The sequence below is a fragment of the Arvicanthis niloticus genome, chromosome 12 (assembly GCF_011762505.2).
Source record: "Arvicanthis niloticus isolate mArvNil1 chromosome 12, mArvNil1.pat.X, whole genome shotgun sequence".
Taxonomy (NCBI): Eukaryota; Metazoa; Chordata; class Mammalia; order Rodentia; family Muridae; genus Arvicanthis; species Arvicanthis niloticus.
Genome location: NC_047669.1, coordinates 17,274,559 through 17,418,737, shown reverse-complemented (window position 1 = coordinate 17,418,737; position 144,179 = coordinate 17,274,559). Strand labels below are relative to the sequence as shown.

At 46.0% G+C, this 144,179-nt stretch overlaps 1 protein-coding gene and 3 long non-coding RNA genes across 7 annotated transcripts; 1 reads left to right on the top strand and 3 right to left on the bottom strand.

Moving 5' to 3' along the window:
- Positions 1-29,611: 29,611 nt before the first annotated feature.
- On the bottom strand, positions 29,612-38,335 carry LOC143444038 (uncharacterized). Its single transcript, XR_013113550.1, has 2 exons — positions 37,462-38,335; positions 29,612-32,116 (listed from the first exon to the last, which is right to left on the bottom strand). It is a non-coding gene; the product is annotated as an uncharacterized LOC143444038 (long non-coding RNA).
- A 2,827-nt stretch (positions 38,336-41,162) lies between these two features.
- LOC143444037 (uncharacterized) lies at positions 41,163-61,028 on the bottom strand. 4 transcript variants are annotated; one of them, XR_013113549.1, is made up of 4 exons: positions 60,936-61,028; positions 47,267-47,615; positions 45,294-46,875; positions 41,163-42,873 (listed from the first exon to the last, which is right to left on the bottom strand). It is a non-coding gene; the product is annotated as an uncharacterized LOC143444037 (long non-coding RNA). The 4 variants fall into 4 exon arrangements; XR_013113546.1 differs by having other exon boundaries at positions 41,163-46,875; XR_013113547.1 differs by having other exon boundaries at positions 41,163-46,875; positions 47,465-47,615.
- A 16,910-nt stretch (positions 61,029-77,938) lies between these two features.
- On the top strand, positions 77,939-111,489 carry LOC143444036 (uncharacterized). Its single transcript, XR_013113545.1, has 3 exons — positions 77,939-78,317; positions 106,913-107,127; positions 108,092-111,489. It is a non-coding gene; the product is annotated as an uncharacterized LOC143444036 (long non-coding RNA).
- A 28,740-nt stretch (positions 111,490-140,229) lies between these two features.
- On the bottom strand, positions 140,230-143,413 carry Fam43a (family with sequence similarity 43 member A). Its single transcript, XM_034515724.2, has one exon. It carries the CDS (start codon positions 142,400-142,402, stop codon positions 141,128-141,130), a length of 1,275 nt encoding a protein of 424 aa, XP_034371615.1. The 5' UTR covers positions 142,403-143,413; the 3' UTR covers positions 140,230-141,127.
- Positions 143,414-144,179: the final 766 nt, after the last annotated feature.

The window sequence follows — 144,179 nt, the reverse complement described above, 5'->3', positions numbered from 1 at the left end:
CCTCAGCAGGTTGAGCTAGGTTTTTTTATACTTTAGAAGGCTGATGTTCCTGAGTCCTGGCCAACTGTTGGCTGACTCCCCCCTCCTTTAGCTCCTGGGCCACACATAGCTTCTACCCCTTCCTCCCCAAGTCACATTTTACTATCAGACAGTCGGCCAGTCAGCTCCAGTTTTCGTGTTCTCTATTGTAATCCTGTCTTGGTTGATCTGAGTCAACTCACTGCTGCCTGAGCCCTTTTCCTAGCAGCTTTGAGACATGATTGTCTCTGCTGCTCTGGCATCTGTGTGCTCCTGCATGTGACAGTGTCCTGGCCAGTCATCTGGACTGATGATGGCTGTGATCTGGCTATGTCTGAGGGAGGCAGGCCTGTAGCCACAGCCTAGGAGAGAAGTCCAGCCTCTAGAGTGGGCTCTGTGGCTTCACAAGCAGGGGGAGGAAAAAGGGAAGCTAGGTGGGAGATTCATAAAACATGGCTGTCCCTAGGCTATAGTTAGAACCCCAGCAACTGCGGGACTTTTCTTCCACAGGTCTTCCTGTGGAGCTAGAATGCTTTCTGCCCGTGTGACTACTGTCCTTCCATTCTTTGCTTTTTATTGGGGACAATAGCTGTCATTTTGGCCATATTTTCTTTTTCCTTTTGCCACTTGAAGTCTGTGTTGGGCCATGGAACTCTTTCTTGGCCCACCCTCTGTGGTTTAACACCAGTTCCCTGATCCCTGACACTCAGAATGCTTTTGTCCCTGAGATCATCTTTCCGTTTTCCTGAACCTGCCCACTTTGGAAATTTATTTCTTGACCTGGCCAATTGTGTCTCCTACTGCTCAGGCTCCTGAATTTACTGTGTCGTGATCTTCCCACCTAAGATGTCTGGTAAACAGGAAATGCTGGTTTGAGACCTCCATCTATCCCATTGTTTTAGCTTGAGATTGGGTCATACTATATAGTCCAAGTTGGTCTCAAATCTGAGATCTTCTTCCCTGTATCCCTTAATGCTTTGGTTATAGGCACATGTTACCCATGCCTGGCTCCACCTCCTTAGTGCTTTGGTTATAGACATGTGTTACCATGTGTTACCATGCCTGGCTCCATCTCATTCTCTATTGGGTCACTGTCCATGCTGTTCATGATGTGTGTTCTTGACCATGAGCAATTGCTTAGTTTTGTTTACTTCTTCAGTTCAGTAAGATGAACCTCAGGGCAACAATGTCAATGAACCGAATGAATGGGAAAACCTCAGGCTCATTAACCATGCCACTGTGGCGGCCGAGTTTGACTCAAGGGTGAGCCTTGCTCAGTTAGTACTCGGTGAATGGAATCCTAAAATGTTGTGTCATGTCCATTTTCTCTTGATGCAGACAAATGAGCAGTTGCCTAAACCTAAAATCCAAGAGTCACTTTTGATCCTTCCTTCCTCTGACCTCCACACCTAGCTCCAACTCTTGTCTAATCCATCTGGAATCCTCTTTCTAGTCTCCTTGAGCCCCTCACCCCCCCAAACCACTCTTCCTCTGTCCTCCACTCTGAGTCTTTCTTTCATTCCTTTCTCTCTTGCTTTTTCCAATCCCACCAGACAAACTGTTTAAAAACCAAAGTCTGTCATGGATTTACCCTCATTAATAGCTGCTGGCAATTTCCCATTACCCTCCAAATACAACTCAAGCCCTCACCTAGTTCCTGGTTTGTAAGCCGTTTGAACTGACCCCATTCCTTGTCTCCTTTCCAAGGCCAAGTTCATTCCTGCCCAATACCATTATAGAAGCTGTCTCCTCTGCCCAGCATGCCCTTCCCCAAGCTCTTCATTTGACTGAATGCTCTTCAACCTTTAGGTCTCAACTTGAATGTCCCATTTCCCAAGGGGCTGCCCATCAAAAGCAGGTGTTTCCTGTTGCCTTCCCCATGTGTTTGCTGTCTTGCCCTTCATCTCTCTTCCCCTGCAGACTCAAAGTTCCACGAGAACAAGAGAAAAGTGTTTTGCAAGGTGCCTTGTAGCCAGCTCTAAGCTTAGGACCCAGCACACACGGGCATTAGACTTTAAGGTCCACTGAATGGTATGTTTAAAAGGATTAATGAATGATGTGTTGGGGTTCTCTCTATGTGAGTTCTCCCAAGCAAGATTATATGCCATTTAAATATTGTGTGCAGCCCCATTCTGTCATTGTGTATTCCGGGTACCTTCAAGCATCTGTAAGACTCTTCTACCATGGTAACATCTTGGTCATTTGAAGGGCCTTGTCTCACATCCTCTTCTATCCAGAGCTGAGGAGCTAGGAAGAAGTGAAGAGCGCTCTGTAGTAATCCCCAGGCTTCGAGACTCCAGCTTGTGTCCCCACCATGTAAGCTAATTTGTGATACTTTCCATTTGCCCAATAACACAGGATGAGCTTTCTCTCCACACACCTGGCTTTGTCAGAAGCCCACAGCCAGTTCATGGCACTGATTTTGTTGCTGAGAAAGCATTCTGCCAACCTCCATCCGAGGACTGCTATCTTTCCTACAGAAGGTCTCCAGAAAGGAGGTGACGATAGAGAATTCTTTTGAATGCGTCCCCCAGTCCCAGTCCCAGAGCGTTTATCTATAGCCACACTCAGACACGGCATGGAATGGTGGGTGCACTTCCCCTGGTGCTCTGCTAGAATTCTGATGGATACCTAAAGAGGCCCTTCAGAGGGCTCAGGAACGGAAGGGGCCTCGTGATGCCTTTCTACCTGTTTGCTTGTCCAGAGCCTAGCTCTCCAAACGCCTCTGAGATGAGATCCCAATGTGTGTGTGTGTGTGTGTGTGTGTGTGTGTGTGTGTGTGTGTGCGTGTGTGTGTGTAGCATGGAGCTTTCTCTCCAGCATACCTGGCCTCGTCAGAAGGCAGACACCTGTGCCTACCATGCTGAGGACCATTCTACAACCTCTACAAGGTCAAAGTCGGGAAGCACTTTCTCCTACTGATCATTCATTCATTCATTCATTCATTCACATTTAGCATCCATGTGTGTCAGGCAGGCAACCAACATCAGCAGGCTGACCTTGCCCCGAGTACAGCCTTATGAGTGGGCACTGTGCCGGGGGGGTTCTTGTTTTCTGAGGTCCCTTCTGGGAGCCTACCCTGGTTCCGACATCTTGTTATCATTTGTTTATAATTTGTTCACCTACACCCAAGACATGTCTGCCCTGATTCATAGGTAGATGGTTCAAAGCTTGCTCGTTTCTTCTAGCTTAACTGGAACTGCTTTCCTCTAAGTTGGGTACACTTAGCCTCAACTTTGTCCTGCAGACTACTAAGGATGTGTTCCTTAGAGGCAGTTCACTGTTAGTAACTGCTTTCTAGGGCTCGTCTTTGGGGTGTGGGGAGAGAGAGATGGGGAGAATATTCCTAACATTGTGTGTGTGTGTTTCCCCACTACATTGAAATCTCAGCATTTTGTGCACATTTGATTGTACACATCTATAACACCAACACTTAGAAGGAAGGATCATGAGTTTGAGGACATAGTCTAGGTGAACCTAGACTATGTAGCTTCACCTCTATTCTTCTTCTTCAGTGTGCTTATTCTCTCCCACTGATGCTGTAACCACTCATCTGCCATGCTTGCTCCTGCCTCCAGACTGTTGAACACGATGCACTTCCTTCTAGCTCTTCCTGCCTTCCCTTCCTTAGTTCCTAGTCAGTCTTGAAGACTGCCAGACACCACCTGGATAGAAGACATGTTTCTAGAATACTTAGTGCCTTCCATTAGAACCTTCGCCCTTTGCAGCAGCCAGATTGGGAAGGCCTAAGGTGTTCCTGGGCTTGCTGGTATGCCTGCTGGGTCCTTGCCATGTCCTATGTTCATCGCCTGCATAGCTACCTGTTCTTACTGGAATATGAGACCTCAAGGTCTTCTCTACTTGTTCCCAGCGTTCAATCAGAAGGCAAGAACCTGTTAAATGCTTGTCATGCTAACTCCCTCACAAAGACAGTGGTTGCAGTGAGAGCAATCCTAGGCTTAGTATCAGAATCAGCCTTGACCGTAACAAAAGTCTTCCAAAGGAAGTCATGTGGTCCGAATGCCCTGCACAGTAGGTTGTGCTGCTTCCATCTGTATAGCGCTGTATTTTCTCCATGTGTTGCTGTCTGCGTTGCCAGTCTCCCCTGTCCTCTCATGCTTTTCCAGTAAGAATTGTATTTACTCCTCTGGGTTGGTGTAGGGGTGTCAAAGGTCCACCATGCCCAAAAAGACCCTCTTAAAAACTCATAAATAGCATGGGGACATAATTAGAATCAGGAGCTGTTTTGAAGACTTGCTCCTCACAGTCTAATTGTCAACACCTCCTACTAACTTCTCCCTGGGCCTGTAGAGCCAGGTCTTTATTTCCTCCTAATTGGCAACCAAGGATTCCTGTAGAGCAATTCAACTGGAGAAGTGAGGTGTGGTGGTGGTGGTGGGGGAGGGCATGTGTTCTATACAGCTGATGGCTTTGCAGGTTCCAAAGACTAAGGGTGGAAATACAGTTCTGATCAGGCCCTAAAAACTATTGTAAAAAGGTGAAACTCCATGAAAGGCCATAAAGTGAAAGATATTATTCCCACTAAAGCCCACGTCCAGAGGCCACAAAATCCAGACCTAGCACACAAGGCGAAGAGGTCTCAAAATTATTGCCAGGACTTATGCAATAATACCACAAGTATACTTATGAACCAAGTGTAGCCTTGAGACTAAAGAGGACTAAGTCTTGCAATACTACCTAGCTTTTTTTCCCCCCAAATGTACAGAGCAGCTGTCATTGTGACTAACAACACAAGGTTTGTCTAAATGGCTTGAAGTTTGTCACAGGCGTGATGACACACTTTACTGCTAATGGAGACAACCGCGGAACGGAGTGTCAAGAGGCACAGTGATTCAATGTGGCGCAAGGAGGCCGGTCCCAGGAAAGATGAGCTGAGTCTGGCTGTGTTCCTCACACCTTGTTCAAGGACAGCCATGTGCTAAGGACAAAGATACATCAGCAGTCAGGTGAATCTTTTCTTTAAAAACACAGATGTTTGAAATGTTAGTAACCACTGGATAAGCAAAATAACAAAACGATAGCTTCATATTTTAGAACCTTTGGCAATTAAAAAAATTGCATGCACACATATTACTTCATGAGGCTCTCAAAAAGAAGGGAGAAAGGGAAGGAAAGAAGAAAGGATGGAAAGAAAGAAAAGAGTTTGCAAAGGAAGTGAAATTTGGGGGCACAGTTGCTCCCCAAGACAGCGCAGCCATCAGCAAGTCACAGACCTGGGTTTTCAGCAGCACGATGCAGACTAATGTTTGCCAAGAAGCGCTGCTCTCCTGTCGTCGTCCCCCCCCCCCAAGCTGAATGACACCTAGGTGTGGCTCTAAAATGTGTCTAGACCAGTGGTTCTCAACCTGTGGGTCGTGACCCCCTTTGCCAACCCTCTGTCTCCCAAAATACTTACATTACAATTCATAACAGTAGCAAAACTACAGTTGTGAAGTAGCAAGGAAATAGTTGTATGGTTAGGGGTCAGCACAGTATGAGGGACTGTATTGAAGCATCTCAGAGTTAGAAAGGTCGAGAACGTGTGCTCTAGAGTATCTCCGGGTCTGTTCAGTAGTGGTGAAGATTGCAGCGCTGGTACAGAGCTTTCCTGTTTTAAAAGACGAAGGATGCAGGGGAAGTCACCTGACAACAGCAGGCGAGGTCCAGCTTTTGTGTCTTTATTGTCCCCTACATCCTCTTTGTATTCTCTCCCGTTAAAAGAAATAAAAATGATAAGGGGCAAAGAAAGGTCAGCTTGTGGTAAGTAATTCAGAGTGAGTCTGTCTTTGTCCACAAGGCAAGAGCATGGTAAATAATGTCTGTGATATCAAGCACAATGCAAATGATAATCAGAACGCAGAGGACAGAAGGTTCATCCTGACAGTGGAGCTGGGCACAGTAACTAAATGGATACAAATTTGTGCTTATTGCTATATAATTGGCTGAGGCAAGTCAGAGCAGGGCTTATATTATCTGGTGTGGTTTTTTTGCTCACACAGACAGTTGTCTGGAATAAATGATGTTCACCAAATGCTAAGTGGCTCTGTGTGGTAGGATGACACACACGGACGAGATGCTGCAGACTGTCCACTCTCAAAGCCCACTTGCCCAGCTGGTTCAGAGGGCACATGTTCACAAATCCATGGTCGCTGCAGACTGCTTTCCCACATACTGAGTTCTGGGTCTCATCATTTGCTCCTTTGTTCCTCAGAAGGAAGTCATGAAGAGAGTCAGAGGCCTCAGAAGGAAGTCATGAAGAGAGTCAGAGGCCATGCACGCCCCTACCCTGCCAGCTAGGCCCTGCATCACTTGTGGCTATAACCCCTGGTTGTCTGTCTCATCCACTTGTAAAGACTGACTTTTGTCAGAGACTCAAAGCATTTGGGTCCCTGCGGCCTAAGGGCTCTGTCATTGTGACCTGGCGGGCAGCCTCCTTGCTTTCTGAGCATTGGTTTCATTACCTGCACAATCGGAATAACGGTATTGTCTCATAGGATCACCAAGTCAGATGAAGTTTCTAGAATGCCTGGAGGGGTTAAAATGATCTTACGGCAGAAAACTGGCTTTGGAAGGTATCTAAGTAGGGTTTTTATTGTTGTGATGAAATGCTATGGCCAAAAGCAACATGGGAAGGAAAGGGTTACTCAGCTTACACTTCCAGGTAACAGTCTGTCCTTGAGAGTGGAGCCGAGCTCAAACAGGGCAACAACCTGGAGGCCTGAGCTGGTACTTGACTATCCCCAGACCAGTGAGAGACCTCTCAAAACAAACAAAGGTGAATAGGCCAGTAGCTAAGAAACAAGATCCAAGATTATCCTCTGACCTCTATCCTTGTTTACGCATGTGCATGAGTACCTGCACCTACCCCCCACCACCACACACACAATAACTGAAAAATAAACACATATTTTGGAATATGTGTTTATTCTTTGGAAGAGCCACCTTGTCACAAATAGACTATGCAACATTGGCAAGGAGAAATATTCTCTCACAGCCTCAGTTTCCCCCTTTGTAAAATGGGCTGCCAGCTGGAAGCACCCCAGGCCTCTCTAAGCAGCGCTGTGGTTTGTACAAGGTCCAGAGACCCAAGGCTCACCTAAGCTTCATTAGAAGCAGTTTTCCAGATGTGCCGGGGTGGGGTGACCTATAGTTAGAACTCAGCAGCCCCCATTTGTTTGTGTATTTACTGAAGCTCTAAACCAGCTGTCTGAATCACTTGCAAACACACCAAAGCTATTTTCATGCGTCACACGCGGCCCCACAGGAGCCAGCCACGCCTCAGGATAATGCACTAAAAATATCCTCATAGTGCTATTTTTAAGGCTCCGAAGCTACAAGCCCCAGCCCAAGAAAGCAGCGTTCCTCATTGTGTGCACACGCAGGACACCAAACCAGAGCCCAGTTCCATCTAGAATCTCTGTATGCAAAGGGCCATGCTGCGAGTGAAGCCTTGTCCTTCACCAGGGACCCTGCTAGACGCAGCGGGCTGCAACACAGCCCACCACGATAGGACCATTATGTCTGCTGTATGCTTGTTTCCATTCTGAATCACCAGCACTGAGACTTCTGCCCATCAGGGATGCTGGACACTCCCCCAGCATGTCCGAACAGCCATTTATAATTTTGAAAGCATATTCGTATGCATCAGCTTCACTGATCACAGTAGTACCTCTACTCAAGGGTTATTATTATCACTGGTAGGTAAGAGACTGGGAAACTAGAGGAGCTTTTGTGCTCTGTTACCACCTTGGTGATGTGCTAGAACACAGGTGGTCCCTGATGTGTCCAGTGGTGATGACTTCAAGTGACTTCACACTGGTTCAGGATCTCCTTTCTGCTTTTCTTTCCTGCCATAGTAACCATGCAGTCACAATTCATTTGCTTGTTCATCCATTCATTCACTCATTCATTCATTCATTTATTCACTCATTCCCTTGACAAATATTTTCCTCAACTCATAACCTAAAGCCATCTCTGCACAAGGCTGAGACATAAATGACACTGTCCCTGCTCTAGGAGGTGACAGACAGTAACAGGACAGAAATCCAAGAAAAGCTTCTTCAGAAAAATAATCATATTGGGGCCCTGAGGGCCAAGTAGGATATATAAACAAGCACCCTGGGCCAGGAAACTTTCCTACCTGAAAAGGCAGGAGCGTGTGAAAACTGAAAGCATGAGTGAGTGAGTAAGGGCCAGAGCCAGGGAATTGTGGGGGCTGGCTTCTAGAGTTGGGGAAGGTGAGAGGGGTGGCGGGGGTGGGGCGGGGTGTAGGCTGCCTGCTGATCCGGGGAGTCCAGTGGTTTATGGCAGAGGTCAGTGCAGTCACAGCTGGGTTTTAAGAATCCCAGAGATGCCCTGTGGAGGGTGGGGTAGTCAGGCTTCAGAGAAGAGAGCCAGCTTGCAGACCATTGCAACAGCTCAGGTGACCCAGGATGGGACTGAGGGAGGAGGCCAGGAGGTTGACAAAGGAAGATTAGACTCTGAAAGTATTTGGAAGTAGCTAAGAGGTGTGAAGGAAAGAGGCAGGTTGAGTAAGGCAGGAGAAAGGAAGGATTTACTGTTACAGGGAGCGGTGTGATAAGCAGGAAGTTAGATACAGGGCTGTGGAGTTCCAGGAAGAGATAAGCTTGGACACAATTTGAGGAGAATCTATAAAACTGTGGGTCTCAACCCTCTCATCAAACTAAAAGTACCAGCATCTCTCCGCCATCAGCCGCCAAATGCCCAAAATCAGGGGATCAAGGTGTGTTTGATGCACTTGGTTCTAAGTCCCTTACTATTTCATGTATAAATCCGCGAATACATATTTGCATATGCAAATGTATGTTCTTAGGCGTGGAAGTCTAGGCGTGCGTTTATCACAGGTAGCCACGAACACCCACTCTGGGCTTTGGGTGCTTACCTCCCTTACGACCTCCCTGGAGGGCTCTGTCGAGTTGTCCTCTGAGACCTGCTGTCATCCCCTGGAGAGAAAATTCCGTGACCACAGAGTGTATGCCACCTGCACTTTCCCTGTACATCCAGTCTAAGTTAGGGAAGGTCACCACACAGGAGGAAAATTCCAGAACATGAGCTCATGGCATGTGGTTAAAAGTGAGGAAATTTGACTGGAATTTTGGAATCTGCTCCAGGAATTCAGTTCTGTTTTAACAGCAAACAGCTTCTATGGTACTGTCAGGGACGGATGTCTTTACAGTGTTCCCCACTCCCACTGTGGCGGGTCTTTCTTCACACAGTGGGAGTGTGGGGTGGGTAGGGGGTGACCCAAATTTGTATTTCCTAATCACAAGATTTAAAAAAAAGAAAGAAAGAAAGAAAGAAAGAAAGAAAGAAAGAAAGAAAGAAAGACCAACAAAGCAGGCACTCTGATATTTGCTGGCTGACAATACTAATTCTACTTCTAGAGAATATTTGAAAAAAAAAATCAATACATTTTCATTTGTAAGGAATTTTTTTTTCCTAACACATGAATTGTTCCCTTCAAACCCAAACTACCTAACTCCAGGAACGATGTTAAGCGTGTGGAGGATGGCAATGTGCAGTTCGACAAACTGTGATTTCCCTCTCTCTGCAAGCTGCTGTTGAGCATGGTCCCTCCAATCTGTGAGACCAAGGGGAAGAACCATGTCTCTGCCTTCCATATCAAAGCGCCTACATGCCTGCACAACGGAGTGTAACGGCATACACCACACACGTTTGAGCCGGGTCAGCTTGAGGCTAACTCTTCTTAGCCACTTATGGGCCCTGGTTTAGGAATGCATCCACCAGGAGTGTGCCACTTCCCGCCCATTTTACCTTCTGTTCTCAGCCACAGATGTGACCTCTGACCCTTAGGGGTTCCGAATCTGCAGTAGCTCTGAGCCCCCAGGCTTCCACTTTCCTGTACCCCTGACCTTTCAGATGCTTACTGGCTGGACATGTAGAAGGTTTCTCTGCCTGGTGATGAAGGGCAGAAACTCCAAACGGTGGCCATTTAAAGGGCTCCTGCAAATTGATCTTTCTAGATAGACTATGCACTCTTCCTGCTTCTGGCCCTCAGGGGCTCTTTACTTCTGAGAGTTTCCTGGGGTTCTGAGTGATTAAGGTTTTTATCTTAATGGGCCTGTGTTTTTGTGGAGAGAGCAGAATAAACGTGAAGTAGGAGCTGGGAGGGCATGGGGAACAGAATCCCAGGGATAAAGCAGGCAAGGACAATTATCAAGATGACAATTATCAAGATGAACCAGAGCACATCCTCAAAGGAGGGAAACAGGAAGTCTCACTAAGGTGAGGAAGGGGGAGAAGAGAAGAGAAAATGATGGGCATTTCCTGTTCCTGTTTTACTCCAATTTTAGATGGTGTCTGTCAGAACACAGGCTTTGTGACACCAAATCCCACAACTGCACCAATTGGCCAGGAGCACCGATAGGGGTGGAGTCTTTCATAATGATGTCATCACTCTCCGGGGTTAAAGCTTATTGATTGTAGCAATTTTATCAGATCCTCAGCACACACCAGATGGGAAACAGTTTCTATTTGCCTCATGCCTGGAGACTGATGACTCCAGGAGCCGTGAGGAGACTGGGACCTTGGAGCAAGCAAGGCTGGGGGAGACAGGGGACCTGTCTGCAAGCAGCAGAAGGGCTGTCTTGCAAGTGGAAGAGAGACAGGTTTGCTGAGCCCAGAGAGAGAGAGGTTTTAACAAATTCACCAAAACCAACAAGCTGGGTTGCTGTAGTGGTTGGCTTGCAACACCGTCACAAAGCATCAGACACAGGCTACTTATGAAGAAAATGCATTTACTTAGTTCACAGTTGGGAAGGCTCAAGAGCATGGTACCTGCATTGGATGACAAGGGTGGGAGGTGGCCATGGCAGAGAGAGAAAGCAATGGTGGAGATGTGTTGGGACAAGTGCACACATTTTAACTCAAGAATCAGAGACAGAAACAGTGGTTCAATTTTCCTCCTTTAATAGAGACTGTTTCATGAGAACTACAGTGGGATTATGTGAGAACTGCTCCATGTTCTCAATGACCTCCCCCAAGCCACCCAATAGGCCTCACCCCACAAAGATCATACCACCTTCAATAGCCCCACTCCAGAGAGCAGTTCTCTGATCATATGGACCCTTGAAGGGCACTCAGACCATGACAGCGGCCTTGGAAGGTGGTGAGCTCCTGTCAACGAGTTCTAAGCAGAAGTGTGGAGCCATTAGAGGAGATAACCCAAGGATTCTGAGTTAATTAAGACTCTGACCATTTCTATAGCATGTGAGTTCAAACTTAGTCCAGCTGCTAGCTGGCTGATAAGATTCACCATAACTCTCTGGGACTCGTTGACTTCAAACAAGGTAAGCTGCCCCCACCTACAGGTAAGTAAAACCTGTCCTTATCTGACCAATGATCTTAGTTCACAAAAAAATAACCAGGACCCTCATCTGTGCTAAGTTCTGAACTCAGGTTTCAGTTTTGACATTAGCAAGCGAAACAGAACAAAAACAAAACAAAAGTTACACAAACGAGCTGCTGGGTAAATCAGGTGCGATGAATCATGCTTGTGCTTAAGTCAGGGGAGGGTGTTGGAAATAGCCATTCCACCTGATTTGACCTGTGTGTAAACTGAAATTCAAATGCATTCCTTCAAACACTGTGCAATGACGAATGGTTTCATCCTAAGCCCTTTCTTCCATCTTCTCTTGTATTGTAGGGCATGTAACTCCGGGATTACCAAATGTGTGGGAGTTGTAATTCCTGATAATGCCCAGTTTGATTGTGCAAACCATCTGCCTACTCTGTCCTAAAAATATTCTTTGGAGGAGGAGGTGTGTGCGTATGTGCATAAATTAGACCAGACATGTTGGCATGAGGTCTGGGGGACAGCAAATGCCTTTGATCATAGGTCTTGGGTCAGAAGTCTTGAATGAATCCAGATCAAAGACAAGAGCTGTTAGGAGAGACTGTGTGGCTGGCTTTTAGCAGAGACCTGAGGGAAACAGGGGTTCCCTGCCATTCCCACCTTACACTTTCATCTCACTGATTAAGAAGTCAGGATTATTTTCTGAAGGAAAAAAAAAAAAAAGAATGGAACAGGCCAGTCTGACCAGGTCAGTAGATGTGCTAGCCCCATATCACCTCTTCCTCTGCTCCTTCAAATCCTATCCTTAGGTCTCACTCTCAGCTCTGCAGCAGAACACTTGTAGTAGCCCCTGCTTTACTGGATCCCACAGATCTTCTCCTAACCTCCCTCCCCCAACTCGTGGCTTAATCTCAGCCCCCAATTCTGACATCCCTGGGGACCCATGGGGCTACTCTGGCCAGGGAAGGAAGTCATTGCAGATCTTCACCTTTCCCTCTGCTCCTCCTCAGCTCTGCAGCAGACCTGCTGTGGCCTCTCTTTACTCTCTGCCACCATTCCCGGGGGACTAACTAAGCAGATCCTGGTGGGCCACCCTGCTCTTCTCACTCCTGTGAGCTGCCTCACACCCCTGACCCCGGTTCCATCCCCATTCCTAAGTGTCAGCTCCCAATACTTACTCAAAACCACTTTTTACCTGGAAGCCTAATGGTCACATCTATCAGGTTTCCTCTCAGGTGTCCCTCTCCTAAGAACCAGAGAGGAAGCAGAAACCAAGGAGCCAAACACCCACCCAACAAAGACAAGACCACATACTAGCACCTAGAATTGCAATTTTTCCAAACCCAGATGCCTTGACACTTAACTTAAAACTCAATCAATAACAGCCAGGACAATATGTCTCCACTAGAGCCCAGTAACCCTACCACAGCAGGTCCTGCATGTTCCAATGTAGCTGAAGCACGAACACGCACACGCACACTCACACACACACACACACACATGAATACACACACACCTTAAAATAGCCTTCATGAATGTTATAGAGGTCCTTTAAGAGGATATGAATAAATCCCTTAAAGAAATCTCTGAAAACACAATGGAGCTGGGCAATGGTGGCACACGCCTTTAATCACAGCACTTGGGAGGCAGAGGCAGGCAGATTTCTGAGTTCGAGGCCAGCCTGGTCTACAAAGGGAGTTCCAGGACAGCCAGGGCTATACAGAGAAACCCTGTCTTGAAAAACAAACTAACTAACTAAAAACTAAAAGAAAAATACAAAACAACAACAACAAACAAACAAACCCTGAAAACAAAATGGAAAAATGAATAAAACCAGTCAAGACATGAAAATGAAAACAGAATCAATAAAGAAAACCCAAACTGAAGGAAATCTGAAAGTGAAAAATTCAGTAACATTATAGAAACCACCCAGGCAAGCTTCACCAACAAATTCAAGAGATTCAAGAAGAGAGACATTAAAGACACAATAGAAGAAATAAATACATCAGTCAAAGGAAATGTTAAATCTAAAAAACTCCTGGCACAAAATACCCAGGAAATCTAGCATGCCATGAAAAGACCAAAGCTAAGATTAATAGAAATTGAGGGCAGAGAGAAAACTCAGTTCAAAGGCACAGAAAACAAATCCAGCAAAACAACAGAAGATATGGTCCTATAAAGGCACAAGAAGCATGCACACCACCAAATAGATTGAACCAGAAATGAAAGTTCCCTCAGCATATAATAATCAAAACACTAAACATACAGAACAAAGAAAGGGTATTAAAAGCTGCAAGTGAAAAAGAGCAAGTAACATACAAAAGCATATCTATTAGTATTACTCCTAACTTCTTTATGGAGACTCTAAAAGCCAAATGGACCTAAGAAGCAAGCTGGTGTAGCCACTTTATTATCTGACAAAATGGACTTCTAAGCAAAACCAATCAGAAGAGATATGAAAGGACACTACATACTCGTCAAAGGAAAAACACGCCAAGGGGACATTTCAATTCTTAACATCTATGCCCCAAACACAATCGAACTCACGTCTATAAAAGAAACACTGCTACAGCTTAAATCACATATTGAACTTCACACACTGATAGTGGGAGACTTCAATACCTCACTCTCACCAATAGTCAGGCCATCCAGACAAAAGCTTAACAGAGAAACTACATGAATCTAACAGATAGCTATACAACATTTCACCCAAATACAAAAGAATATACCTTCTTCTCAGCGTCTCACAAAACGTTCCCCAAAATTGACTACATACTTGGTCACAACGCAAGTCTAAACAAATACAAGAAAATTTAAATAGCACCCTGCATCCTATCTGACCACCATGAATTAAAGCTGGACTTCAACAACAGCAGAAAGCTAACAAACGCATGGAAATTGAACAACTCTCTACTGAATGAAAAATGGGTCAAGACAGAAATTAGCTGGGCTCACACCTTTAATCCCAGCGCTCAGGAGGCAAAGGCAGGTAGATCTCTAAGTTTGAAGCCAACCTAGTCTACAGAGTTTCAAGACAGCCAGGACTACACAGACAAACCCTGTCTCAAAGAAGGAGGAGGAAGAGGAAACTAAAGACTTTCTAGAATTGAATGAAAATGAATATACAAATACCAAAATTTGTAACACACAACAAAAGTGGCTCTAAGAGACAACTTCATGAAACTAAGCACCTACATAAAAAGGAGAGGTCTCAAACTAACAACTTCACAGTATACCTGAAAGTTCTAAAAGAAAGAAAGAAAGAAATCTCACCCAAAAGAAGAAGGCATAGTTAGCAAAAAAAAAAAATAATAATAATCAAACTCATGTCTGGAGTCAATAAAATGGAAATAACAATAGCAACTCAAGTACAAAGAATCAATGAGACGAAGAGTTGGTTCCTAGAGAAAAATCAATAAGATTGTCAAACAGTATCTAAATGAATTAAAAGATGGAGACAGAATATCCAAATTAAGGAATCAGAAATGAAAAGGGAGACATAACAATCGACACTGAAAAAGGCAGATAATCATAAGGACATACTTTAGAAGCCTGTATTCAAAAGAAATTAAGAAATTTTTCAATACAAACCATTTACCAAAGTTAAATCAAGATTAGATAAACAATTTAAATAGAACTATGGATTCTAGTAAAATAGAAGTAGTCATTAAAAGTCTCCCAACAACAGCAAAAACAAAAAGCCCAGGGCAGGGCAGAATTCTACCAGACTTTCAAAGAAGAGTTAATGCCAATACTCGTCAAATTATTCCACAAAATAGAAACAGAAGGAACATTGCCCAATTCATTTTATGAGGCCATAGTTATCCTGATGCCCAAACCACATAAAGACCCAACAAAGAGAATTACAGACTAATTTTCCCTATTGAACATAGATGCAAAATATTCAATAAAATACTTGCCAACTGAATCCAAGAACACATCAAAAAGATTATTTACCATGATCAAGTAGGCTTTATCCCAGAGATTCAGAGATGGATCAACATATGAAAATTAGAAAATTCAATCCACCCGGATAAACAAACTGAAAGACAAAAACAAAACAAACAAACAAACACTGCAACCATGATCAATCTTCTTAGATGCAGAAAATGTCTTCTACAAGATTCAACACTCCTGCATGATAAAAGTTCTGGAGAAATTAAAGGTACATGGGACATATATAAACATAGTAAAAGCAGTTTACAGCAAGCCCATAGCCAACATCAATTCAATGGAGAGAAAAATCAAAACAGTTACACTAAAATCAGGAATAAGGCAAGATGACCCACTCTCTCCATGACTATTCAATATAGTACTTAAAGTCTTACCTAGAGAAATAAGACAACTGAAGGAGACCAAGGTAATACAAACTGGAAAGGAAGAAGTTCAGGAAATTCCCTCAGCTGATAAACACTTGAAGTAAAGTAGTTGGATACATTTAGATGGCTAAAATTAACAACAAAAGTCAGTACCTTTCTATATACAAATAGCAAGGGAACTGAGAAAGAAACCAGGGAAAGAAAACCTTTCACAATAGCCACAAATAATATAGAATATCTTGGAGTAACTCTAACCAAGCAAGTGAGAGACAAGACTTGTACAATAAAAACTTCAAGTTACTGAGAAAGTAAAAAAAGATATCAGAGAATGGAAAGGTCTTCTATTCTCAAGGATTGGTAGGATAGTAAAAATGGCCATTCCACCGAAGGCAATCTACAAATTCAATGTAATACCTACCAAAATTCCAACAAAATTCTTCACAGATCTTGAAAGAATAATTTTCATCTTCATAAAAATATAGGATAGCTAAACTAATCCTGAATAATAAAAGAATTATGGGGGTATTATTATCCCTGATTTCATTTTACTACCAAACAATAGTAATAATAACAAAACAATAAAAGCCACATAGAATTGGCACAAAACCAAACACATTGCTAAATGGAATTGAATTGAAGACCCAAACATAAATTCATTCACCTATGGACACCTGAGTTTTGATAAAGAAACCAAAAACACAGACCGGAAAAATATAGCATCTTCAACAAAGGGTGCTAGACAAATTGGATGTCTGCATATAGAAGAATGCAAGTGTGTGTGTGTGTGTGTGTGTGTGTGTGTGTACAAAACTCAAGTCCAAGTGGATCAAAAACTTCAATATAAAGTCAGATACACTGAACTTGATAGAAGAGAAAGTGGGGAGTGGCCTTGAATGTATTGGCAAAGGAGAATACATTCTGAGCAGAGCACCAACAGCATGGGCACGGAGAACAACAATTAATAATTAGGACCTCATGTCACTGAAAAGTTTCTGTAAAGCAAAGAACATTGTCATTTGGTTTGAGCAAAGCAGCAGCCTACAGAATGGGAAAAGATCTTTACCAACCCCACATCTAATAGAGGGATAATATCTAAAATATATAAACAATTCAAGAAACTAGATATTAAGAAACAATCCAATTTTAAAAATGGGGTACAGATCTAAACAGAGACCTCTCAACAGAGGAAACTCAAATGAGCAAAACTTAAAGAAATGTCCAACATCCTTAGGGAAATGCAAATCAAAACTACTTTGAGATTTCATTTTACACCTGTCAGAATGGCAAAAGTCAGTAACACAAGTGACAGCTCATGCTGACATGGATGTGGAGTAAGAGGAACACTCATCCGTTGCTGGTGGGAATGAAAACTTGCACAACTGCTATGGAAATCAGTGTGGCACTTCCTCAGGAAGATGGGAATTGATCTACTTCAAGATCTACACCACTCTTGGGCATGGGACAATATCCTGTCACAAAGACACTTGCTCAACCATATTCATTGCTGATCTATTCATAATAGCCAGGAATTGGAAACAACATAGATATCCCTCAATGGAAGAATATATAATGAAAATATGCTGCATTTACATAATGGAGTATTAGTCCGCCATAGAAAAATAACATCATGAAATTGTAGTCATATGAATAGGACTAGTAAAAAATCATCCTGAGTGAGGTATCTCAGAACCTATAGAACTACAGAGGGAAATATAGACTAAGGGACTAGAGGGTACAGACAAATCTAGTTAGAAAAGGGAAATGTAACAGTTAGGAAAGAAAGGGGATGAAGTGGGATGATCAAGTGGGGAGGGGGAGGAGAGAAGGGGTTGAGAGAGGGAATACAAGGAGACACAGCTAAAATTAAGAGGTGTTTGAAGGGTAGTATAGAAACCTAACACAGTAGAAAGTTTCTGAATATATATATATATATATATATATATATATATATATATATATATATGCAATCTAAATGAAATTGCTACAGAATGGGGAAGAAGGAGCCCTGACTGGGCATCGTTTGTCACCAAATGAAGCTTCCAGTCCTCATAAACTGACAGCAAGGCCCCATTGCTGAAGACAACACCTACATAACTCATTAGACATAGAAAAGTTGATCTGGTGTCTACATAGCGTCTTCACCCCCACATCCAAGCATCTTTGATATAGGAAGGCACTCTGCACGCCACCAAAGGTTTTCTCCAAACAACCAAGTACGCCGCAAAACCTTTGATCGACAGTGGCATCCTGCCTACAAGATGTGCTAGGGCGGTGATGGCACAAAACTTGTTGGAGTGGCCAACCAACCCCTGGTTTGACTTGGGGCCCACTCCCTAAGATAGTACTCATACCCAACTCTGTTTGGGTGGCCAAGAACCAGAGACCAGCTATCCCAAGGACCTAGGATAAAATCAAACATTAGGCAAAAAAAAAAAAAAAAAAAAAAAAAAAAAAAAAAAAAAAAAAAAAAAGTAGCGATAAAATGATTCCTAATGATATTCTGCTACACTTGTAGATCAGTGTCTTGTTCAGCCATCGTCAGAGAAGCTTCCTCCTGCCGCAGGATGGAAACAAAGACAGAGATCCAAAGCCAGACATTATTCAGAGAGTTAGAGACTTTGGAACACTCAGACCTAATGGGATATCTCCATCAAACCCCTCCCTTCCAAGGTCAGGGATTTCTGTGGAAGAGGAGGCAGAAAGAGCCTACAAGCCAGAGTGGATGGAGGACACCAAGAAAATAAGGCCCTTTCAATCAACATGAGAAAAACTCACATGAACTCACAGAGACTGAAGCAGCAAGCACAGGGCCTGCATGGGTCTACATCAAATATATCATGGCTTCTACTTTAGTGTTTTTATGGGATTCCTGAGTGTGTAAATGAGTGTGTCTCTCACTCTTGTGTCTTCTCTTGGGCTCTTTTCCTTCTCTTGGTTTGTCTTATCCAACTTCAATGTGATTATTCTTGTTTTATCTTAGTATTGTCTTTTAGAAGCTTGCTCTTTTCTAATGAGAGACAGAATGGAAATGGATCTGCATAGGCAGGAAGACAGGGGGACCTGGGAGGAGTAGAGGGAGGGGAAACTGTAGTCGGAATATATTGTGTGAGAAAAGAATTTATTTTATTTTATTGGTTTTTGTTTGTTTGTTTTGCTTTTTTTGTTTTTGTTTTTGTTTTTTTTTTGTTTTTTTTTTTTTTTTTTTTTTTTTTTTTTTTTTTTTTTGAGACAGGGTTTCTCTGTGTAGCCCTGGCTGTCCTGGAATTCACTCTGTAGACCAGGCTGGCCTCGAACTCAGAAATCCGCCTGCCTCTGCCTCCCAAGTGCTAGGATTAAAGGAGTGCGCCACCACCGCCCGGCCAAGAATTTATTTTCAATAAAAGGAAAAAGAATAAAAATTAAATGGTAAGCCAAGGCACAACTAGAAATGTCTTCCAGTGAGCCCTGGAGTAGGGGCAGTAGCTTCTCCCTTACACTAGCAGTTTGGTCCCCGAGTCACAATTTAGACAGTTCCCAGGACAGAACTGGGGAAGGAAGAATGTCTTACCCCTGAATAGACTATTCATAGGGGTAAGTTAGCCTTAAAAAGCCGAGGGCCTGTCCATCTGCTTAGAATGTCCATCACCATGCTCATGACAGTTGCCCGAAGGGAAGATGGCCCCTGGTTCCCAACAGGAGTTGTAGGGGGGAGGGAAAGAGACAACACACCACAGCTGGGACCTTTTTTTTCCATATCAAATAAATTAATTAATGGTTCAGCTTGTGGTTAGTTTGCTTTGGGTTATTTTGAGGGGGAAGGGGAGGGGGAAGGCACACGATTAAAGACATCGATCGTTGCGAATTCTAAATCTAGCCTCAGACTTTCAGTGAAGCACAGGGGTTTATTGGAGAAAACTTCAAGTGAAACCACTCTCCTAGTCCTACCAACCAGTCTTCCAAAGAGAAGAGACAAGATGTGAAGGGAGCTGGGGGCTGGGGGCAGAGTAAGGAAGAGACGAAAGACCAGGAAATGACAATGGAATTATTTCTTGTTTAAAGATAATATTGCATCTGAACAAATTTTTATGTACAAATATATATATATTGGTTTTTCGAGACAGGGTTTCTCTGTGTAGCCCTGGCTGCCCTGGAACTCACTCTGTAGACCAGGCTGGCCTCGAACTCAGAAATCTGCCTGCCTCTGCCTCCCAAGTGCTGGGGTTAAAGGCGTGCGCCACCACCGTCCGGCTCAAATATTTTTAAGATACTGATTTCATTCTTTTTTTTCAGCCGGGCAGTGGTGGTGCAAGCCTTTAATCCCAGCACTTGGGAGGCAGAGGCAGGTGGATTTCTGAGTTCGAGGCCAGCCTGGTCTATAGAGTGAGTTCCAGGACAGCCAGGGCTACACAGAGATACCCTGTCTCGAAAAACAAACAAACAAGATAAACATTCTTTTTTTTTTTTCAAATCTCTGATACTTTCCTAAGTAAAGTTTATCAGCGCTAACTGTGCATGTTCTCCACAAACTGCCTCCCAGCCCTGTATTATAAGCACCAATCCCTAAGAAACTGACCTGTTTTGTGACTCTTTCCTGGCATGTGAAGGAAGAATAAGGAAATGAAAGAGTTCTTCTTCCAGATTAGCAATGAGGGAAACTGTCCTTACAGTCTGTCTCACAGTAGTGTGGACTCTGACTGTCTGCCCTGGGGACATGATGGGGTAAAAAAATGGAAAACCAGGATTGCACTACACACCACAAGTATGTCCATTCCCTGCAGGAGCCTGAGCCCAAGGGGACAACATGGAGCCCAGCTCAGAGAGAGTGATGCCAAAGTGTCAGGCAGGGGCTACTTTTCAGGGGGACTCCCCATGACCACAGACACACAGAGCCCCAGAACTTGACTGTACCAGTCATGACACCAAATCAGAAAACTGGCCTCAATCTCGGGTGGTGGTATGTAGGGACCCTCAGCAAATGAGAGATTAACCCACGAAAGATTTAAACAACTCAGAGGAGTGAGCAAGCACTGAGAAGCACCAATGAGTATAGCCAGTGATCTCAGGGAGTTTGCTGGGAAGGACAGAACCTGAGATAGGAGTTCATAAGGCTTCAAGAGGGAAAGAGTGAAGTCTTCAGGTGAGAGTCTTATCCTAAGAGCCAAGTTCTGAGGCCTAGAGCAGGTGGCCAGGAGTCTAGTGTCATGGGAGGAAACTGGTGGAACGCTATCTGATACCACACAGTCCAAGGGAAGGAAGGAACTAGGGTAGGAGATATGATTCCAGCTCTGGGATGATGACTTCTCTCTGCTGTCTCTGTTAATGTCATGTGGGACAAGATCATTGGTCACAGTGATAAGATCTGAGGAGAAAGGACAGAGTATATCACTCTGTCCCTTTACAGAGAAGGACAGCTAGATTTTCAGACCTTCTGAGGACCACCAGACGAGGAGGAGCAGCAGAGGAAGCAAGGGCTGAAGCACTCAGAGCATTTGCAGAAGAGCAGCAGAAGAACCAGTCATGGCCAGATGAGTGTTGGTACACAGGTCATGAGAGAATAAGCCAGCCTTGTTGTTGAGCCTCGGCCCCCACCCCATACCGCAGGTCTGCTCCTATCCCCTGCCCAGTTTCTCCAGTCTTCTGGCTAGAGAGCACACACCTGATTGCAAGTATCTACAGCAGAGTGAGAGAGGGCCTGTGACTCACTATGTGCTCAAAGAATTTTCTCTCTGTACACCAAGTGGCATCCCACTGCCTCTCACTGGGTCTACTGACCCTATGGTTGATATCCTTTCAGGTAAATTACTGAAGAATAAAATGCCGTTCTCCTACAGGTGCTGGAAGGTGGAGAGGAACTGGGGATGGGAGAAATATAAGGCCCAGTTATAAAGGAAAGGTAGAGGGCGGGCGTATCGCCTCATCTCTGCACATGTTTGCATCCAGGCTCCTGAAAGCTTGGACAAGAGGCAAGCTCACGGTGTGCGGTATGGTCTTCTGGCACAGACCTCAGTCCGTGGGCTCCGCACCCTAGGGCTATAGGGCTATTTAAAGGCTGGGTTGAGCCAGCAACTTGGACTGCTCAGCCGTAGGGGAGATACCACGTCTGGCACTCTGTTGGAAGATTTTGACCCACCCACCTTCCTACTCACATCTCTGCTTATAAAATGGGGCCGTGTCCATGGAGACAGGGAACAAGGATGTATCCCTGCTTGTCGCTCCCAATTATAAAACAGACAGGCATGTGCCACCACATCTGGTACTTAATATTGTGTTTTTTTTTTAATGTCTCAAAATGATGTGAATATGATTAAAAACAAGAGTACTTATTAAGAGCTTAGATAAAGCGCCATCCTTCCCCAGCCTAGCTCCAGTCCCTGCAAAGCTACCATTTACACTCCCTTAGTGGTAGGGGAGGGATGGTAAACTCCCTGTAGCCACCTCCACACACATCTAGCTTATATTATTAGTTCTTGAATCATTAACTTTTGACGTTGTTCATTGTCTTGATGGATAGAGGTGAGTATTTACTCCCCCCAACAGATCTGCAGCCTTAGATTTAGTCCTTTTAAGGGTGAGTTTAATTAATATAGCCCATGTGTCACACAATGGGCCACATATACAGCGATGGTCCCGTAAGATTCAGCTCACCAACTGATGCCCTGGGTATCAGAGTTCTACAGGGTAACATATTTGTTCTCCTGTTTGTAGTGATGCTGGTGTGAACACACCACTGCACTGTCAGTCATAAACGAATGCTTGACAAACTACATGTGATCCTTGCAAACAAAAGTGTCCCTCTTTTAGGTATTTACTGTTCTGTTCTTGTACTGTTATTCTACAGTGAGCTCACACTCAGAAAACTTTTTGTCTCGCACCTGACTTAGTCTTATGGTTTTTGTTCACTGTGAGTCTCGAAACAATAATCTTTGTCTCCGAGTGTGTGGATATGTGTATCCTATATATATACCATACCATAGGCTCCAGCACCTAGGTTTGTGAAAGCAGACAGTATAGTGTTCACACAGTGATAAAAATCACCTAATGACATATTTCCCTGCATATATCCAGTCACTCAGCAATACACGGCTGGATTTGAACCTCTATTGCGTGCTCCGCCAACCGTAGGTTCTGCTTTCCTCTCACTGTGACCTGCAGTGATGTTAGAGCATCTCTTTCCAAGCTTCTGTTTTGTTGACTGTGGTCTAGTAGCCCTCAGCCTCCTCCTGAACTGACTTGTGGTTGGCTAGTGAGATTTACCAGGGTAATCTTGAGAGATCCGGGACATGAGGAGAGTATGCCAGTTTAAGCATTGAATATCTCCCAAAGGTCCATGTGTTCAAGGCTCAGTCCCCAGGTTAGCCCTATGGAGAGGTAGTGGAACATTTGTAGGGAAGTTAATAGGTAGTCCTTTCACTAATAGGGATGTGCTCTCGAAAGAGACTGTGGGACTATAGTCTCCTCTCCTTTGCTTCTTGGCCATGCAATGCATAGTTTACTTTGCCATATATTCCACACTTGAGACCCAAATAAAACTATGAGCCAAAACAAACCTCTTTAAAACTTAATTATGTTGGGAGATGTGTGTGTGTGTGTGTGTGTGTGTGTATCTCACATATATATATATATATGTGTGTGTGTATATATATATACACACACATATATATATATATATCGACAGAAATCTGACTGATACAGGAAGTAGCAGAGGTTTACACAGAGACATCATTCCCTGAGCTGTTTTTACGCTACACCAACAAAGCTAGAGCTCTGAATCCAGGGACTGCCCCCCACCCCCACTTCACTCATACACCTATAGGCAACGAAACTGATTGAGAAAACACTTCTGTAAGCCACATTCACCCTCATCCCCCAAGGAGCACTCAACTCTCTTCCTTCCTGGGCCCTTTAGACTCGGCATCTGCTCTCTCCTGTTGATGGATCATAGGGCAATTCAGGCACCCGCATCTACCTCCTACGCTCACCAGGCTGCCTCTGAGGGCCTCTCCTGTGATGAAGGGACTGGCCTGCTCAAGATGTTCTCAGGCTCTGTCTGTGGCCTTGCTGCCCCAGCTGCTGACAGGGTAAGTTGGGGCTCCATTTCTTCTTCCATTCTTGCACACTGTACGTTTTTTGTGGGCCTTAATGGAAACAATAACATGGGCAGGCTGTCCCCTGCACCTGCCACCAAGCTCTTCCTGCCCTAACAGCCAACTTCCTTTCCTTACGTAAAGGTTGAATTTATCAAGTTAGTCCTTGTATACTATGTATATACTTAGATCAGCAAAAGAGGATTACAACTAATGTATTTTAGGGTTTGGGGTGTGTGCGTGCACATGTGCGCTAGTGCATGTACCATGTGTATGCCTGAGCGAGCACAGAGGCCAGAAGAGGATGTTGGGTGCCCTGCTCCATCATATTCTTCCTTGAGAACTGAGTCAGAAGCTCACTGATTAGCTAGGCTGGCAAGGGCAAACAGTTCCAAGAATCTGCCGGCCCCACCCCTCACCCTCCAGACCCTACCCCCAAGGCTAGAGTTAAGGGTGTGCACTGCTACACCCGGCTGCTTAGGACGGTGCTGGGGTTTTGAACTCAGGTCCCCCTGCTTGTATGCAATGACTTGCCTTCTGACTGAGTCAAATCCCTAAGCCTGTCATTTATTTTATTAAAATAAAAGTCACCATCAAATAAAAGTAGAAAAGTTCATAATGCTTCTGCTAATAAGAAAATTGGTAGGTCAGGATAGGGGGAAAAAATCCTTCCCATGGTGTTGCCAGATGTACTAAGCACCCTTTGTCCTGAGTCACCCTGGGGTGCTGGGCACTCTCATGCTTGGTCCTCACTATAATCTGATGGGAAGCTTGTGAATAACCCATGATGCTCAACTTTTAGGGAAAGTGAGAGGTGCTGCCCTGAGGGCAGATGTTTTGTAAATCTTGACATCTTCCAAGTCATTAGATAGGACCCCTGCACATAACCAGTGCTCTCATGTTTGTTGAAAGAGTAAAATTGCCAAGATCACAGAGCCAGTTAGATTTATGAGTTGCTAATCAAATGTTCCCTTCACGAATCCAAGCTCCCTTTTGTCTGAGTGAGCCAAAGGCTCTGAAAAACAATAAACAGATTTTGCAATGCTGCAAAATATTGCGAAACTACAACCCTGCAAAGGAAAACAAGGCAGAAGCACAAAAGAAAACAAATTTTAAACAAAGCCAAGAAGGTTCCAGAAGTACATATTGCTACCTATTCTCTGACCTCCTCCCCCACTGTATATTAAGTGGAATTAATGATCTGTGATGAGCCCAGCATAGGAAGAAATGGTTCATTTTTACAGCAGGGCCCCATGATCCTCCAGTCCAAGGTAAACAGTGTCATCATAGGTGGCAGCCGTGTCACCCAGGTCTCCTGCCTCCCCTCCATCATGTGTCCTTGGTCATGATCCCCTCCCTACCTCTCACATGTGACTGGGCAGGCCCATCTCATGAAGACTGGAATGGAATCTATGCATCACACTTCAGGGTGTGGGAGGTAAAGCAGTCAGGCCCAGCCCAGAGCTGCTGTGGTATATTACAAACATCAATCCCCCACCCCTGCTGAGGAGCCTGCCTGCAGCTTGCTGGGATAAGCCTTAGAGACGCTTCTAGAATCGACAAATGTCAGCTGAGTTTTAACTACTCTTATGTCTCCTTCAACACACTCCTTGTGCCACGTGACTAGGCCAGAGCCTCTTTCTTGCCTTTTCAGCCCTTCGGACAAAGGTAATTGAGTATTTCATGAAAGTGCCCTAGAAAAGACATGCACTCCAGAAGTTTGTCTTTATTTTCTCTTCTCTCTTCTGTTGCAGATTTTATGTTCAGACACCTCCCCACCTACCTGATGTCCAACACTCCCTGCCGCATGAAGGACAATAAGGAGGGGCTACATAGTCCAGTGGAGGGACACAATCCAGTTCTTCAATGAAAAACAAACTGAAAACATCCCATGCTTGCCCCTTGAGGCTCGGGGTTGCTATTATCCAAATGTACCTAGTACTTTCCATTAACTGAGCCGTTGATCCAAATCCTGTCACTCAATATCTATGTCAACCCTTTGAGGGGCATGGCTACATGTTTTATGTATTATTTCAGGCACCATCATTCAATAAATGGTATAATCATTTTATGACCCCAGGAAGAGAATTTTATTAGTTTCATTTTGTAAAGAGGAGACCAAATCTCCAAAAAAAAAAAAAAAAAAAAAAAAAAAAAATTGACTTCCCCCACGAGAAACGGCTAGGAGTCCACAGCCTGAAGGAACTGCATCTGAGAGCGTGCACACTGGCTCAGAAAGACACCAGCGTTCACACTGTAAGCAGCAGCATCTCCTGTCCAGATTTGCCTTTTACTGGGCATCAAAAGATCAACAGGGCCTCTCTACTAGGAAAAGACCCAGCCCGCCACAAACCCCCTGGCAAGCTGCCTGGCTGCATTGTATGTGTTTGGTGCTTGTCTCAGGCATGGGGCCACTCACTAAGGACACCTGCTCCCTCACAGAAGTCAGCCTGGCCTTCTGGGAGATCTTTGATGGAGCTTTAAGGACCAGTGGGCTTGAGTTTGAATCCCAGCTTCAGACTTAAGCTTAAGCCACCTATCCCATGGGGGCTTCCAGTTTCTTCCTCGTAAAATGGAGGAGATAGTACTTATTTTGAAGAACTCTTTTATAGTTTACAGATAAGTGGATATTCATTATGTGCTGTGTTTGGGGGTAGCAATGGAGATAGATAGCACCTAGTATTTGTCTTCCCCAGGTGGTCCAAGTTAATGGAGACTACTTGAACTTAAGCAGTAATTTCAACAAATTGCCCTTGCAGTAGAATATTGGATTCCTCAGATGGGTTTGGAGGCCAACTGTTGTTATTACAAATATTTTGAAAATTGAAATCATGTATAACAAAATATTTCAAATTCTAAATGATGATACCTCCCTGGCTTTGAACTAAACAGGAAGCCCGTGTATGTGGGTGTGTGACAGTTAAAGAAGCAGCCATCTTCCTCTATCCTAGTGACAACACACATGGCTTAGATTCCTGGAGGCCAGGGAATATGTAAGCACAAGCAGCTCAAATCACACAGACTAATTAGTTTCTTGTACTCAGTGAAACCAAACTGGGAACACATCAGACTCCCAAATAGCCTGGTAATTGGAGCAAACCCCCAAGTTACAGCAAATTTTATCACAACGAAATTATAATTCTGTCTCTCCTTCCCTAGAAAAATAATAATTCAGAAATCTCACAAACTCTCACCCTGCTTTCTGTCTGCCTCTTTATCCTTCTCTCAGTTCCACAAGTTCAACTAAAAGCTAAATTGCCCTATCCTGTGCCCAAGGCTGGCCTGGTCAGAGCACAGTGCTAGCCAGCTACAGTTGCCTTAACACTGGCATGGCCTCTGCTAAACCAGTCATATCGTGAAGACCTCAGACCCTGCCCTCTAGGGAGCCTCAAGCCATGGAGAAGGGCAGAGCTGTGCCCAGCCCAGCCCAGCCCAGCCCAGCCCAGCCCAGCCCAGCCCAGCCCAGCGCAGCCCAGCGCAGCACAGCACAATGTCAATGCCCCCAGAGGAGGATGTGCAGAAGAAGTGCTGAATTCAACCAGGAGAGGCAAGGTGTTCCAGAGAGTAGGCACCATTTGATTTGGAATCTAGAAAGGAGCAGAATTTCAAGACGACAGCTTGGAAACGGAGTCTAGTCACCATGGGTAGAGTACACTTCAAGTTGCAAAACCATGTCACTGGCTAGTGTTTATTGAGAGAGTTAGGGAGTAGGGAGAACAGATCTTTATATCCATGGTCCCTGCAGATATAAAGGTAAAGCTATAGGTAAAGACAGTGGTTCTGCCTTCTTGAGTGAATACTCTTCTTATTGCTTATAAATTAAGCTCTTGGTGCCTGTGCCATGAAGCTTGGGTCTGGAATGGAGAGGGGACAGGAGCATCCTCAGCTGCTCAGAGCAGCCACAGCCGTGCTGTTCAGATCTACCAGGCCAAGGCTGGGAGAAAGAAAGAGCTAGCTCTAATGCATTAGAGAGCACCTGGTGAATTATGTGTCCATTAGCTAAGTGGCCCGAGGCCTTATGATTCGCTCTTTTTCTAAATCAAAAATAATAACAGTAACAGCTCACCATCTTCTCCTGCTGCTGGGCAGAATGAGTATTTCATCTGTCATTAAACAATTATGGCTGTTCCCAAAGACACTCTGCTCTAAATCTCGGATGCAGGCCCAGATGCAAGTCCACGCTCCAATCCTGACCCACCTACTCCGACCCAACCCCAATAAGTAGCTTAGTTGCTCTTTTACCACAGAAGGCTGGCATTAGCCAGCTCAGGAGGAAGGCTGTTTCATATAGAAACCCCTTAGGGCAGGATCACATATCACATGAAGTCCCTCTTAATTCCTCAAGACTACGGTCTTCCCCATTCCAATCTGCTGCACCCTTTGCCATACCCTTCCTGAGCCTTGGGGGTGTTGCCAACTGGCTGGGGCAGCAGAGAGGTGACGTGGAGGTGAACACGTCTTTGCCGAGTAAGAAAGGGGTTTCCCTCTAGTCAACGCACGCAACCCCAGACAGTCTCCAGCTGAAGCCCAAATAGAGAGGAATACTGACTCACTCCAACCTATGGTCCATCAGCTCACAATAAGATAAACATTTCCAAAGCATGAAAGATACAGACTAGGAGGAAACTAGTCATTCTCAAACCTTCAAGATGACAGACCTTGATGTCATAGATATACAGAGGGCTGCCATGACAGAGGACCTGGGCTATTTCTTATGACAGAGTTCTCCAGTAACAGCAACCCTGTATTGAGTGTCAATATCCCTTGGAAGAGCCTTGCTCCATATCCGAGAGGCTGGGAAGCCTGACGTGCCATCAGGCAGAGGTCATGTCTCCTAAGAAAGTCTCGTCTCCCATCCTTCAGTGTTTATTTTATTAGTCTCCCTTCTCTTTCCTGACACACTCTCACAAATGGTCTTAATTTTACAGCATGAATGGACTAATCTGCAAGCCAATTAATTGGTTGTGATTTATTTGTGAGTATTTGTAAGCAATTCAAACAAATGACTTCAAAGGGCCAGAATGTATATGTATGTGTATACACACACACACACACACACACACACACACACACACACACACACATATATATATATATATATATATATATATATATATCACTGTATATCTCTTCTCCATCAGACCTCCCTTTCCCCCACACCTTTGGCAAACTCTTATTTATTTATAACTTTTAAAGAATGTTTTGCTTTATGCATAGTTTTGTTTATATTTAGTTGTTTCTAAGTAGTACATAATTTAGTAAGTAATGGTTTCCCAAGTCTTAATTTTATTCACTATTCTATACCTATAGAAATGGGGGAGATGGCCAGGCAGTGGTGGCGCACGCCTTTAATCGCAGCACTTGGGAGGCAGAGGCAGGCGGATTTCTGAGTCCGAGGCCAGCCTGGTCTACAGAGTGAGTTCCAGGACAGCCAGGGGCTACACAGAGAAACCCTGTCTCAAAAAAAACAAAAACAACAAAAAGAAATGGGGGAGATACTTAGAGGGTAAGAAGGATGAGGGTTTTTAATTACAAATACTCTTTGCATGTATTTACTGAATTTAGTGGTATGTGGTTCACTCACCTTTACTGTCACAATTTATATATCCAATATCGTGTTGTCTTAGGGTTACTGTTGATGTGATAAAACACCATGATCAAAACAAGTTAGGGAGGGAAAGATTTATTTGACTTAAGCTTCTACATCATGGTTTATCATCAAAGGAAACCAGGGCAGGAACTCAAACAGGGCAGGAACCTGGAGGCAGGAGCTGATGCAGAGACCATGGAGGAGACCATGAGCAAGGTTACTGGCTTGTTCAGCCTGTTTTCTTACAGAAGTCAGAACCACCAGCCCAGGGGTGGCCCCACCCACAATGGAATGAGCACTCCTGCATCAATCACTAATTAAGAAAATGCCCCATAGGCTTGCCTTCCGGAGGCGTTTTTTTTTTTCTCAGAGGAGATTCCCTTCTGATGACTCTAGCCTATGTCAAGTTGACATAAAACTAGTCAGGATGCATGTCAAAGGGCATGGTTATTTTTGCTCCACCCCCACCCCCCCTTTTTAATAGGAGGAAGGCTGCTGTAACATAATTGTATGAGAACAACATTTTTTTTTTATGTGTATGCCTAGTGGTGAAATTGCTGGGTCACTGAATGCATTGCAATTTTGTAAGATAATTGCTAAATTACTTGTCAAAATAATTATGCCAATTTGTACCTCAGTGAGGACAATACAAGAGATCCAGTTAAGGAAAACATTCCCCCACCCATGTCTCCCCAGATTTTGCCTTTCTTGTCATCATCAAATGCAGGCACACAGCAGTGAGAATTAATTGCTAAACTATTTTAAGAGGCAACGTAGAAATACCTATGAAAAAATTTTTATTGTTGTTTTTGTTTTTCAAGACAGGGTTTCTCTGTATAGCCCTGGCTGTTCTGGAGCTCACTCTGTAGACCAGGCTGGGAAAATTTTTAAACGGAACTGCTCATCAATCCAGGAGTATTACTTTGTAAAAAATTATTTTAATCACATTTATCTTTTTATGTGTGTGTGTGCTCACACCCATGTGCTAAGGTGTGTGCATGGAGGTCAGATGACAACTTGCAGGAAATCAGTCATCTTTTTCCACCATGTGAGTCCTGGGGATGGAACTTGGGCCGTCGGGTTTGGCAGCAAGCATTTTTACCCACTGAGCCGTCTCACTGGCCCCTAAGGCATTATTTTTGAACATCTGTGTTCTGCTAAAACAAATGCTAAAGTAACTATACAGGAGTGAATTTTAAGAACAACTATTGTTCTTTAAATTGCCTTTTCTTTCATATTAATAAAAGTTTGAAATAATCAAAATACCCGTCAGTGAGAAATTGGCTGACTAAATCATGGACTCTCTATATGCAGATTAAAATACAATCGTGAGCAACATCACTGAGGTAGACGGGAGGCGCTGGCTGAATGGTGTGAAGTGAAAAGAAGCATGTTCTAGAAGCATGGGTGTGGTGTGACCGCCCTAGGCTTTTCTGCAGGGAGAAAAGGATGCAGCTACAGATGCGTGTGGGAAACAACAGGCCCCAGCCACTCACTCTGAGTAGCTCAGGAGAGTGGGACTGGAGAGGAGTGGGGAGCAGAAGGTGACCTTGCCAAGACTGCAACTCATGACCCTGCAACAACCTGTTCCAGGCCTTCAGTCTCCTCCCTTGCCACCACCTCTCTGCCTCCCATGGTTTGGTCTTCATATCCCCACACGATAAGATCAAAACCCCTTATCTTGCCATTTAATACTGCCGGGAGCTGGCGCGGACAACGTCTCTACAAACATCCTTGCATAGAAGTGTAGCCAGGTACGATTGCTCTTTGCTCGATTGCTCGCTCCATCATCCTCCTTGCTTGGCTCCTCTGCTGCTGTCCCTCCCTGTGCCTGAAACCACGTTTGCTCTTCAGAATCTGGCCAATGGCTTGAAGCTACTGTGGTTCTGAGAAACAGGAGCTGAGAGCTTAGGCTATGCAAACCCGGTGCAGGGGCCTCAGCAGGTTGCTTCTTCACTGCGTTCCCTCTAAGACGCAGCCTACAAATAACCCTGACCTAATTCAGTTCCAGGACTCAAAATTCCAGGAGAGAGACCTCCAAACACCTTGCTCTTTGCTCAGCTCAGGAGATCTTACTTTTAAAACAAATCTCATCTTTCCCAGTTCTGTATCAGCTGAGAAAAGACAAAGGAATAAGACACGCAGAGCTGAAGATCTGTGGATCGGAGATAGACCTTTTTCTGCCGAACTTGCTTCCAACTGGGGAACTTTCAAAGTACAGGTTTGAAGGCTGGGCCAAGGGCACAAGGTTCTTGGAGATCGGCCGTGGGGCCTCCAGCAGACAACCCACCTAACAGGAAGTGAGAAGAACCACAAGGCCCAGCTACTGTTTACTTTCCGATAACCAGGTAAACTTGCTCCTACGTCCCTAGAGAGAGAAGCCAGAGGTGTCCCTCTTCTCTACATAGGCAGACATATGACCTTGCTCAGAAGGTTGGGTCCTGTCCCTAGAGTAGTCAGGCCAGGTTCTAAAAGGAAAGACGAACAGAAACAGGGGCCAAAAATCCTGTTGGGCAAGTTGGATGTCCGCACCCCTGTAAATCTCTCTCCGGAGTACAGGTGCCCCCAGCAAGGTCACCAGAGTCAGCCTTACTGTACACCCGAGCCTGTGCCTTGCTCTGCAGAGCACCTCACCACTCTCTCATGTCCCCATCTGAGTGGGTGCATAAACACGACAATGATATAGACGTAGGAGCCCAGTAGTAGAAATGTCCCAAGGTGACAGAGATGGCACAATCACGACTTCCAGGGGCTACGTCTGAGCTCTTCCTTCCAGCCTCTTCCTCCTGATCTGGGAAGAGACAGGCAAGAGTGAATAAGAATCTCTTGAGGTGAGAGACTGGCCCTCAAACTGTGTCTCTAGTCCTGTGTCCCTCTGGCCTATGCCTGTATCCCAGGCACTGTCCCAGCATCCCAGCTCTGTGCTGACTTCCTCAAGTCAGCGCCCTCAGCAAGGACAGGAGAGAGCGGCAGCTTGACCCACTATCTAGGTTTTTCCCTTTAATTACATTTATTTATTTATTTATTTATTTATTTATTTATTTATTTATATGTGTGTATGTAAGCACATAAGGTCATGTGTGTGTCATATGTAGCACACATGTAGAAGTCAAGAGGACAGCTGGTTGGAATTGTTTCTCCTCTTCTACCATGTGGGTTCTGGGGGGTGAAACTTCAGTTGTCAGGCTTGACAGCAGACACTTTACCCTCTTAGTGACCTCACTGGCCCTCCCCAAGTATTCTGAGTGCATACCTCCACAGAGTTGTACAGTCCTTGTTCCCACTGTACCCTGAATACACCTATATAATGAAGTGCCCAAGTCACATACAACACATGACAGACAGACACCAGGCCTCTCCCCTTTCTGGGTTCCTAGCTCCTTTTCCAAATTCTCATACCGAAGAATGAGATCTCCAACTTTTGACAGGCTCTCACTGTTCAGAAACACCACAGACTGGTCACAGCTTACCCAGCAAGGGCAGGAGGCTCTAATACTCCCAGGGACCTTGCCTGGACCTGCAGACAGAGGGGAAGTCCCTACAACAAAACGTTAGGTCCAACAGAGGGACCCTGTCACACATCCAATGACCTCCTAACAGGGAGGAAAACATGCCCATGGCTCTGGGAAGTCAGCAGAGCCACTCTGGGACCCAAGGAGCACTCTGGGATCCTCTTCACTCTCTGGGCCTCAGTTTCCCAGTAGACTTGCTGGAGTTGAAAGACAATGTTTTATAGTCACAAGTTCTCATGAGCAGATGTCACCCTGGCTTCTCAAGATCTGCCTGTGGTGTCTGAGGACTAGCTCCAGTCACAACTCCAGCAATCCTGATAAAGTTATGCTCCTCTGAAATGTTCGATGATGAGTTAATTTCCAAGCTTGTGTGCTTCTGTGGCAGGAGGCACCATTTAGTAAATTACTTCTTTCTCTAACCACTCAGTGCCCCGGGAGAGCTCGTTCACTTCACAGAGGTGAGCAATTTACTCCTGCGAGTTCACTGTCAGCCTCGCCAGGCCTCCAAAGCTTTGGAAAATTACCCAAGCCTCATTCCTGCCCCCAAACACACTGAACAAAATCCTCCAAGGCTGTTTGGCTGATTGCTAAGTTCCCTACTGAGCATTTACGAAACACCTTCTGGGTACAGAGCCCGGCATACGGCACCTGGCAAATAGGAAAGACAGATGTGCCAAGCCTCCAATGACTCACAAATAAACTTAGGACATAAAACAAGCCCCAGAGTGTGGTCAGCATTCTGGCCCTGGGCCAGCTCTCCTCCTCTAGCTAAAAGGCCAGGCACTGGGATATTCATGTCTTGTAATGGTCCCCTTGAGTCTTCTCGAAGGCTACTCTAGATGCAACAAGCAATTCTAGTGGATTAAGAAAGGAGATGCCTGGCCCACCAAAGCCAGTCCTCTCTGCACGGAGCATACACTATTTCTCAGGTACAACTGTGAATATCTGCCTGGCTAGGAACCCGCGGTTGGGATACGCACAGGCCCCAGGGGTGAACCTGTTACTACAATTATTATGCTAAATAGACATAGAAGGAAACCCACCCTCTAAATCTGTATCTCTTGACCCATAGATTACTGCAGCTCTCAGGCCTCATCAGAAGAAGTTTCTTTATGTAGTGAGGAGTGATGAGTATAGAAACTCCCAACTAGTCAAAGGGAAGAGGCAGTGGGGTGCTCAGAGCTCACCTCCCCCAACACATACAAATATATGACTATTTGTATATGCAAAATGCTCATATACACAATAAAATTAAATTAAAAATTTTTAAAGCACTAACAAGAACATGAAGTTGGGAGGGGCAGGAAGGTGGGGGCGGGTTGGGGAGAAGTTGGGTGAGGGATGGAGAGTAAGTGTGATCAAAATCCACTATATGAAGTTCTCACATAATTTATAAAATATTCAAATAATAGCCGGGCAGTGGTGGTGCACGCCTTTAATCCCAGCACTTGGGAGGCAGAGGCAGGCGGATTTCTGAGTTCGAGGCCAGCCTGGTCTACAGAGTGAGTTCCAGGACAGCCAGGGCCACACAGAGAAACTCTGCCTCGAAAAACCAAAAAAAAAAAGAAAAAGAAAAAGAAAAAAAAAAAGAAAAGAAAAGAAAAAAGAAAAGAAAGAAAAAAATCAAATAATAGTAATAAAAGGAGTCATTTTAAAAATTTAATGATAATCAAGCATGTCCCATTTCAAACTCCAGCTCTTAACAGGCATAGTTGACTTGATTGTCAGGACATGGCCAGACACAGAGCACAGCCTTCTGGAGGGGCTGAATGGGAGGCAATTTGAGACATTGTGGACAGGAGTGTAAGCTAAGGATACAACCCACACATAGACACCATCCTCCTTCAGGAGTATGAAGTGTGGGGAACCAGAGAGAAGTCCACTCAGGCCAACAAAATTTTTCTTCAGTCCTGACTGTGACTCTTTGGCTCATAATCTCCTCAGCTTCTTAAATCTTCCACAGACACTTGAAACCACAGGCCCAAACAGGGCTATCTTGTTCCCTAATCCTGTGGTTATCCTTGAGAGTCTACCTCAAAGAAGCACATCCAGAGGTCACCCTGACCTTGCCCACACCCTCTTAAGTCTATGTCCTCTCTGTGCCCCACAGTCCCCTGTGCGAACAGAAGATACGATGTTCCCGTCTCCTCTCCCACTATAGCAGATCCAAGCTGTTTTCACAATCTCTTCTCTTCCTGTCTGTTTTCATTTACAAATTTCCAAAGAATAAATCAAATCACTTAATTTCCTGACTCCTCACAGTGCCCAGAGAAAACACCAAATGCCAGTAGGGTCATCCATGATTGGGCCTTGGATCAGGAAAGCAGACATTGACAGACCTGGTCCCTTCCTACCCTCTGTAGGACTTTGAGGGCCACACTGATCTGAGCGACTTCCTAAGTCTGGCCTCTTTCTCTGAGCCTCCAGCTCAGGGGACTGTCCCTGGATGAGGCAGCCTTAAAGCCAGGCAGAAAGCAGAGAGTGTTCTTTGGTTAGACAAGCCACCTCCAGGAGTGAAGGTCTCTCAAACCTGACAAGGCCCCTGATGCTCCCCAGCTGAAGGATAAATGTGGGCAAACCTCTCCTTAGGGTCCACAGCAGCATGTCAGAAGAAAGTCATACTGAGCCCCTGGAATTGGTTCAGTATCATGAAAAGGATAATAGCATCTTGTCTGGGAAGAGAGGAGAAGACAAACACCTGAAAGCTTCTCTCTCTCTCTCTCTCTCTCTCTCTCTCTCTCTCTCTCTCTCTCTCTTTCTTGGGCTTCACAGTTTCTGGGAACTATCACCTATCCTCACGGCTTTGATGAAGCATAGATGCTATACTACCAACTGCTTGAAAGAGCCATCCTAGTCCATATTCCATGTCTCCCTTCTGACTCCTACCAATTCTACAGGTATCTGAGAGAGAAGATAAGCAAGCTTTCTAGATTTATATTAAATCTTATCCACAAGGAGAAACCGTCTGTGATTGGACATTGGATATTATGAATGAATGTGCCGTTGCCTATCAGAGTTCTAGAGGCTCATTCAGAATTACCCTGAAGGCTGGAGAAGCAAGCTGAAAAGAAAGGGTGGGGGAGTTGGGGTAGTAGATGGAGGGAGAGCACAGTTGCTAGTCAGCTGATGCACACTGAAGGCATGTGACAGAGGCTCCCATGGGAAGGTGTTGAGCAGCAGCCACAGCTGGCTCAACGTCACTGGCCTAGGACGTCCATATTGTATGTGATGCACCTGCACTCACTTCCCTCAGAACAACTTCTTCCCAAGTCGAACTCCTTTAGCTAACGTTACAACGTTGCACCCACCCTCTGGCCTAAGTCATCTGAGGACTAGGGCCCAAGTCTGTCCTGAACTCCTCCCCACCCACCCACACCCACACACGTACACCTCACATCCCACCCAAGGCTGATCCAGCCAGTACTAGAACTTCATCTGTGTCTTCTCTCCCTCCCTAACCTTCTCTCAAGCTCCGACTGCCTTTCCCTACACTATTTCACCAGACTTCCTCTGCTCTAACTCCCTGTGGCAGAAACGTGATTCGAATTCCAGCTAGGGCCACCTAAATCGTTAGCATCAGACTGCCAACAATAGCTAGAAAACGGCGTAAAATATATTCTTCCAAAACTGGGAAAATATATTCTTATATTCTTCCACCTAAAGTCACTGGAAAGCTACCAAGACCAAAGGTTCATGAAAGGCCACCATCCCGGACAGAAGGGAAATGGGAGCAGGCAGCTTGGCATGAGCCATGAGACGCGCTTGCCCTTTCATATGCAGCAGCCCAGACTTTGGGAAATAGAGCCGAACACTGAGTGTTCCCTCGGGAAGTTTGAATTCTGTGTCACTGTAATTTTTAAAGCTATACATGACTAGTCGCTCCTGCTTCATACAATGTGTAACTCCCATTAAAAACGCCAGGTGCATCTGTAGTCCTGGTCACTGGAAAGACTGAGGCAGGGGGATCACTTGAGCCTATTAATGAGTTAAAAAAATCAGTCTGGGTAACATAGTGAAACGTCATTGTCTGATAAAAACAAAACGAGCAAAAAGTCAGCAAAAACTACCGGGGAAGTTAGGAAGATCAAATAACTAAAACCCAATAAACAAACAAACAAAACAAAAACCCCAGCAATCAAACAATACACCAATAGATACAAAGAAGATCAGAAATATGAATGTGATCAGCCATGGCCTTGAAGACAAAGAGGTTTACGTCACACATGAATTGCAGTTAGGTTTGGCTGAACATCATAAAACCCCCACAGTAACACTAATTTAAACAACATAGGGTTGGGAGCTAGGGAAATGGCCCAGTCAGTAAAGTGTTTATCATACTAACATGGAGAGCTGAGTTCAAACCTCCGGCATCCATCTTAAAGGCTGAGTGTAGCAAATTGTGCCTGTAACCTCAGTGCTGGGAGAGTGGGGCAAGGTGGGGCTTGCTGGCCAGACAGTCTAGCCTAACTGGTGAGATCCAGGTAGAAAGTAAGGAAAATATCAGCCATTGATCTCTGGTTGCAGTTGCGTGCATGCACGCATGCACACACACACATGCATGCATACATAATCACACACCCATACACACGTTCACACACACATATGCTCACCCGCACACACGTACCTTGTGTATTTTTCTCATAGAGGAGATGACACATAAGATTGGTATCTGCTCTTTTTCCTCTGCCATTTCCATGCCTGACTTCCATCCTCAAGGCAGCTTTGTGGTCCAAAAGGGCTGCTGAAACTCCAACCACCATTTCCCAAACCCAAAGACAGTAACTACAGACTGTCGAAAGGGCTCCGTCTCTCCTTATCGACTGCTCCTCCTGTGAGCAGCGGCCTAGAATCCATGCACACTGCTCTCTGCTAACCCACATACCCTGCCTCTTCCCTGCATAGGAAGCCGAACCATCCAGCCTTCTGTGCCAGCAGAATTCTGTAAGTTGGGAATTAGCCACCTCTGTTACACCCAACTTCCCTTAGGTAACCCCAACAGCTCCTCTTTGCTAGGCAGGTAAGGCCCTTTTAGGTCTGATGCCTGCCACCCTGTCTAGCTGTCTCCTGTCCCTCCCCACAGCTATCCCAGACCATAACCTGCCCTGGCAACTGATCCCTTTCAGAACACACAGGCAGGGAGCCTCCAGGCCCCTGTTCCCAATTGTTTGTTAGCCTGGATTGCTCTTTCTCTGACAAGCCTGGCTCCTTTTCAAAGCTTAATTCAAAGGTCATCTCTGTGTGTTATTTTTTCCAGATCTTTCCGTTAGAACCTCAGGGTTCCCTTGGCCAGGGCCTTGAATCCATTGATTGATCTGATCTCATGATATCACCCTTTCTGAATGATGAGCCTCTCCAAGCAGAAACTCTGACTTACTTATCTTTTCCTTTCTAGTGTCCTCAAAGGCCCGGCATGCAGTAGGTGCTTTGCTAGGGTTTGCCAAATAGATGAGAGAGAGCAACGAATACACTTAGTCAGGCGATTCATCTCAAGTGCTTCCTCTCACTAGCGTACACAGCTCTAGAGAGCAAGCCTTAGCACCGGAAGCATTTGATTTGGCAGATTCCTTTTGTTATGCACAATTTGTCGAGTTGGACATCACAAGGGATGATTGATTGATTGATTGATCGATTGATGTGAGCTGGGAAGCTGCTTGTATGCATATTATTTGATACGGTGCTATGAAATCAACCTGATGCAGTTATCGGTCACAAGGTGTTAAATTCCCTTCGGCAACACAAACCTCACTTAGTGTTCAGCAAGTCTCACAGACGTTGCTGCGTGCAGACCTACAGCTCTCGTATCCTGCACACACACCAGAAAGAACACAGGCACTGACTCACAGAGTCTGAGACTTCTGGTAGGCTAGAACCAGAGCTAAGGACATCTAGGAGATAGGTCAACCCATCTCAGTTTGGAAAAAGCAGTCAATGATATCAAGAGAACAACAGCAAGAAAGACTTTTGGAGACAGGAAGCCTTGAAGGACAAGCCTAAATTTGTGGTGACCGTGATTATCAAAACATGGAAATCAGACCAGGGGTGGGAGAAGTGACCTTCAACCCAACAGCTTTCCTCAATAGCAGCTCACCTTTGTGCTTGACCTGCACATACGGGGCCCTATGGAGGCCTGGAGCACTTGTGGGGAGGAGAGAAGGTGAGGGTTGTGGCTGAAACAACAGCGTGAGGCAGTGGTGAAAGGCAGAAGGCATCCTCTGTCACAAGAAGAATCAAATAAAAATAAATGGAATCAAATAAATTGCCCCCATTAAATAGCATTAATGGAAGACTAAGAAGCCAGTGCAATGTTGCCAGGCTTCTTCAGTTCCCTGAAGAAGAATGTCTCCTTGGTGGATCTTTCACAGAGGGCAATATTCCTTTCAATAAACACAGGGCAGCCCAGGTCTTTGGCAGCCAACGCTGTATTTATTCATACAGGTGACTCCTATTTATAGCAAATGGTTCTGGTTTGCATCACACTGTTCCCCTTTTCCAAATGAGTCAGCTTAAGGGCAGTGAAAGAATCGATCTATGGAGGACTAAGTAAATGTAATAATGCATGTGGTCTGTGGGCATAGAAAACAAAAGGTAATCAGTATTTAAAGGGACGCTTGGGAAGCAAAAACACCTAGGGTAGAGTGCAGGCTTTCCTAATGGTGGAAAAGGCCAGGCAGACTCTGAGGAGCAGGCAGGGTTCAGATGAGAAGGGAATCCAGATGCAGGATGGAGGTCCTAGGAGGTTGAGGGTATTTAGAATCTGGCCCAAGTTGATTCTTCTTGTGACAGAGGATAACTACTGTCTTTCACCACTGCCTCATGCTGTTGTCTCAGCCACAGCCCTCTCCCTCTCTCCTCCCCACAAGTGCTCCAGGCCTCTGTAGGGCCCCGTATGTGCAGGTCAAGCACCAAGGCAAGCTGCTATTGAGGAAAGCAGATGAAGTGGGACTGACAGTGATAACCTTTCCACATGGAGAACTTGACCCAGAGCGACAGGAAGTCAGCACTGCCCAGAAGTTTGTTCTCAAGCTGTCCTTCAGGGGCCATGCTGTACAGGGACACAGCCCCCTTGCACTCTCCTGACCCCCAGCCCCAGGGCCCACCCAGAGGGAGAGGGAGCAGCTCCAAACATGTCAGCCTACGTGTCCTCATCCGAGACTTAACCTTGCACCTTCCCTTATCTGTGCTTTCTGGTTCTTGACTCAGTTTTCCTTTTTCATCCCTTTTGTCCTACGGACACAAAATCTATCACGTCTCCCATGTCCCGCAGACAAGAAAAGCAATCCAGATGGGAGAAAAGTCAGGGAGAGCGTGTTGTGAGTAAGCAGTCCATGTGACATTTCTGAGCCTGGACGTGGCTTTGGCTGATCTGACCCGAGGTGCCAAATGAAGTGACACAGGTAGAGGCTCTATGTCCCCACATATGAGGCCATCAATCTAGACCCAGCTGGCAGCGCTGGCGTCCCTCGAAAAACATTTCAAGAAGAAAAGGTCACAGCTATTTGTTTCTCCGTGTGAATGAATTCACAAAGGTCTTGGTGGCGGCTGTAACCCTTCCAGAACAAGCCCTCTCTCTAAGCTCTGTCAGGCTTTTCAAGGCAACTCCCCCAGATCTGAGTCCACCCATCAGTCTGGAGAGTCACCTGCCTCCTATCCCAAAGCTTTACAAGAAGCACCAGCACTATGTGACTTTGCACTGTGGAGGAGTTGAAGCCTGACCTTTCCACTTACTAGTGCGACCTTGGGCTCAATATAGACTGTTCCTGAACCTTTCTAGTATGTGAAGCAAGCTTACTGGATAGTTACAAACAATAAAATAGGCTTAAGAAAAAGGATAAAATCCTCCAATCATTAGTATTGCGGTTGAACCGCAGAATGCTATGTTAAGTGAAATAAGCCGAGCACAGAAAGACAAACACTTTGTGATCTCAGCCCTATACGGGAGGCCACAAAAGTACTGTTTCATAAGGCTCTTATGGAAACCAAGTGGAATAGCAAAATTAGAACACTTACTATGGTACCTGGAGAGATATTCAGAAGTTTAATACACGTACTTGTTGCATTTTCGGAAGACTGGAATGTGGTTTCCAGTACCCACATCAGGTGGCTCATAGCCATCACAACTCCAGATCCAGTGGATCTAACATCCTCTGTTAGAGGGTACACACACACACACACACACACATACACACACACACACACACACACACACACACACACACATATAATTTAAAACTTTGAAAAAAATTTTTAAAAAGAATATTTAATATGGTCCTTGACACATAATGAATGCCAATGCAAACTGGTCATAATGTCTATGATGGACAAAATAATCCTGAAACCTAGTTTCATTTTGCCATTATCACTAAGTCATTGAACTCTAAAACCTGGTTTTGGACAACATAAATGCTTTATTATTTTCCACAATCTTGAGGGTCATCTGTGCTTTGATGGACAGCTCTTCCATGGTGTGTCTTCTAGTTACCACTAGAAAACAGCTGAGATGTGGAGTCTTGTGAAGACCTTACTGGGAATTTCCTCTCAGATGACTATTCACTCCAGTGATCTAGGCCTTACTTGGGATAGGTTGAGCAGCTGGAGAGAAGCCGGGCATCTTCTTTCATCTAGCCTTTCATGTGATTGATTAGCATGGGCTTCCTCAGAGCACAGTAGTCTTCAAGAAGTCAGACATCGCCCGTGGCTCCTGACTTCTCTCGGCATCTAAGAGCTTATCAGCTATAGGGCATCTGGCCCTAGCTTCAGGAACCCCACAGCATTACTTAATCCACCACAGCCACATATAGCCATCCCCGATCCCACATGGAAGGAAGCTACAAGAGGGTATGGTTAGCAAAATGAGTTCATAGGGACAATCTTGGAGACTAGTTACCATACCACCCACCACCCCTGAAAATATGTCACTGAAAAGAGAGCTCTGGACTCAGCATTGGATGCTTGGGTGCAGTGTCCTTTTGTAACTAATCACTGTTAGGCCTGGAAAGCTGTCCAAATATCCAGACATGAGCTCAACTGGACTCTAGGAGGATGTCTGGTGGCTAGATAAAATCCAGCATTCCTTGGGAACTTGTGAAACCAGTTCCCATCTGCCAAAAGAAGTCACTTCCCTCACCTCTAGCAGAAGGGAAACATGGCTGCCTGTAGGGCCCATGAGCACATCGAAGCCCATGCTGGGCTACAAGCCTCAAGTACTGGCTAAAGTACATGGTAGCTAGCACCCTAGTCCCTCTCACCTTCTCCCCTACCCTAAACTCCAGCTCACAGGAGTCACTCTCCTCAGCTACTCATTCTTCTTATAAACCAGCTATTCCCACCATATACACACTCTCCATCTCTCACTCAGACTTTATCTGCCTCTCTCTGTTGTGTGTGTCTCTTTCTGTGTCTCTGTCTCCTCTCTCTCTCTCTCTCTCTCTCTCTCTCTCTCTCTCTCTCTCTCTCTCTTTCACTCTCCTGATATCTCATCATCACAACTGTACTCTTCACTGTCTTCCTTCCCTAGGCCTGGCCATGTCCAATCTGCTTCCTTCTCTCTCTGCTCTGGATTTTTCCAGATGCCTCTGGCTGTTCTCTTTCTGGTTTCTACAATGAAAATCTTAACCATATAATGGAGTGGTCATGTGGACAGTTTCTTTCCTGCACACCCTCACATACAACCGTCATCTGCAAAGGTCCCATTTGCTTGTCTGTACAGTGGAGAGAACGGCATGCTTCACATGTCAAGCAGAGGACTAAGGTCATTATATATGGATAGGTCTAGTATAGTACCCAGCATGCTGGGGAAGCTCTCCTATTCCAAGCCGGAAGAGATGCTCACACAGCACTCTTAGTCTTCTTTGGAAGGACCACCCTAAGTCCAGGCTGCTGTCACTCTTCTGTCTCTCTGTGTGTTTTCCTGCAAGTTTAGTTTAGCTCCGACACCTGCTGGGTTTGTGGCTGGCACTGAATAAGTAATGGTTTGTTCAGAAACAGAGTTGTCAGCTCACACCGCCTCACCAGGCCTTGAATGGATCTTTTGCTAAATCTGGAATGAGATATTTAAAAATTAAAGAAAAGGGGCTTAAGCTACCGGAGCTGAGAATTTTCCCAGATGCCTTTGTGCTCCCGTGACCTTCGGTCTTTGAAAGCCGGCAGGAACGTCACAGGTGGTCATTTGGGATTTAATAGAAATTGCCAGCCAGCTGGAGAGAATTCAGGTGACAAGTTACTGGGGACAATTTTTAATGCTGGATTCAGGGCACCAGAGAAAGCCACTTAGCCTCTCAGCGGCTTGCTCTGTCCTATATTTCATTGTCCGCAGTGCCAGTCTGAAGGGAAGGAGATCAGAAAGCAGGAATAGAACCCTCACTGGGAAGGTATCTGTGGCTCTGTTTATGCCTGGCCCTGAGCCCTTCTCTGTTGACCTTCCTTCTCCTGGTTCAGCTTCTAAACAATGCAGGAGGGATACCACATCTCACACTCCATCGGCTCTCAGCTCGGTCCACACACCCACTGTCCACTGGACAGCTTTCTCTGGACATCCTTCAGGTCCTTCCCCAAGCATGTCTAAAGCTTACTGCCCACACTCCAAACTCACCTCCTACACATGCCTCGTCCTGCACCAGCCTCCATAGTTCCGGTTGAAGCTCACGCATCCAACCAGTTCCCACTTCCATCAACTCACCAACACAATTGTCTCTAGATTAAGCATCTAGCTTGCACCCCACTCCACAACTACTAGGCCCCCATCACATCATACCTGGACCACAGAGTTAACCCCCAAAAGCTTTCCTCTCATCTCTCTCTACATCAGCCATGCTCCCCTGGCTAAAGACGAGATCCAGGAAAAGAGAGCCAAGGAGAGCAATCAATTGCTAAGCTTTCTAAAGTTCTTCACTCCTCACTGGGTCCTTAGTGCCTTCTTCTACAAAACTGAGGAATTGGATAGAATACAAGTTTCTAGAAGTTTCTAAGACTTTGAGAATTGTCTGCAAAAAAAAAATATTTTTTTTCAAAGAAGAATTTGAGAGCTTTATCTTACTTCAGGCCTTAGATCTGAAGGGGAAATTACCAACCCATCTGTAATGGAGAGCAAGATCCTTGCTCGCCGTACTCCAGTTAGCACAGCAGACAGTGGCCATGTGGTAGGGAGAGTGTGCTAGAAGTTAAAAGGAGGAAGGACTTTTAGGAACAGCTGATTTCCCATGGCAAGGACAGTAAGAGGTCAAACAATTCTGTAGGCATCAAAGAGTTTGACTGGTCAGCATTTGGGGCATGGTGGGTGAAGTGATGCCCTCTGAGATAGGAGGGCATGGGTCCATGGAGAGCACCAAGCTCTCCTGTGTGGCCAACAGCAAGTAATCCCTATCTCTGAGCCAACATCCCCACTTTTAGAAATGAGCTCACTGCTCTCAAGATGGATACTGAGCTATCTAAAGAGAGACAGGGCAGCCTTTCAGGGTCCCGAGTCTGTTCTAGACTCACAGCAAGCTGCGGGTGTTCCTGTCTCACAGAGCCTCAGTTTGAATACAGAAGATTCAATAAAGAAGAAAACAGGCTATGGAAGTTAACTTTAGATGTCAATGTCTCAGTTAGGGTTTCATTGCTATAAAGCCCCAGGACCAAAACAACTTTTATAAAGGACAACATTTAATTGGGGCTGGCTTACAGTTTCAGAGGTTCAGTCCATTCCTATTGTGGCAGGAAGCATGGGAGTTTCCAGGCAGATACAGTGCTGGAGAAGGAGCTGAGAGTTCTACATCTTGATTTGAAGGCAGCCAGAAGGAGACTGTCTTTCAGGCAGCTAGAAGAAGGGTCTCAAAGCCCATCGCCACAGAGACACACTTCCTCCAACAAGGCCTCACCTCCTAACAGCGCCACGCCCTATTGGCCAAGCATATTCAAACCACCACAGTCAACTTGGCTGACTGCATAGTATCCCTAGAGTTAGTTAATATTGCTCTAGTGGTTTAGATAAAGGTGTTTTCATGTGTATGTGAGATTACATTTACATCAACGAACTTTGAGTAGAGAAGCTTACCCTCCATAATGCGAGTAGGATTAGTTCCTCTAATCAACTAAAGATCTGAATAGAACAAAAACTATAAGAAGGAATTCGGCCAGCAGATCACTCTGAACTCACTGCAGCTCTTCCCTGGGTCCTCCCTCAGTCTGTCAGCCTCCCTCCTCAGATTTGGATGCACTTAGCATCCATGAACATATGAGCCAATGTCTTAGGTTCTCTCTGTCTCTGTGTATCTGTCTCTCTGAATCTCTGTCTCTATCGCTATTTCTATCTCTTCATCTGTCTGTCTCTGTGTCTCTGCCCCTGTCTCTCTCCCTCCCTTCTGCCCTCCCTTCTTCACTCTGTGTCTTTTCTGTATCTATTTCTGGCTCTGTACCCTGTTTCCCAACTGTATGTAACCTATTGTGTACATTACTTCTCTTGTTACTGTGTCAACATACCTGGCGAAAGCAACAAAGAAGAAGGAAGGTTGGCCTTGGCTCACAGTCTGAGGGTGCAGTCCATCTCGATGGGGAAGCATCAGGTGGTGGGAGCATGAAGCATCTGGTCACACTGCACCCACAGTTAGGAAGCAAAGAAAGATTAATGCTGGTGTTCTGCTGGCTTCCTACATCTTTCGTTTTTATTTGGTCTGGGACTCCAGTCTCCTGGATAGTGCTGCCCATGTTCATTAAACATCTCTGAAAACCCTGCTCAAAGCACAGCAAGAGGTGTGTCTCCTAGGAGACTCCTAGTCAAACTGACAGTGAAGATTAACTAACCATCACAAGTCCACTCTTGGTCACTTTGACACCAAATGCATCACTTTTATCCATAACAACACACAAACATCTGGTTCAGTCTCTCTGGAGAATCCTGACTGAATGGAGAGGGAGCTCCTCAGCTACAGAGACTCTCCTCCACCTATGGGAGGAAGCAGGACTCATGGCAGATGAACACCTGCGACTCAGCCAAGGTTACCAAGGGACCCAAGTCCGGTTGCTCATAAACCTTCTAGGCTGGTTCCCATGGGTACCCGCTGTCATGCAATCATGAGATTGCATGAAACTTCACACTAGAGGTATCTCCTCACAGAAAATGTTCCAGCTCAGAGTCACAGAGGCCAGTAGGGTGTGGGTAATAAGAAACATCAGGTACCAGACACTGTTCTGCAGGCTTTTATCACCGTAACCCTAGGAAGCAGGCTCTGCTAATACCCCACCCTCCACCAATGAGGAAACGAAAGCACTGTGAGAGTCACTCCTTCACCTGGAGCTCACTCTGTGTACTCTTCCCATGTGTACATGAGCTCTGTGTTGGTCAACAGAGCCAACTGGCACCAGCTGTGCCACTTAAGTGAGGAAGTAAAACCCAGAGAGATCAAATAGTACCATAAGATTATGTAGCTAATGGCCGCAGAGTCAGAGTTATCCTCCAAGCCCTCTGACCGCAACCCAAGCCCTTTCCAGGCAGCGACACCAGCTGTCACCCATGTTTATTGCACGAGAGTTGCTGCAGGGACTCAGTTTTCCTGCTCTTTACAAACCTACTGACCCCTCTGGCCACATCTCGTGGTAATTATTGTCATTAGTCACCACATCTCAGTGGTAGTTACACATGTGTGGACAAAGGTTGTCAAGGACTTTCATAGGCTCACATCTCAAAGTAAGACAGGACAGTGCAGAACGCTGTCTTTCCACTGGGGCTAGTCCTCAGTTGATGCTGAGGCTGGGTGTAGAAGCTAACACTTATCAAGTACCTCCCTTGCTTCAGGGTGCTGCTTGAGGTGACAACTTGATTCTCGACGTGGTTCTATGTGATGACATCATTGCATCCATTCTCATAGATGACAAAACTGAGCACAGCATGCCCAGTGTGAGGCGGGACCACATAAAGAGGGCCTACTTGAAATGCTTTGCACTCTCTTTCCCATCCTTCCTGGAATCTTCTAAGCTTCCACTCACTTCTGCCTGCATTCCTCGTAAGGAACAGACCTGAGGCTCCCAGATTAAAGTACCTGGGCTTGGTTATCTCAGTTCACTGCTGGAAAAGAAAACAGAATAACGAATCCTAATAGAAGCAGAGGGACTTCTGGCCCTCCCAGGTGCCTATCTTAAAATGAGAGACCAGGAGGCTATGTAACCCAGAGCTGAGGCCCTTGGGGTTATCTCCCCTGACTTTGATCCCTCCTCATACCCCCAATATCCTCAGGCCTCCAAGTCACAAACTCAGAGACCAGCTATTACCACTTCTCCATGCCCCACACGTCTGACCCAGAAGATGTACTACCCAGGTTCCTAGAAGACGTTGCAGCCCTCCTATCCCAGCCCACAGTTCTGTTTTGCTTGCAAACATCTGTTCCCTCCACCCCCTTTCATAGCCCCAGGCTTCAAGCCCCTCCTCATCTATTCCCCGCCCCTCTTCTTAACCTTACCTGGAACTCCAGCACTGGCCTCTCTTTCCTGAGACCATAAATATTTAATCTCAATCTGGGGCTTCTACCCCGCCTTGTCTCATTCAAGTCCCAGATAAAGGGACATGCAACCTTTATCTTTATTTAAAAAACAAAACAAAACAAAAACCGACTGGCTGCCATCTTTGCATTGTTTCCCGGGTCATGCTCCACACTCACTGCAGCCACCTTCGCTGCCCACCGCCTCCTCCAACTCCGACACAGGCAGCTTTCTCGCCAGAGTCCTCGAACTGGACTAACTCCTCGCTTGCTGCATCGGACCCTGTCAGACGGGACAGTGGACACCAGCTCCGAGATCACCACTGAGGACCTGAAGGAGAAGAAAGTGGTGGAGGAGGCAGAGAATGGAAGCGATGCACCTGACAATGGGAACGCTCAGAATGAGGAAAATGGGGAACAGGAGGCTGACAATGGGGTAGATGAAGAAGAGGACAAAGGTAGGGAGGAAGAGGAGGAGGAGGAAGGTGACGGCGAGGAAGAGGATGGAGATGAAGATGAGGGAGATGGGCAAGTAGCAGAAGACTGAGGAGGATGACCAGAGAGCAAAAGGAAAAGCTAACCTTACGCACCGCGCCGTGACCTATTCACCCTCCACTTCCAGTCAGAATTTAAACGTGGTTACCTTCGAGTAGAGAAGCAAGCCCCGCCCACAGTGGGCAGTGCCACCCACAGATGACATGCGCTCTCCACCACCCCACCAAAACCACAACAGGAATTGGCAACGTGGGAGTGAAAAAAGAACCAGAACTTCCTGGGCGCTGCTTTTTTTCTTTTTTTTTTTCTTTAAATTACTTTAAAATTTGTTTGTATTTTTTATTTACATTTTACATTTTTGTACATATTGTTAGGGGTCAGCCATCTTTAATGATAAGGGGTGACCAAACCAGCCTTCAGAGCGCTTTCTGTCCTACTTCAGACTTTACTCGTGGTGTGACCATGTTCATTATAATATCAAAAAAAAAAAACTTGTAAAAAAAAATAACAACAACAAGAAACCCAAACTTATTTGGAGCATTCCAGTAACTTTTTTTGTGTGCATGTACCTTGCTATGCTAGAAGTGCTTGGTTTGTATGAGATGGTTTAAAAAGACGAAGATAAAAAGATTATTTTTCCTCTTTTTTTCCTTTTTTTTTTTTTTTTTTTTTTTTTTTTGTCTACGAAGTTGCTGTTTATTTATTTATTTGGCCTGTTTGATGTATGTGTGAAACAATGTCCAACAATAAACCGGAATTTTATTTTAAAACAAAAACTTTAATCAGCACCGGGGCTGGGCAGATATCTGCCTTTTAAGCTATTAGAATCCACTTCGCCATCAATAAACCAAAGTTGTAATTTTCCACGTTCCATCTGGGCTGCACTCAACTCCAGCCAGCCAGCCCTCATGGCCATGTTTTCATGACTCACCTACCCCACGGTGTCTTCCTTTCCTCTACCTTCTCTTTCTCCTGGTTCTTCTCAGACCCCAAGCCCACGGAACCCCAAACCCTGCCTGTGTCTCTTCTGCTCAGCTATTGGCTATATCCTTATTTAACCACTAATTTCAAATTAAGGAACAAGGCCACATTGTACTTGCGGATTCTCCTGTCCCGGGGAGCAACCGGGGGCCAGTATTCAGCTTTACATAGCAAAAGACCAAACCTCAACAATTATCTGTCTTTTATCTCCTAGACCTAGCACAGTACACACAGCACAAATCAAAACTCGGTACCATTTGTTAAATGAGTGGATGAATAAATTACTGAATGAATTTAAGACTGGGTAGGCAAGGAGTTAAATATGAACAGTGCAGCTGTATCATCGTAGCTGTGTCTCCAACTAGACGAAGAGCTATTTGAGAGAGAGCCAGGAAACAACCACTGTACCGTGGTAACTATGTTCTGATGGTCAAAACACCCCTTTGTGGTAAATGACACCTGAAACATGTATGTCCTTCCTGCTATGTCAGAAATGCAGGCACCAGGGAGCTCTCTCAGTTGACACGCATGTGCACTAAAGAGTCTGCATCCTCAAAAACCCTCACTTGATTATAAAATTATTTGCATTATGCTTTTGACCCCCACCACCATCGACTTTTCAAGAGAATAATGGGAAGAAGTGCACTAGGAGGGAGAGCTGGTCCATCCTGATTTGGGAGGTGAACTGGGTCACCGTACCTTGTAAATATAACACTCATTTTATATTTATAAAATGCCTTTAAAATCCACAATGCAGGATCCAGTGGATTCTGTGGGCTGCTAACCCACAAGCCTTTAGGGTCAACCTGCCTTGCCCTAATCAATCTCTTCTCTCTCTCTCTCTCTCTCTCTCTCTCTCTCTCTCTCTCTCTCTCTCTCTGTCCCTCCTTCCCCTCCCCCCTCCTCCTCCCTCTCCTTGGCTTTGCTTTGTTTCACTTTGCAAAGAAAACTTATTAAACTGTCCTTCAAGACAAGAGCGGAAGCTGGAGATGTAGCCCAGCTAACAGAATTCTTCTCTAGCATGCAGGAAGCTCCGAGTTTGATTCCTGACATCACTTAAGCTAGGTGTGGTGAAACATTGCTTGTAATTCCAGCACTTGGAAGAGGTTAGAGAATCAGAAGTTCAACGTCATCTTTGGCTACATAAAGACTTTGAGGCCTGCCTGGAGATGGAGGTAGGGGAGATAAAAACTGAGAAGAAACTTTCACCCAGTAACAAATGAATGAATGAATGAGCTAACCATAGCACTGAGCAGTATTTCAATAATGATTTTGGTGGGAATCAGACCCAGGACAAATGGCTGAAGTGCATATTTTACATACCACTTCTGACCTGGCTTCCAGATTCTCCCAGCATCCCTCAGTCCCTACCTGTTAGAGGGCACACCCACCCTCTGCCCTGAACTTTCCAGCTGAGGGGCTGGGCTTCCCCTCCCCCAGAAGCTCTTCACTATATTATCCAGACATTTTGGTCTCTTTTTCTCTATCTCCCTCTCTGCCTGCGTGCAAATGCTTGTTCTCTCTCAATCTCTCCCTCCCTCCCTCTGCTCTGTCTCCCTCCACAGGCAATCCATGATCTCTGGCCTTGGTCCTTGGGATTGGTGAACCCATCTGAGAGCTGCTCCCAATAAACCTGCCTTTATATATTTTAATCTGGCCCAAATTGTCTCATTTCACTGGCAGAGAATAACTTATCAGATTTATGATTTTTTTTTTCCTCCCTGATTCTTCAAACCCTAATGAGCTTCTCACTCTGAAATCTAAGTCATAGACCTGCCTGTGGTTTCAGTCATTCTCTCCATAGCTCAGGTCTAAGCATTTAGCTTCTCTATCTAGCCCCTTGGAATGCCCCAGGCCTAGCCTCTCACCCTTCTCTCTCTCTCTCTCTCTCTCTCTCTCTCTCTCTCTCTCTCTCTCTCTCTCTCTCTCACACACACACACACACACACACACACACACCCTGTATCTTTTGGAGAGAAGCAGTCCATGCTTTCTCCCTCCCTTGTACACCTTCCCTAGGACTCCCCCTGCCTCAGCACCAACCATCCTTCTCTCTTATGAGTTCTACTCTCCCAATCCCCCCTCTACACACACACACACACACACACACACACACACACACACACACACACCTTGCCTTTGCCCTAATGGAGGCAGGTGTGGGCTACAACCGAAGGGATAAAGCAGCTTGGGTGGTCATGAGTCCTTGGTCCTTGTTTCCTCATGGACTCCATCCCCCCCCACCCCCCAGAACAGCAGTATAGACTGCATCTCATTGCTATTCTGTAGCAATAAAGCATCATCTCTGTTCTCAGCTACAGAGTCCAACTCCAGCTGATTAAAAAACAGGCACGCATTAGAAGGGAACACTCACGCTGCCTGAAAGACCAGAGCACTAAAATCAATGTCTAATCTCTGAACCTGCGTTTCCCGTCGTGGCTGCTCTAGGATAGTTGGATCCCTGGCCACCAGCTGTCCTTAAGACATGGCCCTGCAAACCTAAGGCCTGAATTCTAGGTTCTATTTTCTGATAAAAACATAAGTGAGGTAGGCTGCAGGCAGCAGAGCTCCACAGCTCTTAAACAACAGTAAAGTCTGTGATTGTCCTCTAAGGAGAAGGAAGCTGTGGAAGAACGCACAGTTTCTTCCCAGCACAGCCCTTCATTATCCAGTGAGCTGGGGTCACTGGGGTCACTTGGGGTCAGCATCACACAACTGCACTAAGTGCTCTTGGCAAATACAGGCCCCAGAAGATGGTCCCTGGGGTTTGGTGGAGGAAGGAAGGGACACAGACAATTTGGCTTTGCATACTTCTGAATTGTTCTAATTTTTGCCACAAACATGTTTTGTTTTCATAATTAAAAAAGAACCACTCATAAATCTTACGAATGCTTTCTCTTTTAATAAACTTCAGGGTCTCAAGGAGGAGCTGTTGGGTCCCTGGAGACCTCCCAGTCCTGCCCACTCCCTGACAGAAAAGGAAATCAGGCTCCCAGAAGGGATGACTAGCCCAAGGTCACACATCAGACAGAGCCTTGGGACCCATTTCCCAGGCACGTTTGTTTCTACAACTATTGGACAGTGAATCGGGTTGGAACATGGGCCGTGTTGGCAAATGTCGCCTGTGATTCACTCCCCAGTGGGAAAAGCAATTAGGATTGTAAAAGCAAAAGTGAGATGGGACAGTGTTGAATGGGCTTGTTAAAGCTCAAGAATTAAATAAGAAAATGCAGAGAAAACCATGCATGGGCAAGGATACCTCTGGGGGCAGGAGCCATATTTACTGCCTACATCCCATGGAGAGACAGAGACAAAGAGAGAGGGAGAAACAGAGAGGAGGGAAATGGTTGAAAGAAATGAGATGATTTGAAAGGAAGGTGAGGAGGTGTGGGAGGAAGAATGCCGAGGAAACGTGCAGAATTTGTGTGATGCTGACCCTAAGTGACTCAGGTTCACTGGATAATGAAGGGCTGTGCAGGGAAGAAACCGTGCATTCTTACACAGCTCCCTTCTCCTTAGAGGACAATCACAGACTTAGTGTTGTTTAAGAGCTATGGAGCGCTGGTGCCTGCAACCTCACGTATATTCCTTCTCAAGCTCCTGGAAAGACCCCAAACTGTGAGAAGATGGACAAGCAGCAGAAGGCACACCCACCGGAAGGCCCACCGGAAACCATGCAAAGGGGACACTTGTTAAGACATAAGCTGGAAGGCGCCCTCCCCTCTAAGCTAGATAACAGGGGTTGGATGTGGTTTATGCGCCAACCGCTTGTGCTGCGGTGGCTTCGCATCCAGTGTGACAATGTGGTAGCAGAAGAGATAGAAACTCTAAGAACTGGAGCCTAGGACAAGTGTAAGTCGTTAAAGTCACAGCCTTAGGGATTGAGGTAGGTCCTTCTTTTGTTGTTAATTGTTTGAAGCTCATAGATAGGGTCTTACCATGTCGCTTAGGGCCTGGAACTGAAAATCCTGCTGTCTCCATATTCTGCATGCTGGGTCTGAGGTGTGTGCCCACTGTGCCCAGCTTACAGTTCTTCTGAGAATGGGTTGTTTATAAGAACAAGCTAAACCCGTGAATATCTACCACAAAAAGGCAACAGCAAGGAGAAGGGGGACCCTTACAGCAACGGAGCCAAGCCCTTGAACCACCCAAACTGGAAGCCAAATGAACTTTTCTTTTCTTTCTTTTTTCCTCTTTCCTTTTTTCTTTCTGGTTTTTTTGTTGGTTGGTTGGTTGGATGGATGGTTGGTTGGATGGTTGGTTGGATGGTTGATTGGTTTGGTTTTTCGAGACAGAGTTTCTCTGTGTAACTCTGGCTGTCTTGGAACCCGTTCTGGAACTAGGCTGGCCTCAAACTCAGAGATCTGCCTACCTTTGCTTCCCAAGTGCCAGGTTTAAAGGTGTGTGCCTGGCTGCTACTCCTTTTCTTTAAAAAGAAAAAAAATCAATACTTTCCTGGACCTGTTTCCAGTCTGGTTTTCCTTACCCACTCCCTGTCTCCGCAGTTAAAATTAGCCCTTGGTGACACTTTAAGTGTGTGAACACAGTCCCAGACAGTAAAGACAAGCAGCTAATTGCTTTTGGTTCTCTCCCACGCCTCCCTGCAAAACAGAAGGAAAAGGGAGAACCAACGTTAGCTGCGGATGCCCTCAATAAGAGAATACACCTGCTTTGATTCTGCCCTGCACCAGGACTTTCGTGGTCCCAAGGAGATAGGATATATCACAGGCTGAAATATGCTTGAAGCACAGGTCTCTCTGGTCTCTCCGATCTCTCTCTGGGACTCCTGAGAAAACTGAAGATGGTCTGAATTATCTTGGGAGCCCAAATTCAAAACTGCCTTCCTACCCTAGGCTCTGAAGGTCAAGGTATTGAGACAACTGGTCTGTGTGCTCTCACAGGAGACAGTGGCCTGCCTCCTCCAGTAATCTCCATACACTGAGGATTTTCTGAAATGGGGAAAAAAAGATTATATTCTGGGCAAACAAAAAGCATGAAAGGCAAAAGTCCCAGTGACTTCAGAATGTCAGGTTCTCCTCCCTCCCCCACCCCCCACCCCTACCTCCACCCCATCCTTCTCACACTAGTTTTTCTCCTCCTTTTCAACTCCCAGTCCTGTTTGCTGTGTTCTCATGCTGGGTTCATCTACACACCATGCTGAGAACTGGCCCAGTGAGCAGCAGGGAGGGAGACCCCTGAATAGGGAGGCAGACCCTCAGTCTGTCACTGTCCCGACAGCTCAACAACACAGGGAAGAGGAATCCTGTGTGTCTGAACACAAGAGAAGCGGATGTCTGAAGACCAGTGTGGCAGGTTGAACTGGGGACACAGAGGACTGAAGTTAGGTGGCATGTCACACTGGCCATGTCACAGGTGGCATGCTACAAGTCCTGCAGAGGGGTGTTGGTAGAGGCATGCTGCCCAAGGATGAACTAGAGGCTGTTCATCTACACGGCATCACCGAAGCCCAAAGTGAGGAGATGACAGAGAAGAGTGGGATGGGGAGCTGCTCTTGGAGAAGTCCCAGAAACCCTGATGGATCGGTAAGGCACCCACAGCCACACCTGAGAACCTGGGTGCCTGGACTCTGAAGTCAGGAAAACATTCCACTGAGTCACAGCTGGTTCCTGGCACTTCAAATTTAGTTTTTCACTGTGTGTCTACGCCGTCTTCTACATGTGTGATTTCATTTAGCACTACTGTATAGGTTATAGTCTCTAGAGAAATGGAACCAATAGGAGATACAGATAGCGAATTGATATGGGCATCAATATAGATAAAGTTAAAGGCATTTGGTAGAAGGAATTGGCTCCGGCAATCATGGAGGCTGGCAAGTTCAAAATCTGAGGAGATGATAACCCAGTTCAAGTGGGAAGATGCAGCTGCCATAGAAACAGGAAAGGCTGGTGCTTTACTCCTAAAGCCAATGGGCAGGGAGATTTCTTTCTTCCCTGGAGAGGAAACGTGTTTATCTAGACAGGCCTTCACTGGGTTAGATATACTGCTGCACACACTCACACTCACACTCACACTCACACTCCAGAGAACAACTTATCCAGTGCCCTCTAAGCATACATTGGAAACATTCTTTGTACAAGTGTTGGGGCAGGTGACTAGGCCATGCACTCTGCTCTCATGCGAGCACCGACCACTGCTGGCGCCGGGCAAGTGAGTTACTAGAGAAGAAAAAGTTATTCCCTTTTTTGTATTCTCTCTTCCTCTGCTGCTTTCTCTCCTTCTCCCCTCCCTATCCTTACCCAGATTCTCTGCGCTGATAGAGTGAGAAAGGCCTCAGACTCTCGATCCTGGACTCCCTGGACTCCAGAACCAGGAACCAGTCCATTTCCGTTCATCTTGAATTGTCCAGTGTGTGGCATTCTTTAGCACCACAAAAATAGATGAAAATAGCCCATTGATTTAAATGTTATTATTATCCCAAGATAGCCAGACAGAAACATCCAGGATACATGACCAAATTGCATGGAGTCCTGTGGCCCAGTCCAGTTGAGTGAACACAGTGATTGGCTGACTACACTCAGGTGCAACTTTCGTATCATTTAGAGTTGAGCTCAGCAAAGCAGAAGACCTAGCATTTGGGTAGTGGGAACTTGTGGCCTTAACCATTGCACTACACTGTCGTTGACCTTGGGCTAACAGTAGAGGCTCATCAGGTATTCATTGGGTGAGTGAAGGAATGAACTGTCAAAGACAATTTAAACAAAGTCCTGTGAGCACAGAAAAAGACAGAGACATCTGCTCGAGGTGGTTGAGGAAAACCTTCATAAAAAGTTCTTTCATTATCCAACAACAGGGTGGATAGGGAACATGTGTGGCCAACAGAAAGTGACTCCATGATATTCACTCATGGTGGCTGAGACTTTGTTTAATCACTGTGAGTTTTATGGGAATTATGACTTGATTCAATCCAATTAAACTCAGCAGCAAAGGTGAAGAATGTCACCGTGTGGAGACTTAACTCAGGGTTTGCACGCACTTTACCCCTGAGCTCTCGTAGTCCCTCAAGACTACTTCTGTGATCACAAAACAGGCGTTTGTAATATTTCCTTACTGGCCTTGAAGAAACAAGCCCTCGTGATAATGAATCAAACCTTTTTTTTTTCCCCCCTCCTATCAGGTTGCCTTGTCTTATTGTATCTTGTTTTGTCCTGTTTAGCTGTTGTCTCTTAGAGACCCGATGTTTTCTGAAGAGGAAGTGGAGGGGAAGTGGATCTGGGGGAGGGGGGATGGGGAGGGAGGGCTGGGAGAAGTAGGGGGAGGAGAAACTATGGTGGGGTGTATTGTATGTGAGAAGAATCTATTTTCAATAAAAGAAAATGAAAAATAAAAATAAAATTCTAAAAAAAAAAGGAAAAGAAAAGAAAAAAGAAACACGTGAATCAGGTCATGCTGGTGAATGTCTGTGGGTAAATATACTCGGTGTTTCTGAACTTCCAAATGAGGTCCAAACAAAATTTTGTGACCCGGTAGGCAAAAGGGTCCACGCTCTGGAGGAACGAGGGTTGTGTCCACTCCCTCGTCTTCCCCTTACACACAGCACAGACCACGGTGTTTCTGAGGAGACCATGAAAACCTCAGCTCAGTAGCTGGACAGCAAAGCATCTCTGTACAAGAGCTTTACCTACTCTACTGCCAAGGAGAATCTTCTAGAACATTCTGAAAGTCACTCTGGAGGAAGCAAGAGTAACTAATTGATGGAGTCTTAAATCCATACGTTTGTAGATGTATCACAACAACAAGAATCAGTCTCATCATTCGAAAGGGCTGCTCAGTGAAGACCTTTCTCCCTGTAATAAAAGAGCTGAGTAATTCAAAAGCCCTCATCTGGAGGAAGGACTTGAGGGGCAGAAGGTTAAGGAAGCCAACTTGGCAGTGTGTGTGACACAGTATGGAAACTTTGGGTCCCAGAAGAACATTACTCAAGATGAAAATCTTTTCTCTCTTGCTGGAGTTCCAAAAGGAAAGGATAGCGGTGACCAGTATTTTATCTATTGTGTGCCTGCTGAAAGAGTGGGCGAGTCTCAGGCCCTGGGAGCGGATAGTTCTGGACCTTGAGTCTAGAGGGAAAATTATGTGAAGAAGGAGAGTGAGGGGAAAAGCCACGGAAGCAATTCTTGACCCACAACTTCCAAGAGGGATGTAAGAAAGAGGGACGTAAGAACGTCCATCCCCCAAGACCAGAAATCACAAAGGAGCAAACACCCCCAAAGGCCAACCAAAGTCACATTCCAATCATTCCGGCCACTGCCCTTGGACAGAAAGCAAAACAACCTGAGAGGACAAGCAGACAGAGAGAAGGATTTCACTCATTCCGCCCACACCTCCATCTTGGCACAAGGTTGGATATGAGCCACAGTGGTGATTAAAAAAAAAAAAAAAAAAAAAAAATGGCTCCTGCCTTGAAGGATCTCCAAGGGCAGTGGTGAGATGGCAGGAGAATGGATGTCTGTCCAGCAGGTTCATACTAGATGGAGCACTGAGGAGAGAAGCTGCTGACAGAGCAGGCCTAGTGATCACCGAGTGTACAAGGGTGGGGAGGATGACCCAGGTCAGACAGCCATGAGCCATGGGGGTTACGTATGACATCATGGAGACTGGACAGCTGAAGTGAGGCTGGAAGTGTGCTAGCCTTAGGACCAGGCTGAATCTCACTCACATCTTATTATAAGTAGGTTGAAGTGGGATGTCACTGGGCTCCAGGCTGAAGTTTTCTGTCTCTGAGGGATGGGGTCTGGAATAGAGACAAAGCTCTCTGAAAATCAGCCGCTGGCTTCTAGCACGGCTTTGTCCTCAGATTCCCTGCAGCTACTTTAGGCAATGCTCTTTCTCCCTGAGTCTCAGCTTGGATTGGTGATTTTCTGCAGAAAGTGGAGTGTTGGTAGCCTTAGGTGCTTAGTGGCTCCTGCTGTCTTACTTACTTTTATCTCCTATAAATCGAAGTCTATAAGCCTCATTCTTGTGTTTATTACTATCTATACAGTGACCAGTGACACGGTGCTCTGCCCAAAATGACCCCCATTTCTCAAGTGGACTTTCCATGGCGCGGCTGCCCATTCACCCCAGCTCGAAGGTGGCCCTCTAGTACCAGCTCACCTTCTCTTTGTACCAGCTCTGAACTCCTATGTTAGTCAGAGTTACCCTGGAAAACATTCAATGGTGTGTGTGTGTGTGTGTGTGTGTGTGTGTGTGTGTAATGAGTGAGTTGCTTTAGAGGAATTAGCTTATGTACTTGTAAGGACCAACAAGTTAAAAAAAAAAATCTTCAGTGTAGGAAGCTGCTGTTAAGGGTAGTATAATCTGCCATCCCAAGATGGCGCTGGCCTCGTGTCTTCTCCAGAAGTAAACAATTATCTGCGCAGTTGCTAAGGCAGAAAGACCGCCAAGTCACTGGCCAATCCCGAGGCGTAATATTGGGTGGTGAGCGAACAGCCAATCAGAAGTGAATACGTCACTCTAGGGTGTATTTAAGCTAGGCCGCTTCCGGCTTCTTTGGTCTTTCTGCTTTACCATGACAAGAAGTAAATCCCGATTATTGCCTCCTGTCCTTATTCGCGGGCGAAAAGGGAATTGGGAGGTGTGCGGAACACTTCAGGTCAGGAGAGTAGACTGTACATGAAGGATAGAATTGATGCTGTAGCCCAAGTCCAAGGTCAAATCCCCCTGTCCTCAGGAGGAGTGCCTTTTGATTGGAGGAGACTCATTCACATCATAAAGAACGAGGCACTTTACTCGAAGTCTACAAATTTGTTATCATTTTTTACCTCTTTAAATTGACTACATAGCAACATCTGGATTGATGAGGGGCTGGAGAGCTAGGTACCTTGGCGGTACTAGTTACATTTTTAAATTTTGTTTTGTTTTGTGTTTTGTTTGTTTTGTTTTTGCTTTTGCTTTTGCTTTTGTTTAGTCAACTTGACACCAGCTAGAGTCATCTGGGAAGCGAGGGAAACGCAACTGAGAAAATGCCTCCGACAGAATGGCCTGTAGGCAAGTCTGTGGAGTTTTGGGTTGTTTTCTTTTGTTTTGTCTTTTGTTGGTGGTGTTTTTTGTTTGTTTGTTTGTTGGGTTTTTTTTTTTTTTTTTGAGTTACAATTAATGTGTGTGGGTCTAGCCTACTTTGGGCAGTGCCACCTCTGGGCTGGACCAAATTAGGCTGAGCAAGCCATAAAGAGCAAGCCAGTATTAGTACTCACTCCTCTATGGCTCTCGATTCCAGGTTCCTGCCCTGACTCCCCTCTGTGATGGGCTCTAATCTGTGAGATGTAATAAACCCTTCCATGTCCATGCTGGTTTTGGTCATGATGTTTATGACAATAGAAAGCAAACTAAAACACTGGCCTAGACACGTCGGCACATAAAATCAACCATTCCACTACCCTTAAGGCTCAGCTCGAATTCAGTGTCTCTCTCTAAATAATTCCCGATTCTAGCTGAAAATGATCCCCCTGATTCTAAATATCCATAGCCCTGCATCCGGCCAGGCCTCTCCTGGGACACTTAGCATTTGCTTTTCAGTCATCATGTTTGTTTTTCTACATGAGTCAGGATGTTATAGTCAATCAAATTCTTATTGAGACACTTAATAAATAGCTAATAACCCTGGGCTGATTTCTTCATTAAATCTTGGTTTGTACAATATGGTATTAGAGTATATAATATAATATAATATATATAATATAGGAGTACAATGTAGTATATAATATTATATAATATAGTATAGGAGTATAATATAGTAAATAATATTATATAATATAGTAAAAAGGTATAACATAGTATATATTATATATCATAGTATACTTGTATAATATAATATATTGTGTAACAGTATAGGAGTATAATATAGTAAATAATATATACTAATAGAATAGTAGTATAACAATGTAAAATACTGTGTAACATAAGCGTGTAAGATAGTATTATATAATATAGTATAGGAGTATAATATGGAAGTAACTCTAAAAATATCCTTAAGGCTTGACTGAAACAATGCATGTAAATTACTTAGCACAGAGCCTGGTATATACCAACCACTCTATCCACTAATTCAGTACATATTCACTGAGCAGGTATTACATGCCAGACAGTAGGAAGTTCAGTGAAAGAAAGAAATCAACTCACTGTTCTGAAGGGTCTATATTCATAAAAGCTGATTTAAATAAATTAATCTAAAAAAAAACCTAGCATGCAACCAACAAGTGCTTTGAAGAAAATAAGCTAAGATGGGAAAGCCCGGAGTGGGGAGGGGAATCCTAGCGGAGCAATGAGCTGACATTAAAGGAAGAGCTGACCATGCAGACCTGGGAGAAAAAGTGTTCCTGGACAAACCAATAGGAATAAGCGAAGTGAATTAATAATTGTAACCCAGCGGCTAGGTCCTTCCTTTCTTGAGACCCAGACTGTGTCTTCTGAAACAGGAGAAGGTGAGGAGATCGAGCCCACCCTCATCCTAGCCAGGCCTTTGCTCTCAGGGATCTTCACAACCCAAGACCCCATCACTGGCCAGAAAAGACTCCGTACTTGTTCCAGTTTCTACCCTACCTGCCTCATTGACTTGGCTTCCCTGTTACCCAACAAGCTTTTGCTTCTTCACCCGAGAGTTCTTGTTACTATGTAAGTTACTGAGAGCCAAAAAGAAAAGTGGGAGTTCCGGGGGAGGCTTTCCTGCGGTCTTTAGAAGTTGCCCAAGTGTATGTCTTTCTTTAGCAACACCACCATCTCCCATCTTTCCTTCCTGAGGCTGTTTTTCTGACTTCATTTCTCACCCAGAGGCCATATTATCTCTGCCCCAGGAATAGTTGGAATGATAGAAGGGCATTCTTTATTGTCACAAAGATGAGGAGATAGATGATACTGGCACTTAGTGGCCTAGGGGCTAGGACACCAACCAGCACAGTCTCATATAAAGCACTCCCCTGCCTGCAAAGCAAATGCAGACATTATCCCACAATGCCCCCCTCCGAATATCACTGAAAGGGTTAAAATTTTTTAAACCTTCCACAGATGGAGTCAAGAGTGCAGATCAGCTTGTTCTGCATTCTGGGTCCTAGGAAACTAGCTATCCACAAGATAAAATAGATGATAGATTGAATAGAGTTCAGAGCTGGAAGTTCAAGATAGTGTGACCAAGAGCTATGGGTACCAGAAACTAAAAACTCACCATAAGATAGATTGAATAGGGTTTGAGCTGAGAGTTCAAGTTAGCGTTCCTGTGCACTCTGGATACCAGGAGAGTTTGAGTTGTGCACCCTGGATACCAGGAGAGTTTGAGTTGGGAGTTCTCAGCATGCCCGTACATCCTGGATACCAGGAACTTGGCTGATTACGTATAGGCTCTTAGAGAATAGCCAGTTCCTTGTACCCTGTCACAAACTGAATAATGGGCTGGGACTTTCCACAGGTGCTCTCCAATAGCCCTCCCTTACTCCCCCTGGGTTGTGGTTCCCCCCTGAGTTGTGGTTTTGGGCTTTAAATTCTCTCTGTCTCCAAAGCCCCGGGGTCAGACCCCATTGCCCCTGCGTGGGCTACAGGTCTTGACCTCAGTATACTGATTAAAATATGCCTCTTGCTGATTACATCAAGTTTGGTGTCTTGCAGTTATTGGGGTGGCCGCAAATTCCCGAGGCGTGGGTGAGGTCCTCCATTCGTGGAGGCCTTACAATCACCAAGCATCTTTTATTCCTGACACTTGAGTTATGCATCTGTATCTTCAGAAGTAATCACACCCCTCAGTGTGCCAGGTAAACCCAGCATCCTCAGATGGGAGATACCCTCTGCCTCCATCAGTAGAAGTGGGGCAGTTCTCAGTGGCCTGTGACGAGGCCACAGAAAAATGGCAGAGAGGTCTTCCAAGAAGGACTAGGCTGTAGTTAAACCTTCTCAGAAGACCTAAAGCCGATCAAAACTACCACTGTGAGGGTAAACAAGCCTTCTAGATAAGAAATTTATAGTATCCCATCCTAGTTTTTCTTCTGGCACTATGACAAAACACCATGACCAGCACGTCTTATGAAAGAAACTTTAAATTTGGGGCTCACGGTTCCAGAAGGCTAGAGTCCATGACCACGATGAAGAGCATGGCAGCTAGCAAACTGGGAATGGCCTGGGCTATTGTAGTTACCAATTAGTCTCTTCTCTAATCAACCCAGCAGCAGAGGCAGCATGTGTTTCTCACTACCTGCCCCAGTGTTCTGGGTTCTGGGTTCCTGAATGAAAGACACACACACACACACACACACACACACACACACACACACACACCTATGTCTTAAATAACTCAATGGCTGAGCCACTCCCAAGCTTCTACATGGCTAACATCTCCCCTTGGATATTCTTGAGTTATTACTTACTAAAATCTATATTTCATCTTTGTTGCCCTAGACCCAGTCTGGGGTGAGGGGGCCTTGGAGCCACTCTTTCCTGGCTCTTACATATTGGCTGTCTCTTTGTCCTTCACTTCTCAGGCCTTGTCTTTCTCCTTTCCCAGCATGGTGGTTCTATCTTCCTCTTCCTCCCTCAGTCCTTGTCATGGTTTAAATATGCTTGGCCCAGGGATTGGCACTATTAGGGGGTGTGGCCTTGTTGGAGTAGGTGTGCTATGGATGTGGGTTTAAGACCCTTACCGTAGCTGCCTGGAAATCAGTCTTCCACTAGCAGCCTTCAGATGATGATGTAGAACTCTCAGCTCCTCTTGTAGCATGCCCGTCTGGATGCTGCTGTGTTTCTGTCTTGATGATAATGGACTGAATCTCTGAACCTGTAAGCCAGCCCAAATTAAGTGTTGCCTTTTATAAGACTTGCCTTGGTCATGGTGTCTGTTTTAAGCAGTGAAACCCTAACTAAAATAGTTCCCTTGCCCATGAATTCTAAAGTCCTTCCTCTGTCTCACTGCCCTGCCATTGGCCGCAGGCAACTGAATTTACCAATCACAACCAACTGAGGGTAGGGGTCCTGAGCCTCTTACATGCAGATTCTTGAGTGATTTGGGGGACCCAATCAACACAATACACAAGCATTAGATCAAATCCATAACACTGGGCTTTTAAAAGCTCAACACCTATGGGTAGTGACACACCTCCTCTAACAAGGCCACATCTTCTAATCCTTCCCAAACAGTTCCACCATCTAGGAACCATGCATTCAAATGCATGAGCCTAAGAAGCCACATTCAAACCACCACACTCCCACTACTGCTTACTTTCTTACACACTCAGCAAAGAAGTCCAAATTCTTCTTCCTCAAGAACTTAACCAGAGCAATGTTAGTGAGAAAGATGGACCCCTGTTTACTCTGCCATTCATTTATCATCGCTGTCATCAGCATCACACATTGCCATGGGTAACACAGATATACACTGGTGGACATCCTGTTACTGGAAGGTTCTGACTACATAGGTGACAAGAAAAGATGATAAAACCACCACCGTGTGTTTAGAATTGCTCAAGAAAAACACCCTCCCGAGAGGGAGAGAAGGGAGAGGGACACTGGAAGGACTTGTTTTTCATTTGTTAATGTGGAGAAGTTGGCAGGAAAAGGATCAATGGCTGCTCCCTGAAGCAAGCAGTGCTCCAGATGGCTCCTTAGAGCCAGCTTGAGAAAGTTCTTTGGCAGGCAGGCTCACCAGCATGACTTCCCAAGTGTCCAAAACTCAGAGCAGCGCTTGAGGAAGGTTTTTGGAAGGACTCCTTGCCTCAGGAGTTCTTTGCCCTCTCCCTAAGCTGCATGCTTCCGTTTGCTTGTACCCAGAATGGCATTTATCTCAGCAGACCTTTTCAGGACCCAGCTGGCCTCTCATGGAGTAATGATGTAGAGGCAAAATGTAAGGACTTGCCACCTCCTGGCCTGAAGGATCATGGGAAGGAAGGATCGCCAGAACTCCAAGACTGAGTTGTGGCCAATCTTTAGCCCAGCAGGGTGAGAAGTGCCTTCCTCTTGCTGGCAGAAGACAAAGCATGGAAATTCACACAGAGACAATACAGGTGGACTGATGGCCAAAGGGCAGGGAGTGGGGCAGGTCATTTTTGTAAAACTGAGTACCTTGATAAAATGAGCCTGGGGTGGTGGTACACTCCTTTAATCCCAGCACTTGGGAAACAGAGGCAGGTAGGTAACTATGAGTCTGAGACCAGACAGCCTGGCTTATATAGCAAATCCCAGGCCAGCCAGGGATGCAAAATAAGACTTTATCTCTAAATAAATAAATAAATAAATAAATAAATAAATAAATAGACAGCCGTGTATCTCAGCCTTGATTTTGAGATCCACATCACAGCCACATAGGCTGGCTTCAGATGAGGAAGAAGTTCTCCAGGTCTATCCTGAGGTGATCTTAGCTGATCTCAGGACAGTGACTGTGTCCAGTCAATGAAGACGGGGCTGCCAAGACAGCTACTGTAGGATGGCCTATCCAGAGTCCATACTCATTTTCCAGGCTTTTGCTTATTTTATTTATTTATTTATTTATTTATTTATTTATATAATAAGGCAACATGTTTTTCGAAAGCACCAAGTGGAAATACTCTAGAATGGAAGCATTTATTTTTTAAGACCTCTGCTTACATGACATCTGCTTCTGTTCATTTGGCCAAAGCAAGTCCTATGGCTGTCCTCAAACCCAGGCTTTCCTTTGTTTTACTTTGCTTTGCTGTTTAAAAATTCCACCTCTTGAGGGGAGAAAGTGAAAACCGTGACTATATTTTGCAAGCTATTGTAGACTGTACTCCATTCACAATAATTTCCACATGCAAGTAACCCTCACATCCCAGAACAGCTAGCCCTGGGTCCCTCAGGCCTGGACTTATCCCTGCAGCAATTAAAGTGCTTGGAATGTTTTCAATAGCCATTTCTGTAACTCACCCTTCTTTGAACTGGCAATTCAAAGAATTGAGCTGGGCTCAGCTGGGCTGATCAGCTGATCTGGGCCAGACCTGGCTGAGCCAGGGCTTCCTGTTGCTGTGATAAAACACCAAGACCAAGAAACAAGTTGAGGAGAAAAAGCTTTATTGAGCTTACACTTCTACATTTATAGTCCATCACTGAAGAAAGCCAGGTCAAGCATTCAAACATGGCAGGAACCAGGAAGCAGAGGCCATGGGGAGCTGTTGCTTGTTCTACCTTGCTTGTTCTACCTGGCTTGCTCAGCCTGCTTCCTTATAGAACCCAGGGGTGGCACCACCCACAATGGGCTGGGCCCTTCCCCATCAATCACTAATTATGAAAATGCTCTAAACACTGGCCCACAGTCTGATGTTATAGAGGCATTTTCTGAACTAAGATTCCCTCCTCTCAGATGACTACATTTTGTGTCGAGTTGACATATATCTAGCCTGGCATACATAGACACCCTGTGTCTGTAGTCAGCCCCTCCATGCTTCTCCAGAGTGTTCACTCACGTGATAGGAACATACTAAGAGCACTGGGAGAAGACAAACTTGAAGGCCCAGTCACTCCAGTCCAAGTCTCTTTGTATGCACACTAGCAAATGACATTTGGTGAAGAAAGTCTCATGGGAGAACTCAGAATCTGAGCAGAGCAGATGAGGAGACAAAGATTCAGGAAGGAGTCACTGATATGCTTCCTCTGCATAGATCCTCTGCACAGATCTGAAGACCTGCCTGGCTCTTTGATCTTTCTGCTCATGTCCTCTAGCTCAGTCCCCATCTTTAACCAAATCCTCCATGTGCTTCTCACTCCAGTTCTAAACTCCCTTCTCCCAGACATACCTTCCAGTTCTCAATTCCACCATCTCTCCCAGCATGCACACACCCCAACACCACCAACACCAAGATAGATAAGCCACTGAATTCCTGCCTTCCACTTTGAAGCCTTTTATTAATACCGTGTATTTATGTGTGAGTGGCGCCATTTTCTTTCTTTGACAGTGACCACCAAAGACTTCTTTCATGTATGACCCACCATCCTCTGTGCCTGTACCCAACACATACAAGATGTCCTTTTAACCTGAGGAGACAAGGCAGGCAAGGTAAAGACTGACAACAGACAACTGAACAGATCCAAGATGACACCTTGGGAGAAGGTTCAGTCTATATGCCTGTGCCTGCCAGGAGCAGCTGGCAGAAAGGGGCAGAAATGAGTAGAAAGCACAAAGCAGGATTGGGAACAAGGACAAGACTTTGGACTTGCTACAACTGGGACCAGAAGTCAGAATCCCAAGGTCCTTCACTTCAGCCACAGGAAGAGAACAGTCCAAATGGACTAGAAAGAGAGGGTGAGCCACTGCCTGCCCACCTGGCATTAGTTCCGTCTTCTAGGTAACTCTGAGAGAGTGCGTCTGCACATTCGGAAGTCCCTTGTTAGATTGTGTCAAACCTTGGCACATCAAGAATGTATTGGCAGGTTCTAACTAAGTCCCCCCCCCCATCTGTCATTTTTCTCTCTCTCTCTCTCTCTCTCTCTCTCTCTCTCTCTCTCTCTCTCTCTCTCTCTCCTTCCCTCCCTCCCTCCTCTCTTTTCTCTCTCCTCTCTCTTTCTCCTTCCTCTCTTCTCTCTCCTTTCTTCTGTCTCTCCTCTCAATATCTCTCTCTCTCTCTCTCTCTCTCTCTCTCTCTCTCTCTCTCTCTCTCTCTCTCTCTCTCAATCCAGAAGTAGATGAACTCCTTGAAAGTCATCTGGGCATCGATACATCACCTAAAGGGACAAACTGGACAAGACCAAATGTTGGCCTAGCAGCTCCAGGCTTAGTATAATACTTCTAGGCAATGTCATCATTTTTAGATGGTAAGCCAATGTAGCTGTGTTTAGGTTGAGGATGGAAGGCATAGGAACATAGGAAGATATAGATGACTGGGAAATATCAGTCTGAAAGAATTCTAACGTGTTAAGGAGAATAGGCATTCTCTTTTTCTGTGCACATGCACACACACTTGAAGACTTAGGAAAGAATACTAACCATACAGCCCTGTTGTCCAGATTGGTTGTATTATATTACCCAACTTTCTGGTATGCCATCTCCTGACTCCCTAGTCTTACTGACCATTGTGGGGCACTCACACTCCCCAAATATGCCCACCTAGTCCCTCCCATGGGTCTTTGTTTTGGCAACTGAACTATTTTTCATCTTAGAGTGCCTTTTGACAATGGCTCAAGTGCAAGTACAGTTTAAACAATAAGTCAGGGAGATGTTCCAGGAAAATAGTGGCAGGATGCTGGGGAATAAAAGATAGTCAGTCAAGGGTAATGTTTTCTAAGCTGTTCTGGTATTAACTGCATTTTTTACGGGAGGACATAAGGGTGACTGGAGCTGGTAATCTCGGGTCTTACAATTCCAGAAGGATTATTTAATGTAAAAGATTTCCCTAACGCTTCAACCAGCTCTCAGAAAGCCCAGCTCAGGGGGTTGGGTGTGCTCAGTGGTTTGAATCTACAAAGGAACTCACAATTAGGAACCGAGTGCTGTACTGGCTAGTCTCTTGTCAAAGTCACACAGCTAGGGTCACTTGGTAAAAAGTTCTCAACTGAAAAGATGCCTCTGTAAGATTTTCCTGTGGTGCATTTTCTTAATTAGCAATTAATGGAGGAGAGCCCAGCCCATTGTCAGTGGTGCCATCCCTGGGCTGGTGGCCCTGGGTTCTATAAGAAAGCAGACTAAGCAAACCATAGTGAGAAAGCCAGTAAGCAGCATCTCTCCATGGTCTCTGCATCGGTTCCTATCTCCAGGGTTCCTGCCCTGAACATCTATAAGTGATGGTCTGGACTATGGAACTGTAGTCTGAAATAAACCCTTTCCTCCCCAAGTTGTTTCTAGTCATGGTGTTTTATCTCAGCAATAGAAACCCTAACTAAGACAGGTACCTACCCACCAACTCCCATCAGCCACACAGCGTGGGTTTCTGCCTGATGACTCTGTACCACACAGGCCCAGCTAGCATTGGCTTGGTAACTGCCAAAGGGGTGTAGGCTGTGCCCTGCAGGTGCCACTGCCTCCTTGACTTCTCCACTCCCTGGCAACACCAGTTTTTGGTTTTTCTAAATGATTCTTCTCCTGCACTCTTCCATGTCATCTCCTCTGAAAAGCTTCCTAAGTCTTCAGTCAGAACCAATGATGGTCACCAACTGTTACAAAGACCCTTTTAGTTTTGTCATTTGTTCAGACTGAGAGACCAGACGGAGCTCAGCAGTGCGACGCTGACTCCTGTCCTCTTTGCTCCCTGCCTGGCTTCACCACATGTAAGTTGCATGATTGTAAGTGCGACTCTCATCGCAGGTTTTCAATCCCATTGACATAAAAAGTTAGAAAGGCCTCTTTAAAAGTGTCATTGCACTGCACATTGAGGCTCTTCTTGCTGCCACCATGAACATTTAAATAGATGCTACTTGAAGCAGGGCATGGGGATTACCCTGATATCACTTCATACCAACAGTCTCATTTGCATCAGATATGTATAGTCTTGTAAAAGTAAGAGTGAGAATTGTTCTCCCCAAATTATCTAGAGCATTATCTGACATGCATACATGTCAGAGGAAAAAAAAAAACACATAAATTAAAATAAGGAAGAGGCCCCAGTTCTGCTGGGGTTTAAAACAGCTGCCTCTAAGATTGTGAAGTTGTTTCTATAAAGCCTAAAGTGAACACAGGAAACAGTGCGAGAAAGCAATATTCTCTGCCTCTAAAAAACAACCTGACCAACTGTTGTTTGAAGTTGGGAAAGTGCTGTCACACCTACAGTCTGAGAAAGGGGCGGGGGGATAGCAGCTAGTTAGTAGGTTAGAAAGTTGGAGATGGCGTGTGATTATATGTTAGCAAACAGAAATCCCATAGGCTGCCCTGCCATGCGTTTCTTCCTTAGTAACCGATCCTCTGTGTGATTGTGTCACCTAAGGAGGATGGCTCTGCCTCAATCAGTGATGATTCCTGAAAGTCAGGTCCACTTCTCACCAACAATCAGAAAATTCAGAGACTGGTCAACTGAGCCTCTAACATGAAGAACTGCCTATAATCACCAGTGGCATCTACAGAGGAAGCCATGTCTGGCTAAGCAGAGGCCTCACCTACAGAGGAAGCCATGTCTGGCTGAGCAGAAGCCTCACCTACAGAGGAAGCCATGTCTGGCTGAACTGGGGACCAGACAGTTGTGAAGAGAGTTCTTAAACAAAAGGGGAGAATGGGCCCTTTTTGCCTGGCCATGAATGATCTAACCCTAGGGATCTAAGCACAAGAGTCTAGCTGTGAACTGTCACATAGATCATTACGCCATTTCCAGGGGGGGCTGCCAGCATCTCTTGGCTCCGAGGCACAGTAGAGCACACCACACATGAGGATTCTCTGTAAGTCCAGTGTGTACCTCTCAGCTCTTTGGTGCTTCTTGCATGTACTCGGCTGTCAGGATCACCCTATGGCACCTGCACAGCCACCCTGCAGGGCAGCTCCTCCAGGGAGATCTGTTGTTGCCTTCAGTACAGTGCCTACTGAAACCATCACTCTTATCAATGACTACTGCTCACGTGATGAGTCACCTTAAGCCTATCCACAGTCATCTTCAGGGTGTCCCTTGTCCCCTGCTGTAGTCCTCACCAACTGTCCTCTGGGGAGCTCTACCCCCAGCTCCTATGGATGAATGAGCTTGGGTCCTCATTTAGATGGAATGGTGACAGACACATGTATATGTCTTTAGGGTAAAGAGTGACTATTGGGTATCAGAAAGAAACAAAAGCTACAGAGTCCAACACTTACTCAGGGAGAGGAAAGTGTTATGATAGAACCTCACAGGTACCTGCTTCCTCTCATTAAGAAACCTGTCCCATCACTCAGCATATATCTCCCACACCAACTCCCCATTTGAAGAGTCCCTGAGCCCTAGACAGCCCTAATGAGTACACCCCCATCTCGTTACTGCCTTAGGTTACATTACTCATAACCAGACTATAGTCCTCAGTGTGTAGGGGCTGGGACTGAGTCACCTCTGTCCCACTCATATCTTCAGGACCAAGAGAGGACAGAAGGAAAGACAGCCACAAACATATGTGTTCTGAAAGATTTTGGTTAACATCCCCAAGATGCCAACCTCTGAGCAATGAAGTCTGAGCAATGAGGTCTACCTGGCCAAGGATGGCTCTTCCTGGGCTCTCCACAAGGTTCCTACAAAATCCCAAATGTCTGGTTCCCTCACAGCCCTCTGAGACATTCTCCTGGCCTAACACCCTGCTCTTAAGGAAGCTTGTTCTTATGTTTATTGAGGCAGAGTTGGTAACACAGTCAGGGGAGGCTGGAATTGTGGAGCCCAAAGCTGGCTGTCATCCAGGGCTGGCACCCCTCCTCCAGCCTGCATGCCAAGTAGACTTCTTGTCTCAGTTAAAACAAGCCACCAAGGGGGAGATGATATCACTGTCCCTAGATAGATGTACATGAGGAACATTTTCCCCTAGATTCACACCCACCCTTTACCCACTTCTACTTCTTGGGGTATCCAAAACAAATCTAGTCTTTCTCCAGGGCAGCTCTCAGGTGCCAGGCTCTCTTATCTTTCTGCAGGCTAAACCCTTAGTTCTGACCATGTTTTTCCGTTTGTCCCAACAAGCCTGTTTGTAGGTGCTCTTGAAAAGGTAAAAGAGAGATGAGAGGTCTTGTCAGTTCTGCCCCTGCCCCTGGGTGCATCTCATCAGAAACGAACATTTCTCCCATCTCTCCAGTACTGTGAAAATAAGTAACATTCACAGAGGTGCTTGCTCAAGCCACACCCCCTTACTGAGTTTGAAGAATGTGGTGTTTATGGTTTTGTGGAAAGAGAGGATAGCTTCCGGTTAATAGGCATTTTTTATTTTCCCCCTTAGACACAGATGGGAAAAGAGTAAAAGCATGGAGAACCAACAACACAGTGAAAACTCTCCCTTGAGAAGCAGGGACTCAAAGACCAGAATTCGAGCCAACCAGGTAGCAGGCCATCAGACTGCTGGAAGGGGACCTGGAAGCTAAGAGAGTTTCTGAGGCATTTGGAAAGAGAGTCTGTTTAACTCTTATTTTTCAGAATCTTACCTCCAGAAAATACTAGACCACAGGTTCTCAACCTTCCTAATGCTGCAACTCATGCTATAGTGACCCCAACCATAACATATTCTTGTTGCTACTTCATAACTGAATTGTAATGTAAATATCAGATATTTCCAATAGTCTAGAAGACCCCTGTGAAAGGGCTGCTTGACCCCCACTAGAGGAGCAGAGACCCACAGTTTGAGAACCATTGTAGATAGATTGTAAGGTAGATAGTGTCTACCTTAAAAATGAATTCTAAAGAAATTCATCGTCACTAGAATCTCTGTTCCCCTCTCTCTCTCCCTCCTCTTCTTTTCCTCCCTCCCTGTTTCCTCCCTCTCTCCCTGTTTCCTTCCTTCCTCCCTCCCTCCCTTCCTTCCTTTTTCCTTCACTAAAATGCATTTGATGTGACACATGCTTCAGTGTCCGATGACCCTGTGCATTAACACCATTAAGTCACACCTTGCCTCACATGAGTAAGCCAGTGAATGGATTCTAGAATTGTTTTATGGTAGACTTTAGGCTGCAGCCGATCCTCACCGGGGTGATCTAAACTCTTAATAAAGTTAGATCAACCTCAACTGACACATCCACCCCACTGGGGCTTACTAATCTTTAAACCTGGTACAAAATGCTTCTCAAATGTAAGTTTTATACACGCTTATTGTGTAGAGGGATATTTCCTTAACCAGCCTCTTTAATGACATGACTAAACAAAAAACACTTTGAGGGCTAAGAGTCATCACAAGACCAGCTAAATCCAGTCTGCAGCATCACTGAAAAGCACGAATAAAAAAAAAAAAGTCTTCCTTCCATTTGCTCCTCAGCCTGGGGACATCAGGAAATGAGCACAGAGCACAGATCCCAATGAGCCACCTGGAAGATTTCCTGCTTTCTTCCTCCAAACACCCCAACACCAGCGCCCTCCGCAGCCCCATCCTACACTCTGATGTCATCTGAAGGAGGAAGCCAATTTGCTTCCCACTTGAGCCTGAATGAAGGGTGATTCACTCACAAGTCTTAATACATACGTCAGGGTAACAGTTTCAGGTGCTAGGCAGGCTACTTGGTCTGCTCATTGTATACCAAGTACTTGTTGAAATGTCACACTGTACCTCACAAATCTATATAATTATTATGTGTCAATTAAAAATTTAAACATGTCTAAGAGTCTGAGGGAAGGATGAGAAATGGAGAAAGGAGGACTCCAGAGACAACAGAGTAACATAAGCTAGTATTCTCCTCCCAAGTTCTCTCTGAGGGAGGCAGGGAGTTCTGGCCTGACCCCAATCTCCCCGGGCCCCAGCCTGGAAAAGCCTGGCTTCCTTTCAAGTGGGGCTTAAAGGCAGGCCATCCTGTGGGTGAGACAGCAGCCGTGGCCCTGTCCAGTACAGAAGTAGCAGGTGCAGGACACTTTACAGTACCCCTCTTTGCTGAGCCCCATGAAAAGGTCTGCCATGAATCATACTGTAAGACACCATGAAGCCGCAGCCTCTGCAGCCTTGGTGCCTCCACCCCAGAAAAGCCAACTTAGGAGGTTGTCTTTCAAAAGCCCCACGATTGATGAGCCATCCCTCAGCTCAGTTATGTGCATTTCTGGACCAGCCCCTGCCCTAGGCTCTAGGAACTCAGAAATCTATAGTAGCCAATATTGATACAGTAGCTAAAGCTGATGGGGGGCAGGGAGAGGGGCCCTGGGGGGGGGGGTGAGTCCAGCCCTGGACTAGCTGCCTTTCTACATATTTTAACACTGAAATCTTTCATAACATGTGAAAGAGGCAGGTATCTTTAAGTTAAAGATAATTAAAGAGCCAGGTGTGGTGGCTTATGTCCATAATCCTAGCATTTGAAAGGGTTGAAATCACAGGAAGTTTGAGGTAAGCCTGGGCTACACAGTGAGTTCCTGGCTAGGCTGAGCTAGAGTGTAAAACCCTATCTTTTAAAAACAAACAAACAAACAAACAAACAGCCGGGCAGTGGTGGTGCACTTTAATCCCAGTACTTGGGAGGCAGAGGCAGGTGGATTTCTGAGTTCGAGGCCAGCCTGGTCTACAGAGTGAGTTCCAGGACAGCCAGGGCTACACAGAGAAACCCTGTCTCGAAGAACAAACAAACAAACAAAACCCCAGCAAAACAACAAGCAGATAAAAGAGTCAGAGAGGGCAGAAGCCTCCCAGTTCACACTTTCTGGCTTTGGACTCTTTGTTTCTCATCATTACAAACACAGCCACAACCACCCCACTCCCAGGTGACTGGAAAAGCAACACTAAGATGCTGCTAAGAAGCTCTTTGCAAGTTCTGGGGGCGATGCTCAAATGTCCGTACATCCGCATCCTTCCTTACAGGTCTTTAATATGTGCCTCTGACCTCTGTACTGGACAGGACCATGCACCCTGCTACTGTCTGAAGTGTGCTCAGAGGACCCCAGTCTAGAATGGTACCAGAGTCCTGAGCTAAGAAATTGTGAAATCTTGCACCAGGACACACAGACATCACCCACACCCCCAACATGCATCCCACCCAAACTCCTGGAAAACAAACAAATCCAGTATAGCTTTTAGTATCCCCTGGCTGGTGTCACCAGGCCCGCCTTCAACCAGTGGATCCCAATTTGCCCAACACTGAGATTTCTAGGGCTCAGTTAAGAAGGATAATGCTTACCTGAAAGGCTTGCCCTACTTTACAGATGAAAGTATGGTCCCATTTAACACTCGAAGCATGGCTAATAATCTAGGCATGTGGCTGCCCCACCCCCAATTTCCTCAAAGTCATTCACAGTGCAAAGGTGTATTTATAACGATTATGTCCTGTGATGCTATGTGAAGCCAGGTTGTGATAAGTGGTGTATAATATGTTTGTGTTACATAAGGAAACCAAGGATCACAGAGATAATGAATGACAAAGTAGCAACCGAACCAGATACGAAACAGCAAGGAACTGAAAGCCCTGCTTGACTGTCTTCCAGTTCAGTACTTGCCCTTCTAGCTCATGACAGCCCCAGGGAAGTAAAAGTGAATAGCATCTCTGCCTTCTGTTTGTTTGTTTGTTTGATTGATTGATTGATTGATTGATTGATTTCTGGTTTGTTGTTCTAACACAGAGTTTCACTATGGAGCCCAGGCTGCCCTCAAACTCCAGAGCCTCCTGCTTTAGCCTTTCTAGTGCTGGGATCACAGGTGTTCGTCCCAGCACCCTGTGGATTTGTGGTTTTTAATGGCATGCGACGAAGAAGTCACAGACGAGAAAGCTCGGTGACGGTCGTGGGATTCGGATCCTGGAACCACTCCCAGCGTTGGCGTGCTTTGTTTGTGTTTATGGGGAAGCCATGCCAGATTGGCCAAAGAGCTAAGAAAAGCATGGATCCCAGGTATAATGAGTCTCTGTAAGAGTGCCACAACAGCCAGCATTTGCACATGCACGAAATAGGAAGAGCTGAGCCTGGAGGACGTAGCCCAGGTCTCCACTCTACCACTTACTGAGTTTATGGCAAGTCAAGTATCCTTTCTGGGAGTCACCTTCCTTACCTACAAAATGCGGTAAGCTATGTTCCACCTAATACCGACTCGTCTACAAATATTCCCACACACTCCCCGCGGAATCTTTATCACCAGAACAATAGCAGACCTCCTTTTTAGGAGACTTTTCCACTAAGAGATGTAAGACACGCAGTGCCACCGTGTGAGGTGGGATAAACACGAGCTGCCTGGTTGGTGCGCATGCGCCCTATTGCTGTGTCGGAGCCCCTGGGCAGTCACTCCAACCCTGCAGCTCGACTTTCTGCTGACTTCTTCCTGTCATAGGAAGTCCCAAAAGTCTCTGAACCCACGGAACTGCAAGTCTGATTCACTCTAACTCACCAGCTCATCCTCCCCTCACCATACCGATCCCCATCTGCAAAACCAGATCGATCACACTTCCCCCACCAGCTAGCTGCAGGGTGCTGCACAACACTAGGCAATTGTGGGCATTGCTCTCAGCCAATGGTCTCCTTAGAGGACGCTTGTCTTAGTCACTCTGTGGAAACGAACTTAGTGCTGGAATTGGCAGCTCACAAGCAAAGCACACTTTGCACAAAAGCTACTAGATCCTCAGGCACCCCGGAGTGACTGTTGAACAACTCCCACCAGGAGCTTCCCATGATGCTTCAGTCAACCAGGCTGACGTGATAATGCTAAAAGTTTACCCCATGGCTTGCATTTGACTCTGCGCTACTTCACTTTGGAACTCAGTGTCCATGGAGGTTCCTGCTAAAGATGGGGAACTGACCCCAGTTTCTAAAATACTTTCTGGTGTAGTCTGTCCTTGCAGAAGGGAAAGGAGGAGCCTTTGGAAGTGTCTGGGTTAGCTCACCAATTATCAAAAAAAGTACTGGGGATCTCCAGGGTCCTGAGGAGGATAATGGAGTCAGAGAGTCCATGGAGTTAAGACAGCTTTCATAATGGAACAAAGATGTTGCCTGCCTTTGCTCTCTGTGTCGCTATTTACAACAATGCTGCAGAAGCCATGGTGATTAAGATTGCCATCCTCTGTGCCAGGCACACACCTCTAATCCCAGCACCCTGGAGGCAGAGGCAGGCAGATCTCTGAGTTTGAAGACAGCCCTGGTCTACAGGGTGAGTTCCAGGATAGTCAGGGTTACAGAGAAACCCTGCCTTGAAAAAAACAACAACAACAACAACAACACCAAAACAAAAACAAACAAAAGATTGCCATCTGGTCCCCTCAGCATGGATCAAGACAACCATACCTCGCTGGGTGAGTCTGCATTGCTTCCTTCACTAGCACTGTTATAGTGAAAATAAAAACTTAAAAGTAAGTCCAGGGCCAATCAGATGGCTCACAGAATAAAGGTACTTGCCACAGAGCCTGATGATCTGAGTTCAAGACCTTGGACCCACATGAGAGGAGAAAACTGACTCCTGCAAATTGTCCTCTGATCTTCACATATGAGCCGTGCTATATGCATGCACACACATGCATAATAAATAAATAAAATGCAATAAACTTTTTAACACATTCCTGCTTGGTGAGAGAGCAAGGGTTATCTCTCAGCTCTTGAATATCGTATTCTTTCCATATCTAGTGTTGTCTGATCGCTGACACTGCTTCTGAAGTGTCACGATAGTCTCAAGGAAACTTGCCTATACGTGTCTCGGAGGAGTGGTGAGCTGTACTATTCACTGTTTTCTTCAGGAAATACATTTCTATTTGAAAGACACAATGGCTAGACAAACTCTGGTTATTCAGACCTGGGTCTAGGCAGACATTTTCCTAGAAATGAATCTCACGAGTGTCAATTCAAGGAAAACAGCTGACAGGATTTGCTGCCAATAAAGAACTTGGAGCTTTCAAATGAGCACTGGGATGTTGGAAAACTGAGTTTGCCACTGTGAGTTTGACAGCTTCCAGATACTGACAGACCTTCCCAGTGGCATTCCAGTGGGCATGTTAGTGAGTGTGCTTTTGAATATTTGATAGAGAGATGCGTCAACATGTAGGAAAAAAAATGCATGCAGCCCAGCAAACCAATATCTTTCAGTCAGTCACACAAGAGTAGAAGGTACTTTTATTGAATTTCTCTGTTTTAATGCTGACAGCAAATATCAACAGATAATTAACACATAAAATATCTTCGAGGTTCATTCTTGAGAGATTTTGAAAGAGTAAGCAAATGCTCAGAGCGGATGGTTTGGAAACTGTGAAGCAGTTGAGACTCTAGGGTATGAGGAGCTGACGCAGCAACGTGAGGGAGACGGGCAGTTGCTGAAGTCAGGAGAGGAGCCTTGTGCTACAGACTGGCAAGAGATGATTAGAGAAGAAACCAAGGCAGTGGCAGTGACATAGGCAGGGTGCACGTGGGGTGACTTCATTATTGTGTTAGACAACTATTCCCAGAGAAACATGAGCAAACAGATCTACCTATCCTCGGCACCGACCACAGATCAAAGAAATAATTCTATTCAAGAACAGTTTGATGAAGCAATGAGTTTATTGGGTTTTCTTGCATGAGCACAGGTAGCCTGGTTAGTTTTAATCATTAACTTGACACAACCGAGAGCCACCTTGTGTCCATTGAAGAATTACCTCAATTGAAGAATTACTTCAATCGGATTGGCCTGTGGCTATGTCTGTGAGAAGTTCTTTTGATCTGATTAGTGCCGGAGGACCTGGCCCTCTGAGGGCAGCAGCACTGTCCCTACGACAGTGGGCCCAGGTTGTATAAAAAAGCCAGCAGAGAGCAACTGGGAGAAGCAAGCCAGTAAGCAGCACTCCCCCACAGCTTCTGCTTAATCTCCCTAAGTGATGGATTGTGACCCAGAAGTAGAAGCTGAGATAAACTGTTGGCTCCCCTAAGTTCCTTCTGGCCTCAGTTGTTCATCACAGCAATAGAAAACAGACAAGAACAAAGGGGGCTTTAAAAGCTGCACCACTGAAAAGCCCACCACAGCCTGTGAAAACTGCATCCGTAGACATTGCCGACAAATCTGCAGACCCAAGAACTTCCCCTTCCTGGGAATTGCTTGCTGCATATATAAGCTTGGGAAGAGGCCTTGTCAATCTAGAACTTTCCAAGTCTTCCAAGTGTCATTAGCCCCTGAGATTTGTATGAGTCTTCTTACATTCTGCAAGGAATGTCTCAAGTTGGGCGAAATATCTAAACACAAATGAAAATTAGGAGCGTTGTGTTCTAGTTAGGTTTGGTTGCAGTGTTGTAGCCGGGTAAAACCATTGCCCTAGAGAACTTCCGGGAGATGTCAGCGCTACCACCCGCTATGGAGGGAGAGACGGATGCTCTGACAAACAGCAGGACAGAGTGGGGAAACGGAGGAGGATCCTGCTCCAGTTTTTCCAGGTGGAGACTTCAGGACTCAAGGTCTAAGTGGGCACTCACTACAAGGAGGCCGAAGGGAGCTGGGATACGGTAGGATGTGCAGGTTTCAGCTGTGAACCATTCCCCTGTGAATACACGCATGTTACATTACGCCATGTCCATTCCCTTCTGCCATCAGTGAGTCTCATTGCACGAGGTGTGAGCCTGTCCAGCTCTGCCTTAGGAAGGATCAGGAAGCAGTGTGTGTTTATGCAAGGAAAGCAAAAGCTCTCAGCAGGTTGCTATGGGACGGGAGCCATGGCTACACATTCTCAAGAGAAACCTTGTGAACCAGAGAAACGCCTTCTCCATCCAGTAACAACAGGCCAGAGCCTGAGTTCTGCTAAGAACTCAGTGTGCCTGCTAGATGCTCCCACTGGACCTGTCTGAAGCTCGGGAGACCTGGAATGAAGGCCTTGATATGAGAGAACGACTAGCCTATGTAGGTCAGTAGTTCTCCAGAGCAAGAGTCAGCTGCAGAAGATTACAAGAGAGAACACGCTTGACCCAGCTCAATGAAGGAAGACCTCCCGGGAATGGCTCTGGTACACATCACATCACAGGGGTTCTTTGGAGGAAGAGATGATGCTGAGACCTCCTGGAGAAAGGGTAAAGATTAATCCGAAGTGCAACCACAGACCCAAAAGGATGCCTCTGCCTGACACCAGGAGTCTGCATTGCTGCCAGTAAGTAAAGAATGAGCGTGATTACGTTCTAATGGGTTTTCAGCTGGCTAGCACAGCCAGCACAAGGTTTGCATCCATCACTGGGCCTCATGCAGGGCGAGTGTGCTCTGCTAATGTGCGAAACCTTCAATGTAGCCACTTAAGTTCCCCCCGCACATCAGGTGTGATTAGAAATCCCAGAAGTTACACATAGCCTGACCATAAACCAGTGAGAGGGACAGGTAGACAGAGAACCAAACCTAGTGACCATATCCCTGCCTGGATACAGTCCTAGGGACCATAATGTCCCAGGGTTATGGAGGAAGGGTAGAGGGAACTCCAGCCACCGATACTTCAAACGTAAGGACAGCAGGAGTTGGCTACCTCCCCCTTCCCAACCTGGCACCATAAAGCTGGCTCCCCTACCATCAACCCTAGTAAGAATTATTACCCTGACAGTTCAGGCTTCACTCCTTGTTTGATCCTATAAGGTCCCCCATCCCCACCCCTACAGCTCCTGAGTATGCAGATAAAGCATCTTCCAATACCTGTCCTGGCCAATGGTGCACAGCCACACAAACCTGGCCCGGAGACCCTGGCCACCTCCGCAGGGGCGTAAATATCTCCCTCCCACCCCCAATAAACTGAACCAGTTCTCCGGAGCTGTTCTTGGGTGTGTTTATTGCCCGAGCACTCATCAACGACAGACGTTCTGCATCCGGTACTGTACTCGCCTGTGCCAGGCCAAGCTTTCCTCCCTCCAGTCCAGCTCAGTGAGCAACGGCCTGGCCACCCTGCAGGAGAAGTGAACACAGGGTGGAACAGTCCTATAAAGTTCTCACTTTCTCCTAGAAGCAGGCCCTTCCCCTGTGGCCCTGAACTGAATGACAATCACGTTTCCGAAACACGTTTGGAAGACAGACGGTCCAGGGAGAACACCCACTATCATTTCCAGCCAAGGAGGGAGAAGTAGGGTAAAACATTTTTTATTTATTAACAGTCCTTTGGGGGCTATATACAAATATCTAGACTAGGATTTCAAGCATTTTTTTTTAAATGTCATTATGTCGTTATCTTTGTGGAACAATGTCACGAACAGCACAGCCTGCTTGAGCACACTAGTTAGTAACATGTTTGCCTACACACTAGTGAACCAATGGTATGACATACAGATTTTGAGCTAGCCTGGTCTAACACACAGTGAGTACTCAACAAGCATTCCCTGCAATGAACACAGCCAGTGCCACTGTCATGAGGGCTGTCTTAGTTAGGGTTTTACTGCTGTGAACAGACACCATGACCAAGGCAAGTCTTATAAGGACAACATTTAATTGGGGCTAGCATACAGGTTCAGAGGTTCAGTCCATTATCAACAAGGCAGAAACATGGCAGCATCTAGGCAGGCATGGTGCAGGCAGAGCTGAGAGTTCTACTTCTTCATCTGAAGGCTGCTAGAGGAATACTGGCTTCCAGGCAGCTCCGATGAGGGTCTTATAGCCCACACCCACAGTGGCACACCTTCTCCAATACAGCCACACCTCCAAATAGAGCCACTCCCTGGGCCAAGCACATTCAAATCATGGTAGGAGCCTAGTTTTTACACAAAGCAAACCTAAAAATCACTGAAGCCTCGTCACCGTTCAGTTTGGGGAAAACGGTTTGAAGGACTGACTGCTAGAGACACGGAACATTATGACTCCAGGTCACCTATGATCAGTTTGGCATCCCAAACTGAACACTGAGAAAATACAAACTGCTCCTTCTCACAGGGACTGGCAGAAACTATGTCTGCAACAGAGACAAAGAGGGCACTATTGGACCTGGGACCAAGAAGGACGCTGCCGTTCAGAAAGCAACCTCTGTTTAGCCTGATTATGTTACACCTCTCCGAAGGCAGGGCCACCTAACCTTCAGAGAAGTGGTCCTCAAGTGTGGTCCATGAGCCACATCCATCAGAAGCGTCTGGAAAGCATGATTAACACCATGCATTAACATTCAACATCAAGCATTAAACACCGATGCCCAGGCCCCACCCCAGACCACCAAATCAGAATCTCTGGAGAAGTCTGGGATATGCATTTTATAACAGGTTCCCCAGGGAGCTCAATGCATTAGAATCCAGGTACCCAGTGGATGCTGGGTTGTGTGTGGAGACCACAGAAAAGCCAATCCCAAGGGAACAGCAGACTCTCTGGTGCTGTGTCTGCCTTGGTCCCTCACGCCTTATCTTACTTCACCCTCCTGTAACAAAGGGAGGTGGCAGCAGGGGCAGAGCCATGAGCACCCCCAGTGGACTGTAACCTGACAAGCTGCCTCTGTTTTAACACATTTCCCATGCCACACCCCTCATTCCATCCATCCAGTGACTGTGCAAACACCGTGTTAGGGAAAGGCTGTATCTTCCCTCCTTTGGCCAGGAACATCTTCCCATACTGGCCTCACTCCATGACATCTCTCAAGGCACCATGACATACCACTGTGCACACACTAGAACAGTGGAACACGGAACTGAGGAGAACATACCCCATATCTGGAGGAAGTAAGACACAAAGGGATATGGCAGCTCTCATATGTGTGAGGTTTTACTTCACCCACCCTTGGTCTTAGGTTGAGCCCACATGTCATCAACACCTGAGCCCTTGGCTGTCATCAACACCTGAGCCCTGTGCACTGACCCTCAACTCCTGGCCAAGTTCTCCTAAACCAGAGACACCAGGTCTGCATGCTTCTCTACAGAGCTGCCGGGGTTCTAACAAGGGGTGGGTGGGAGAAGTGGAAGGTGGGGTTAAGACATCTGGAAATGCCAGTGACTATTGATGCTTATAGTGGTTGGCCTGATGCTGCTTATAGTCTAATGCTAAGTGCGGGCACCCAAGACCTGGAGTCTGCATGTAGACCTGTGACCCTGCTCCAGAGTTAGATCTGATTGGTAAATAAAGATGCCAACAGCCAATAGCTGGGCAGAGAAACATAGGTGGGGTTTAGGTTTCCTGGACTTGGGGTCAGAGATGGGCTATGAGAAGAAGGTAAAGAGGAAGAGGAGGAAGAGGAGGAGGAAGAGGAGGAGGAAGAGGAGGAGGAAGAGGAGGAGGAAGAGGAAAAAGGGGATTAGGAAGAGGAGGAAAAGGAAGAGGAGGAGGAGGAAGAGGAGGAGGAGGAAGAGGAGGAGGAAGAGGAAAAAGGGGAATAGGAAGAGGAGGAAAAGGAAGAGGAGGAGGAGGAAGAGGAGGAGGAAGAGGAAGAAGGGGAATAGGAAGAGGAGGAAAAGGAAGAGGAGGAGGAGGAAGAGGAGGAAAAGGAAGAGGAGGAGGAGAAAGAAAAGGAGGAGGAGGAAGAAAAGGAAGAGGAGGAAGAGGAAGTTGAGAAGCCTCCATAGGTTAGGAGTCAAGAGAACATGACCCCTGAAGGCTTGCCAATTGGAGTTAAGAGCAGCCCAGATGAAACATAGTAAGTAATAACTTGGATTATCTATGGGAAAGTAGATTCTAACAGCATAGAGGGTAGGCAGCTGCCCAGCTATTGTGCTGTTTAAGGCTTACTGTAAATATAAAGGTTGTATGTGGTTTTTTTATCCAGGAACTAAATGATCTAAGGCCGTGTAGAAACCCTGTGTGGGATTAAATAATTTCCATGACAGATGCCTTCGGGTTCTTGTGACACACAGCCCTGGCAGAGGCAGCCCAGACTAAAGAAAGCTGCTGGTTTCCAGACTGTGGCTCTTGGGGGGGGGGGGGGTATGGCTTGGAACGTGATGTCCTATCTGGCTTCTGGTACCATGGCCCTCCTCCTGCCCTCCACACCTCTCAAATGAGTCCACTCAGCTCTTACTTGGGAGCTCAAGAGACAAGTCCTGCTTTACAGAGCCCCAGGTCCAGTCATCAGGGACCTCTCTGTGGATGAGGTCAGAGTCTAGCCTTCTGCTTGACCATCCTGGGTTGCTGTTGTCCGTGTGGCTCTTGGAGGTGGGCAATTAATGGATGAAGCCAGGAGCCTGATTCCTGACTGGCCTCTCCACTTAGCTTTCTACTCAATCGCTTCTGTATCCAGACATGAATGGAGTCCAAATCTAGCAGCCATTCTGGGGGTTGTAATAAGAACTCATCAGACAGCAGATGCTGGGGAAGGTCTAAAAAGACCACAAAACATTCTTGGTTTAGAAAGATTTTCTTTCTTTCTCTCTTTTATTTATTTTTAATTTTTAGGCTTGATGGTTTTTGTTTTAAATAGTTGTTTTTCCCCTGCTTTAAAAATTATATATGTGTATATGAAGCAAAAGGAAGAAGGGGTGGGAGGGAGAACCTGGACATTTTGGGAAAAAGGGACAAGTTTCACTACTAGGAAGCTAAAGCATCTTCTCTTTCTTGTGCGGGGATGAAGTTCAGGGCAGGCAAGTGTTGACCCTCCAGTCTGTTAATGTACCAGCCCTTTCCTTTTGCCTTTGTTACTTTGAGACAGGGTCTCAATGAGTTCCTCGGGCTGGTTTCAACTCACAATCCTCCCGAGTAGCTGGGATTTCAGGCTTCTTCCCCAGTGCCCAGATATTCCCTCTAAGATAGATAGATAGATAGATAGATAGATAGATAGATAGATAGATATAATTTTTTTTACAACCAAGGACATACTTTGTAATTTTTAAATAAATGCCATTTGAAGGTTTTCTTGTTCTTCTGCTGTTTCTGTACAGCACTTCCCAGATTGGTTGTTGTTGCTGGTTTTGTTTTCCTGAGAAGTCTTGGTAGACACCCCTACGACCCAGTGGTGGAGAAGGTGGGGGTTCTGGGTAAGAAGCTTTTGGGTTGTTCTATTGGGCTAATTCCCTGTGGAACTATCCTGGAGCAAAGGGTGCAAGTGTGTTAGCCTCACTACCAAGTTTCTTTCTCCTAAAGTTGGTAACTACGTGACAGGGACCTGTTCTAGGTCCCAGAGTCAACCAGCAGCAAAGCCAGGAGGACAAAGGCACAGAGCAGGGTGCCCCCAGGGATCCCTAGTCTTGGCTCAGCCTTCTGCAGAGCAGCAAGAGGCCACTACTTCCCTGCAGAGCATCTGATGTCTGCCACATGCTGAGGACAAGGGCTTTAGCTTTAGCTGTCACAGTGGATAAATAGCCTGGGGCTCAGGGCTCTGGATTCTCCTTGGGGCCTCTCTGGTTGCTCAGTCACCCTGAGCAAGTCCATCTGACCCCAGTTTCAGTCCTATGAGATGAGAGCACTGCACTAGACCTAACATACATCACTCTCAAGACAAAAAGGAAAGGAAAAAAAAAAAAAAAAAAAAAAAAAAGGACAAGCAAGACAAGAAAACAGTTTGCATTTGGTTCTACATAAATAGACCAACAGTCATTCAGTTGTTGGAGCTCAGTCATAACTGTTCCCTCTGCTGGCTGGGAAACTAACCCAGCTGGATCCCAAAGCTGCAGGCTGGGGTAGGGAGTCTGCAGCAGCTAGAACCTGCCGGAGAGGACAGAAAAACGAAGTTCTTTCAAGGTATGGTCAAGTGGCTGGAACACCCTAATGTCTCAGCGCCAGGCTCACCATTGGCACCACAGAGCCTGGGACAGAGGACCAGGTCACACAGTCCATTCCTCCCCATAAGAGGCACCTGCCAGGAGCTACTCATCCGGAAAGGTCCCCTGCAGAGCTGTTCATCTTCAGTCTGCACAGCAGACTCTAGACACCGTGTTGGAACAGGCTTCCTTCTATTGGGTGATGAGCGCAGATCAAGAACCTCCAATGGGATCTTGGCATGGCTAGTTTCTGCATCATTATCTGGCTTTGCTTTGAGACTTAAGTCACTGCGTGGAGAATGCTCCTGCTGCTTCCTTTCCCAGGTGACTAGGAACTTGAGCAGCCCTATTAGTGACTGTAAAATCATGGCCAATTGGGAGAAGGTGGGGCTGGGGATAATTGTTTGCCAGATGCCTCTGAGCTGACTTGGAACTCTGGCTCCAGAAGGCTGAGTCGCTCCGTTCTGCATCAGGGCACTGGGATCTGTGGGAAGCAAGGAATTTCTTCACATCTTCATCTCGGTCAAACTTCCTGTTGTGGAACAAAGGGATGATGGGAAAGACACATGCTACCACATACTTCAGCCTGGAAAAGTTTGCTTCCCTGGTAGAAAACTGCCTTGTCTCTCAGAAAGAGACATGACGAGTTCAGGGGAGAAATCGGGGAGACTGGGTGTGTGAAAATGTGCATCTGGGGTGTGAAGAATCCAGGAACAAGTCATTTGCATTAAGATGCATGTACACAAATTGAATATGCTTTATCAGAACACCGTCAAAAAGATAAATGCAAACAAATGAAAACAGCCATCTTTGTATAAAGAAGCAGCACAGGACTGAGGTACAGGGATAATTAATTACCTTTGGTATTCAAAAAAAGAATGTCTTTCGGGGACAGCTATAAGAATGTGACCTGAAAGACTGAGAGGTCACACTGACTCGGCCCGGGGGGGGGGGGGTGCTACTTATGAGGCCAAGGCAGCCTGTCCATGTCCAAGGGCAGCCTGGGCTACATAGTGAGACCCTCCCCATCCAAAAAATTAAAATAATAAGGAAAAAATGGGAAAGAAAGGGGGGGGGAGACATGGGAAAAAAAGAGAGAAGAGAAACAGCAGTCCAGTAACCCAGCAGTATCATTAAGAATGGCAACTGAGCACAGCAGTGGTGGCGCACACCCTTAATCCCAGCCCTTGGGAGGCAGAGGCAGGTGGATGGCAGGAGTTTGAAGCCAGCCTGGTCTACAGAGCAAGTTTGAAGACAGCCAGGGCTACACAGAGAAATCCTGTCTTAAAACAAAACTGAAAAACAGAAAATCAAAAGAATCTGAAGGACTGCGTGTTTGTTTTCATAGGAGGAGGAGGAGGAGGAGGAGGAGGAGGAGGAGGAGGAGGAGGAGGAGGAGGAGGAGGAGGAGGAGGAGGAGGAGGCAGCTATTTGAATCCACCCAGACACACAGATGAGGAGGTACGGTTTGTTCTTAGCCCTGGGTGCACATTCTACACCCCAGGACAGCTTTGAAGAGACCCTGGATACCTGTTTCGGTTGTCTCCGGGTGGGCAGAGGATTTCGGGTTTTCAGCAGAGCCTGGTAAGGCTATCAAGAGGCCAGGCTTTTAAGGGCTGCAGGGAAGAGCCTCTGTATAACACCTGGGGTGCTCAGGAGATGGGAGGGCTGTCAGGGCTGTGGGAAAATGTGATTAGGGAGAGGAAAGATGAGCCACAGTCAGGAGTGGGGCAGGGGTGGGGCAGGGATGGCATGTGGTGGGCATTGTTTTAGAAGAATGGAGGAGAAACCAGAAAGGAGTTAGGGCAGAGGGCACCAGTAGAAGCCAGGGAAGCAGAAAGGAAACCAATGGATAGAAGGAGCATCGCGGTGTCAAGGGAACAGGACCAGGACTGCTCAGGTTAACCCTCATGTTACTGAAACTGTGACAAAAATCAAGTCTCGAACACACCACCCTGACTCCTCCATCCCACAGAATACCCCTCCTCCTTTTCCCAAGGGGAACCTCCTCTGCCTGTGGGTCATTCTGTTCCCCTGGCAAGATGCTCTTCACAGAAAGAAGAAGCTACCTCAGAGGGAGATCAGGTGATTTGAGCAACCAAGAACAAGCAGACCATAGAAAGGAATCCCTGCTTTATAAATTAGCTATGGTCATTAATCCCTCCCCAGTTAAGTGTTTCCAGCCGCCGCAAATGTTCTAACGCCCTCGGAATTCAGGTCCCTTTGGCTTATTCATCCTATAACTCTGGAAGCTCATTTGTTGGATTTTTTTTTCAGTGTGTCCAGCCAGGCTTGCTCATGTTGTTCTAGCCATTCCCCAGCTTCCTGTTTCTCTACTAACCTATTTCTCATGCCGCTGAGAAATTGGGGCCCATTAAGTCAGGATCCAAGAAGAATAGCTAGGAACATTCAGTCTCAGCCAAAATGCTCTGAATGCCCATGTGTCCACAATACTAGATGTTCTCAAATGTACCTGATTTTCACAGGCAAGCCAAAGAGAGGTTGGTAAATTTCCAAGATATGAGCAAGGAGCTCCTGTCAGGGCTGGGTTTTACACATTTGGCCCTAGTCAGTGATAGCACGTGGCAGACCATCAAACACTCACCGACCTGAAGGGTAGGGCTGAACAGAGATTGTCCCCTAACATTGTGTCTCTTACCAGCCACAGCTGCCAGGTCTAGATCCCTCATTTCTGATCGACGTCTTAGCTACACAATGATCTCAAAGGACCTGGCTGTGTCTACATACAGCTCAAGCCAGTGTGGTGATCACCACAGCAGATGCTCAGTCAGCCTTACAGCCTTACAGTCTCTGGTCACCTTGGTCCCAAATGCCAGCCTTCTGGCAGGATGTCTTTGCAGAGAGCCTGCTGCCAGGATCATTCTATGAAGGATTCCTGGAAAAAAATTCCAACTGTTTGAAGCTAAAGCAGGAGGGAAAGTTATCCAGTCTTAATGCCCACTCTCCTCCCCCTCCCTTCATCCCTCCCCACCCCAGATACACACACACTGTTATAACTTCTTCCCCCTCTGATATATATTCTCCCATTAGTTGTTGGACTTATAGTACATTTCTAAATTATTGGGTGTTTTTTATTGATTATTGCTAATATGGAGATATACACAGGGGCTTTGGAGAGGTTTCTTTGCAATATCCCAACTGAAGACCCAATTGATTGCCAGTGATCATTATGAGTCATGTAAATGAAGATGTACTAGACTATATATAGTCCATGTAACAGACTGTGGTAGCGTTATGAACAGTGCTAATGGAGCTTAAGGGGGTGACTTTGGTAGGAACATCACAGGAAGTAGCAGGTAAGATGGGGGAAAGGGTGGTCTCTGGCTCGCCTGTGGCCTCACACAACTACCACGCAGACAAGCTGCTGTGAGTGCCTTGTCACGAAGCACATCTCTGTTCTGTCCTTCAAGGGGCTCCCTGATGAAGAGCTTATTCCAGCTTCTCTTGTTGCACTAGAGAGTGACACCAGGTCACAGCCATTTGGGGGGTGGCTTGAAACAACTATTGCTTTGTAAGTTCTCAGAGTTGAGGATTTAAACAGCCTATTATAGGTGGTTTGTCTCTGCTCTTCCAAGCCTAGGCATTATCTAGGAAGGCATGAAGACTGGAATCTAGAAATATCTAGGGTTATCTTTGCTTATGTCTAGTGACTCATGTTGGCTATGAGTAGGGTCTTCAGATAGCTTCTCGCCAGAACGTCTATGTATGACATGCCTATGAGCTCTCTCAGCATGGGCTAGTCTGGGCTTCTTCACAGAATAGGGACTGGGTTCTAAGAGGAAATATTGCAAAAGAGGAAAATGCTTGTTCTAGACTTGGGACTCACATTATGGTGGTTTGAATGAAGATTGCCACCATAGATCCATAGGGAGAGACATTATTAGGAGGTGTGGCCTTGTTGGAGGAGGTGTGGCCTTGTTAGAGGAAGTATGTCACTGATGGTGGGCTTTCAGATTTCAGAAGCTAAAGCCAGGCCCGATGTAGCTCTCTTTCCCTGTCTATCTGGATCTAGAACTTTCAGCTACCTCTCCAGCACCATGTCTACCTGGGTGCCACCATGCTTCCCGCCATGATGATAACGAACTAAACTCCTGAACTGGAAGCCAGTCCCAGTTTAATGTTTTCCTTTATAAGAGTTACCATGACCATGGTGTTTCTTCACAGCAATAGAAACCCTACGACACATATATAACTTCTTCCATACCCCATTCATCAAGGCAGTCACGAAACTCTGTCTGGGTTCAAGACGAGAAGTTCAAGACACAGTCCATGGGAGAGATATCAGTGCCAATTGCATAGAAAATATGCAAGATGGGCTCATTGTGCAGCAAGCTTTAAAAACTATCTTACACAGTGTCTGTTGTTGACACAGCCCTGCAATTCAAAGCCCTCCACCAGCCACTCCCGGTGCACAAATCCTACTGCAGGCAGGTCAGAGTATGCCTTACTCGGCTTGGCCTAAGTAGATGGTGTTCTGTTTTCTACTGATTCACTGGTTATCCAGATGATACCATTCACAGGATTCCTGATTGTGCTTGAATAACAGGTGAGATTAAAAAAAAAAATACAATAAAATAAAAAGTCTCTAGCAAGCATGAATCCTGGGGTCTTCTTTATTGTTCTAGCTCGGGCTACTTCTCTCTTACCCTTTATGAAATTTTTATTATGCTGAGAACCCCTGACTCAGAAAATACAAACCAACCAATAGGTTGTCTTCAACTGTGGTTACTGCTTGCACGCTTAGAGACTCAAGCTCTTTGCCTCTCCCCACAAAATTAACGACTGCAATAAATGAAAGGCAGCTTGTTTCAAAGCATCAAGCGACGTGGCTGACATGGGGTGTAGACACGGCTGACGTTGGGTGTAGACATGGCTAGAGTTAATGGAATTTTTGTGTTCAGCCTTGCTTCATTTCAACTCATCAGAACCATGACTAATAAAGGGCTGGTTAGCATTGCTTATTAATTATTCCCCAATTAAACCATGGATTAAGCTCCTGCCTCCTTATATAGACCCCAGCCCCTAGGAGCTCAGGAGTTGCTTGACAAATGGAAATATACATGAATCAGTCACACAAAGATATTCCTCTACATTCTGCCAGGAGATGCCAGGCCCTGGTGAGCGCAGATGATACAGGTTAGGCAGAGTCCACTAAGTTTCTGCACCCATCCCTCACAGCTCCTAAAGAGGAAGCTGGGGTTCAAATTAGGTTAAAGGCTTCGGAAGACCAGTGGCTCTCTCAGATGCAAAGCAAGGACTCTGAGAAGAGTCTTTTTGTTCCTGAGTTCAGCTTCTGGTCTCCTGTACTGCCTGTGGTTGAGCTGGCCGGTTCCTCTCTCAGCTGCTCATTCCACATTAGACACATGTGTGCTTGTTAATGTATGGCACAGTGTAGGCCCTGGGGAAGCAGAGGTTTGCTCTCATTAAGCATTCAGTCCAAAGGAAGAGAGAGCAGTAAACACAGTCCTTAACAACCATATACAGAGAGAACTTGTCATAGCTAAGATAGAATTATAGGATAGAGCGGGTGGTTAGAATGATCAAGGTGGGTGGTAGAAAGAGATCGCTCGCTTATCTTATTTTGGGGGTGCTATAAATCAAATCCAGGGCTCATGCATGGCAGGCAAATGCTTTACCTCTGCACTGCTCCCCAGTCCCAAGGAAGGCTCTTTGGGTAGGATGGTGGAGTCAGGCTTCCCTAAGATTTGTGAGTCTGTAGTGGTACAAAGGCCGGAGGAAAAATGGGCTGATCTTATCAGGGGGATAAAAAGGCCAGTCAAATCAAAATTCTGGAGCTGGGAAGATACCTGAGGGGGCTCTGAAAGGCTGGCACCATGTAGGTTATCACAGAGAGTGAGGAAAGCTTGGTTGGTTAGAAGGCCTTACAGAGTTTGCTGCCCCTAGCACAGCTTGCAAGAACTCAGTGTGTTTGGCATGATTGGTTCTAATTTCTACTTCTTTCCAAGTCAATCATGAAGATAAAGGTATACTCTTGAGTCTTTTGAAGCCTAAATACAGCAACTCACTGTGTTACAGTCTTTTTGTCCACTCTCACCATGTCAATGGATTGAATTTTTTTGAAGTTTCCACTGTCATTTCTGTTATCACAAATGCAGTGTCAGTATTTAAACAGCAACTTCATCACAAAATGCCCCGCTGCGATTTCTACTTAAAATTCTATTTGATTTTATGACACACCCTTAATTTTCTCCAGACAGAGAGTTGAAAAGCAGTTGAGCTTTTCAGAAAAGCATGGAGATCCTGTACATGTGCCCTGGAAAGGGTGGGATTGAGCTAAAAATGAGGGGCTTCAAGTCTTAAGAACCCTGCTCCACCAGGAGGCCTCTCAGGAGCGTCACCAGCTGAAAGCCGGGCCGTTTGCTTTATATAAAGCAATTCACCTCTTTGAACCTTAGGCAGCTTTTCTGCCTGGAGAAGATTAACTTCCAAGGACTGAGGTGAGGACTTAACTTCCAAGGACTGAGGACTGAGGACTGTAGGACCCCTCAAACAAAGCCTGGCTCAGATTGAATGCTCAAGCGTTAGTTAGTTCTGCGGCCCTTGGCTGCCACAGGACCAAGCGTCCACATTTCCACTGGGAAGTATTTATATGTTTCTAAAGAAGGCTGCTGGGGTTAGCCCTCACAGCAGATGATTTGTCAGTGTTGAGCTTGAGGAAACCGCTTCTGCTCTGTCCCTGTCATTCCCTAGCTCCTGTCATTTGATTAGTTATCGATCAGGCTCCCGTTCCCTTCATTGTTAGAATTGCTGTGGATGTTGAAATTCAGGGGTGAGTGAGATGGCCCCACCCACAGCTCTGGGATACCCCATGCTGATGTCAATGTGCAATAAGCTGTGCTTTCGTGGAGAAGACTGAGGGACTCACATCCACCCTTTCACCAGCAGGGTTGTCTGGGGGATGGGGCAAGAGCAGAAAGAGACTAGCAGGGACTTTTAGGTGCCTGGGACCCCAAGCACTTCAACCGGCCTTCTAGACTTAGATCCTGATGTTGGAGGAGGAAATGCCTGGAATTTCATAAGTGCCTCACGGAGGGTCCCCACCCCCACCCCCGCCAAAGTTCCCAGTGTAGCCAGGGCCAGCCTGCAGTCAGGTATCACCATCGCAACTTGACTGGAGGCTGCCAAGATGAAAACTGAATGCCTGCCTGAGTCCCTTGCAACATCATCTTTACCCACACAGATGCACAGTCACACTGCTGAGGGGAAGTGCTGTGGGCCCCGATGAAAGCTGAGGCCTCTCTAAACTGAAAACAAATTCACCTAAAATTCATGAGGCACGCCCAAAAGCCAATTCCATTAAAAAAAACAAAAACAAAAAACGGCAGTTTGTGTCTGTGTGCTTTCCAGACAGAAGCTGCCACTGGACCAGCAGCAGCGTATCCCCCAAACCACAGCAAGAACACAAGGGTCCATGCACACACACACAGACACACAGATACACACACACACAGACTCACACACATACATACACACACCCTTTTTTTTAAAGATGAGTTCACAGACTGACCTCAAACCCAGTCTTCCTGGCTCCACTCCCAGCATCCCTCAACCTCAAGTGCAGAAATTACTGGCAAGTGCCGGTACCAGCTCTAGGCCCTTCCTTCTAATTTCTTTCCATTCCTTCTAAATTGCTGTGTGTATGCTGCCCCTCCCCCATTCCCGTCTCCACATCAAACCAAAGACTGTTTACTCACAGAGGACCTGCAGGAACACAGACATCCTGGGTTTGCTTCCCAAACTTCCTATTATGCATAAAGAATGCATTGTCCTTTCAAAGCCAGGACTGAGACCTAACATTTGTCCCATGAGTCACCTCGATGAAGTTAAAAGAGCAGAGGCGGCCTATAAGCAGCCTAGAGAGTTCCCAAGGATGTGAAGTCACAGCCATTCAACTATAGCTAGACCGCTGTCAGCAGAGCTCTCAGCTTGTACCTGATGATCGTGTTCCAACCCAACAAGGTTGCCACCGGACCTAAAGAACCGCTTGTGGGAAATACGGGAATCCCACTCAGGGAAGCGGACAAGCAAACTGCAGTGGGTGCGTTTCTTTGGGTACAGTAGGAACGTAGCAATTAGGGTGCATTGTCTAGATGCACAGTTGGCAATATGGAACAGTCTTAAAACTTCACTGCCAAGTAAGAAAAGCAGACTGAAGGAGATGCATACAACCTCACATCATTTGCATACATTACAGCACCATGCATCCTAAACAAGCGCACACCCATACCCTTTGTACAAGAACGCAAGCTAACAAAGTGACCACTCAGATGCACACTGGAACACCTTACCTATATGTAAGATGAGAAGAATATTTGAGTAAAATATGACTAGGGGTTGTATAGGGACCAAAGATGGCACAGATTGTGATCAAGGTGTGTTTAACTGTGTCCTTTCTTCTGGAAGTTAGAGAAGGAAAGGGAAGCATCTTAGTTAGGGTTTCCATTGCTATGATAAAATACCATGAGCAAAAGCAACTTGAGGGAAGGCTTTCTTTTGCTTACACTTCCACGTCACAGTCCCGAATGGAAGTGGCTGAAACTCAAGGCAGAAACCTGGAGGCAGGAGCTGAAGCGAAGGATAAGGCTGCCTAGTGGCAGGCTCACATGGCTTGTCTGGCCCACTTTCTAACAGCACCTGGGACCGCCTGTCAAGGGTGACACCACCACCCAGGGTGACCTGAGCCACCCACATCAGTTTTTTGTTTGTTTGTTTGTTTGTTTTTTCGAGACAGGATTTCTCTGTGTAGCCCTGGCTGTCCTGGAACTCACTCTGTAGACCAGGCTGGCCTCAAACTCAGAAATCCGCCTGCCTCTGCCTCCCAAGTGCTGGGATTAAAGGCGTGCGCCACCACTGCCCAGCCCCACATCAGTTATTAATCAAGAAAATGTACCACAGGCTTGCCCACAGTCCAATCTAGTAGGGGCACTTTCTCAATTAACATTTGCTCTTTCTAAATGGCTTCAGCCTGAGTCAAGTTGACAATAAACACAAGCCAGCCCAGGAAGAGAAGGGAGAAAAGGAAAATTAAGAAGAAGGTAGGAAAAGAGACCAAAGGGGAGGAGACCTCTTTCGATCTGTCCTGGTTTATTTTCCACCCTCAGCTCCTACTTAAAGACTTCCAGGTTCAGTTCCAGTGTAGACACCTTCCAGTACGCTACAAGAGGCTTCCCACTGTCTGCACCCTGCAAAGCCAAGGGGTGTACCTGGCAGTGTGTCATTATATGCAAGTCCAGAGGGAACCAAGTGTGGGGCAGCCCTTTCCAGGCCTTTGGCACCTCAGGTTATCAGCCCTTGCCAGTAATACTTTCTGAGGATGTTCTTCGAGGAACTTACCCAAAAGGAGTAGTTTTTCATCACAGAGGTGCAAGCCATCTAGGAAAACCCATCACAAAGAGGCCCAGAAGTTTGAGGAAAGGCCAAATGGGACACTTCCAAGAGAACCCTTCCCCAGGGAAGCCTGGGTCTCTTCCCACGACTAGCAGCCCTCAGGGGTATTCCCTCCTTCCTTCCTGCAAGCCCCAAGCCAATCCCTTTCAGAGCCACTTCCAGCATTCTATCCTCTGGGCCTCCTTTAGCCTGTTATTCTCAACCACAGTCCCTTGTTCCCTCATGACAATAGACACTTCATCAGAATGAGCCTAGAGGCCTACAAACACCTTGGAATGGGAAACCTTAGAAAACAGAAACCTCTGGCCTGGGCCCTGCTGGAAAGGTGTCTTTGCACATGGATTAAGCTCCTGGTACATGCTAGGGGCAAATGTGGACCCTGGGGGTAGGATGGGCAGGAAAAGCAGATGAGCCGGCCCTCCTGGGGTTGAATTATAGTCAGCTTCCATAGGCACCACCCCCATCTTCTCTCCAGAGACAAGACTGAATTTGGGCAAGTTCCATTTCCATTCTCCAGGAGCCTGTGCGACTGACTGGAGCCCAGCCGCCTGGAGAGGCCCTGCCAACCCTGGCTCAGGAGGCCTGGTGTTTCCCTTCCCAAGGCCTGGCTGGCTACCAAAATGGCATCCACTCAGAAGCTGGAGCCCGGAAGATTCTAACTTCCCGGGCCTTATGGCACCCTCAACCTATCAACTGAAGTTTTTTGTTTGTTTGTTTGTTTGTTTGTTTTGTCTTTAAGAGTTCCTAGATTTATTGGTTTTTTGGACTTGGGGGTCACTAGAATTTTCCCTAAGGAAGGAAAATCTTGGGGAACCAGATCTGGATATTTCTCTTGTGCCAGGGCCTGAGTAGGAGAGATGGGTGATCTATTTAGGAATCCAAACTCCACACCCATGCCTCTCTACCCAGACATTTTCCTGAGTGGCACTGGTCTTTTCTGACAGGGATCTGAGGGGCTTTCCCCAGGTAGGTGTCCCGATCTTGCTGGTGTCAGGAGTATTCCTTGAACAAGTGAGATCATGAATACCAAACAGTTTCTTAAGCACTGGAAAAGAAAAGAGAAAGATCCTATTGACGCTCTATGTATATTCCATTTTACTGAGACTATAACTACTCTGTGCTGTCTGGTTTCTTTATCAGCTTGACACAAACTCGAGTCATTGGGAAAAGAGAATATCAATTGATTAAAAACGTTCCTACTAGATTGGCCTGTGGTGCATTTTACTGACTGATGATTAATAGAGGAGGGCTCAGGTCACTGTGGGCAGTGCCATCCCTGTGGGCAGGTGGTCCTGGGTACCACAGGAAAGGAAGCTGAGCAAACTGTGAGAGCAAGCTCTTAAGCATCATTCTTCCATGGCCTCTGCATCAGTTCTTGTCTCCAGGTTCCTGCTCTAGACTGCTACGCTGACTTTCTTAGAGGATGAAAGTATTTGTGAAATAAACCCTTTCCTGTCCAGGTTGCTTTTTTGATCATGATATTCATCACAGCAACTCTAAGTAAGGCATATTATTTTTTTTTCTTTGTTTTTCGAGACAGTGTTGCTAAGTGTGTAAAAGTAACTTTTATTCACCAGATATAATTGTCATGTTGGAAGCTTACTGCTGAATAAGCTCACCCTTCCTAACTCTTTCTGAACTATAACAGGCTGGTTCAACTCAGCTATTTTGGCCCCAAATCCTCTCTAAGCTGAATAATTCAATCCAGCTTCTCTTGGCTTTTGACTGAATTGCTCTGCTTGCCCTAACACCACTAACTTTAGCAATATGTTCTAAACTCCTGGCTCCTTCTCAGTCTCTGGCTTCTTCTGTCTTTACCTGCAACCTGTCTCTGTAAAACTGACCCTATAAAACTGCTCCCCGCCCCCCCCCCCGTGTGTGTGTGTGTGTGCCCTGTTCTCTTAAGTAGCCTCTCTCTTTTCTCTTCTCCTGGGAGTTGGGTTGTACTGGCTGGTTTTTTGTGTTAACTTGATACAAGCTGGAATTATCACAGAGAAAGGAGCCTCCCTTAAGAAAATGCCTCCATGAGATCCAGCTGTAAAGCATTTTCTCAATTAGTAGTCAAGGACCCATTGTGGGTGGTGCCATCCCTGGGCTGGTAGTCCTGGGTTCTATAAGAAAGCAAGCTGAGCAAGCCAGGGGAAGCAAGCCAGTAAGCAGCATTCCTTCATGGCCTCTGCATCAGCTCCTGCCTCCAAGTTCCTACCCTGTGTGAGTTCCAGTCCTGACTTCCTTTGGTGATGAACTGAATAAACCCTTTCCTCCCCAACTTGCTTCTTATTTATGATGTTTTGTGAAGAAATAGAAACCCTGACTAAGACATGGGTGCATCCTATCTCTAACTCCTTCTGCCAAATCTTTCTCTGATTCTTCACTTTGTCTGCACCTCAATTAAACATCACTTTCAAACATAGGTGTTTTCTTCTACAAACTAACCTTACCTCCATTGTTTGGGTTTAAAGGTGTGTGGCATGTATCATTCCAGACAGATCACACAGATCTAGAAGGTCTTTGGATATGATCCCTTGCCAGAGCAGCCATGTTGCTGGATTAAAATTCCTCTACATCTGTGTAGCCCCTACTGGCCTAAAACTTGATTTCTAAACCAAGCTGGCACTGAACTAACAGAGATCTGCCTGTGTCTGCCTTCAAAGTACTGGGATTAAAGGCAAGCACCACTCCTGGCCACAATATATTTAAAAAGAAAAAAGAGTTCTAGGGCTGGCAAATTGGCTTACTGGGTTGAAGAGCTTGCTGCTCAAGCCTGACAATTTGAGTTTGATCCCTGGAACCCACAGGAAGATGAAAAAAGAGACCCAGCTGTACAACATGGTCCTGGCTTCCACGTGCATGCTTCAGCACACATGTCCTGTGTATGTCATACCCCACCCATACAGTAATAACAAGTAATTTTACAAGAAAACTGGAAAGCCCTGGAAAAAGTGAACAGATGCATTCATTCTCAATGCATGTCTGCTTCATGCATTCAAAACTGAACAAGAAGGGAAAGAGAAGAAAAAGAAAAGGGAGGAGGAAAAGGAGGGGAGGAAGAGAGGAAGAGAAGAGGGAGGAAGAGGAAGAGGAGGGCCTAAGCAACTTTGAAACAGGTAGAAAAGTGAAGGTGGACACAGAAGCAGCAAAGACCTCAGAAGCTGAAGCAGAGCATCCAGCCCAGAAGTAGATAGTGAAAACCAGATGTACGGAGAGAAGTCAAAATGAGGAAGAAGCTGGAGAAAGAAGAAAAGAGGAGCAGAGGTGAGAGAGGGACCGGTGTCAGCAGAATGAGAAGTCAAGTCAACAGAAAAGGCAGAAGTCAGTGCAGACGCAACAGGCAAGCAGGAGAGGGGAAGAAAAAAAGGGGCAAAGGAGAGAAAAGGAGGGAGGGGGAGGAGAGGAAAGGAGGGGCGGAGGAGGGAAGGGAAGGGAAGGCCTAGAAGAGAGACCTAGGAGGCAGAAGGAAGTAGAAGCAGATGAGAGATTCTGGACCACAATAGAAACCACAGATGAAAGACACGGGGCCAGTGACATGCTCAGCAGCTGACTGAACGTGCCACCAAGCCTGATGACTACCTGAGTTCAATCCCTGGCATCCACGTGGTGAGGGAAGTGAACCAATTCCCCAGTGGTCCCTGACTTCCACATACACGTTATAGTGTATGCATGTGTGCACATACATGTATGGTATGTGTGTGTACATAAATACAGCAAATAAATATGTGGCTAAAAATAATAAAAGAAATGGAGGATACAGGAAAAGAAAACAGAGCAGAATAAAAGCAGATGCAGAAAAAGTATGAAAAATAGAATCAGCAGAAGCCAAAACCAAAAGGAGAGGGTGCCAAGGGACGGGCACAGAGGCTTCCTCTGCTAAATACTCTTCCCTTCTATATCCGTGTCATGTGGTCTGTGCACTCAGTGTACCTTCCTCCAGCTGGTAGTGGTGCACGCTTTTAAAACACAGCACTTAGGAGGCAGAGGCAGGCGGATTTCTGAGTTCAAGGCCGCCTTCTCTACAGAGAGAGTTCCAGAATAGCCAGGGCTACACAGAGAAACCCTGTCTCAAAAAGATTTCTTCCTCCCTGACTACACACAAACACACACACACACACATTCTGATTTTGACTTATTCTACTTAACATAATCTATTTTCCTACAAGAAAAAAAAAATCACAATTCCATTTATGCCTACCACATTCTCATTGCCCATTCATCTGTAGGTGGGCACCTGAGCTGGGTCCAGTTCTTAGGTAGGATGAAAGGTACAGCATCTTCTCCCAGGCATCCAACCTGTTCTGGCTCTACTACCCTGACCCCAAGGATCTGGAGAATGTGAGGCACAGCAGACAGCCAGATGTCCAAATACAAACCTGAGTATTGAAGATCTCTGCTTCAGGTGTCCTCGGCCCTTAGGATCAAAACAAAGGCATCAAAGCCTTTGTCCCACATTGTCCCAATCTCCCTCCCTCCGGGTCTTATATAGACAAAACTGTTAGGTCTCACACCCAGGACAAGTGGCTAACTGAGGTGCCTATTTAACATATCAAAGCAGAGCTGGCCACCAGGTTCTCCCAGCACCCTTCAGTCCCTACCTGTTAGAGAGTATGGCTGGCATACCACACTCTCTACCCTAAACTTCTCCAGCCTAGGGGTTGGGCTGCCCTTCTGTATATAATCCAGCCATTTTGCTTACCCACCCTTTTTTGTCTACCCTTTCCTCTTCCTCAGCAAAGTCCTCCCCAACCTCTGGACTGGACCAAGCCCCCTGTTTCTAAGCGCATTTGGCACTGTTCCTATGGCTTTCTGGGTTTGTGTTACTCAACGTCAGCCTCCCTCACTGAGCTGCACCCTTAGCGGGGGAAGGAAGTGCATTGGTTTCATACACCACTGCACTGTACACAACTGTCCCCCATCCCAGGTCCGCCCAGCACTCTGGGTATTTACAGGAGCTTCTCTGTAAATACCTTCTGAGTGAATGCCTCTCTATTTCTAGGTACCTCAGGCTTAGAAGTCACGTTGCATAACAAAAGAAGCAGCAGGGGGTGCCCAGACAACTGCGTTTCAGTCCCCTCCCTTCTACTGGAGTTCCATGGTGACTGCAAACCCAGTCATTCCCCTGAAGAGGTGGGATCTGGTCTCTCAGACCGTCCCAGCTCAAGCAGTTCACTGCTGTAATGATTTGGGGGTCCCCTTCTCCCAGGAACACACTAGACCTTGCAAGGAAGTGGCTGGAGCAGAGATGAGAATAAATCCCCCTAAGGAAAGAGCATGCCAGCTCCCTTTGTTATTGCAACATTTGTTCTGCAGAGTGACCTTTGGAGCCTCAGCCAAGGGACTGCTTTGTCACTGCAGTTTAATTCTTGGTTCTGGTACTTAAGCCCATGATTTAAACTTTCCATTTCTTCTCAAGACAGCCAGAAAGCAGGCATCACCCACCACAGGGCAATCCAGAGAACGTATAGTCTATAGGTCAACAATGCAACCAGAGTCTTTTAAAATAAACCGTTGATGCTGCCTAAAAGAGGAAGGACACCACAGGGACTCCTTTTTGTCCCCAGGATGTTTCTCCCCCATGAATTTCACTCTTCTTCCATTCTCGGCTCTCTAGAATTATAGTGTCTAGCCTTCTCTTGCTCAGAATGCCAGGTACTAATTACGTTGCTGTGTTGCACGGTGTCTCATATTCGCGCCCGCACACTTTGTTTCCAAACAGCATTTAAATGCAGCAGAGAGAAAACAGACTCTTGCAAAGGAAACAGAAGTTCAAATAAGACGCTTTTCTCTCCTTCCAGAGTCTGTGAAAACCTGAGCTTTTCTGTCTGGGAGAACTAACTTCTCACTGGGAACTTGTCTTGAATAGGGTTTGCATTGCTGTGAAGAGACATTGTGACCAAGGCCACTCTCATAAGGACAACATTTAATTGGGACTGTCTTACAGGTTCAGAGGTTCAGTTCATTATCATCAAGGTGGGAGTGTGGCAGCATCCAGGCAGGCATGGTGCATGGGGAGCTGAGAGTTCTACATCTTCATGTGAAGGCCACTAGGAGACTGGCTCCCACGTGGTTAGAAGTAGGATCTCATTACCCACGCCCACAGTGACACACTTCCTCCAACAAGGCCACACCTCCTAATAGTGCCACTCCCTGAGCCAAGCATATTCAAGCTATCACAGAACCTGTGGGTGAAGGGGGTTTTTGTTCCTTTTGAAACTGTTAGGTCTCAAACCCAAACTGAGGTGCCTATTTTACATATTAAAGCTAATCTGGCCACCAGGTTCTCCTAGCATCCTACAGTCCCTATCTGTTACAGGGTATGGCTGGCATGCTCCTCCCCTCCCCTGAAATCTCCAGCCCAGGGGCTGGGCTGCCCTTCCCCCACCAGTTTTCCCTATGTAATCCAGACATTTTGGCTATACCTTCTCTTGGCCCCCTTGCCCTGGGCCACCTCTTAGTGGGTGGTTACCCTCTTGCTCTTCCTCCTCATCTCCCTCTCATGGCCAGGTTTAGTCTGTTGGCCAGGCTCAGCCTGGACTCTTCCTTTTGTCTGTTTTCTCCCTTATATCCACAATGAAACCTTCTCCGTATTTTAGGAGTAGGCATGTCCTCCTCCCCTTATTTAATTTATTCATTCAGAAACTATCTGTGTTAGGTTTTTATTGCTGTGATTAGACTCCATGTGGTGGTTTGAATAGGTTTGGCCCCTTAGACTCACATGTTTGACTGCTTGACCCATAGGGAGTAGCACTATTAGGAGGTGTGGCCTTGTGGGAGGAAGTGTGTCATTGGGGGGCGGGCTTTGAGGTCTCCTATGCTCAAGCTATGCCCAGTGTATAGATCCAGTCCCCTTCTGCTGCCTGCAGATCAAGATGTAGAACTCTCAACTCCTTCTCCAGCACCATGTCTGCCTGCACACTGCCACGCTTCCTACCATAATAATGAACTAAATCTCTGAACCTGTAAGCCAGCCCCAATTAAATGCTTTCCTTTATGAAAGTTGCCATGGTCATGTCATCTCTTCACAGCAGTAAAACCTTAAGACACACCATGACCATGGCAACCCCTTTTTTCATTGTTGTTTTGTTTTGTTCTGGTTTTTTGGTCTTTTGAGACAGAGTTTCTCTGTGTAGCTCTCTGGCTGTCTTAGAGCTTGCTCTATAGACCAGACTGGCCTTGAATTCAGGAATCCACCTGCCTCTGCAGCCCAAGTGCTGGGTTTAAAGGTGTGCTCCATCAATGACCAGAGACCATGACAACTCTTAAGGAAAACATTTAATTGGGGCTGGTTTGCAGTTCAGAGCTTTAGTCCATTATCATCATGGTGGAAGGCTTGGTGGCACACAGACAGACATGGTGCTACAGAAGGAGCCAAGAGTTCTACATCTTGATCCAAAGGCAGAAGGAAGAGACAGTGAACCAGTAGGTCTGGTTTGAGCTTCTGATACCTTAAAACCAGCCTCCAGTGATATGCGTCCTCCAACAAAGCCACACCTACTGGAGCAAGACCACACCTCCTAGTAGTGAGACTATGGAGGCCATTTTCTTTCAAACCACCACCCCAGAAACTAACCTCCAAAAAGCTTGGCACACTTCCAGGGGCCCCAGTCCTAAGGTGACACTCAATATTGGGAACTTCTTAGGGACTCCAAACCTGGCAGTTGTCTTTGCAGTTGAGCGGTACATGAGATACCTTTGCAAGGATTCCTGCAAGGTATGCAAGGATGAGTGGTGACTCCACATCCCCTAGTCTGGACTGTGAGCCCTCTGGGCAAGACCAAGCATAGCATTTGCCTGAACCAATCTGCTACAGAGAACCAGCTACCTAGATGGTCCTCAGGCATGTTAAAGTGGGTTCCGGCTAATTAGGGTTTTTAAAAGCTCTTCTGGCTTAATTAATCTCCTCCGGGTGACTTGTAGGGAAAGCCTGAATACAAAAGAAAATTAAAACATGCCCCAAAGTGGTATGTCTCTGGTGTACTGTCACAAAAATAGTAGCCATTTAAACTTTAATCAGTGAACTGGCTGTGATTCTTAACATCCCCACTGCACACTGGGAAAAATAATAATAGTTGCATGGTGGGCACATGCATGCACACACCCCTCCCCAAAGATACAATTGCTATCACAACATTTTTCCAGGACCAGGGGTATGGGAGAATGGGATGAAGGTATTCTACTGTAACATCTCCTGACCTTTTGACACACACCGAACAGTTAAAGGATACAAATAGCTTTCACAGGTATGGAGACTGCAAGAAGACAGGCTTAGTGGCTAATGTATTCCAGGCCCTGCTGTCAGTGCTGGGACTGTAATGGCTCTTAGCTACTAACTGAAAGACTTCATTCATACTCATGGTCCATAGGTTAAATGAGATTTTCAGAAGGAAAAAGAGGGAGATAACAATATATTGAAGAAGAAGAAGAAGAAGAAGAAGAAGAAGAAGAAGAAGAAGAAGAAGAAGAAGAAGAAGAAGAAGAGAAGTTAATTCAAGTTTTTATTCCCGGGCTTGTTCTCGACAAACAAGATTTTGGAAGACTGTTCATTTTTGTTCTTAATGTTGTTTTAATTTTATATCCTTACATTTCACTTTAAATACTGAGAAAAATCAGAGAATTTAAAAAATTTTAAAATTATTTAACCTTTATTTTTTATGTTATGTGGTTGTTGTTTTGCCTGCCTGTGTGTGCCCCATATGTGTACAGTACCTCTGCACACCAGAAGAGGGCAGTGGATGGCCTGGGACTGGGGATGGCTATGAGCTGCCATGTGGGTGCTGGGAATTCAACTCAGGTCCTTTGTGCTTTCTTTTGGTTGTTAGGTTGGTTGTTTTTTTCAAGACAGGGTTTCTCTGTGTAGCTCTGGCTGTCGGGGAACTCACTCTATAGACCAGGCTGGCCTCGAACTCAGAGATCCACCTGCCTCTGCCTCCTGAGTGCTGGGATTAAGGACATGCATCACTGATGCCTTCTTCTTTGCTCTTACATGTATATATGTATGTACACCATACGCATGCCCAGTGCCCTTAGAAGTTAGAGGAAGCCATTGGATCCCCTGGGACTGAGTTTAAAGGTGATTGTGAGCCTCCATGTGGGTGCTGGGAAACAAACCAGTGCTCTGTAAGAACAAGTCCTCTCAACCATCAGCCAGCCATCCCCCCAGCCTCCAGAGGTCAATTTTAAGGGCTGCATGTTCTTGACTGCGTCTCCCCATCCCCAACCCCATCCCCCTTCCCCCCATCTCCTCGCTTCTCTTCGCTCCCCACATCACCCTTGGGTGGTTGGAGGGTAGGAGGTGAGTCAACAGGTGCATTTCTCAACTGCTTCCTAAGAATTTAACTAAAACACTTGTCTTTGCCACCTCAAACCCAAGTCTCCTATTGCTTGCCCAGCTGGGGCTTTGTTAAAGTGAAGGACAAAGGTGCAGTTAACAGAGAGTCCTTGGAGAGGAAGTGGTCTCCTTCTGTACCCACTGAATTTCAACAAGGAGAGGGAAACCTGACACCTCACCTCTATTATGGAAAGGAGAGGGGGAGGCAGGAAAGGAAGTCTCTGTTCCTAAGCAAATCTCTTTGTGTGCCTACCCTGGGTTTAGCCCTGTGGGCCTGACTACCAATATAAACCAGCCCTCAGTTTGGCACCGGTTCACCTGCTGTGTGACCTTAGACGGGAAGCTTCACCTCTCTCACCTTCCAGCTCTTCATCTGTAAAATGGGACAATTGTAGGAAAAATATGACTGGGGATCCCAGGGTTCCTCCCGCCATGCTGTGGGTAGTTGGCTGGGAATGCTCTGGGTTCCTCCAGCTGGAAGTTGGGCCCGGCTGCTCATTAACTAAAGGCCTCTCCACGGTTCCTCACAGCGGCAAGGCTCCAACGCACGAGGAAGTCCTTGGGTTTCCAAAACCGGTTTATTGACATGGCGGATGGTGCATGGATCTGGATGCACACCCCATAAAACCCAGGGTGGACCTGAGTTAAATAGGGAGGGGAAGGGGGAGGGGCTGGGGAGGGATGCTTAATCGGCTCCACCCTCTGGCCTTCAGGTACCTCATTAGTATGTAAATCTCTCTAGAGCCTGTTCATCCCGCCCTCCACCTGTGTGGTGACTGAAAGGCTCAGGTTGAATGGAGATTAGACCCATGTTAGACAGACAATAATGTTACCTACCTCAAAATGGCGGTGAGAGAACTATATGAAGTAACTTAGCTGACTGCGGCCAACCAGGGCTCGCTGTTAGTGATTTTAATTTATCTTTACCATTTTTGTTTGTGTGGTTGATTGGTTGTTTTGGCTTTGGTATTTTGAGACAGGGTTTGAAGGGATACTAGCCCACTTGGTTAAAAAAATAAACAAAAACAAAACATTAGATTGCATCCCTAAAGCCAACTAGCAAGGTCTATTCCCTCATTTGGCTACTTCCTTCTCCTGAGGCTGACTACCAAGATCCAGCTATCAAAGGACTGAAGTCCAGTAATCAAAGCCAGTCCCCTTTGCTAACCTAATTAACAAGACCAATTAAAATTAAACGTGTCATCCTAACACAGGGTTTCCCCTTTAACCTTTATAAACTACCATTTTCCCTTAGGTCAAGTTTGTCTCCTCTCTATCCAAAAGCAGTCCTTTGTGTCCCTCTCTGACAAATATCCCTTCCCCAATTCTTTATCCTCTATTTAATCCTGCCTCTTATTCCCCACCCTTTGTCCCTCTGGGGAAAATAAATCTCTTTGTGCTGAGAACTTGGTTATGGGGTCCTTACAGGGTCTCTCTATGTAGCCCTAGCTGTCTTAGAACTCAATATGTAGACCTTAGACTCACAGAGAATGGCCTACTCCCAGGTGCTGGGATTAAAAGCATGCACCATGCCCAGCCTAATTTCTCTTTTTATTAGGCTTTTTTGAGCTATTCTACAAGCAGCCGGGAAAGGACATCTCTAAAAACATTGACACCTTCACACCTTATGGTGGTAACCCTCCCCCCATTTAATCCCAGCACTCAGAAGGCAGAAGCAGGATAATCTCCATGAGTTCAAGGCCAGCCTAGTCTACACAGTGAGTTCCAGGACAGCTAAGACAAGAGAGACCTTGATTCAAACATCAAACAACAAAAACCATGGATGCACATGTATTAGCTCCCCTCATTAAGTTCAATCTGTTCCGAATGGCAAACTTCACTGGTCCATCAGAGCCTTCTGGGAAATACGGAAAGGCAAGTGACAGCAGAAAGGGTTGCTACCACAAAGGCTACGTATGTGTAGTCACTTTGCACACTGGTCCTCAGCCTTCCTAGGTTGAACAGTCCCTTAATCTTACAGAAAATGGGCTTCTCTGTGACAGGGGAGAAAGAGCCATGGGATGGGGCCTGAGGGGAAGTAACATTTGTCTCATTCCCTAAAGACAGTGGCTTCCTGAGGAGCACACTCCTTCCTTAAGTGACAGTAAACTGAGTTCCCAATTCTTCCACTTCCTGGGGAAACTGGAAACCTTGACCAAAGCATTCATTCCCTCACAGCTCATATTTCTGCTTGAAAAACAGGCTTGGAGTGTCACTATCAGAATTAGCTGTAAAATGCAATGTAAAGGCATGCCAGATGAGATGGAGCACGCCTTCCATCTCAGCACTCAAAAGGCAGGCGGATCTCTTGTGAGGCCAGCTCGGTCTATACACGGTTCTCTTAGTTAGGGTTCCTATTGCTGTGATAAAGGCCATGACCAAAAGCAACTTGGGGGTTTATTTCAGCTTACACATTCCCATCAGACTCCATCCTCAAAGAAAAGCCAGGGCCCAAACTCAAGACAGAAACTGATGCAGAGACCATGGAGAAGTGCTGCTTCCTGGCTTACTCAGCTTGCTTTCTTATGGCACCCCAGGGCCACCAACCCAGGGGCAGTATGGCTCACACCAATCATCAGTCTAGAAAATGTACCACAAGCTTGCCCATAAAAACTTTCTCCATTGAGGTTGCCTCTTCCAAAATTACTCTAATTTGTGTCAAGTTGACATAAAACTAACCGGCACAGTGAGTTCCAGGGCAGCCAGGGCTACACAGTAGGACCCTTGTCTCAAAAACAACAACAGCAACAACAAAAAGTATGTAGACCTGTGACAACACATGTCCAGCATACTGATGACACTTTGCAAACTTCGTCTGGGCTCTGGGATGGAATGGTGTCAAAGAGGAATTTCTTTAAATGAATCCCACAAGGTGTTGGGCCAGTATTACTCTTCATTCATAGTGTCCCAGAACTTAAGACTCTTGGAGCAAGTACTAGCTCTGCCACTCGCTTGCTCTGTGACTCTGCCAACATCATTTTCGTACCCTGTATCTCAGAATCTCATTGAAAATTAAGGAGCCCTACAACTGTGGAGACAAGACCATCTAGTGATAACAGTCCTAGTGCCTGGAGTTAACCTGCTGGACGGGCTAAGTTACAATAATGTGATCTAAAGATGCAACTATATGGCCTAGAGAAGCCACTCTCTGGTACCCAGTCAGCAGAAAGCCTGATGGTTCACAGCCTTGCTCGCCGCAGAGCTGTCCGTAAAAGCCAGCAATTGGAAGCAACCCAAATGCCCAGGGATGGAAGCGAATAAGCAGGTTGTGCTGTCCTCATATAATGGGCCCCACGCAGACATGAGAACGAATGAACAAATTGTGTACTGCACTACAAAGTGGATCAAACACAGACTTATCGTGTAGGTGCAAGAACCTAGGCAAGAACACAGTGCAGGATTCCCCACACACAAAGTTCAGAATCAAACAGAACTAATGCATGATGTTAGGCACTAAGACAGTGACCAACCTTAGGGTAGCATCTGAAGGGGAGGTGAGAAGGACTTCTGGGGTGATGGTAAGATGTTGCTTATTGATGTCATCACTGTGTTTACTGCCATATACTCACAATGTGTGTATTTGTATATAAAAAATTTATCATTCAATAGAAGGTATCTTAGAATCCTCTTTGGTCTTCAGGGTACCCTGTCATTTCTTTATCTATGTACCAATCTCTGTCCTGGGGGAGACATGGGGAGAGGATGCTGCCAATAGATACAACTAAGAAGACAAAGCATCTTTTCTCTAGGAATCCCTAGTTGAGAGTAGGTAGGTAGGTGAGCTGAAATAATCAAGTGCCAGCACACAGGTTTGAATAGATTATTGTAGTAACCCAGAAGAAAAGACGGGGTGACATTTGTAGTGGGAGGTATTAGAAAACACAGGCGCGTCCCGCTGGCTCTCAGCCTGGCTGCCATATTCCCACTCTAAGTCAATTTGTCTCGGCAAACTCTGCAGCAAAATTGGAGCTCCCGAGCTGGTTCCATCTGGTTGTTCTCTAGCTTGCTCCCGTAGGGACCGGTCACTGTGTTCCCAGCTCTAGTTCAATTGTCCCTGGAGCCACTAGTTCCTTCACAACCATAACCACCTGGTTGTCGGTGGACCCACCTTCTAGTAACCTAGTAAATCAAAACTCTTGATGCTTAAGATTAACCAATGGATTTATATATCAGCAAATACTCAATACACAAGATGCCCACACAATTAGAATTGTTTTCCCAGTTACCTAACCTTGATATGAGTAACTGCTAGAGACACGAGGGTGACATCTGTGGCCATCTCGCTTCTCCTCTCTCCTTCCCTTCCTTTCCTCTCTCCTCCCAACTCTTAACTCCGCCTCCCTCTTCCCTCTCCAATGACAGAGCTCTGCTGCAAATACATTGTGTAGGAAATCCCTGCCACAACATTTGAGCAAGATCTTAAGAAAGAAATGATGAGAAAGAGAGAGCGGATAAAATACACAGACTGGGGAGACTCTCTGTGCCAGATACTTTCATGCCAACTTGACACAAGCTAGAGTCACCTGAGAAGAAGAGACCCTCAGTTGAGAAAATGCCTCCAAGAAATCGGACTACAGGTGAGTCTTAGGTTGTTTCTTAATTAGTGATTGATGTGGGAGGGTCCAGCCTATTGTGGGTGGTGCCATCCCTGGGCTGGTGGCCCTGGGTTCTACAAGAAAGCAGGCTGAGCAAGCCATGGGAAGCAAGCCAGTAAGTAGCATTCCTCCATGGCTTCTGCATCAGCTCCTGCCTCCAGCTTCCTGCCCTGCTTGAGTTCCTGTCCTTGCTGCTTTTGAATGATGAACAGTTGTGATGAACTGTGGGTGAAAGAAGCCCTTTCTTTGCTGAGTTGCTTCTGGTCATGGTGTTTCCGTACAGCAATAGTAAACCTAACTAGGACACCACTCTGGGGGGGATTAAAAAGAGTCCTGGGTTTGTGAGCAGAAGCTGTAGCATGGGGCACAGGTGTTCAGCCTCTAAATCAGCACATCCCAAGATAACACACCACCTGGAGCTTCTGAAGCTCAGCAGCAGAGACCTTCCAAACGGGGTCCCATGGCATCAGCCTGTGCTTTTATCTCCCAGTCTTAAGGATGTACTGAACTCTCCTGACAAAGGCCACCTCCTCCATTCCTCTGTTCCATCCCTTCGCTCTCACCTACTCAAGATCACAACTCTCTAACCTTGCTCCTAACTCCTGTATCAGCTTTCCCCCTCCCAATGGCACAGAAACATGCAATTGTTTCTCTGGTCTTTAGAGAAATGTTCCTCATCTCTTTCCCAGTCTAGCAACCCCTTCACGTCTCTCTTTCTTGCAAGACTCCTCAAAACACTGGTAATTCTGGAAGCTTCTGGTCTCCTGATCTTTATTGGATGTACTGGGGTTGAATTTGCACCCAAGCAGTGGCCCCTGCCTTGCTAACCCCGATGGTCACACCTCTCACTGAAAGGCAGAATTTGGCCTGGCCAATGACTTTTGGTAGAAGGAGCTCTTGATTGGCTTTGTCCTGCCTTGAACCCTGATCTTTCTTGTATTTCCAGGTCCCTTCTCATGTCTGTGGATCTGTTCTCTATCTAGGCTTACCTTGGTGATCTTATTCAGTGTCAAACTGCCAGATTCCACCCACAACTATAGACTCCTAGATACCTGCTTCTGCTTCATTTTTATCCCCAATTCCAGACACACACACATCCAGTTGCCCATTGGACATCTCCACTTGGAGATCCAAGAGACATCCCAAACCACCATGCCCAAAACTGAACTCCTGAGGCATCCATAAGAACTTGCTCATTCTGGGCTGCCCATCTCAAGAAGAGCTACTCCATCCTTCCAGCTCCCCCAGCTTAAATGCTCAACTTTGACTCTAGTCTTCTGTCTTTCACCTACTTTGTCAATGGACCTTGTGAGCTTCAAGTTTTCAGAAATCTGACCACCTGTACCACTTCTGGTGTCACTGCCTTTATCCAAACCACCATTGTTCCCTACCTGGATTCCTACAATACCCTTCTGAGAGGTTTGCCTGCCCAACCTTATCCCTACTTCCAACACAGCAGCGTTGTAAAACAGTTTCTCTGACAGTTGAGGCATTCTGTCCTGAATGGAATCTTCTTAAGCAGGAACTTTATTAACTACTCAAAAGAAGCTTCAGGAAGTCCCTGAAACTGACCAGATTCACTAAACCTGTCTCCCTGCTTGAGTAAACAAAAAAAGGCTGAGCGTTCCTCTCAGATGCTGAGCTTCAAAGAGACTCTCAGAGGAGAAACATTGCCAAGACTTAGATCAGACCAGCTGCCTGGAAGAAACAGAAACCAGCTGAGCTGCCTGGAAGAGGCTTAGACCAGAGGCACTTGGAAAGGACACTGTCCAACCAGTTGAGCTGCCTGCAGGCTACACAGTGTGCTCCAGGTTTCCAGCCTTTTCAGCTGTCACCTATGCTGGTTGGGCTTTGGTGATGCAGCTGACTTTGAGTGATTTCTGCTCCTGTAAGTAACCCCTCACCCATACTGCTGTGAGCAACCCCAGTGAAAATCACTGGTTTACCAAGTTGGACTTTGGTGCTAGCGATACTTTGGTCTGGGGTAAGTAGACATGTGCATTGTGTCTCCCCAGGAAAGTTTTGTCCCACAAGTAGCCAGAGTGATTTCATTAAGCAATAAATTGGACCAAGCTTTCAGTAGACTCTGCCTCCAATCCAGGTCCCCTACAGGAATCCAACACCCTCTGTGACCTGGCCCACATTCCCTCTATCCCCCTGGCTTCTGCCCGCTTCTCTAAGACACACTGATCTCCCAGCTCTTAAGCAGGCCAGGCATTCTCTGGGCTTGAGGCCTTAGTACTTGGGGAAAAATTATTTTCTCAATAATCAGCAAGCTTCCTTGCTGAATTCCTTAAGGCTTGTACTCTCTTCCCAGAGAGGCTTTCGGGTGGTTTGAATGAGAATGCCCCGCTGTGTGCTTAGACCCCAGTTTGGAAAGTTTAGGAAGGGTTTGCTTGTTGGAGAAGGTGTGTCCCTGGGGATGGGCTTTGAGGACTCTATTTCTCCATCTCTCTCCATCTCTTTCTCTCTGCCTACTGCCTGTGTATCAGGATGTAGCTTTGTGCTATTTCTCCGTCGGCCATGCTTGCCTGCATACCTTGTTCCCAACATGATAGTAATGGACCAATCCTATGACACTGTAAGCAAGCCCCCAATTAAATGCTTTCTTTTATAAGAGTTGCCTCAGTCATGGTAACTCTTCACAGCTAAGACACCTTCTTCTGTAAAACTTTAGCCCCCTCCCCCAGCAGAGGTCCCTACTGCCCTCTCTTGCTTTGTTCTCCCCAGGGTGACACACTGGTCCTTCACCTTATCTGTTTTCCCTTTCGACACTGCTCCCTGCGGGCGGAGATGGTGGCTGTTTTGATCATCCCTGTAGTTTAGGGTTTACAAGCCTGGTCCAAAGTGATGGGAGTGGTGTGACAGGCACTGACCTTTGGAACTGCCATTTCATGCTATGTAGGAGATGTGCTCGTCGGTACCAGGGAAGATTGGCCAGGCTAGAAGTCTTTCCATGATACAGATGAGATGCAGTGAGCTTTGAACTAGGGAAGAGAGGGCGGGAGAGAAGAGATTCAAGAGACACTTGACAGTTGCAAGTAGGAGTGGTGGTGCTGAGGTAGAGGAAACAGCTAGCATAATTTTGGAGCATCTAGCTTGGAGGACTATGGTAATGACCAAGCCAATAACTTGAATCTGGAAGGGAGATGAAGAAGAGGATTAGAGTTTGGAAGGAAAATGTGGCCAAATGTCTAGGACACTCGTATACACACACACACACACACACACACACACACACACACACACACACACGTTAGAACGTGATAAGTCCCAGAACACAAGCCTCACCCGCCTACAGTTCTACAGTGACAGAGCCATGCTGCAGACACCTGACTCCAAAACTCCCTCATGCAAAACCTGCCTGTGTGAACCGGAGCTTCATCACAGATGGCCAGATCCTCTAGTTATTTTAAATTACAATATTACCCAGAGTCCCCAGGCTGCCAGGTCTTTGCCTTCTGTATAAACACAGCCTGGGCTTGTGATAGTTCCTCTGACCCTCTGAATTACTTGCTTGTCTCCTCAGCTCAAGCAAACGCTTTCTTCTGTTTCCACATGGACTTTGTGATGCCCGGCCACTCTGGGTTTGGTTCTAAGTCGTACAATAGAAATTTCTCTCAATGTCAAGATGCTTTGGAATACCTAAATATCAAGTCAGGGGCTTGTTGCCTTTGAGTACCTATGGATTTTGTGCATTATAGCAAAGTTATGTAATTGTGTTGACTTCTAAAGGTCCTATTAAAAGTTATTGTATGGTTCTAGGAAGATAGCTCAGTCAGTGAAGGTCTTGCTATGCAAGGATGTGGCAGCCCTCAGATCCGGGGGTTGGGGGTGCGAGGAGCCAGATGCATCAGTATGCACCTGGAACCCCAGCTGGGACAGAGTGGGGGTGGAAGCAGAAACAGGCAGATCCCAAAGGCTCTCATCAGCTAGTCTGGCTGGCTCAGCAATCTCCAGGTTCGGTGAGAAATCCTTTTGCAAAACGTAAGGCAGAGTGCAATTAAGGAAAACATCTCACATTTAACCGCTGGCCTTCACATGCACGCTTATCGTGTGCATCTGTGCACACAAGAGCATGCACAGGAACATGCATACACGTGAATACACACAAAAGTTTTTGTTAAATTATTTGGGGGTGATACCCACTGGTCATGAATTAAATTAGACTTTTTACATGAATCAAAGATGGCTCTGGTAGTTACTCTGATTGTGTGCTTGTATTAGCTTCCCATCACTATGACAAAGTGCCAGAGGCAAGCAGACTTTAACTAGGAACAGTTAATTATGGTGCATGGTTTCAGAAGTTTCTGTCTACTGCCCCTTGGTCCTGTTGCCCTGGGACTTAGCAGGACAACCCACCACAGTGGGGATCACACTACAGAGGTCTGTCTACCTCCTGCTGGCTGCGTATCAAACCGAAAAGCAAAGAGGGCCTGGGGTCCCAGAATCTCCTTCAGTGTTATGTCCCAGTGACCTAACTTCCTTCCACTATGGTCCCCCTTCCCACTTCCCACAAGCACTCTGTGCCAGAGACCAGACATTCAGCACATGGGTCTTTGGGAGACATTCAAGGTCCAAAGCCTGGCAGCAGGGTTGTGCTGAGGAATAACTGGGAACAACAACAACAACAACATTCCAGCCAGGTTCTGCCAAAAGCAGTGTGCCTGTGGGACTGGGAGCTCCCAGAGAAAGTGCCTTTTGGTCAGGTCCCCACAGATTTGTGGTACAGGCTAGTACTGACTGCACAGCATGCTGCCCAATGGTGGGAATATATGAGGGCGCAGAACTGTCACTTGAAGCTTCTCAAAGGACTGTTGGACATAGATCTGAAGGATGGATATTGGCCATTGTTCTTTGAGACACTGGTTTCTTGCCCGAGGCTCACAGACACTTCACATACATTACAGATCTTTCTTATGGATGCGTGTACATAGTAAGGAGTGGAGAGTGAACAGCCATAGCTAGAAAGGATTGTGCAGGCTTTAGTTAATCCCAAACTAAATACGTCCTCCAGTAGAGAATCTCTCAGCCGGGCTTTTAACCAAGGGCCAGCCAGCTTTGTACAAACAGTGTGACTCCAACATAGGCACATGGCAGCTCAGGAAGTAAGAAGCACTTCCTGGGGTACAGAGGCTTATAGTTGACGGTGGTGGCTATTCTTGGTCATCAACCTGACTACATCTGGGGTTAACTGAAACCCAAGTGGCTGTGTACACCTGAGAGGGAATGTTTTCTTAATTAAATCATTTGAGGTGGGAAGATCCACCTTTAATCTGGGCCCCACCTTCTGCTGGCAGCCTCTAGAAAGGACCTGGAAGAAGGAAGCTTGCTTTCTTTGCTTGTTTGCTCTCACTGGCAAGTCAGTTCCTTCACTGGCATTAGAGCCTACTTCTTCAGGATTCCAGAGTATACTGAAGACCAGCTGAGACACCTAACCTCATGGACTGAACAACTACTGGATTCTCGGACCTTCCAAGAATGGTATGCAGCCATTGTTGGACTAGCTGGGCCACAGCATGAAAGCATTCTAATAAATCCATATATAGACATTATATACATATGTATTACCTATAATATATTTATTCTATCAGTTCTGTTCCTCTAGAGAACCCTGACTAATATACTAACCAAGGACTCATTTTTCCAAAACAAGGACCTCTTGCTTCCATTTCCAACTTCATTGTGACCCGAGACACTGTGGCTCAGGCTTGGTGCCCTTTCCCTCAGTGTGGACTTGACCTCAGGGCTATTTTCAACCCAGTGCTTTAGGCAGCTATCAGGTTTGAGCCATCAGGTTTGGCACTCACAATTAAATGTAATTGACCACCCTTCTAACTAAGACCCACCCTTGCTTATATGTAGTCAAACATGCACACTCAGAAACGGGGAAAAGCCAAGCAATGTCAGAAATGCTCCATCATGGAAATGAGGCTCAAAATCCACCTGCTTCCTTCAAGACAGTGGGTGTGTTACCCAACACTCTTCCCTCCCTTAATCTGTGTCCACATAGATTAAGGTTCCTGTAAGGATGCGCCGTTCCTACCTTACTCCAAGAGTGCATTGCTGAAAAGCGTATCCTATGCGGATTGTTTTCTTATAGTAATGATGGGATAATTACAGGTCCTGAGAAAGAACTCGGCAACAAATAAATCACGCTGATTGACAACAGTACCCCGTGCAAACCAGATCGCCAAGCATAACTTCTAAAATTAACCAGAGCATAGAACTTTAAAGGCCCCCAAATGGGCCTAAACACATGGATTAGTCAGTGTTAATACCATGCTTACACACCACACAGGAGCAGCCAGCTCCATTGATTCACTGGTTTAAGCCATGTAAAATGACTTCAAGGATTTCTGCAAATGGTAATTAACGAATTAAAAAGAATTGGGTTTGCCATAGGAATTAAGAAGGGTTGGGGGATAATGTGATGATCCAGACTTATTTAAGGAAGGGAAGATGTTGCCAAACCTATTCAGAAAAGGCTGGTGTTTCTTGAAGCCTGCCGTGTGTTTGTCCTTATGCTGAGGGTTTCAACAGGCAAAACAGGTCAAATTCCCACCACCTCTATCAGAGCTGCATGGATTAGGACCATTCCTTGCAAAGTCACTGGTGCTTTTTTTTTTTTTTTTTTTTTTATAATGTGTGTTTGAACATATTAGTGCAGAGATTACTTACACCCTGGTTGTCACCTTTTTACACCCTGGTTGTCACCTTTTTAGTCACCTTTGTCTTCCATACATATTAATGTTTTTAATTAATCCGTGTTTTCGTTTATTATATGCTCTTTCGAAGGTCTCTTGCCAGAGGCCTGAAGTCCTCATGTGTGTCCACCCTACTGAACATTCCTGCCTGTTAACTAAGGTCACTGGGGCAGCTTTTAAACATCCTGATTGCCTAGTGGCCCTCTGCAACTTAAATCAGAATCCCTGCTGCTAAACCATGACATCAGTAGCTTTTAAATGTCCTCCAAGTGCCTCCACTATGTCCCAACTGGATGCCACTGCCAAGCTCTCTTTATTAAGTGGACACAGGCAGGAGCCCTGCTTGACCGTCCCCACCCAAGAGAAACTTATTAGTGCTGTATACTTGTATGGAATGTCTAAAATAGGCAACCATTTTCTCCAAGTATAAGTAACCTGATATCTAGTGACCAGTTAACCCTGGGATGTTGCTTCTTCTCGACTTCCAGGTAGTCCCACAATGTTCAAGCCATGAGAATAAAGTACAGAGAAGAAAAGTCCCTTCTAGAGATACTTCCCAGCCTGCCATACAAAGTCCCACACACTTGGTGGCTTTAAACAACAGAAATACATCTTTTCCTCCATCTAGAACCATGACTCCCAGTCTTCCAAATGCTGCGAACTTTTAATACAGTTTCTCGTGTTGTGGTGACCTCCAACCATAAAATTATTATTATTTTTTTTTGCTACTTAATCTTAATACCTAATTTTCCTACTATTATGAACCATAATGCAAATATCTGTGTTTTCTGATGGTCTTAGGGAACCCCTGTGAAAGAGTGTTTCAGTCCTACCCCACAAAGAGGTCTCGGCCCACAGGTTGAGAACCAGTACTATAGAAGCTGGAAATTCAAAATGAAGGTGTCAATAGGGACCCCCGTCCCCTCTGGAAGAACTAAGGGAAAATGCTTCCTTGGCTTTTCCAGCTTCTGTGGTGGCCAGCAACCTCTTCAGTTTGTAACTCCACCCTTTGTCTCCATTGGCATGTGACTTCTCCCTATAGTATGAGGATACTGTATTTGAGGACACCCAATCACTGGACTCAGGTGTCCCCAAAATTGCTTTCAACTAAACTCATCTTAATTTGATTCTATTTGCAATGAGCCTGTGGTGTCTGAATGTTTAAAAGCTCAGGCTTTTAAATACTCAGTTCCCAGTTGGTAGCACTTGTTGGGAAGGTTCTAGAATTTGAGGTGGAGCAGCCTTGCTGGAAGTACATCACTGGGGCAGGCTTTGAGGGTTTGGTGGCTGGCCCCACTCTAATTCAGTCTCCACTTCCTGTATGCAGATGAAGCTGTGACTGTTTGGTCTTCCTTCTCCAACTGGCAGCTGCCATGCCTCCTCCAACATTACAGTCTCCCTTTGAAACCATAAGCACAAATAAACTCTTCCTTCTATAAGGTGCCTTAGTCATGATATGTTAACAGATACTCTTCTCCCAAAAGAGGTGATGGTCACAGGTTCCAGGAGGTTGTGCTAATTGTGAGTAATTCTCTCTCTCTCTCTCTCTCTCTCTCTCTCTCTCTCTCTCTCTCTCTCTCTCTCTCTCTCTCTCATTTGTTTTATTAGTTTGGTTTGGTTTGTTTTTTTTGAGACAGAGTTTCTCTGTGTAGCTTTGGCTGTCCTAGAACTCACTCTGTAGACCACATTGGCCCCAGCTCATAGAGATCCACCTGCCTCCACCTCTGAAGTGCAGAGATTAAAGGTGTGTACAACTACCACCCAGGGGAATGAGTAATTCTTTTCAGTGCTGCTGGAATGCAGGGTGTGGAGGTAGGGATCCAAGGTGACCTGTAAATCAAGACTGAAAAAAATCCTTCTGTGGGATGGTAGAAAGAAAGCCATCTACCCTTAGTTGAAAGGAAATAACGTAGCTAATTAGATTGGCCTTTCAGAAAGGTTTAATATGGAGTTGTTTGGGGTGTTTGTTTGTTTTGAGTCAGACTTTGGGTTTGGTTGGGGAAGAAGTAGGGAGTCTATGCTTTTATTTCATGTTTCTGGCCACCAATGTCTGCTTAGAAATCACAAAATTTAACAAACATATAATCAACTTTTTTTTTTTTAAACTTCTGATGACGGTTGGCAGGGTATCTGGTACACAACCTTGATTGAAAAGCCCTTGGTTTTCCCAGTTTAACCATGTATCTATTAATGCAGGTGGTTCAGGAAATGCAGGAAAGTACTGTCGGGAGTCCTGACCAAGGGTCAAAAATTCCTGTCAGAGAATCACTTCACACCAGCCACTCCCACTTCTCTGGCACCTCCTTTGTACAAAATATCAGGCAGGTTTGATTCAGATCTATTGTTTATATGCTCTTCAGTCCCTGGTGTATTTGCAGAATTAAACCATGTTAGGTTTTGAGGTATAAGAAGAGGCATTTATAAAAATCCTCCAAGTCCCCTGGGTTCCTGGGCTGATCCCAGGTCTGCGCCTGGGAGTTCTCTAGCCCCACTTCCATTTCTTCCTATCATTTCAGCTGTCACCTGGACGATGTCATAGCCCTTCTATGCTTCCTTCTGTGAAATGAGGCCCATGCTCATTGGTTGTGGAGCGCCAGGGGATCTGCTAGAGCAGCCAAGGGATGCCAAATTACCCTCGCCCTCCAGCCATGCCAGATCTGTGCTAAGAAAAGCAGAAGGTGCCAGGACACCTGAGGTAGAAAAGAGAACACAGAAAAGACTGAAAGCAGACTGCACTCTGCATTGGCCCACCTGGTTTCAAATCAGAGATCTCTCTTTGGAGAAGAAGTCTGGATTTCTCAAAGACTGTTTGTTCATCTATAAAACAAAGATTTGACAGCATCTGCCTCAAGAGTCACGTAGAAGTAACACAATAGCAAATATGAATAGCAAGAGTGCTGAGTAGATTCCCACCCTTGCCATCTTGAGTGACAGTTGGTGGTTGTCTGGCTCTTCAGAAGTTCTACTCATGCCCACTGTAAATTAACAGATAGATTACTGATGCCTGTCTTGTAAGTGGAATAGAAGTCAGATTCTTCTGACTCTGTATACAGTGGATGACCATTCCTGTGAGAACACTGTCAGATTTCATTTCTTTCTTCCCCAGGCCCCTTTCCAAGATTCTCCAGATAGGCGGCCCTCATCAAATATGTAGTTAATAATTAGCTGGTTGTGAGTTAAAATTAGGCAGCAGGAAGAGGAATGAGGACCAAAAGTGCAGAGCCAGATAGAAAATCTCTCTTACCCACATGAGCTTCACATCACCCTTTCATAGACCAAGCTGTAGCCAGGACTGAATAATCTTACCAGTGGGTAGATGCTTGCTTTGAAATTGCATGGGCTGATTTGCAGTAGGGAATGTAAAACCCAATCTACTGTATGGTGCTGAAAAACTAAAGACATACTGCCATAGAGGAAAGGGCCACCCAGAGTCTCAAAAAGTATTAAATATATCAGTTACAGTCAATTGCTTAACATTTTTCTGCTACTTTGTCTTTTTTTAAACCATTGCTAACTGGTGCTTCCCTGAATCCTCTACAAAGGACTCGTCCGCCCCCATCTTTGGGATGAGTATTCAGGTTTAAATGGGAATATGTCATATTTTTTTTTACAGCCAGTTCTTAGCCAGATACCTTGTAGAATGTGACTACCTCATTTAACTGTGTGACTACCTCATTTAACCAGAAGACAGACTTCAGCCATGCTGCATACTGGATCAGCTAATGCTGAGGAACGGGAGTAACCATAGACAAAGTATTGAAACCCAAGACTCTAGGGAAACGGAAACTGACACCAGCGATTCCAAGCATTACCTACAGAGCACATTTGTTTCTGGACTGCCTGGGTTCAGATCTTAGAGCCTTCCTTGGAAAACAAGACATTCAACTGCCCCAAACCTGTTTACTCTGTGTGTGTTCTTGGATACGTTACTTCCACTCCATCAGTCAGGAGCCTGTCTGGAGTTCGGAGGACCACAGTCCCCAGATTTGCTAGATCATGCCCTGCTGAGGACTCCATAGAGCCCAGTGAAGGCAGAGGAGGAAGATCATGGACTAACATGGAAGATTCCAGAAGGAACCACACATGCATGGTGTTTGCAAAGATGGGCAGAATATCAGAGAACCATTTTGTGAGCCACACTCAAGCATCTTGGATGCTTGGATGTGGAGAAACAGGAAGCATGCCTTATAGATTCTTCATGGCTGGGTTTAGTTTTGGCTGCCTGCTCCAAATCTACAGGAAGTGAACCATGAGCTCCCTTTGACAGGCAAGATGGTAACTGGGTCCTACCGCCAGGGAAAATAGATCTAATCAGAACCCTAGAAGAAAACCCCAATCTGCCCTTCAGGACAGCATGGAGGTTGCTTCTATGACGTCTCTCTCACATGGTAAAATAAGGGCAGGACTAAAAAGAATTCGTTAATTAAGAAAGAAATGCTTTCTAAGAAAGAATTGGAGAAATGGAATCAAGGAAAATGTGATCTCTCTCCTCACTGTTTTGTTGGTGTTTAATTTAGTTGGATGTTGGTTGTTCGGTTGGTTTGGTTTGAGACAGGGTTTTTCTCTGTAGCCCTGGCTGTCCTAGAGCTCACTCTGTAGACCAGACTGGCTTCATAGAGATCTGCCTGCCTCAGTCTCCCAAGTGCTGGGATTAAAAGCATGCGCTACCATGCCTGGCTGCCTCTCCTTGTTAGGATGATGAAAGCAGCTCAAGAGGAAGTTGCATCATGCTAGGCTACCCCTAGGGTGCAGGTGCGTTCTCTGGAGATGAGGCTGGGGCCTAGAAGAGAGAGGGTTATGTTGTCGTGTTGCTGAGCTGATGTCTTTTAAGCTCCCTAGGCACCCCGAAGTTCTACAAAGATCAAGCATTGATGGAAAGCCTTGTCTTGTCTGGAGGCTGGGACCCAGGTTCTGCTGTGGAAATCTGGGAGCCCAGGGTAATCTAGAAGATTCATCCCTGCAAGAGAGAGAGGAGCAGAGGAAGAAAGAGAGGTGGCCTGGAGGGGAGGAAGAAATTAGACCAAGCCCAAGGCCTGAAACATTCATTACTAAATTGAACCCTAGGAAAGCGTGAACAAATGCATTAGCTTGCGCTAGGCAAACCTTGTCATCTAGTCCCTGCACTTGTAAATGTGATAAATGAGATGTGTGTTCTGCAACCATGATGTCACACCGACCTAAAGAGCAGAGCTGTGGCAGAGGCAGCTCTGAGATAGGTGTGATGTGCCTCAAGCCATTTCTATTTGCTAGCTATGGTTCTGAGGCGACTCTCCAGATGCCAATGCCAGGCAAGGATACCAGGAAACCAGTCAGTCCAGATTTTCTCAGAATGTTAGTGCCAGCCAGAACCGAGCACATTTTTTACAAAGATTGGAAAAAAGATGAAATAGATGGAGTAGAAAATGCAAAATGAAACCAAGAGAACAGAGTCTGCTTCTGTGAGCTGAGCAGCTGGATAAGCTTGAGAAAGATCAAATAAAAACTAGGATTTCTAGGCCAGGAGACTCTCTGACTTTAAGCAAATGGTAAGAATGAACCTATGCTGTCTGACACAAGCCTGAAGCCTAAGGACTAACCCTCCCCCCGCCCCCCAGGAAGGTACACAGGAGTAGGCATGAGTGTACCTGTTCCTTTTCAGCCCTGAGCTGAAGCCTTCTGGTCCAGGATGCAGTCCATCACGATGAGGAGGACATGGTAGCAGGAGCTGCCAACTGAACCAACTGGTCATATTGCATCATAGGAAGAGAGAGAGGTGGATGCTGATAAGTACTCGGCTTGCTTCCCTGTCTTATTCAGTCCAGGTTTAAACCCCACTGAAGGTATCACTTTCGTTATCTTCTTTTCTTTCCTCTATCCTCAAAGCGCTTAGAAATTCAGTGATTCGTGTTCACATGCATAACAGTTTAGAAGACCGTAAATGACCAATGGTTAAGTTAAGTTTTTAACTTAATGGAGTCATCATGTAAGCCTGATAGAAATTCATATCAATAAATAAAAATAATGTATTTATATAAGAAAAGTATATTAATATGAAATACTATGTAATAAGTAATACTTATTAATTATTAATTACTTATTAATTACTTATAATTACTTATATTATATTATTATATATTACATAATATGATGATATTATATATCATATAATATTGTATTATTATACAATAATAATTACTTATTAATTACTTATAAATTAATTTAATTACTTATTAATTACTTAAATACTTATTAATTGATACTTAATTAAGTATTACTTAATACTTATTAATAAGTAATAAATCAAACTGCTACTTAGTTTTTTTTGCCCAAGTCTTTTGATCTGGGACCTATCTATGCCAATGCCAGTTCATGTATGCATTCCACTATGTAAAAACACCAGGATTCATGTTTACAGTCCTCTTTTGACAAATATGCAATTTTTCCAATGTCTTGTCAGTTTTTTACTGTTATAAATATGATGCCATAATGAATATTTGTGTGTACATTGTATATTCTGGCTCTGTCCCTTGGAGAGGAATTGCTGTGTTCTGGGCACAGTAGCAATGGGCTTTCAGCCTTGTGCCCGTTGTTACTGTCTAGATAGTTCCCTGCTCTAGCAGCTATTCCTCAGGTGTGGTCATTTCTGGAGCCCGGGTGTGGTCAGACATAATGCTGATAGGTACCGGCCCTCAAGGATGAGGAGGCTCTATGTGCACATTATCTGCCTGGATCCGCCAGATCTGACCCACATCTCCTGGAGATACATCAATAAATTAAAACAATATATTTTATATAATAAAATTAGATAAGTCAAGCCACAAAACTCAGACCTAGCAAATCCAGTCTAAAACAGGCCACATCTCTGTCTTTCTTTTTCTTTTTTTCTTTTCTTTCTTCCCCTTTTAGGAAAGTGCAACTTAGTTCCCCCTACTGTTAAAGTACAATGTATTCTTCATGTACGTTTTAGAAATGGTAAGGGCAAAAATGGAGGCTGGGGGTTGAGACCCATCTCAAGCATCTTACATTGGCCTGGAGCTTCTGATACTTCTGCTTCTACTTCCCATGTGCTGGGATGACAGGTGTGAGGCACCATGGCTCCAGGGTGTTCCTGCTCCTCTCCGGTCTGGTCTCTGTTCACACTTCAGCCTATTTCTCTAGGTGATTTCCCCTCACTCGTGTGCAATGTTGTACATTAATTGTTTTATTTTGCTTTCTTGCTGGTTTTGGTTTTTTTGTTTGGTTGGTTTTGGTTGGTTTGGTTTGGCTTGGTTTTTTGTGACAGGATTTCTCTGTGTAATCTTTGCTGTTTTGGTACTCACTCAGATCCAGGACAAGGTTGAGGACAGAAGACCAGAGTTCAGATCCTTGACTCCCACCCAGCCACCAAATGGTCCCACCTTGGATCTTCAGCCTCAGCAGGCAGAGATGGGATCCTCGGAGCGAGCTGAACTGACTAGACACGTTGGAGGGCTCCACGTTTAAGAGACCTTGTCGCAAAGGTTAGCATGGAAGGCAGACTCCTCCATAGCAGACAGGCATATCCACCCACATGTGAACACACACACACACACACACACACACACACACACACACACCACACCATACCACACACACCACACACACCACACACACATACCACACACCATAGACACATACCACACACACACTCACCACACACACCACACACATACACACACCACACACATACACACAACCACACCACACACACACACCACACACCACACACACACCACACCACACACACACCACACACATACCACACCACACCACACAATACCACACCACACCACACACACATACCACACACCATAGACACATACCACATACCACACACACACCACACACACACTCACCACACACACCACACACATACACACACCACACACATACACACAACCATACCACACACACACACCACACACACACCACACACACACCACACACATACCACACCACACCACACCACACAATACCACACCACACCACACACACACCACACAAACACACACCACACCACACCACACAATACCACACCACACCACACACACACCACACAAACACACACCACACCACACATACACACAGACCACACACACACACACACACACACACACACACACACACACACACAAAATATAAGGAGAAAAAAACGCCAGTTCCCTTGGGGACCATATGAATGGGGCTAGGTGCAGTTCTCAGACAGATGGTGTTACCAGAAATAAGTGGATATGGTCGGGAAATGAGGAAGTAGGTTCTGAATTATTAAATCTGTTTTCCTGTGTCTGTTTTCCAGTGAGTACATAGTCTGAAATCTGCTCCCCCCCACAAGGTTTGCAGGCCTTCTAAGCCTGGGGAACACAGTAGACTTTATCACACTCCCAAGGATCCTGAAGGTTCATTAGTATCTGAAAACCTCTGAGAGTCTTGCAAAAAAGAAACGTGTTTAACCGTGTTCAATCCAGTGTTTCCCAAGCTCAGTTGCGCAGTCAACCTGTTTGAATGTTAATGCCAGTAACCTTCCATGGGGTTTGTGTTATAGCACATTTTGGGAAAACCATCCTAAGTAATAGGTATTCTCCAGAAAGACCTGAGTCAGATTCCTGAAGAAAGAAAGCAAAACAAATGATCAGACAGACAACAACCCCAGAAGCTCTCTGTATTTATAGAACCTTCTGGGAAGTTATGTGCAAAGAGTTGTTTTATAGTAATTTAAACATCATCCAAGCTATCATTTTCTAAGCTCAGAGTTCTGGGTGCTCAGAATTACGTGACTTAACGTGGGGTATATCTATGCAGCCCCAAGCCTTCCCTCTGGAACATCCCTTTCCCGGTTGTCCTAACAGTTTCCATGTGATGTCTGGTACCCTGGTTCCGTCTAGGTAAGATATATCTATGCCATTATGTGGCTGGCTCCTACAGTTCACAAAACCAACTTAGTAGCATGGGGACATCTGTTCTGTCCTGTGTGCCTGTGTAATAAAAGGCCCCAGGAGGATGAGCAATGCGCTTGAGAACGGCATTAACAGCATCTCACATCTGGGGAAGCCAGGGCTGGACCAACGTTAATTAGTATAATGAAGGTCTTCACCTCTCTAATGAGGGCTTAGGTAGGATCCTATCTCAGATCAGCCAACTGGATTACAGGTGCAGCTAAAGGGTACAGTAAAGTGCCTGGGCATTGAAGAACAGCAGAGGGATCCAGGCTGGCCACTGAGGCTAGAAATACAGGCTGAAATATAATGGATGGTTTATTGATCTCACATTATGATGCGTGACAATATATCTCTGTTTCCAGACTTCGTGGCCACTCAGTAGTAAAAGCTGTTATTTACATCAAGGAGTCCAGTGTTGGCCATTATCAGTGCTCTGCCTGCCCTGCCTAATTGAATCGTTAAAGCCCTAAGAACTAGAGACTGCCATCATTTATTTCTATGAGAATAGGCCAGGAAACTGAGGCATAAAAAGGGAGTTAGTATCTAGGCAAACTTTTCTTGGTAAGTGGTAGAACTGAGCTTCTAGCCCAGAAAGCCTCAGTCTGGAGCCCAGCATGTCCCAGCTTCCTTTTCAGGAGAACTAGAGGTCACGGGGCCCTGCTCTTTCTGGATACCAAAATCCACAAATGCTCATCTCCCTCATATGAAACGCCATCATAGTTGCATATAAGCAGGAATACATCCTCTTGTGTACTTTAAATAGTCTCTAAAAAACCTATATATAATATCTACTTCAATTCCGTGTAAACATCTGTTGTGCTGTTTACAAAATAATTCAGGAAAAAAATATGTACATGTTTAATACTGGTATATAGTGAGAATTTTGGTTTCTTTTTAAAACATAGAAATATTATGGAAATGTGTTTTTGTTTTAATTTGAGGTGTGGGAATATAGGGCTGGTTCACAGCAGGTGAGTCTGATTTGCCTCAGGCTCTAGCAGAGGTGTGCTTTCGCCAGCTGCAGATAGTTTCTGTGAGCATGTGTCGTTTGGAATTCTGGAGACTTTTCAGAGGATATATAAATGCTGGGGCCACAGTAGAGGTGGTTGTTAGGCCAGTTGGTGGTTGGATGCTGTTGGTTGCTGTTGGCTGTGCTTTGTCAAGTAGCCATGTACAAGGAGATGAAAAGAAGAGATAGAGATCCTGCCAGTGAAGATCAAACTTGCCCCAAGGAACTCAAGGTCCTCTAATCAGCAGAAAGTAGTCTTACAATATCATCACCCCTTTCCTACCCCTGACTTTATTCAGGGACCTCTCTCTCTCATCCTTTCTCTCTCTCTCTCTCTCTCTCTCTCTCTCTCTCTCTCTCTCTCTCTCTCTCTCCTTTATCCCACTTACTCTTCTACTTAGGGTATTGGAAGGGAGGAAGAGAAGTAGAAAAGGGTAGAATTTAAAAGAACCCACAAAGTAGCCAAAAGTCTGCCTACTGGCATGATTATTTTTCAGCCTGTGAATAGTGGTCTTCCTGAATGAAATTGCAGATATGGAGTCCTAACTACACTATACTTTACAGTGGACTCTTTATCACCACCCACTACAGCCAACCAGGGGAAGGCTACAGCTCAGTTTCACAGATGAAAAAGCTAAGCCTTTCACAGGATCCCTACCTACCAAACAGCACAGCCACGTCCTCTGACCCCAGGACTCACTTGATCTTGACTTATTGCCTATGTGGGGTTGTGTGAGAGTGAATACTGAAGATGGTGCCTTTTGTACTACTTCTTCTGCACCAACTATGACTATTGTATAATCATTTTTGACACTATGGAAATGTTGGTGAATGCCTTCTGAAGCTAGGCCATGAAAGGCATGGAAGCATCTCCTCTGTTTTAATCTCTCCTGGATTGTCACTTGTGGGGAGCCAGCTGCCCGGTCATGAGGATACTCCAACAGCCCCACAGACTGGCAGTGAATACTTGCTGTCAGCATCCCTCAGTCAGCACGCATTTGCCAGCCATGCAAGCGAGCTCCACAAGCTCAGTCAGATGATCATGGACCAGACTGACACTCTGAAGATCCCAAATCATGTCCACCTGGATATGCCATTTTTGAATTTCTGACTCACATAAATCATAGACAATTTCTTAGCCACTTGAGAGATTTTTAGCTGTTTTTTGTTGTTTGTTTGTTTTATGGGAGAAGATTCATTGTACGGCTACAAATAACTCTGAAGTTCCAGCTTCAACAAATGGCCTAGGTCTCTAAATGAGAATGTGATCTCTAGTAAACCTTCAACACATTCTCTCAAACTCAGTTTATCCACCTGTTAAATAACAGTCTAGGTCTGCTTGAGAGTCAAGCTCAAGGTAACTGAGAAACCATTGCAACTGTGTTGAGAGAATATTCTGAATAAAAATGACCTATTGGTTCTTGGAGGTTCTTTTATGATGTCCTTGAGGCCATGTAAGCATCTAAGGAGTAATTCATTTGTGGAGCTAGCCTATCAATTCATAACAACCCAGTTTAGGTCCCTAGTAACAACAGCCCCAAAATGGTTGTTAAGTATGTCCCTATTCCATGTGAAGATATCCCCCCAAAAGATGTACCTTTGATACATTAATTAGTTCACTAGTAATGCCTTCCTCTACTCCACCCAACCCATCTTCTTAATTCATTTCTCCTTGGTCCCAGGTCCATCTTATGCCTCTGAAACATCAAGACACTGCCCTTTTAAACAACACATGGGAGGAGCCACTTCTGGTAGCTGGCAGAGGTGCGCTGTTAAAGGCTTATTAACCTGCTCTCTGTAGGGAGGGATCCTACTCAAGGTTTTCATTGTTTTTTGTTGTTGTTTTTGTTTGGTTTTTCAAGACAGGGCCATGATGTAATTAGCTACCACCCTCACATCCTCAAATAAAGAATGGAGAAGGAGGAGTGGTTTATCTCAACATCTCTCTCTTCCTCTTGTCTGCTTGACTATTATGTCATATCCTTGGTTTATATCCTCTTACCTACAGCATCCATCCTGCAGCCCCAAACTTCCTCATCTTTGCCTGGACTATTACAAGAGGCTCTTCTTTTCTCTAGATCTTCTTCATCCTCATCCTTTTTCCACACTACCATGGACATGTACTCTGCCTTCATCTAGTGGTTCAGCACCATCCATTCTGAGAATCATCCAAGTCCATGGTTGTTTGGGTGATATTTAGAAAACGGAGCCTGGTCCAGCTTGTTCCCAGGCAGCCACCATGTTCCCACTGCTCCCTTGGCTCTGACCATGGCTGTGGCTAGCTAGATGCACAGGCCCTGGAACCCACAAGATGCCAGTGGGGGGATGGCTCACACTGCCATCCTCTCAGTACCCGGTAGAAATGAGACTCTTAAAGCTTAATGATTATCTAAAGGATTTATATATTTAGAAATGCTCAAGAAACAAGATGCACACACAATTAGAGTTGTTACCTAATATCTAACCTTTTGATAGAAGTTGCTACCCAGGACAGCTTTCTACCCATCCGTGGTTCTTCATGGCTGATATGCTCCTTCTTCTCCTCCCATCCCTCTATATCTCCCCTCCCCTTCCCCTCTTTCTCTCCCAGCTCCACCTCCTCTTCTACTGCCTAATCACCGAGCTCCACTGCAAATACAATGTAGCAGAATAAGTGTCCTGCTACACATGGTACCAACGGAACTATCAAAGTTATTGGATATATAAACTCTTGAAGACCTGACCCCTGTATATATTTTTCTCATCTACACACACACACATACACACACACACACACACACACACACACACACCAGGAATCCTGGCTGGTTCTGGATGTATCTAGTTTTCTCTCCTTTTCCAAAGTCGCTGAATCTTCTAGGCAGGCAGGACTCTGATGAGTCTCCTGTTCTTCCATGCCTAGCACCGTGTCCTGGCAACTGAAGAACCTATTTGCATCTAGAGAGGGCAGAGCTGTGTGAGGGGAGGTCAGTGGAATGGCATCATGGGAATGAGGTAGTTAAAGGTCTCTCCCGCTTAGAAAGGCATACAGAGACACAGTGGCAGATCTGGGCATGTGACGGGGGGCACTACAGAACAGGAGCCCATCTAGAACCTTCTACCATGGCTCACACTCCTAGGACCACCTCCCCTCTATCCAATTTTTGTTTATCCCCAGAGTAAAGTGCCCACTGTTGATAGTTAAAATTCTACCCTCAAAGTTCTATGTCTTTTATATTGCCTTAAAATGGATAATTATGGGCTTGAAGCAACTTCTTGTTAAAGACTGGTTCAGACCTTAACCCGGAGGGTGGGAGCAGTCAGTTCTCTCTCCCCAGTTATATCTAAGCTTAAGATACTGATTGAATGGACCATGGTTTTGATCTCAACTATAAGACAATGCCCTTGGCATGTTAGTTCTGGTCCACTTACTAAGGACTGAGCAAGCCTTCTCATTCAAACTACCTTCTCCATCAGAAAGAAAAAAGAAAGTCTGTGACCAGAAGGTCACCACTACCTCCGACTCTGTGACTCTAAGTCAATAGGCCCTTTCTGACCCTTAATTTCCTAATCTATAAATAACAATAATCATCTCTGCCCAAATCCAGAGATGGTGGTGGCTTTTGCCTCTGTTCCTAGCACTAGGCAGAGGCAGAATGATTGCCAAGAAGTCAAGTTCACCCTGGTCTTCAGAGCAAGTCCTTGTCTCAAAATAATAACAATAATGCTAAATTTAAAAATTAATTCCAGCCGGGCAGTGGTGGCGCACGCCTTTAATCCCAACACTTGGGAGGCAGAGGCAGGCAGATTTCTGAGTTCGAGGCCAGCCTGGTCTACAGAGTGAGTTCCAGGACAGCCAGGGCTACACAGAGAAACCCTGTCTCAAAAACAAACAAACAAAAAGTAATTTCTACCCACTTCAAAAGTCTGTTTAAAATCAAATGAGAAATAAACATATAAAGATATATAAAAGATATAAATGGGATAAAATATGTAAGTTATAACAATGTGTTAGTTGTTATAAATAAAATTTAGTATGTTAAAACTATTTGTAAATATTCCTAGGTCCTAGGTGACCAAGGTCAATTTTGACATGATTATAGACACTATTGTAAATGTTCATTTAAGAGAGAAGAAAGAATATAACAAAGGCGTTTCCTCTAAAGTGGGTACTGTTTCCATGGCTGAACCAACTCAGGAATCAAAAGCCAGGTATGGTGGCAGACATCTTAGTGCCAGGGGGGCTGAGACACGAAGACCTAAAACCTGAGCCTGTTGTATAGGGAGCTCCAAGCCAGCCTGGGTTGTACAGGAAGGCCTTGTCTCAAAGCCACAATCAAAACAAGCAGCATCAGGAGTTAAAACTTTACTGAGTAAGCGATGGTCAGACACCACAAGCCAGGCCTGTATCTTTAGTTCTATCTTCCCCTTCCATCCCCCGAGTTCTATACTAAAGCCTGATCATTTGCATCCAAGCATGCACGCTTATTCTTAGGTTTGTCCTGAATGCTCAGTCAGCCTATTAACCAGTGTGCTGAAGGGAATTAAAGTAGCTCATGTCTGTTTGCCTTTCCCAGGTAGGACGTAACTAGGCCACCACAGTGTTTCAAAGCCTCTTTATCCTTGTTGTTGCTCAACTGTTCAAAAGCAAGGTCAGGATTCAGAAGTCAGACTTTGATCTTCAAGATCATGGCCACACTCTGCTCAGAAGCCTTCATCCCTTTGTGTCTCCACGCACAATAAAAATATGATTAGGAAACCTTTATAGCGTCCTTGAGAGTCACCATACCCAGAGTGACTGAAGCCAGAGACAATATGACAAAAATCACTGTATAGCTTTAGCCCTAAAAAGGATTGCCCACTACGACTCTATGCTAAAACTATAGAATAAGCCCCTCCCTGTCTTACTTCATAGAGGAGCAGAGACTCAGAGACAGACCAATTATCAGGGCAGCTTTTGGGGGCAATTCTGGAGGTGCCATTTAATGCTTAGATCAATCCTAAGTGACTCACCTCTCATTAACATACAGGTACTTGATCTTCACAAGTTGGCAGAAGCAGATATATAGGTGATCAAATACAGGTGACAAATCTAACTTATAGTGACATGGAATCTTCTGCCAATGGGAGACCCTGAATAAGAAAGCATGGTTTACTTTTCTCTCCACCTCAGACAGAGAGCTAGCCAGAGCCACCACCGACCAGCAGACCAGGAACCTCTACATATCTGGAACAGAGCCTGCAGGAAAATGGTATTGAAAGCAAAGACCGCAGACGTTTTGTGAACTAAATCACATTAACAATATTTAAGACAAAGTCCTTGATGTTTCTAAATTAATTTACAAATAATAAAGTGCATTTCTCTTGCCTGGCATCTCCTAGGACAGCCTTTCTAATTAGCATAATATTGAATTATTCCATATCTGTTAGAAAACAGCCACTGACCCAGTGGTCCCCATGATGTTACCAGGCTACCATGTCTCCTCTGTGAACCCTTCCTCTCTACATTCTCATGTGCCCATGACCTAGCTACTGAAGAGGTGACACTTTAGCAACAAATGACCTAAACCAGGCTCCCTATTTGAACCAATGACTGTTTAGACTAGGGGTGTGCACACTCTGCTGGTACCTAATACATTGCTATTATTGTGATTTTTCTATACTGAGCCGCTTGCATGCAGCCATTAGGGTGCCTGTGATTTTTGCTGTCCACACTTGAACCACTGGGTCTGGCTGAGGGGACCCTAGTACAGGAACGTAGTCATGTAGTTTCAGCATAGCTACAGGGTAAATTCCCAGAGCCCAGGCAGGCCCTGTATTAACCCTGAAAGGGAGTAGGGAATTTCCTCTGTGACTAGCACTTAGTGTGGCTTCTTTCCCCTCAGCTGTGCCCCAGAGCCTCAGGTTAGGTGCCTCTTAAACCCCAGAAATAATAATACCTAACAGCTGTGTGGGTAAGCTCTCAACCTGCTGTCTGCTTCCACGTCTCTCAGCTCAGTCCAGTGGAGAGAGATAATGATCTATCCTAGATTTAATTAACATCTGGGCCCTGCCGCTGGGAGAGTCCCAAACCCACTTCTCCCTGTAATTGCAAGCCTTTATTTATTTGGGCACTTTGATGACAGTCACATAATAGAAGCGATGGTCCCTGCCCCACCCACTCCCTTGTTCTTGCCAGCTGCCATCCTCCCCACAATTCTCCTTCCTGACTACCCATCATCCCCAGTGCTCCTCAGCCATTCCTTCTGCCCTGTGCTATTTGGCCCTTATTGAACACTTAGACTCAGGAGGCCTGGACCCCAATCCTGGCTCTGCCATGATGCATTCTCTTACAATCGGATATTCATGTATAGAGTCCCCGGTGCTTTGCTGTGTGCAGTCTGTGCAGTATCGGCTGCTCTCCACTTTTTACTCCCTAGCTCTCTTACCTAATAGTTGAGCTATTAACGATGCCCTGACTGTACAACACACTGGGTGGCTATGGTCATCAGAAAGAAGTTATCCGAGAGCATTGCTGTTGTAAGCTCAAATGTACCATGCACACAGAAGAGTGACTTCCTCAGGACTAGGGCGAGGATGTGAGGATCTAGCCTTTAATATCACAAGTCCCAAGGAAACACTTTGTCTTGGGACATTGCAGTTGGAGCTGGAGTTGAATGAAATAGTTAAAGGCAGCAGTGGCCAGAATCCCTCTCTGGCATCTCCCCCATGCTGAGATGCAGACTTAGTCTGGAGTTTCCATGAGATATGGCTTCTGTTCATGGTTCCCTTTGAACTGAACAATGCCACAATTAGCCCTATTTACAAATGAGGGTTGTAGACCTCAGAATTGTACCACCAGATGCCACCTGGGACTTGCAGAGGCCACAAACAGCCTCTCAACCTGCTTCCCCTAGGGTGGTGTGCTCACCCAGCTTGTATCCTTGCCTTTCTGTATTCTTTTCTCTCTTTCTTCCTGTCTTCTTTATTTTTCTTGATAATGACACCTGAATTTCAACTATTTACAGATTCATCACTAAAGTTATTAAAAGATAATAATGAAAAATCCATCATCATTTGGTTTCTCAGATGTCTTTTTGGGAGCCATAAACATATTGAAAAAAAAATGGGGCTGGGCAGTGGTGGCGCACGCCTTTAATCCCAGCACTTGGGAGGCAGCCTGGTCTACAGAGTGAACAGGACAGCCAAGGCTATACAGAGAAACCCTGTCTCAAAAAACCAAAAAAAAAAAAAAAAAAAAAAAAAAAAAAAAAAAAAAAAAAAAAAAAATGCCTTGTTAAATCAAAGTATTCTTAAAACATATTGTGTGGTTTAGTTTTAAATCGGTGCATTGTATACTAAAAAACAAAACCAAAATCCAACCAATACAGCATAGTACAGTCAAATGCACCAGGGAATGATATTTTGGTCAGTAGCCAGGCATGGGTACAACGGTGACATTATGGCCACCTGGGTTTGTGTGGGTATGTTCTATGATGTTCACACAATGACAAAAACCTCCTAACACCACCATTAAGTGATGTGATGCGTAACTAACTATGCAAAATAAAAGTCTTGTGCACCCTCCCTCCAAGCCAGTGTGGGGAGTCAGCTGGCCAGTAGAGACGCTTCTGATAAAGCGTGTGTGTCGAGCCCCACAGTGTTGGAGACAGAGCATGGAGGATACTAGGTAAGTTTTCTAATACTGAGCTACAGCCCCAGCCTGGCGGGAAGGCTTTTCCCAGACATGGAGTGGGGTCATGGTGTAGGCTGAAATTCACTTAGAGCAATGGTTCTCAACATTCCTAATGTTGAAACCCTTTTAACACAGCCCCTCATGCTGTGGCGAACCCCAACAATAAAGTTGTTGTCGTTGCTCCCTCAGAGCTGCAATGTTTCTATTGTTATGAATTGTAATGTAAATATTTTTTGGAGAGAGAGGGTTTCAGGGTCGCGACCCACAGGTTGAGAACCACTTGTCTAGCCTGTTCTGAGAGAGCACACCATGGCTATTCAGTCATCTATCTGGGCTCCTCTCGCCTAGAAGACAGAGTCATCCCTCTCTCCTTGGGTCTGGGCTCCCCAGTAGGCTCCAAAATCCCAGTTAGGTACCTCCTCTAGAGGAGAGTCCAGGCTACTTCTTATAGGGGATCAGTACAACAGATTGCAGGAGGCAGAGCTCAGAAAAACTTCCTAGGAACCACAGCTGCCCTTCCAGGAAAAAGAGGACTGCTGTCAGGGACAGTGAGCATCTATGGACTCCCCTGGCAGGAGTCACTCTGCCTCAAACAGGCCTATGAGGTAATGGAAAGGCAGTCCTGGAACCAAACTCCCCTTAAATACCAAGGGGCAGAGTATGTTAGCCACTACTGTCATGACACAGGAGCAAAAGTAGGCAATATGCAAATGAGCAGGTGTGACTGTGCTTTAACGAAATTACAAGAGAACCCTTCACGTGTAATGTCACCCGTTGATACAGAAATCTTCATGATATCAAGCCAGTGAAAGTATGATATTTGCTAGTGTAACTAGTATTCTTTACCCTAATTCATTAGATACCCCATACTCCCTCTTTGTAGATGCCAAGTGTGTGTGTGGGGGGGGGTGGGGGTGGGGGTAGAAAGCAGACCAGAGTGGAGGGAGAGAAATGAAACACGTTTCTGAAGAAGATCTTAACAGGATAGCGCTGGAGAGTCAGAAACAAAACATGGTTAATAGAGAACTTGCCTGGTATGCATCCCTGTTTGATCCCCTGTACTGCATCGACTTGGCGTGGTAGCCCATACCTGTAATTACAGCTCTCACAAGTGGAGACATGGGATTCACAAGTTCAGAGACATCCTCAACTACATAGTGAGTTTGAGACTAATCTGAACTACATAAAATTCTGTTTCGAATTTTTTTTTCAGTACTTTAGCTAGAGATGTATATACCTCAGTGGTACTGGGCTCACCAAGCATACACAAAGGCCTAGGTTCAATCCGCAGCACAATATAAACCATGTGTATACTCCTGACACTTCCTTCAGAGGTGCAGCTAGGAGGAACAGGTCAAGGTCATCTTCAAATATAGAGGAAGCTGAAGGCCAGCCAGGTATGTAACACTCTGTTTACAAAAACAAAAGCAAAACCACCCAAGCCCTCAGGTAGCCAGGCTTGGCAGCAAGTGTCTCTATCCCCAGAGCCAAACCATCTTTGCCTCTCCCCCGAGCACTCTCCTTGGTTACACCCCTTTTGTGATGGAGTGATATCATATGCTTGGCACGTTACATGTGCATTTTCAGAGAGGGAAAAAGCCAAAAAGAACAGAGGCCTGCACACATTAAGATGAAAACTGCCTAGGTTGCAGGTGGGCAGTCATATCATTTTGAGAATGGAAGGTGCTTTCCCTATAATTATGCAAGAGCATCAGGTCCACACCTGAGCAAGCCTAACAATCCGTGGCAATTCTAACAATCCAATACTTCCTTGGACATGGTGTCTGGCACGATAAAGCATTCCCAAAGGGAATTGATGATTTTGATTAGCTCAAGGACCCCTTAATATTAAAAACAAAGACATTGAGAGCTTAACGGAAAGGCAAGGGTGATGTGATTTGAAGTTTCTCTGGGCAGAAGTCTGGGAGGATCAGCATGGTGTTCTCACTGTGCTGGTGTCTCACTGTGCATCTCACACCAAGGCCAACCACAACAGCCAGAGCGTACAGCACAGCTTGTGTTCTGAGCACAGCCCCAGTTGTGTCCACCCATGGGGCATGCACACTTGCACAGACACGATTACACACACATGTGCATACACACCTACACATACATGCGTGTGCATACAAACACACAGAGAGAGCATGGTGATACACACAGAGAGAGAAACTGGTGATACACACACACACACACACAAACACACAAATTCTTGGAGAGCCTGTGTGTACTCTTTTCCATATATAATGTCTCCCAGAAAAACTTCAGATTCTCCACACTTCTGAATGACTGCCTCAAGGAGTGTGTGTGTGTGTGTGTGTGTGTGTGTGTGTGTGTGTGTGTATGTAGAACATTAATCACACCAGCAGTATCGACCTGGAACAGTAATCAAATGCTGACATCATGCACCCCTTTACATGAAACAAATACAAATCCATCCAGAGAAGCCAGGACAATGATACACTCCTCTGCCACAACTGATGGGAAAGACTGCTGTGGAGATGATCCAGAATCCCTGTGGACACCTAACATTTTGATGGCAATGTTAACCTATAAACTTCTACAGTTTCCTGCTTTTAACTCAATTGTGTGTCTTTGAGTCCTCACGTTTGCCCTTCTTGGGCACTGGAACACATTCAGTGGACACGTATGGTATGTGGGAGCCCCACAGAGACTCTTGAGCCCACTGTTATATCATCTGACTACTATAGCAGTAACTATTCAGTCCCTACATGCAACCTTCATTCATCCACTGGTTAGACTCTGAGCCCGGAAGCAATCCAGAGAGTACTGCTGTCAGGCTTTAGTGTTTCCAGTCGACAGAAAGAACTGCCCCCAAAGGAAAGTCACGCAGGGCAGGAAAGCTGCTATGTGCGAAACCAGGGCTAGAGCTACAGGAAAAGCTCATTTCCGCTTCTGCTGTACCTTACAGCCTTGCCCTCGGGAACACTCCCTTCACCCACTGCAGACTCCCAATCCCATCTCTGACGGCTAACCTTGGACTTTTGCTGGGATCTGGATCAGAGGAATGGAATGGAATGGACGATTTGGGACACGTGACCAAGACCTTGTAATCTCATTGGTAGGAACATGTCTAAAGGGGCTGGTCAAGAACTCGGCCAGTTCCTTCACTGACCAATTGCCTCCAGTATAAGAAAGCAAGGTTGGCCCCACATGACATGGTAATCTCTTCCAGACAAGCAGTCCAGGCACAAGCAGAGGCTCTTCCAAAGAGAAGTGCTCCTCTACTGGAATCAGATGACAGGCACCAGTAACTGGTTGTCGCTGGGATTCAGGACCCCAGAGAAAAGGTGTCCTACAAAGGTTGGGTTTCCCTTCTGGGGAAGCCTTGTGAGAGGACATCAGCAGTCATGGCTGACTGTGGGTGGTTTTCTAGGTCTGTAGGTGGTATCTGGGAACCATTTGCAAGCCCCGATCTAAGAACACAGAAGCGAGAGTTTGCTGATGCAGGACCTGATGGCTCTACCCACCCTCTGTCCGTGAACTCATATGACCTTGGAAATCTTTCACTTTTTCTTTCTCTTTCTCTGGGTAGGAATTCAGCTGCAAGACTGGTGCCTTTTGAAATGTGGCATCTGGTGTTAGGGAAACATTTGTAATGTTATGAGTACTGCCTGCACCAAAACATTTCTTACTACCCACGATATTTCCCTATCCTGGTTCCTGAAATCCCCTTATTATTAGAAAAGAATCCAGGACATATACTAAGCTTAAAGAGGCCAAATGGGGTGCTTTAAATAGTTGTTGGGGGTGGGGAGAGGGCTTATCTCTGAATACAAGCAGCTGGCACCTGTCCCCAAGGCTGTGGAACTCTCTGTGTTCCCTTCTGCAGGACTCTAGAAGAAAGAGACTGGGGGCAAAATTGCCCCCTGAGTTCTAATCTGGGCTCTTCTACACATGAGCTTCCAGTGACATGTGTTTTAAAAGCCTTCTTGGCCTCAGTTTCCCCATTTATAACATAAAGAGATTAGAGCCTGAGGTTCTCTGTGTGGCTCTCAGTCAGAATTAGGAAGGAGAAAGGACCCTGGAAGTAAACCTATGACCTTGTCAGTCATGGTTGGCTCATCCTGGAATTCCAGCCAGAGAAGAATACATTGAAAAGAGATGGAGATGGATATGGATCCTGGGATGGAGAGGTCTGCTACTAGGGAGAAGCATCTCCGAGACACTCAGGTCCTGAGTCTTGCCTCAGGTGGGTCTTGGGCTCTGTTGTGACAGAGCATCTTGCTATCAGATGCCCTGTGGTCCTTGATAGCATGCATAGGCTTTGCTAAATTTCCGCAGACAGAAATTCAGCCTCTTACAAACTAATGTATACACCACACTCTAAATAGGCAGCCTCTAAGTCCCAACAGTCAGGAGACAAAAATTCTAGTCTAACTTACTAAGTGATCTTAGGCAAGAATTTGGAAGCTAAAATGAGTAGAAGCAAGTTACCAATTATCTTCAAAACCAACTCCAAACGAACCACCCTCCTCTAAGCTAGAATCACCTCTCTCCAGAAGGCTGGCGATGTTCTAGAAAAAAGTTCAGATAGAAGCGAGAAGTTGAAGCAGCTTCTCACCTCACCCAACATGCAGGTCCTCCAAACTGGATTCCTCTGCCTGAGTAGATTTATTTACCTGGAGATTTATCAGACTCTACCTCTAGCCTGAAATAGACTTACCTCTTCCCTCCCTGGGAGTATTTTCTGAATACCCATTAGATGCAAACCTCAGTGCTCCATAGAGTGAATCAGAGACGCCTAAGACACATTCTTAACCTTGAAGAATTCTGCCAGGCCGGAAGGAAGGATACAGATGATTAATAACCATGATGCAATGGGAAGAACTCCTCGCTCTCAACTCAGACCTGCTCTTTGAGGGTGGAGTCTGGCTAGACCAGATGTCATGGGTGGAAGAGCAGACCAAGTTGCTCTGAGAACTGCCAGCCACCCACCAGCCTCCCACCAGCAATTATTCTTCTCACCTCTCTCACCTCTAGGATTGTGTGTCCCGTTTGTATTCGTTCACAAACGGTGGTGGAGCGGATGCTAACCAGCAACATCACAACATCTGCAACCGAGTGTCTACCATGGATACATCGTTGGGACTACAAAGGAGGCTGGGGAAAGAAAGCAGCTTTGACTTAGGACTTGGACCCTGGAGCCTCCCTGTGTGGCTTTGGCCAGGACAAACACTTTATACTCCAGTTTCTCTTAAAGGTGGGAGCAGGTCAGAGTGCCTTGAAATCTCAGGGTGGTGATGACTGATAGCATCCTGCCTGGTTGGCTTTCCCTTAACATTTTCCTTTAACGTTTTCCCTTTAACATCCGGGGGTTTTATTTTGCTTCTGGAGTAACTGGCTTTCTGAACAGGTTTGTGGAAAGTTGAGAAATGAAGCCAAGGACTGGATGCCGATTGCAGCAATAAGAGAAGCTGGGTGTGCAGTGGGAATGGTGTATTAACAGAAGGAAGTAGGGTTGGAGACAGAGATGAAGAGAAGCACAGAAATGGCTACTGTCCACAGGAGTTAAAAGTAAAGACTTTCATTGATGCTGCTGAACACCCCAAGACAGATGAAGGAATAGCTGCCCCCCCGCCCCCAGCTTTTCAAACCATCAAAACGGTGATTACCCATGACTGCTCGAGCTGGCTCAGCTCAGAGCTTGCACAAGGATATAGTGGCAGAGACCTCTGGGCTATGACTAGAGGGGAGCCATCAGGAAGAGGAAAGGCTCCAACTCACAATAAAACTAGATCCAGATGTGGCCATATACACAACATCCGGTAGCAGTGAGCACTGTCCTGGCCCCTACCTGCCTTAGGGCCAGGAGTAGTTTCCCAGGCATTTGATGTGGTGCCAGGCTCCTGCCTGAGGTCCATGCTCACTGTCTAGCCCTTCCATGCATCCCCTGCCAGCAGTTGCTGAGACTACTGATGCATGCCACAACGAAGGAAGACGCCTGCTGATTAAATTACCAAATCCTGTTAGAAAACAGGACCAACTCATTCCAAATAGAATTTTGATGTTTCTCGTGATCTTTGGTGACTCCTGGGAGATTTTGAAATCTCCAGTGCGGTGCCAAGGGTGGATTATTCCCAACGGTTCCATCTTCTTCACCAGCGGAACCCTCAGACACAGCTGGGTCCCCTGGGAAGGAAATCCACTCAATTGGTGTAACAGGGTCTTTCTAATTTGTTTAAGAGCCACTGTGCTTCTGGAGTGGGGGAGGTGGGCGTGTAGTGAGAGATGTTTCTTTAAAGAGGCACTGTGTGTGTGGGAGAGGGGTTCTCTGAAACTAACATAGTCCACAGACTCTGTCATGCTAAGGTTTATTTTAGACCTTCCTACTCTTCCCTCGTTCACCTTCAACACACACAACATGTTACAGACAGGAACATGGGATGTCTGTGCTGAGAAGTTAACAAATGCCTGCCCCAGAGCCTCAGCTGCTACCTCTTCAACAAGCCCTCCTGCCTCCGGAAGTCACTCGGAGTTCTGTGCCCTCAGTGCTGGGCTGTTGGATTTGCAGTGTGACTTAGGCTGCAAAAGAGGGGACAGTGAGTATCTCGTTCATCGCACTTAAAACATCAGCGGGTTACACATGCGAAGGAGAAACAGCTACCTCACCTTGCAAGAAGGAAGAGGTCAGTGTGATGATCACACCAGATGTCAGGCCTTTCTAGAGTGTATTTTTCACCCCATAGCCTGAGCTGGCTGTGGTCACACCAGGCTGCCTAGCACCACTAGGTACCAGAAACAAAGTTTTTGTTGTGTTTTCATTTGAGACATTTCTCCTTTCTCTAGTGATGTCATCCCTGGAAGACAGAGATGAAACAAGTGGCTGCATCATGTTTCCCCTCCGCATCTCTTCTAGAATTACATCAGCCAAGAGCCCTGAGGTGCGGTGACAAACAGCCAAGAAGCCAAGGGAGAAAGAGTGAGGCAAGGACAAGGGAGGGAGGAAGGGTGCTGGCTCTTTTTCCATCAGCAATTCTTGTTCCCACTCCCCACTACTCATAAATCAAGTAAGAAGTCGGAAAAACATCAAACTTTAAAGAGAGGGTCGCCTTGGCTTAAATGCTGTTGCCAAGTCTACATCCTTAGCTGATGAAAGCCAACCTTGGCGTGTTGTCTGGCTGACAGTGACGGTCCTGCTCCTGAGTAGGAGCCGTATCAGCTCCTCCGCCTTGCACCTTTGTAGGTTTTGTTGGATGGTGGAAGTTGGCAGTGTGGCAATAACTGGAGATGTGAAGTGTCGGACAGAACAGCGGCTCACACAGCTATCTGCGGGAGGTGTCGCCACAGAAGGCCGAAGAGGGGGGTGCTGCCACTCATCTTCCTGATCTATACCTGAACATTTAAAAAAGTCATTCGATGATATACATCTGATGCATTCTGGGAGACAGATGAAGAAGACTCTTACCAAACCAAAACAGAAGATTAAAAGGTGTTTCCTGTGTCCTTAAGAAGACATTGAGTATTTTAAAAAATACTTCCCACCCCCACCTCTTTTCTTTTAAAGGGATAGTTTTATTGCTGAACTACTCCCATTAATTAGGAAGAAAATTTCACCCTCCCTTTCTCTCTGATTCCAGTGTACTCCAGTCTCCTCAGGATCCTTGGGCCTAGCTGTTCAGAGCATATTTTGGAAGAAAACAAAGCAAAGTGGCCTCAGGACGCCTCGAAAGGCCAGGAGTAAGATCCATTTCTGCAACACAGGAAGAGAGGTCCAAAAGGGCAATGGGGGGAAAATGATTGGCAGAAGGGAGTTTGGGCAGTGTCACGTTACCACTTCCAGCTGATTGAGTGTAGCCCAACCAGAGACATCTGGTTGGAGTTCACAACAGAAACAAGCAGAGAAAGCATGAACACCCTACAGCACACACACCCACACCAAGCCAACAGCTCTGCTGTCTTGCTCTCAGAATGGCTCCCACTGGGCCAGGCCCGGCTGTAAGGGAAGGAAACAAGGCTGTTCAAGCTTCTCCCCCAGCCCCACCTGCGCCATGACTCACTCCCGGGTGTCTGGAGCCTACAACTTTTCTCTTTGCTTTTCTTCCCAGAGAAAAACAAAGCAGGACCCCCTCCACAGAGTCCTCTTTAGGGTGCTCGCTGGTCTCCAAAGCACCGTGGCAATTTGCAGAGGAAGAGGATTATATAGTATGTTTGTACTTGATCACTAGGCCAACCCACAGGAGGTGGTAAAACACTCAGCAGATGGCAAGTCACTCAGTAAACAGCTATACACATGTAAACACTGTGGTAGTTGAATTTACACCGACCTCTTCAAAATTAACTTGAAGGAAAAAAAAAATCCATTTGCCAGACGTAATGCTGCACTTCTTTGACCCCAACATTTGGGAAACAGAGGCAAGTAAATCTCTGAATTTGAGGCCAGCCTGGTCTACATTATGGAGTTCCCAGCCAATTAGAGGCACACGGTTGAGTCTCTAGTCCCAAAAGCAACAAGCAAGCAAAACACACACACACACACACACCACACACACAATGGGAATATGAAATATACAGAAGTCTGAACACAGATATAACACCCAGAATTGTCTGATGCAAAAACACTTTAGGAGATGGGTAGCATGGTTTCACCTGCCTGCCCTCTCCAAGAGGAAGCAGGACTACACTAAGGCTGGAGGCACAACCCCGCCCCCACCTCCTGACCGCCAATCATCTGGGGTAGCATTTCCAGAGGCTCGCCTGTTCTGACAGCTTTTCCTCTTTATTCTCGCCCCGCTGACATGCAACAGAACTGAAACAATGCTGCTCAAAAAATAACAAAATGTTTTATACACATTTCCATATATACAACCGAACAACGTTTTACAGGTATCTTTTGCACAGCAAAAGAGATATAAACATTCAGCTCCATGAACACAGTTATGTACAAAAAAAAAAAAGTCAAAAATACTTCACAACAGTGCAAAAAATATTTTACATAGCATCGCGGAGTAGGAGCTTTGGGGGGAAGGAAGGTGTGTATTTCTAAAGCAAAATTCCTCTTTTTGTTTCTTAGATATTAGATTTCTTTAACTGTAAACAAAACACAACTGTCATACCCTGTCCCCCCCCCACACCCCCCATAGGAGAGTCATTTGAGAAATTTGGCATACTTTCAAGAGTTTGAGTCTGAGGTAAACAGCCCAAGCTCTCATATCCAAAAGAACCGGGGACAGGTAATTAAAGCCTCCAACGTTATGAAAGTGACTTTGTTAATGAGATATTGATGACAGAGAGAGGCCTTCCAGTCAGGGGGTCTGGAGAGGAAGTTAACCCCCCCTTCCCAAGTCCCAGCTGCCTCACAAACAGGAAACCGGCTGCTGGGCACCTCCAGCCCGCCCTTGGCCTTTTCCAATCTCAGCCAGCTTTCCCTCACCCACACCCTCACCAACCAGAGAGCCTATCTCTTTGCTTTGTAGTGCTTCTTCCCTCTGCCCCCATCTTCCCCACCCCCCCCCCCCAACCTGAGCCACCTCATAGCCAAAAGCCCTGGGGCAACTAAAGGGAAGAGAGAATAGCTTCCTCAGAAAACTCCAAACTCAGGTCTGGGCCTCCAGTGCGTCATTCTCCCTTTCCTGGAGGTTAGGGGGAATAGAACTACTGTTGGGGAGCCACTGTGTGTATGTGGGGGCGGGGGTGGGGCACGGAGAAGTCTTCTGGTAGCTTAGACCGAGTGGGACTCAACTAGGCTGGTGCTGTCAGCAGGGCTGGATGCGTTGCCAGGGCTGGCAGAGGTGGCGTCCAGGCCTCCACCCTCGATGGAGCTCTCACTGCCAGTGCTCTCGCCCGACAGCAGGCGTGTCACCCTTAAATCGGACTCCAGGGTGCTCACGTCATTGCCAAAGCTAAGGTCGCCCAGGTCACAAATAAGCTGTGACAGTTGGGCCTTCATGTCTGAGGCACAGCCTGACAGAGGAAGTGACGTCCCCGAGCTGGGGCCCAGCGAGACCCCGTCGTCCCCCAACGCCTCCTCGTGGCCATTTTCCAGCGGGTCCAGCAAGTCCTCACATTCCAACTGCATGGCCACCAGCAGCGCCCTCTGCGCCTCGGTCTCTTCCTCTGCTGGATCCCCATCCCCCACATGGTCCTCTTCTTCCACCTCCTCCAGGCAGTCCTCGAGGTGCTCCTCTTCTTCCTCCTGCAGCTCCTCCTCCTGCTGTTCCCCAAGCAGGTCCTCAGTGATGGAGCCCAGCTTGGGAGCGCTGCGGCTGCGCTCCACTGGCGGCTTGTAGCAGCAAGGTCCGTGCAAGAGCAGCTTGCGCAGCGGCACTAGTGGGATGGTGTGTGCGCCCACCAACTCCTGCTGCTGGTGACGCGCATCATCCCGCCGCTTGAGACGTTTAAACTCTGCCAGAGCGTTAGCTGACGTCTGGTAGAGCAGCAGGGCCATGGCCTGAGCCTTCTCTGGCTTGGACACCAGCACCGCGTGGCAGCGTAGCATTACCGCCTTGTGCTTTAGCTCATGCCGGTACACCCAAGCGAAGACTTTGGGCAGCCGAGCGTCTGCCACACAGTAGGTGACACGGTGCAGCAGGTAGAGGTGGCCGGGACGTCGCAGCGCTCTCTCCTCGGCATGCACCATGCGGATGCCTTGCGCACTCACGGTCAGCTTCATCTTAGTCCCTTGACGGCCAGCCTCACTCTTACTCCAGATCTTGCCCACCGCTAGGTCAGTGCAACCGTCCCCTCGCGCCTGGATGGTGGTGGCATTCCCCAGATAGAGCACAGTGTAAGTGGGGTCCTCGCTGGTGATGTGCAGCTTCTTGCGCTTGGAGCGGAACATGCTGCCCACCCGGCTGAGCGCGCCTTCCGGGCAGGCTCTCGCCAAGGAGCTGAGCGCGGAGTAGTGCAGGCTCACAGCGTAGCCCTTAGGCTTGGACGCCTGCCGCGGCGGCGCCTCGGCCAGCAGCTCGAACTTGTGCTTCTTCCACGGCAGCATCTCCGGAGGACGCCCGGGAGTGGCTGGGCGGCGGTGGCCGAGCGCGGGGTGCGAGCCCCGCAGGGCCACCAACCCAGGCTACGCTCGGCCCGGGCAAGCTCGAAAAATAAAACTAGAGCTGGGAGGACCTCTGGGACAGGGAGATGGAAGCAGAAGAGGCCTGATAGTGCTTGGGAACCCCGCAGGGGCTGGGGTAGAATCTTAGAAAGAAAAAAAAATAAATTCAGCCTCGAGTGTGCAAAAGAGAGGCGTACACACACACACACAGAGAGAGAGAGAGAGAGAGAGACAGAGAGAGAGAGAGAGAGAGAGAGAGAGAGAGAGAGAGAGAGAATATATTACAGAAGCCTAGATGAAGAGGACTAGGACAAAAGTCTCAGACAAGCAACAAAATAAGAGAGCGGAGCGGAAAATATTTTAGAAAAAGGACAAATGAGTGCGTGCAAATAAATAGAGGGGGGCGGCTCGGCCAAAGCAACCGGGATGGTGAGAGAGTAAGCTGGAACTCTTCTTCAGCGAACGTGACACACACACAAGTCTTGGGCCAGGGCCAGAAGCCGCGGAAACTACAGCAGTGCGCCCAAGGGCCGGTGCTCCCCACCCCCAGTGGGTGCGGGAGAGGGCGAGCCCCTCGGCTGAGCTGGTCCGGGAATGAGCAGCTTGCCCCAAGTGCAGTCCGAGAAGTCTGGCTGGCCGCGGCGGGCCAAACACAGCGGTCCCGCAGCTCACTGCATCCTCGCTCCGAGGGGACGCCGGGGACTCGCGCTCGGCTGGCTCGGCCAGTGTAGCGCGGGGTTCCGAGGGCAGGACGCGCACATCGTCCGCTCCGGGGACTGCCGCTACCTCATTGCTTCTCTCCCGGGGGTGTCCCGCTCCGTTTCGGGGTTCTCGGCGATCTGCAGCGCGCCCTCTGTGGTCGTGCGCGCGGTAGCCGACTCGCTAGCCTCACATCATTGCCGTCCGGGAGGAAGATCTCGGGTTAATATAGGCCGGCACGAACCATTCACCGCGCGGACAGGGGAGGAGCACAGGAGAGGATCCCTTTAGGGCTGCGACGCAGGACGCAGTTCTGGCCTCTTAAAGGGACCAGGTTGCAGGCACTGGTCAAGAGAAGGGAAGGCTAGTCCACTTAGGCAACCACGTCCCAAATTTACCAGTATCTCTTTTAGCTGTAGAAACCAAAAAGACCTGGAGTTACCCGATAGCAAGAGGAACTTAAACTTTGACACTCCACCCTAGGCTAAATTGCAACTCGCTGAATAAGTGTACGTCTAGATCGAAACTTCTGGAGGAGGTAGTGGTAGTTGAGATTGTAGACTCTGGGAGAAATTGTGTAGTGTTTTGTTGTTGTTTTCCTTCTGTGACAACGTCAAGAGAATTTGCAGATTCTGTTTACTATTATTCTTTAATAATCATCTAGTAAAGATAATACAAAAGAATTAAGAAAAAGAAAATATAAGAGAGTCAAAGGCTTACCGGTTACTCTCTTGGTGCCATTTATCCATCAGTGAACAGCAGGTAGTGGAAAGCTCGCAGTTAAGATAACTGTCGTGAACAATATCAAACACAGTAGTGAATGATCCCTAAATTACTTGCTTCCAGTTTCCACCCCGACCCAATAACACTCTGTCCTGACACATACTCTCAGAATGAGGCGCTTTTTTTTTTTTTTTTTTTTTTTTTTTTTTGAGACATACGAAGTTTCTAAGTAAGGCTGTGCTGCTGTTTGTACACCTACCACTGATGCAATTTGGGTGAGAGTTCTTAGTTAAAAACT

Bases quoted from the DNA above. Each gene is read 5' to 3' on its own strand.
- Fam43a (XM_034515724.2), bottom strand. From the start codon at position 142,402: ATGCTGCCGTGGAAGAAGCACAAGTTCGAGCTGCTGGCCGAGGCGCCG.